The sequence below is a fragment of the Heterodontus francisci genome, chromosome 6 (genome assembly GCF_036365525.1).
Source record: "Heterodontus francisci isolate sHetFra1 chromosome 6, sHetFra1.hap1, whole genome shotgun sequence".
Taxonomy (NCBI): domain Eukaryota; kingdom Metazoa; phylum Chordata; class Chondrichthyes; order Heterodontiformes; family Heterodontidae; genus Heterodontus; species Heterodontus francisci.
Window position 1 is genome coordinate 105,751,635 of NC_090376.1, and position 106,588 is coordinate 105,858,222.

The window sequence follows — 106,588 nt, forward strand, 5'->3', positions numbered from 1 at the left end:
TTCACTTGATGGATACAGTGCAATTGGTCAGGGTAAGTATCAGGGAGAGGCATCAAATTGCCTAAAGATCAGGGTGAGTGGCTGCAGTAGATGGTGATGTGAGGAATAAAAAGAGAACAATAAGTACTCTTGCAAGATATGAGGAATGATGTGATACAGTAGGCTTGACTAGGTAAAGTGAGGGGAGGGGGAGCAGCAGGTGATGTGTACAATAGGATGCGTGTGACAGTGCAACTGTACTCACTGGGTTAGGTCATTAAAACACTTCCTGCATTGAATCCAGAAGTGTGATAGAATACTCTTGCTGCTGACCTCTTCAGTCACCTCGAACAATTTTGTTGCAGCTCCAGATTTCTTCCTCCCATTGCTGAAGAAAGAGAATCTCTCTCTGACTCACTGCACCCAACAGTGCATCAAGCAAAGTATCATTAAGTCGAGGCGCATTCCTCAACCATCATGAATCCATTATGAAACTTCACCAACTCTTTGTTTAGCTACTAACTACTCCAAATTCCATCCTTGGATTCGACCTGTTGAGATTGTGTGATGCTAGTCTGCACCATACCCATTTTCATGCAATCCATGTCAAACCCAGAAGTAATATTACAATGAGCTGACTCCATTAAAACACCACAGGTCTACATGCTGAAAGATTTTCCGGGTTTCCCACCTGATATTGCACCCCATCCAACCCTCCCCTCCCTCTGTACACACGCCCCCCACCACCACCACCACCACCACCACCCCCCGCCCCCCAACACACACTCTGAGTTGAAGTTATTATCAAGGCCTACCTGTCTTCTCCATCCAGATACTGGGGAAGGAAGCTCTATAACAGAAGGGCTATTCCACTGCCAGATTTTCATCCGACAGTGAAGATGAAAATTTACCCCAATAATTCTGCAACAATGCATACCCAGCTGACTTTTGAAAAACAAAACTTATTAAAATAACATCTTCTCTGGTCCATTATAACACGCTGAAGCTGATGCAAGACTATTTGCAAACAAAGGACAAACTCACCTCACTGAATTTTGATGCCAACCAGACCATTTGTTAGTTTTTCCTCAGAAAGTGTCTTAAAATACAAACCTAACATTGTTACAGTATTGGAAAACCAGAAATTACAAATAAAAAAAAATACAAAGATATTTACGATGTGAAATAGTACAGATTTCCAATCTGTCACAGTATTTTATGGAAAAATGATAAGCTATTCAATGGGAAAACTGTCTGGCACATAGAGATAAGGTGAACAAAGAATGTGGCAATTCACATTATTTAGTATGTATGGTCATGTCATATTAAGTCATGCAAACTTCTAACCTCTGGTTCTTTAAAATTCAATTCTTTTAACCTAAGTTCGAATATAATAATAAACAGCTGCAAATAATAATGGAGGAAAAATTCATCAAGGTCTGGAAATAGGCACGGGGGTTGCAATATTCGATCACCCCCTGCCTGGTCCCGTCGAAGCAGGAAGCAAGCAAACTGCGTGCTGCCTTCTTATCTAAATGATTTCAGCATTTAGCCCAGCATGGAATGTACCATTGTATGGTTGCATGCTGAAAAGGGGACCCAGCAGGGTATGGAGCTACCATGTATTTCAGCTAGTCACTCGCTTTAAAGATGGTCCCTCTTAAATGGGAGATTCATTCGTTGTGCAGAGGGTTTTTTGATTCATTTCATGGGTTATGGGTGTCGCTGGTAAGGCCAGCATTTGTTGCTCATCCCTTATTGCCCTTGAGAATGTGGTGGTGAGCTGCCTTCTTGAACTGCTGCAGTTCAACTGGTGCAGGTGCATTTCCAAATAATGCTGCAGCCCAAGAGGAGCTGCAACTATAGTACCCATTCCTGAAGCAGACTTTCTCCTGACTGGCCTTCCAACTCCTCTGACCTCCTTGCAAAGATCCAACACCACTCCCTTGAAAATCCAAGAAGTTTGCACAACTCCTCTAATAACAAAGAGCAGTCCTTCCACCACCTCTGTACCAGCAAAAGTAAGTCAAAAGCACCTCAACTGGAAGTTGGATATAGTTGTGCTGGGTGGGTGTGGGGGTGGGTCCCACATGCAGCTGAACATGCATTTAACAGAGGGCGTTAACTGTGCCTGCATAGTCCAAAATGGCAGATCGTGCATGAGATGTCACAATCTGCCTAATCTACATGCTTCAGGCACATGCATGGCACGCCTGTGCTAGTGGCCCATAAGTCAGGGTGCGCTGAACAAGCTGCACCGAAGATGGGCAGAAGCATTCTGGCCACTACTGTTTCACTTCGAGGCTTCTGTAGCGTCCACATGAACAGCGCTACGGGGCCCAATTTCATGGCCACTGACTTATAAAAAATGAATTTAGCATCAATGATGATAGAAATGATGAAGAAAATTCATAAAGACTGCTGACATTCAGAAATTACTAAAACCAGATCACAGTCTATAATAATAATATGCAGTTTTTGTCTGTCCAGTCTGTTTTGATTGGTCAATTTAAGGGGTGTGTCAAATTCTGTTCTGCATCTGTAGGATAACAGTTGGTTAATTAGATATTTTTAAACTTTATTGTAACATTTGGGTACTGAACATATGGAGTATAACAATTTTCTGATCCATCTGATACAAGGCACCTGGAGTGAGGTGTAAGGTCCTTTGTTTACAACCAGGTGTGGCTCTTCTAATCCCTGCCATGCAAGTAGTTTCAGTGAAGTGGTTGCTAAATCCAATTTTTTAAACTCCTTATTGTAGTTTGTGGAACATTGCTATGCACAAAATGGTTGCCACATTGATTTAGTGGGCAGAGCCTTGTGCACGTGAAGGCGTGCAGGCCGTGTGGAGTACTGGAGTGCATGATGTACGTGTGGCTGCCAATGGTTAATGTGTCACTGTCCCCAACCAAAGATGGAATTTGTGTATGTGTGGAGCATTGCGGATTTTCCCTGACAGTTATGAATACATATGAACATACCAGCATACGAATTAGGAGCAGTAGGCCATCTGGCCCCTTGAGCCTGCTCCACCATTCAATAAGATCATGGCTGATCTCTTTGTGTCTCGAATTCCACACTCCCATCTACTCCCAATAACCTTTGATTCCCTTGCCTAACAAAAATCTGTCTACCTCCGCCTTAAAAATATTCAATGACCCTGCCTCCACCACCTTCTCAGGCAGAGAGTTCCAAAGTCACACAACCGTCTGAGAGAAAAAAAATCTCCTTATCTCTGTCCTAAAATGTTGGGGTTTTTTAAAGCTGGGGCGGACATCAGCGAGAAGCACCAGGATTCATCATTTTCTCTCATCTCCCTCCAGTCATGTTAATGTATGATAGCTGGGAGATGAGTATGTGCGAGCATTACCTAGAATCACCTCAGCAATGACTGTCGGCTTAGTCAACAGACCCGCACTGGCCAAGGTCAGCAGTCAGACTTACAGTGGGACTGACCCGGGAAGGTACTCCCTCAACCACCACCCCCCCCATTCCCGCGTTAAGGAGTGTAGCTGAGATCCTGTTCCACTATGTGAATCAGTGCTGCCTTGTTTAACCAACCCTACTGAATTTTAATTAGATGATTTTCAACATGTCAACTGCTGCTCATGGGGGGGTTGCAGGGGCAGCAGAGTCAATATGGAAATGCCGTGGGCTGGGGATGGGATGAAAAGGGAGGCGATGGAATTGGTGGCATGGGATGAATGAGATGATGGAATTTGTTAAGTATGCTAATTTGACTGCAAATGATTTGCGTGTCTCTGCTAGTACCAATAACTACCATATACGGTTCTGTTCTGCTGTGTGCCACATCCTTCACCGCATCAACTGACTGGGTTGGAATTGTACTTGGAAATACAGTCGTTTTGTAGAGAGTTGCATTGGAGTAAAGTTTGAGGCAGACAAGTGTTGTTTGATTGCAAACAAATTTAAATGAGGCAGTATGCTCATGTTAACATCATAGGTCCAATTTTCCATCATTACAAACTTACAATGCTGGACTAAATCACATCTGTATAAAACGGGTATCCACATTGCTAGGTCATAACTGAAAGGTAGAAGTGCATTTAAAGGATCCAGCTGCTTTTATAAAGGTACATAAAATGCTTACTTATTAATCAATTTACAACAAATTTCATTTATATAGTGCCTTTGATGTAGAAAAATGTCCCAAATGCTTCACTGAGGCAAAAGAATAAAATGAATGCTGATCCAAAGGAGAGATTAAAAATGGTGACCAAAATCTTAGCTGAAGGAATGGGTTTTAAGGAGGTTCTGAGAGGAAGAGAGGAAGGTATGGGCCTTAGGGAAGAATTCCAGAGGGTGGGATCTAAGTGGCTGGAAGTACAGCTCTAAATGGTGGGACAAAGGGAGGAAATGCACAAACGGCTAGACACAAGGTTCTGGAGAGTTCAGGAGGGAGTAATAGGGCTGGAGGTGGCTACAGAGATAAATAAGGTGGGGCTATTGTGGGATTTAAAGATACGGATAAGAATTTTAAATTTCAGGTTTGGAGGGGCCAGAAGGCAATGCAGGTCAGCGAGACTGGTTGAGGATCTCTTGGTGTCAGATAGGATACAGTCAGCAGTTTGGATTTGTTTTTGTTTTTTTCACTATGGATAACTACTTCGCCATCTAGTCTTGTGCCATTTGCTGTGGGGCTCCCATTTTTGCTCCACAATCAATTCTGAAGAGGCTACAATGGGTTTCTCATTGGGAATACCCCTTTATATTTGCTTTTTGGAGGAAGCAGATGAAAAGCAACAAGGGGGAGCAAATTGATTAGACACCACAGGAGGTAGATAGAAATCACCAACTGGTACCCCTACTCCAGATTAGACATTAGACTGAATGGAGCAATGTTTCTGGACACTGCCCTTCAGAGAGGCAAGCATCAGTGTCTTATGCCACATGTTGCAACTTGATCTGCAGCCCACATCCAGCATAGGTACTACACTGTCAGTGACTGTAAATGTCATAACTAAACTGAATTATTATCCTGCTGAGTCATTCCAGGCTGCCACAGGGGACATCAGTAACATTAGATAATTAGCTGTGCACTAATGCTTCAAGCAAGTCACAGAAGCATTGCTTGCTGGAGCAACCCAGTTCATCCACTTCCCCAAGGATAACTGGTGACATGACTAAGCTCATCAATTTTACCAAACAGCAAAATTCCCAAAGTACAGAACGTCATTGATTTCAGTCACATGACCAAATGTGGTTCCTTGATCATTCCAACATCTTATTCAGCAGGAAAGCATTCCTCTCTCTCAATGTCCAGCTCATTTCCAACTAGCAACACTAAAAGTGAACAATCACTTGCATGGCACCAGGCACTGTGGCTACACCCTTTCAACAAGAAAGACAAGTATCTCTGTAGCTGTTGGGAAATCAAGACTACCATCTGCAACCATTTCTGATAAGGCCTGTACTTTATCAAGGCACCAGCTGGGCAGCATCTCGTAAGGTGAATTCTTCCAGCAGTCCTCAGAGAGCTAATAATTGGGATTTGAAGGCTTACTTCAACTGCCAGAAGAAGGTGTAGTCTTGCTCTGTTAGAGATCCGCTCGCAGGGAGGCGTATCTCCTGAAGTGTTGCAATGTCCACATTGAGTCTACTGAGCTCATCGTTAATAATGGCGGTCTTCCGAGAATTGTTGATTTGTGTTAGGTGTTCCGACAGGCCAGGACACATAGTTCAGACGTTCCAGCTTGCAAAACGAAGGGCTGGTACCTTCTTTCCATTTCTCCTGCTGTTTGGTGTGGTGTTGCAGTGAGTTTTCGGGCAATGACCCTGAGCTCCAAGCACCCATTGAAGCAGGTGGACTGTGGCGGGACAAAACCTTATTGACCAGGGGCTGCCCGGTTTGAGGCGGGCGGTAGCTGTCCAGTGAGGTGTGATGACCTCTCCCACCGACAAAGGCAACCCATGGTTCCCAATCTCTACGCCAATTGAGCTGGACTTATAACCCGTAACTGCTGCCTTCCGTGTTGTTTCGGTCGCTGTGAGGCGACTATGGAGTGACCTCTCCATGGCGCATGCCTGGGCTAATGTATGGAGGTTGTGAGTTGCCCAAGCGTCAAAACCCCCCTCTCGGCCTTTCTGGTGGGGTCCAAAGGAGTGTATGGCTGCAGGAACTGCTGGAAACATGCCAAAGGTGACACATGACCGCCTATGGGGTTCCGCTCCGGATTTTCTGTTCGGGTTTACTCCCTTAGCCTTGGACTCGCCCTAGACGCACACAAGGCAGTGGGGTTGATAGGGCCCCTGCTCAGGGATAGGTGGATGCCGGTGTGAGGAGGGGGTGCGAGGGGGAGGGGTGGAGGGATGGGGGTGCAAGGGGGAGCTGGGAAGGGGTTGCAAGGGAGGAGGGGGTGGGGGAAGAGGGTGCGGGGGGGGGTGAGCTGGGACGGGGGAGCTGGGAAGGGGAAGCGGGGGTGAAGGGGGTGCAGGTAATAAAACATTTCATCAGTTCCCACCATCGACGCCGGGAAAGCTCATCCGCGTCCTCCGGGAGATGGGCGACAGCCTCGGGCGCCGGTACCAGCAGGAATTCTCCAACATTGCGCTGCAGATGCGCTACGAACTGCACATCTCCCACGGGCGCTTTGAAGTTGTAGCCAAGGAGCCGTTCCGCGATGGAGTCAATTGGGGCCGGGTCGTGACTTTTTCCGTGTTCGGGGTTTTTCTCAATGCTTCCCCTCTGTACTAGGTCTTATTACCCGAGGGTTCCTCTGCTCCTTCCTCTCTGCCTCTCTGCAGGTAGATTAGTAGAGCATATATCTTGGGAGTGGAGCTCAAAACCCCTGGTAATCAGGACCCTTAGTCTTAAGAAGATGTGTGGTTTGTTTCTTCTTCAGCAATGTGTTCTCCTTCTCTGTCTATCCTGAATTCCACCTGATTCTTAAACATTTTGTCTCTATTTTATGAGTCTACCATGCATCTTAGTCAGAAGGGAGAGGCTGAAACTCTTTTCACGTGTATAGCATGAACCCCAGTTCAAAGAAAACGGGCTAACATTTTCATGTGTACAACCTGACATCCAGCTGAAAGGGAATAAATTGAAACTTTCAGGTCAATTGTCCTATCTAATCTGCTCAATATGAGTTATCTGCCTGATGATTTTTCCACCATGATCTTTATCCGTTCACTCAGATCCCTGTTATGTACACAGCTACTGTCTGATAACTGCCCATGCTATGAAATGATTAGCCTCTTTACTGATTTAATCATTGAAGGAACATGGGACTTTTTTAATCAGTCCCAGGTTCCTTCACAACAGGAAACAGATTCAAATTGTTGAAAGACAATTTAGGTCTGATGCCAAAATGTTTCTCCACAAAAAGAATGACAGACCTCTGAGAAGGATGGCAGAGGCTTAAACGTTGGAATCTTTGAAAGACATTTGGATGCCATGTCAGGAAGATGAGTATTTTGGGATGGGTGAGCACAGGCAAGTTTGCATATCATTCCTCATCTACACCTTTCTTGTGCCCTACACCATTATAAAAGCTAATGCAAACAGACTGAGCCACAGGACTAGTTTTTAAGAAAATACTCAAAATGTTTTAAGACCACCTTGCAAACACAGCTAAAGGTGCAATGTGCTGCTGAGAAACAGTCTAACGCAACAAACTAGAGCATGAAATATCATATGGACACATCACATCTGCATCAAAATCTTGGATCCACTATTTTAATGGTGATGCAAGCATGTTTTTTTGGTTCCATTGAGACATGTTTAGCAAATTTTACATCAGTACGAAATCTATTCATTATGGACTTGAAGGAGTTAACACATTAAACCATGTTACATGCCATGAAGCCTTTGATGTGAAAGAATGAGGTAGATAATTTCACCAGTGACAACATAGGAAATCAGATTAATCAGAGTTTTAAAAAAATACTCCAGAGCCTATGGTGGAAGATTTCTCAAGTTTATAGCTTCCTACATATGGGGGAAACACTTGTCTCACAAATCAGACTCGGGGTGCCTTAGACAATGTACGAAGGAAGCAAATGGAAGTGGTGCAGGGAAATTTCGACATCTCCCAAATTATACAAGCTCTATAATTTATCAGCCAGACAACAATGGAATAACAGAGATAAACTTTAAGAGACAAAAGAACAATGGCTGCACCACTAGTACATGTGGCTGACCTTGCTAAGCAAAATTCTATTTTAGAGCGAGGAGCATATTATAATGATCATCATAGTAGTGAGTGTGAATAAGGATTTCCCATGGAAACCAAGCTGATAGAAAGGTCAGCAAATTGATTCTGGTGTTTGTCAATGTAGCTGTATTAAGGAGAAAAATTGTTTTTTGAAGAACTATTCGCGCAGCAGTTTAATTTGTACATTAAGGGCTTGTAATCTTGGTGCCCTCCTTCTATTTGGGTCTGTTCCATTTTACCCAGGTGACATTTTGTCATACATTCCATCTCATAAAAAGAATGTAGAGGCACTTGAGAAGATGCAACAACAAAACATTTCTGAGAATGATACCAGAACTAAAAGGTTATACTTATCAGGAAAGGCTAAACAGGCTGGGTCTCTACACAGAAGGCTGAGGAGTGGCCTAATAGAGGTTTATAAAATTATGAAAGGTTTTGATAAAATAGACATAAGAAAGATATTTCCATTTGTGAAAAAGACCAAAATTAGGGGCCATAAATATAAGATAGTTACCAATAAATCCAATAGGGAATTCTCAAGAAACTTTTTTAACCAAAGAGTGGTAAGAACATGGAACTCATTAGCACAAGTAGTTGAGGCAAATAGCATAGTTGGATTTAAGGGGAAGCTAGATAAGCACACAAGGGAGAAAGGAATAGAAGAATATGCTGATAGAGGTTGATTAAGAGGGGCGGGAGGTGGCTCATATGGAGCATATATTGACTAATTGGGTTAAATAGCCTCTTTCTGTGCTGCAAATGCTAAGTAAGCAGAGAAACAGCCTTCACATGCAAGAAGGAACATGCACACAGTGGCAGACATGTCTCAGCCCATCATGGATATCATGAAGTGAGTATGGATCAGGCAACTAGATAATGTTCCAGTGCTTTTCTGCATTAAGTTCTCTAGAGATGTGAGTCCACAAGGATTTCAATTGTAATTTATAACTGCAATGTACTGCTTACGGTACCGTGCATGCCAACCTAGAAAACCATCAAAAGCTGACCCAAAACCTTCTAAAACTCTAAGGGCCCTCAAAGGTTGACAACGCAAGAATTAAAAATCTGTGATATATGAGGAAAGGAGGTAGATTTTAACTCCCAACGGTTTTCAGGCGGGCGAGGGCAGATCGAGTGCAAGATGCACACGTAGGCCAAAGTTTAAGGCCTGGAGTATTTTGACTCCTAAGCCTCATCAGCATGTCACAGTCAATTGCCCAATTGAAACGGACAGAAAACAGTACGTAGCCAGTGGGCAGGAGTGGAACTTTGGGCAGCCAGAGAATACCGGCCGACATCAAAGGAAGCTTGCAGGAAAGCAATGGCGAGTGGTTTCGGGATGGTCACATGGGGTAGAGTGAGCAATCCAGGTTAGGGAGGTACTACTTTCCTAATGGGCCCTAATGAGCACTCATGCTATTCCTAATCCCATAAAAGGGGACTTTGAGGGTCTCTTCAGTCTCCTGACAGCTGACAGCCTGGTTTTACCTGACCAGAAAGCTGCAGTAGATTCTCAGTTCAGGCCTGATTCTTACTAATGGCGTAGGACCTCAATTTGCATTAATTCATGGGGCGCCAGCCTGAGTCACTTGCTCCATTTCCCTGAGAATTAGGAAGTGAAATTACCCCAAGGTATTTAATAAGCTTTGTAACTTAAGGTTTAGGTCACTTGAATCAGAGGAAAGCATAACTGTATTAAAGCTTGAAGAGAGTAATACAAATTTGAAGTGCAAAATTAGGGGTGCATGCTGTCTCTCAAAATTTAAAACCTTCACATTAAAAATGATGCATTGTGGCTGATATCACTTCAGAATTTGCAGGTTTTTAATGCAAAAGGTAAAACAAAGTGGCATTTGGATTTTCATCAGACTAACCAGAACATCGCTTTGTGAAACAGAGGTTGGTTAATTTTGACTGCTAGAATGTGATGCGGAAAGATGTCAACAGCACAGGTTCAATCCCTGTACCAGCTGTGATAGTTCACAGAAACCTGCCTCCACGCTTGCGGAGTGGTGACCCTCAAGCTATACATTACCAACTGTCTCTCCCTAATGGAGAGAGATGCCTGTGGTCCTTTGGGACTTTGGCTAGAACAACAACCTTGTGAAACATTGGGCAGAATTTCCACAGCCCCATGGTGGCGGGCTTGGAGGCGGGGCGGGTGCTGAGAAATAAGGGGCAGCTACATCAGGATGGCTCTCTGTCACATTTCCACCACGCAGGAATGCAGATCGGCAGCCAATTTACATAATTAAGGCATTTTGCCACTGGTGGAGCAGCCCACCACCCCCCACCCCACTGCATGTAGAAACCACCAGCTTAATGGAGGCAACCTCCCTGTGGCAATCTGGGGGTTATCGGAGCAGGAGGCTCCATCCCCCAAAGAGGGGGCCACAAGCATCAAAGGCTGTCCCCACGGCTCCAATGATCCAAGCAGAGGGGTTTCCCCTCCAATCCAAGGGGTCTGCCACCTCCCCCCCCACCCCCACTCCAAAATAATTATTTATTTTTACCATTTACAGGCGCCCTCAAAGTCTTCTACCTGCCTCAGCAGTGCCTACCTCTTACGATTAGGTTGCTGAGGCTCTAAAGCTGCTGGCTCTCTGATTGGGCTGGCAGCATCGGGAACCTTCCACAACCCCCCACTCCCCCGCCCCGTCCTTAATAGGTTGGCAAGTGCAGAAGCAGCCAATTAGGAGACCACCTTCAGGAAACTACCTCCGTCGGTCTGGCTCCTGGCAAGTGCAGGCTCAGGCTCATTGGTCCAACATCAGGATCCTGAAGCTGCAGAAAAATCCTGCCCATTCCCTCAAGCAATTGCTTGTCCACATTCAACAAACCTGGTTCACTGTGATAATCTTCTATGACCCTCACACCCACCCCAAGGTGGCACTCTTTTACTCTTCTTTACTCCTCCTGCTTCAAGCTGACACACTTTTCCCAGTTAAACCCCTTCTATTAAAATTGGCACTTTTCCTTCCCCGTACAAGTAGGCACTTCCACCCAAACTCCAACAATTAATGCTGGTAACACCCTCCACCCCCACAGTCCCTCTGCATTATCCTGGCATTCTCCTTCCTCTCCCACTGCAAAGGCACCCTCCTCTCTCTTAAGAAGAAATAACAGAGACATCAGAAGTGGAGATAGTCTTGTGCAAGAGGCAGCAGAAATTTAGGAGAATCACACCTGTCCACTGTCTGAGTCATCAAATGATGTATGGCATTGTAGGACCTTAAGAACATGAATAGAAAATATTTTTACTATAAAAATATAAACCACCAGGTAGACTGGAAATACAAGTGTCTCTTTGTCAAATTGGAAGGAGAATGTGTTACAACAGGGAACCAGTGAAATTCACAACATGGGAAGAGACTGTTGGTGTACTAATCTAATCGCATTTCCTTGCATCTTCAGCTTCAAACCTTTGTCCATTTTCCCTCAATTAATCCCTATAGCAAAGCTTTCCAACATTTCTTTAACCCAACACATCATACAACATCTTCTCCTGCTAGAAATTTTAATAATGTCTTGAAAGATGATTCAATGAGACATCACATTGTACCCACTACACCAAAAATAAATGTTGACCACCCCCCCTCACCACACCCCACTACACTAGAAATCTGAAGATCCCCCCTTCCCCACCTTGGTGGTGCCAGCTTTCCCTGGATGGGAAAGTGAAGGCACGTGAGTGCTGGCCCGCCTCAAGGAAGATCGCAGACAGCCGGCAAGATTGCAGTGAAAGGTACGTTAATATATTCATACCCTTTATTTAAATATTTAAAGTTGGGTCCCATCGCCAAGCAGCGGGGGGGGGTGGTTGGTGGGGGGCGGTGGCTGGGGCTGTCACGGAGCCTCGCCGCCACTGGGAAGATCAGGCTCTATGGCAGGCCATTGCCGGTGCAATCTCTCGGCTCCCCCACCCCATGCCATGCAGCCCGACGTCAGGAACTGAACTAAATTCAGTCCATGGAGATATTAGGGCAGATGACCAAGTTGTAGGTTTTAAGGAGTGTCTTAATGAAGTTCTGAAAGATGGAGGTGGAGAGATTTAGGGAGGGAATTCCATCACTGAGGGCCTTGACAGCTGAAGGCATGACTAGCAATGGTGCAGCGATTAAAATTGGGTATTTACAAGAGGCTAGAATTGGAGGAGCACAGAGATCTCAAAGGCTTGTATGGTTGGTTGAGGTTACAGTGATAGGGAGGGGCAAAGCCATGGAGAAATTTGAAAACAAGGATGACATGGCTTCCTTCTGTGCTGTATCATTCTTTGGGGGAAAAAAGTTTGAAATTTCAGAGATTTACTCAGGCTCTTCCAGCAATAATAAGTCAAAAAAGAGGAAGTAGTGTGGTAGATTTCCCCCGGTTTCTATCCATTTTGAGGCCTGGGCATCATTAGCATTCAAATGTCAGGCTGCAGGTCAAAAAAATTGCCCCAAGGCAACTTAGACTCCAGCCAGCGCAATATTGGATGGCCTGGCCAATTAATGAGCCTAAAATGTGTAAATCCATCGAGAATGGGGGGGGAAGGATCCAATCTAGAGAATGGAGGCCCACAGCGGCAGTGGCCCAGATTGGTGTTGTGAAGCCCAGAGGAGCAGTCCTGCTCTTCCCCGCTGCACAAAAATACAGTAAATTTTTACCAATGGGCTTCAGCTCAACTGGACTGGCAGCTTATACAGGGCATGCTCCGCCCATTACTTTCCTAAAATGGGGTCCTACGTATGTCATTATGTTCCTAAAAATTTACCTGGATCTCAAGACAAAGAGGGACACTATCAGAGGTATAGGGAGTTAAGACTTGTCTATGAGAGTGATTGAAGATACAAGAGCCAAAATAATCTAGACTCGAGTAAGAAACTTAGGGAACACTATGTAACACTCACAAAAAGGCACTGCTCCCAACTTTTACCTAATTTGCTTTCCCCTTCATTTCCCCTTTCCTTCATTGTCCTCTATCCTCTTTCCTTTATTGCCATCCATTTGACTCCACCTTTTTCTTTAATTCAGTGTCAAGTTACCAAAGTTACGCAACAAAAAGAATGGCAGATTGTCGGCAAGAATTCCTGTTCTCCCCAAGAATTCCCATCTACTTTATGCAGCTGCCAAAATTACTTCAAATAACAATTGTACTTAAATAAAAGGACTGAGTAGAGTGGTTGTCAATGTGAAACATTCATGGTTGGCATGTATGTGGTTTGCATGTTCAGCTCTAGAGGTGCATGGTTTTGTGATGATTTAGTAAGAGTTCACAATAAATGCACAATAGGTTGACCAGCAACACATGTGAAATTATTAGGTAAATTTACATTGGCAGCTGTTTTAAGACATGCCATTTTCTTTCATATCTTTTCCCAGGAATTGCAAGTAGTGCACAAAGGTTGAGCATGGCCATCATCTCCTGCCAGACATCTGCCCTGCTGTCCTGAGTAGCAACAAAAAGGGGAACGTTCCTCACACGCACCGTCGCTTTGCCAGTTATGAAACAAGGGGTTCAAGTACTGCACCACTCCATCAGAAGCCCGCGGATTCTGTTTTCCGGTTCCACATTAATTATGTCAGTTACTGAGCACTGACATCAACGTTTTTGCTCAGGCTTCCTTTGGAAATCCTCAGACTGTTTCAAAAATACTTAGAGCCCCAAAGCAGTTTCACACCTTTCAGTAACATTCCCATCATTCTACACATGATTTCCCACCCTTAGCCCAGTGTCAGGCTCCATGTGGGTTAGGAGTTTGCTGAGACTATTTTGAGGGTAATTCATATTCATTTTTTTAATCTAGCCTCTTCTCAAATGATTTCCAGAGGAGAGTAAACTCTAAGGGTATACAATAAGCTTACTCAGAGAAACTATTAAAATTAGATTGACTCCAACATTTTTGATGCGTCAACCTTCTTCCAATCGAGTAAGAGCAAATTCTGCAGTGTTAACTTCCTGCTGGGTTTATTTCTGAAATTCTCTGCTAAACTGAACTAACTTTATGTATATGTAAATATAATTAGTTTTTTTTTTAATATTCATTCATGGGATGTGGGCGACGCTGGCCAGGGCAGCATTTATTGCCCATCCCTAACTGCCCTTGAGAAGGTGGTGGTGAGCTGCCTTTTTGAACCACTGCAGTCCATTTGGGGTAGGTATACCCACAGTGCTGTTAGGAAGGGAGTTCCAGGATTTTGACCCAACGACAGTGAAGAAACGGCGATATAGTTCCAAGTCAGGATGGTGTGTGACTTGGAGGGGAATGTGCAGGTGGTGGGGTTCCCATGTATTTGCTGTCCTTGTCCTTCTAGTTGGTAGAGGTCGCGGGTTTGGAAGGTGCCGTCTAAGGAGCCTTGGTGCATTGCTGTAGTGCATCTTGTAGATGGTACACACTGCTGCCACTGTGCATAGGTGGTGGAGGGAGTGAATGTTTGTAGATGGGGTGCCAATCAAGCGGGCTGCTTGTCCTGGATGGTGTCGAGCTTCTTGAGTGTTGTTGGAGCTGCACCCATCCAGGCAAGTGGAGAGTATTCCATCACACTTCTGACTTGTGCCTTGTAGATGGTAGACAGGCTTTGGGGAGTCAGGAGGTGAGTTACTCGCCTCAGGATTCCTAGCCTTTGACCTGCTCTTGTAGCCACGGTATTTATATGGCTACTCCAGTTCAGTTTCTGGTCAATGGTAACCCCGAGGATGTTGATTAAGGGGGATTCAGCGATGGCAATGCTGTTGAATGTCAAGGGGAGATAGTTAGATTCTCTCTTGTTGGAGATGGTCATTGCCTGGCACTTGTGTGGCACGAATGTTACTTGCCACTTATCAGCCCAAGCCTGGGTATTGTCCAGGTCTTGCTACATTTCTACACAGACTGCTTCATTATCTGAGAAGTCACGAATGGTGCTGAACATTGTGCAATCATCGCAAACATCCCCACTTCTGACAGTATGATTGAAGGAAGGTCATTGATGAAGCAGCTGAAGATGGTTGGGCCTAGGACACTACCCTGAGGAACTCCTGCAGTGATGTCCTGGAGCTCAGATGATTGACCTCCAACAACCACAACCATCTTCCTTTGCGCTAGGTATGACTCCAGCCAGCGGAGGGTTTTCCCCCTGATTCCCATTGACCTCAGTTTTGCTAAGGCTCCTTGATGCCATAATCGGTCAAATGCTGCCTTGATGTCAAGGGCAGTCACTCTCACCTCATCTCTTGAGTTCAGCCCTTTTGTCCATGTTTGAACCAAGGCTGTAATGAGGTCAGGAGCTGAGTGGCCCTGGCGGAACCCAAACTGAGCGTCACTGAGCAGGTTATTGTTAAGCAAGTACTGCTTGATGGCACTGTTGATGACACCTTCCGTCACTTTACTGATGATAGAGAGTAGGCTGATGGGGTGGTAATTGGCCGGGTTGGATTTGTCCTGCTTTTTGTGTACAGGACATACCTGGGCAATTTTCCACATTGCAGGGTAGATGCCAATGTTGTAGCTGTACTGGAACAGCTTGGCTCGGGGCGCGGCAAGTTCTGGAGCACAGGTCTTCAGTACTATTGCCGGAATATTGTCAGGGCCCATAGTTTTTGCAGTATCCAGTGCCTTCAGTCGTTTCTTGATATCACGCGGAGTGAATTGAATTGGCTGAGGTCTGGCATCTGTGATGCTGGGGACTTCAGGAGGAGGCCGAGATGGATCATCAACTCGGCACTTCTGGCTGAAGATTGTTGCAAATGCTTCAGCCTTATCTTTCGCACTGATGTGCTGGGCTCCCTCATCGTTGAGGATGGGGATATTTGTGGAGCCACCTCCTCCAGTTAGTTGTTTAATTGTCCACCACCATTCACGGTTGGATGTGGCAGGACTGCAGAGCTTAAATCTGATCCGTTGGTTATGGGATCGCTTAGCTCTGTCTATTGCATGCTGCTTACACAGTTTGGCACACAGATAGTCCTGTGTTGTAGCTTCACCAGGTTCACACCTCATTTTGAGGTATGCCTGGTGCTGCTCCTGGCATGCCCCCCTGCACTCTTCATTGAACCAGGGTTGGTCTCCTGGCTTGATGGTAATGGTAGAGTGGGGGATATGCCGGGCCATGAGGTTACAGATTGTGATTGAGTACAATTCTGCTGCTGCTGATGGCCCACAGCGCCTCATGGATGCCCAGTTTTGCACTGCTAGATCTGTTCGAAATCTGTCCCATTTAGCACGGTGGTAGTGCCACACAACACGATGGACGTTATCCTCAATGTGAAGGCGGGACTTCGTCTCCACAAGGACTGTGCGGTGGTCACTCCTACCAATACAGTCATGGACAGAAGCATCTGCAGCAGGCAGATTGGTGAGGACGAGGTCAAGTATGTTTTTCCCTCGTGTTGGTTCCCCCACCACCTGCCGCACACCCAGTCTAGCAGCTATGTCCTTTAGGACTCGGCCAGCTCGGTCAGTAGTGGTGCTACGGAGCCACTCTTGGTGATGGACATTGAGGTCCCCCACCCAGAGTACATTCTGCGCCCTTGCCACCCTCAGTGCTTCCTCCAAGTGGTGTTCAAACATGGTGGAGTACTGAGTCATCAGCTGAGGGTGGGCAGTAGGTGGTAATCAGTAAGAGGTTCCCTTGCCCATGTTTGACCTGATGCCATGAGACTTCATGGGGTCCGGAGTCGATGTTGAGGACTCTCAGGGTAACTCCCTCCCTACTGTATACCACTGTCCCGCCACCTCTGCTGGGTCTGTCCTGCCGGTGGGACAGGACATACCCAGGGTTGGTGATTGCAGTGTTTGGGACATTGTCTGTAAGGTATGATTCCGTGAGTATGACTATGTCAGGCTGTTGCTTGACTAGTCTGCGGGACAGCTCTCCCAACTTTGGCACAAGCCCCCAGATGTTAGTAAGGAGGACTTTGCAGGGTCGACAGGGCTGGGTTTGCCGTTGTCGTTTCCGGTGCCTCGGTCGATGCCGGGTGGTCCGTCCGGTTTCATTCTTTTTTATTAACTTCATAGCGGTTAGGTACAACTGAATGGCTTGCGAGGCCATTTCAGAGGGCATGTAAGAGTCAACCACATTGCTGTGGGTCTGGAGTCACATGTAGGCCAGACCAGGTAAGGACAACAGATTTCCTTCCCTAAAGGACATTAGTGAACCAGATGGGCTTTTACAACAATCGACCATGGTTTCATGGCCATCATTAGACTAGCTTTTAAAGTGAATTAAGATATTGTGAAAAGATAGCAAAACCAGACAACCTGTTTTGCATCTGCTAATGGCCCATATTATGCCATCTCACAGCCGTACAGTTCTTTCTTTGCCGACCATTCATGCTCCATAAATGCCACTCATCTGCAATTCAAGCTGACAGGTAGCATTTGGGAGTCCCAATCCACATCTAAACTGAGGCTTTCTGCCTTCAGTGCCACTTCTAACCAAATCCTGCTGCTATTTGAAGTAAGCACAGATGTTGAAACTCGCTCGTGCGCTGTCAAAGTTAGTATAATGACCTTAGTTAGAATTTGTGTAACAGACGTTTCCAATTAATCTTAAAATTGAATTTTTGCTCATATACCAATGAAGCCAGTGCAGCCAACATGTTCTTAAGTAGTCACATATTGGGGGGAGCTTTACGGAGGCAATGGGGGTCTTGGCTGCTGGCTGAAGAGCCGGCAAGAGATCTGCAATGCCTTCTCTGGGGAAGATGTGCTGTATGTCAAGCCTATCAGGCACTTGAGAGGTGACCGGCGGGCCTTCCATGGGATCAGGACCACAGGGGTGGCAAGTTCCGCCTGCCGAGAGCTGCCAGCCAATCAGAGGCTGACTAATTTTTTGCTTGGCAGCGCCACTGCGGAGGCGGTGGCTGCTGCCAGAAGGACAACAACTGGAGGTCCAGGATTGCATGCAACCCAGGCCAGAGGTAAGTGATGGCAGGCGGGGTTTCATGAGGTATGGATCATGAGGGACCGGGGTGGAGGGATGTCAGCAGCAAGGGCAGGGAGTTGGCTCTCAGCGGGCACCACCCCCCCCCCCCACCTTTCTCAATGCCGGTTCCCTCGATCTGGCACTGAGTCCCTTTGAACGAGGGACAACCCCCCCCACCCACCCCAAATCCCACTGGGAGACCAGAAGCAACGTTGTGTTCCCCGTTTGGCAACAGGCCTGTCCATCACTGGATTAATACCATTGGCGGTGGGAAGAGGCCTTTAATTGAACATTAATTGCCCCTTAAGGGCCTCAATTGACGACAGGGCAGGAAGGCTGTCCATGGGCCTGAAGCTGTTAGGTTGTGTATCTTACAAAAACTATTACTTACATTAACTTGATGTATATTATGGGGGGAAAAACTATGAATTTTACAGAATAAAGGGATTGAAATTTTATTTCGGAACCTTTTTTAGTTATAAAAATTATTGAGAATCATAAACATGAATTCTGAAGTTTTATTACATAACACCAATGTGATATCAGATTCATCATTTTATTAAGTGTTCCTCTTCAGCTGACTCTTCCTTTTGCTGCTCTGGATGTCACATTTATAATGCCTCAGAAACATATTTTGGGAATTTGAACATCATGTTTTGTCCATCTTTTGATGTTTGGGTTTGACGCCATATATTGGCCTGGATTTTGTGGTTGTGATGATGGCAAAACTGTCAGCATTCACCATCATTATAACTGTTCAAGTGACAGCAACTTCTGTCATCCACACACGTAGTGTGTCATGAACGTGCTTCCATTATTAATATTTTTTAAGGACTTGTGTTTAAAAGACTGTGGAAAATACCTGAGGAGATGCCTGAACTTGTTTTCTTTTCAAAGGGTCAAGGAAAGGATACTTGGGACTTTGTCTAAAAACAAACACTTACTGGAAGTCACATGTCTTAAGCTAAGTAAGCAGCTGGTGCCTTATTGACTATGCATTTTTTGGAGTTGTTTACAGAGAAGTCATATGTCTAGGAGTTTTGGTTTAATTTTTGAGATTTTTTGGTGTACAGTTGGTGTGTATCCTAAGAGAGAAGCCACCCAACTCATCTTTTGCCACTTGTGTTGAAATATCTTCTGAGAATCCAGTGTGTTAGATGAACCCACTGATGTAGTAATTCTCCTGAAAAACCTGCAAGACTACTCCTCGATATCTCCCAAAAAGAGCTGCTCTAGATAGATCCCAGTGACAGACGTCTACTTGTACCTGGACGCTGGAGCAAAGGGCCAGCTGGAACATTTCATATCTTATCCTTTTTCCCTTCAAGAATTAGCAATTATTTGGCCAAAGTATTATGTTTTGTAAAGATGATCTCTGCAGAGAAAGTTCTTATTTTTCTTTAACCAGGTGTGTGTGTGTGTGTGTGTGTGTGTGTGTGTGTTGGGTTATTTAGAAGGGAATATATTTATACCTTCATATTTCAACCTGTATGTTAATAAGCTTTGCAGCTTTATTGAATTAGTCTTGTTTTATAAAGATGAATAATTTTATTGTTAATTAAAGAAACCTCATTGGTGGATTTGTATTCTGAAACGGATAGATAAAAGTATAGAATTGGCCATATCCGTAACTGGTTGAAATATTTTTAAATGTATGTTGTGACCAGTGGAGTAGTGGGACTAGTGGGAGACAGTGCTCTCCTCCAACATCGGTCGTAACAGGTGTCAAATGCGGAAATCTGAAACTTGCTGTCAGTGATTCCCTGCTCCTCCACAGGCGTGCTGTTGAAGTCCCCACAGAGAGAAATCTTTAGAAATACTTGGGTTAACATAAAAAACACTTTTATGTGTTTTAGATCACTGTGAAAACCCTTGAAAATGTTATGTCTCACTGAATGACGTGTAACTGGGTTTTTAATGGTGTACTAAGCTCATAATTACTGATGAACAACTTCTCTGGCCCTGAAAGACTAATTTTATATTTGTGGAATGTCAGATTTCTCCATTATGATAAGATTCCATAGAGTTTTATTATTTTTTAAAGTTTGTTTATGATATTTCAGTTTCTACTTTAATCCCATGATACATGTTCCAATCTTGATAATGCTGTCTGTAAAATGATTAAAAATTGAAAAATAGTCAATGCTGTTTACTTCCTGATTGGCTGTCTGTGAGAATTCCTCAATATGATTGGTTGCTAAGCCTGTTTTATGACATCACTGTTGCTGGACACTGGAAATTAACATTGTGAAACGTGAAATCCATGCCACAGAGATCACCAGATCTTTCTGGGCAGCTTTCTTCGAGGTCAGCAGTGAGACCATCGCTTTGCCGCTGACCACAAAATACAGGCCATTGTTTAACAGGGAAGCATATTTGACAACACTGCAACTGAACAATGATTCACTTAACCACTGAAGTTTGGGTGTGTTCAGTTCTCTGAATAAGCTTATTATACACGCTTACTTTTTACTTACCTTCAGAAAAATGTTAGATTACAAAAACTGAGTTTATGAATTGCCCTCAAAAATAGTTGAATATAGCTGAGATACTACACTAGTGACAACTGATAGTGCTGGAAATACTCAGCAGGTCTGACAGCATCTGTGGAGAGAGACACAGAGTTAACGTTTCTGGTCCGTGACCTTTCTTCAGAACTGCTTCAAAATATCCCTTGATTTTTTTTCTTGTCTTGTCCGGTTATTTATATAGGGCCTGCGGGTTCCAAGGAATGCAATTTAGCGGACCACTAAAAGGGAATTTTTGGACACCTCTGTTCAAAAGGAAAGTTTTAAAAGCCATACTGAACCTAGACAATATTTCAAAAAATAGGCAATGCTTACAAAATTTCAATCACAGACAGGCTTTGCAATCCGTTTAGTGTTAGAACAAACATATGGCCACAACACATTTGGAGGTTGCTCAGATTGATGGTGCAATATTTTATTTACTTATTAACTTACACTTACATAGTTAATTTAATGCAATTATATACCACAAAGTGTGTACGAGGTGGAAAGAACCGTAGATCAAGCAATGAGTGGAGAAGGGTTAAGGGTGTGGCGTGAAGGCAAGATCAAAGAGGTAGGTTTCAAGGAAGTTATTGAAGGAAGACTGAGAGGTAGCAAGGCAGAGGGGCTTACTAACAGTGTACTAGGGTCCAAGGCCAAAACAGCTGAAGGATCTTGGCCAAAGGTAGAGCAAGGTAAAGAGGAGATGCATTGGAGGTTAGAATCAAAACAATTACGCACAGGACTAAATGAACAAATTCTAAATTGTCTCACAGGAGGAGACTATAAATAAATAATTCTCTGAAATATTATGCAATTAAATTGATAACATGCTGATCACTTGTCATTATCTCAATGGAAAATTAGTCCCACTATGTAATCCCATACTAAAATCTCTATATTTGTATTGGTGTCTCCAAAAGAATAACAGAAACAACAGAAAATATGCATTCGGCAATTTGATACATGATAATCCTTCTTATGCAATGCAGCACCCTCAGTCTTGCCTAGGCAGCATAGATTGTGTACTCATATTCTTCTTCTTTGGCCTCCTTGTCTCGGGAGACAATGAGTAAGCGCCTGGAGGTGGTCAGTGGTCAGTAGTTTGTGGAGCAGCACCTGGAGTGGCTATAAAGGCCAATACTAGAGTGACAGACTCTTCCACAGGTGTTGCAGATAAAATTGGTTGTCAGGGCTGTTTCGCAGTTGGCTCTCCCCTTGCACTTCTGTCTTTTTTCCTGCCAACTGCTAAGTCTATTCGACTCGCCACACTTTAGCCCCGCCTTTATGGCTGCCCGATCCCAATCTCTCGCCAATTAAAAAATATTATGCTTCTCTATTTTTCTGACCAAAGTGGATAACTTCACTTTTTTCCACAATATATTCCATCTGCCACATTCTTGCCCACTCACTTAACCTGTCCAAATCCTTTGCAACCTCTTTGTGTCCTAACAGCTTACTTTCCCACCTAAACTTGTATTATCGGAAAACTTGGATACATTACACTCAGCCCCCTCACCGAAGTCATTGATATAGATTGCAAATAGCTGAGACCTAAGCACTGATCCTGGTGTAACCCACTATTTACAGCTTGCCAACCCGAAAATGACCCATTTATTGCTACTTTCTGTTTTCTGTTAGCCAATCCTCAATCCATGCTAATAGATTACCGTGCTCCCCCACCCCCCACCACCCCCACAAGCCTTAATTATGTAATAACCTCTTGTGTGGCAACTTATCGAGTGATTTTTGAAAAACTAAATGCACTACATCCCCTTTGCACCTTATTAGTTACAATCTAAAATAACTAACAGATTTGCCAAACACAATTTCCATTAAATAAATCTATGTTGATTTTGCCCAATCATATTATGCTTTTTGAAGTGTTCTGTTACCAGGTACCTAATAATAGATTATAGCATGTTCCCTACTACTGATGTCAGGCTAACTGGCCTATAGTTTCCTGTTTTCTCTCTCCCTCCTTTCTTGAATATCAGAATTACTTTTGCTACCATCCAATCCACAGGAACTGTTCTAGAATCTAGGGAATTCTGAATGATCAAAACCAATGTATTCACTTTCTCAGTAGCTACCTCTTTTAAAACCCAAGGGTGTAGGCTATCAGGTCCAGGGAATTTCTCAGCTTCTGTTCCTATTAATTTCTTCAGCACTATTTCTTTATTAATACAAATATCCTTAAGTTCCTTTGGGTCTTTATGTTTGTTATTTTCTCAGGTTCTGTGTTACCAGCCACTCGTATAAGCAGATATTGTGCCTGCTATCTGAAGTGTACCTTTTGAACCAGCATCTTGATCCTGACCCATTTACCGTTTCTCAAGAGTTTCACTGAAGTTACCGTGGACAATTGGGAGACTACATGCCTTAGATATTAAAACAGATGCTCCATTCTTACAATGTGAAGTGTGCTGAACTTTCAAACTGGCCTAGTTTCTCCACTAGCTAGGAGAAACTTAAAATATAGAGCGTACCCATAATGTTATAAAAGCACTAGAATTGTGCCTGCCTATACCCTCCAATGTTGATCCCACTGAAGTATGTGTGATCAGAAGGAGAGAACCTCATTTGCGTGAGGCTCCTCGATGGGCACACACTAGTCACACACAGCCAGAAAATCTGGTGCCTGGCTGTCATCTGAAGAAGGTACCCAGCATCCTCCCACACACTAGGAAAAACCTGTTCTGTTAACCCTTCATCTCCCTTAAAAAGGTAGTCAATATTTCTTTTATTTTCCTCTTATTTGGATATCCTGGCCCTTCTGGAAGCCAGTAAGCCTTATCCCACTGGACGTAGCAGCTTCCAGATGTACTGGCCTCGATATTTACTGGGGTGGGGTTTCAGAGAGAGGACAGGAGTTCTGGTCAGGAAACCAGAGTGCACAGGTTTCCCTGCACAGCATGGAGCTTTAACTCTATGGCATGTGCTTTTTTTAAAAATCAGATGCCCCGACTGAAGGCCAGCCTCATTGACAGGTTTGGTTGTCTGTTGGGTGGGGAATGCTCCAGAAAAGGCCTCAGCCCAGGAGTAGGTAGGTTTTGTAGTTGTTGGGGGTAGAGATTGCAGTTGGTGGGGGGTTGGGCAGTGGTGACGGTGTGGGTTACAGTGTGGATGGGAAGGTCAGTGTGGATGGGAAGGTCAGTGGTGATGGGGATTTGGGGAGAGATAAGGGGGGATGTTGTCAGTGGAAGATACGAAGATTGCAGGGGAGATTGGGAATCAGTGATGGGGAGTTAGTGATCATGGTGTCAGTGATTGCGAAGGCTGGTCGCTGATGGGAAAGGTGTTAGGGAAGATTGTCAAGACGGGCATTGTTTACAGGTTTTCTTGTTGGGACTAGAGTAAGCACTCCACCTCCCTCTGGCCCAGAAGCAATGCTGTAAATTCCCCTAATTATGAATCCAATTGTACTCGCCTCCTTTTATCTGCCGGGTTTCTTGGGTTAAACAAAGAAATTCTGTTAATTTGAAGGCATGTGACTTCCTTAAATGATTCCAATGACCAATTCACTTCCAGAGAGTGGATTGATCAGCCACCCCTCATCCTGCCTTTGTTAAAACTGAAAGTGGGAGGGCTTGAGGTGGTTGGGTTCTTGTTTCAAATTTTTAGCATTTAAACTTCCCACCTAACTGAAACCCACTCACAGATAGAGATTCTGCCCCCCACAAGGTCAAGTGAGCAGTCCCAGATTAGGCATGGACTCTGCAAAACCAGGTTCTGCATATTACAGCAACAACAACTTATATTTCTATTATGCCTTTAATGTAATAATAAAGCACTTCATAGGAACATTATAAAACCAAGTATTATACTGAGCCACAAAAGGAGATATTAGGTCAGATGACCAAAAGTTTAGTCAAAGAGGTAGGTTTTAAGGAGTGTCTTAAAGAAGAAAAGCGTGGTGGAGAGGTGTAGGGAGGGTATTCCAGAGCTTGGGGCCTAGGCAACTGAAGGAGTGATTAAAATCAGGGATGCACAAGAGGCCAGAATTAGAACATTGTGGGGCTTTAGGAGATTACAGAGATGGGGAGGGCGAAGCATGGAGGAATTTGAAAAAAAGGATGAGAATTTTTAAATCAAGACACTGCTTGACCGGGTGCCAATGTAGGTCAGCGAGCATAGAGATGATAGGGGAACAGAACTTGGCACGGGTTAAGACACAGGCAGCAGAATTTTAGATGACCTCAAGTTTATAGAGATTAGAATGTGGGAGACTAGCCAGGATTGAGTTGGAATAGTCAAGTCTAGAGGTAACAAAGGCAAGAATGAGTTTTCTGAGAAATTCCACCGCACTTCTGCCACAGTTACAACGAACATTCACCAGGACAGAATCTCAGATTCAAAACCTTTATGTGGGCCACAACAGCAGAGTTTTGATGACCTCAAGTTTATGAAAGGTAGAAAATAGGAGGCTGGCCAGGAGCGTGTTGGAATAGTCATGTCTAGAGGTAACAAAGGCATGGATGAGGGTTTCAGCAGCAGATAAGCTGAGGCAGAGGCAAAGTCAGGTGATGTTACAGAGGTGGAAATAGGCAGTTTTAGTGGTGGCGTAGATTTGTGGTCGGAAGGTCATCTCGGGATCAAATACGACACAAAGGTTGCAAACAGTGTGGTTAGGGTTATTGCATAATGGTGAGCATTTAAAATACTTAAACGTTTGATGGTGAGGTAACTATCACTAACTGTACACATCAGTAATAACTGCCCAATAAACATAGAATTAATTCCTTGCCCTCTCCCTACCAAAATACTTACCTTGTGTACCTGACCTTCCTCTACCCATCCCCTGCAAAGCTCATAAATTGTGCACTGTACCCCTTCCCACCATCCCCTACACCAATGAGATGAGTTTAACCCCGCTACCCCAACCCCTGCACTGAAAAACTTACCTGCGCCCACCTCCTCACCAGTGTTCCGCCTCGGATCCCCGGACGGGGATCAGAAGGCACGGGAGTGCCAGCCACCGGCACCAACATCGCTCCGGGATGGGCGGTGGGAGCATGATGGTAATTAATTCATTTATTTCAATTAATTTACATATTTAAATTGGACTCCCATCGCCAAGCGGCGGGAGGCCACCACGAGGCCTCGCCGCCAGCAGCAATATGGGGCCGGGCCTTTCGGCGTCAAGATCCGTGGCGGGCCTCTACTGGCGGCATTTTCTGACTCCCATCCCTGCCACGACCTCCAATGTCGGGGTTATCAGTAAAATTCAACTCGATATAAGTCAACATTTCCTTCCATGCTGTTTTATAATGTTCATCACTGAAGAAGGTTCCCTTCCTGTGATTAACTTCCTTACCTCATTCCTTACGTACATTTTTGGCCAAATTGCCTTCATGTTTTTCAAAGTGCGTAATCACCATACTTGCCCCTTTAAGCTGCTGGAAGATTTGAAATCCTGAAACAGCACCAGATTTCCCATCTAGCAATGGGCAGGTTCCAATTCACAGGCGTTTTCTACACTGGGAGCTCACTCACATTACGATAATGTATGGCTGACCCTTGGAACACACACAGGTTCAACACATTTTTTCATGCACGGTCCAACTTCCAGTTGAAAATACGCCTGATCAGAAAATCTAGGCTAAGAAGTACAACATCAAACTGCTGTATCACTAAACTAAACTAACTGGAATACATGGGATTGTACGATTTCTAATATACTCATCAAATTGGTGGGGGTGGGGGGGAGGGCGGGGGGGGGGGGGGAGGCAGTGGAAGATTATGACAAAATACAGAGAAAACAGGCATTCATAAACTTGCAGAATGAGTGTGCAATTGGCAAATTAATTTCAATATAGGTAAGTGTAAGGTGGTGCATTTTGTTCGGAAGAATAAGGTAGCCACATACTGCTTAGATAATAAGAGTCTAAATGGGGCACAGAAGCAAAGGGTTAAAGATACACAAATGACTAAAAGCAGCAACATATGTTAATAAGGCCATAAAAATGCAAACCAAACACTGGAATTCATTTTGAAAGGGATAAAACTGAAAAATCAGAGATGTGTTAATCTTGTACAGAACCATGGTTAGACCGCATTTGAAGTACTGTGCACAGTTCTGGTCTCCATATTATAAAAAGCATTTAGAGGTATTGGAGAAGGTGCAAAAAAATTACAACCATGATACCAGAACTGGGAGGTTATAGTTATTAAGAAAGACTGAACAGGCTGGGACTTCTCTCTGGAAAACAGAAGGCTAAGTGGTGGTCCTTAAAATGTTGAAGGGACTCAACAGGGTAGACATAGAGATATTTCCACTTGCAGAACATTCAAAATCTAGGGACCATAAATATAAGATAGGAACCAACAAATCTAATAATGAATTCATGAAAAATGTATTTACCCAAAGAGTGGTAAAATGTGGAATGTGCTACCACAAGGAGTAACAGAGGTCAATATTATAGATGCATGTAAGGGGAAGCTAGATAAGTATATGAGGAAGAAACAGAAGGTATGCTGATTGGGTTAGATGAAAAAAGATGCAAGGAGACTCATGTGGAGTACAAATGCCACCATAGACCAGTTGGGGCAAATGGCCTGTTTCTGTTCTGCAGACTTAATGTAACTAGTAATCTTCCCAACCTCTACGACACAGTTCGTGATAAGACTTCTTGATTATAAGGTCATCAACATTGTGCTGCGTAAAACAGAATGCATGTGCACTTTCCATTAAGTCCAAAAAGTATACTAGCTGTGGATTCTTCAAATGAATGTTGGAGTCACTTACAGGCCAAACTGCAAATCGTATCCATGGATTTGTTTGATTGATATGTTAATTTTGAATTTAAACATTGTGCAATTGGTCTGTCCATGGAAAGAGGGAGATGAAATACAGCATTTTAAAAACAGCAAAATACTGTGAATGCTAGAAAACAGAAATAAAAATAAAAGATGTTGGAAACATTCAACAGTCAGGCAGCATCTGTAAAGAGAAAATGTTAGTGGCAGAACCTTACCGCCTTAGTCTCTGGTGAAACAGAGGGACCATTTTCTAAGTCATTAATGACATCCCATGTGACTGTGACAAAGATAAATTATCCCTCCTCATCCTTCTTGACCTGTCTGCAGTTCTTGATATGATTGATCCCACCTCCAATGCCACTCCACTGTCGTCCAGCTGGGGGGGACTGCAATCACCAAATTCCATCCTTATCTATTTAATCATAGCCAGAGTATCATCTGTAATAGTTTCTCTTTCTGTTCCCATACCATTACCTCTGGAGTCCCCCAAGGATCTATCCTTGACCCCTCCTATTTTTCATCCACATGCTGCATCATCCAAAAATAGTATCAGTTTCTACATGTACGTCGACAACACCCAGCTCTGCCTCACCACCACCTCTTTGACTCCATCACTGTCACTGAATTATATGTGCATTTGTATAAAGAATTCATAATTGGGCCTAACCTATCCTTCTGCACCAATGTTTTACTCACATATTTCTTATTTCTCTCTCCCGGCTTAATTGGTGCCAATGTCCCATGAAATGGAACCCCTCTTTCCCACGCCACTCCTTCAAGCCACGTGTTTACCTGCCTAATCTGTTCATCACTATGCCAATTTGCACATGGCTCCAATAATGATCCAGAGATTATAACCCTTGAGGTTCTGTACTTTAACTCCTAGTTCCTGGTACTATCCAAACAGGACCTCTTGCTGCTCTTCCCTATGTTGTTGGTCCCAACATGGATCACAATGACGAGATCTTCCCCTTCCCTTGCAAATATCTTTTAAAGCATGTTCAAGATGTCCCCCATCCAGGCACCAGGTAGACAACTTGCCATGCGGGATTCTTGATCCTGTTTATAAAGGATGCTATCCATCCCCCTAATTATTGAATCTCCTATAACTACCACATTATGCTTGCCTTCTCCTCCTTGCACTCCTTTGAACAGCCTCCTGCTCCTAGATGCCATGGTCAGCATTCTGGTTGTCCCGCCGATATCCTTTATCCTTACAGGTGGCAAGTACATTGTACCTATTGGATTGGATCAGTTTCTGTGGATCCTTCTCCTCTATCTCACTTGGGTTTCCCTTACTCTGTACACTATTGGTCAAACCAAACTCATTCTGAACATGCACCTCTTTACGAGGTGTGTCCAGAGACTTCTCCCCTTCCCTTATGTGTCAGTGTTTCCAACTCGTACTCCAGCTCAATGACTCTGAGTTACAGAGATTTGAGACAGAGATATCTAGTGCAGATGTATTCACTTGAGACAGCCCACAAACTCTCATATACTGCAGTCCAACCACAACCTGCTCTGCCGTATCTCAATTATTTATATCTACTTTTTAGTTTGTTGTAAGTTTTTGGCCCATGTACTGTTAATAAAGAAGGAGGAAGGAAAGGCAAGTGAATGGAACGTCGGTAAGGTGCCGGTGTGTGGTGGGAAGCTGAACTCGGTGTCAAATATAATACCAAGATAGTCTGGTTCAGCCTCGGACAGTTGCCAGGAAGAGGAATGGAGTTGGTGGTGAGAGAAAGGATTTTGTGATGGAGACCATAGACAATGGCTTCTGTCTTCCCAATATTTAACTCGAGGAAATTTTTGCTCACCCAATACTGGATGTTGGATATTTAGAGACAGACGAAGGGTCAGGACAGGTCGGGGAGAGTTAGAGCTGGAGACCATCAGTGTACATTTGGAAACTGACACCATGATTTCAGATAATGTCGTCAAGGGGCAGCATGCAGATGGTAAAAAGGAGATGAAGGACAATCTTGGGGGACACCAGAGGTAATAGTGTAGGAGTGAGAAAAGAAGCCATTGCAGGTGGTTCTCTGTCTATGGCAGGATAGATACAAATGAAACCAGGCAAGTGCAGTCCCACACAACCGGACAACAGTGAAGAGCTATTGGAGCAAAATTGCAAGGTGAACCCTGCCAAAGGCTGCAGACAAGTCGAGGAAGATGACCATTATCACAGTCAACTAGGATGTCATTTGTGAGTTTGGTAAGAGCCGTTTCAGTGCTTTAATGGGGGCGGAAACCTGATTGGTGGGATTCAAACAAGGAGCTACGAGAAAAACAGGCATGGATTTGGGATGCGACAACATAGTCAAGGAACTTGGAGCGGAAAGGGGGGTGTTTTTTATTCATTCATGGGGTGTGGGCGTTGCTGGCTAGGCCAGCATTTATTGCCCATCTCTAATTGGAAGGTGGTGGTGAGCTGCCTTCTTGAACCGCTGCAGTCCTTGGGGTGCAGGTACACAAACAGTGTTGTTAGGAAGGGAATTCCAGGATTTTGACCCAGCAACAGTGAAGGAATGGCGATATAGTTCCAAGTCAGGATGGTGTGTGGCTTGGAGGGGAACTTGCAGGTGATGGTGTTCCTATGCATCTACTGCCCTTGTCCTTCTTGGTGGTAGAGGTCACGGGTTTGGAAGGTGCTGTCGAAAGAGCCTTGGTGAGTTGCTGCAGTGCATCTCGTAGATAGTACACACTGCTGCCACTTTGCGTCAGTGGTGGAGGGAGTGAATGTTGAAGGTGGTGGATGGGGTGCCAATCAAGCAGGCTGCTTTGTCCTGGATGGTGTCGAGCTTCTTGAGTGTTGTTGGAGCTGCACCCATCCAGGCAACTGGAGAGTATGCCATCTCCTGACTTGTGCCTTGTAGATGGTGGACAGGCATTGGGGAGACAGAAGAAGAGTTACTCACCACAGAATTCCTAGCCTCTGACCTGCTCTTGTAGCCACAGTATTTATGTGGCTGGTTCAGTTCAGTGTTTGGTCAATGATAACCCCCAGGATATTGATAGTGGGGGATTCAGTGATGGCAATGCCATTGCACATCAAGGGAAGATGGTTAGATTCTCTCTTGTTTGAGATAGTCATTGCCTGGCACTAATGTGGCATAAATGTTACTTGTCACTTGTCAGCCCAAGCCTGGATGTTGTCCAGGCCTTACTATATATGGACACGGAGTCCTTCAGTATCTGAGGAGTTGTGAATGGTGCCGAACATTGTGCAATCATCAGCGAACATCCCCAATTCTGACCTTATGATGGAGGGAAGGTCATTGATGAAGCAGCTGAAGATGACCGATTGATTGAATGAACTTCAAGGTAGAGGAACAGAGGTGGAAAACAGCCCTTAAAAATCACTGAAGAAGAGATTAGATGCTGCAGTTAAACAACTATTTTTGCTATAATAAAATGCTCTGATGAAGGGTCACTGACCCGAAACGTTAACTCTGCTTCTCTTTCCACAGATGTTGCCAGACCTGCTGAGTGGTTCCAGCATTTCTTGTTTTTATTTCAGATTTCCAGCATCCGCAGTATTTTGCTTTTATTTAACTATTTTTGCTAGGTGGATGATCTGTAGAACTGTTTTCCACCCTCAATGTTCTCAGGTTTAGGTCTTTAAAATGCATTTACTTGACTTCAGCTAACCTGTATAATCGTGTTTTTTTTTGTTTGATTGCTTTTTTCATCTGTTCAGACTTGTTAGTGACTGGAGCCTTCGCCCCGAATTGCTGCGGAACCAGAGTCACTGCTGCACTGGAGCGCTGCTCTTACCCGAGGGCATTCGGCAATTTCCGGAGCTGCTCGGGGCGCGGTGCATTGTGGGCGCAGGTGTCGGGAGCCTTTTCCATATTTACCCGAGCCGCCATTTTGTCGCTGTTTCCGCGGCATCTGCGGGGCTTCGGGGAATCTGCGAGTTTAAAGCCATCACGGGAACCTCGAGCTGGTGGACGGGCTCCTTCCTCATTTACCTGTAGTGCGGGTGGTGCTGTATAGGCCCTGACTACTCTCATTTCCATCCCCAGCACCCTGTCCCGGGATCAGGCCGCAGCGGCGGCGGCGATGGGCAGGTCTCGGAGTCGCAGCTCGTCGCGCACCAAACACGCCAAGAGCAGCAAGCACGGCAAGCGGCGGACGCGCTCCCACTCGCGGGACAAGGAGAGGCCGCGCAAACGCTCCAAGTCCCGGGAGAAGAAGAGCCGCCGGCACGCGGCCAACCGGGAGTCACGCTCTCGCTCCCGCTGCCGCACCACCCCGGAGCGCATCGACATCTTTGGCCGCAACCTAAGCAAGAGGAGTAGCTTGGACGAGAAGCAGAAGCGGGAGGAGGAGGAGAAGAAAGCGGAGTTGGAGAGGCAGCGTAAGATGTGAGTGGGGGAGAGGGCAGACCCGGGGCCTCGCCTTACTAACCAGCCGCGGCCTACTTAGAGAGGAGGAGGAGGGGTGGTGTTTGTCTGTAGGCCTCAGCCCCGATTTTTAAATGATCCTGGATAGGAGGGAATCCCCGTGACTTCCTTGTTGGAAAGGGGCTTGTACTTATGGAGAGGGCGGTTGGTGGGGAGAGGGTGTAGAGAGAGGTCAGTGCGGTGAATTTGGAGGTGTACTAGGGCTCAGGGCAGCTGTGGTCGCTTCCGTCTGGTTGCCAATCTAAAATGGCAGCCTGAGCCCTGTCCCTTTTGATTAAAGAATAAATATTCAAGAGTTTCCAACTCCAGTCTCTTGATAAAGGCCTGACTTCACCTGTGTTGGAGAAAACATTTGCACGTAGACCAGGAATAGATGATTTTGTGCAACATTTTTCTGCTTGTAGGTTACTTCGTATGCTATTTCTGGTAATCTATTGCAGATTATCACTCCGTAACCTTGCAGCAATTACATGAAAAACATTAATCCTTAAATAGAGGTTCCATTAATATGCAGTACCAAGTATTAAGAAAGGTTTTGAGAGGGTGATTCGTGAAAGATTATTTCCTGCTGGTTGGAAAGGGGAGTAGTGAAAAGCTCAGGAAAATGGGATTGGAATGGATTCCACCAAATGAAACACTAAACATGGGCAGGTTGGGGTTGAATGAATACTATGATTCAAGATGGTGTTCTGGCAATTGCATAATACAGCACCTCACAAAATGATATACAAAAATGTTTAATAAAAACAAGAAATGCTGGAACCACTCAGGTCTGGTAGCATCTGTGGAAAGAGAAGCAGAGTTAACGTTTCGGGTCAATGACCCTTCTTCCTTGTTAAAAATACAACTCTATACATGCCGACTGCTTGAGTTGCAGCCTGCTCACAGTTCCACTTTATATCTAGGTTCTTGATGTACATGAGCTGTCACTGTCCTTCTGTTGCAGGTTTGTGTGTACGCTTTTCTATTCCATGGAATAGGTCTATATCCCTTAGAGTCTAGAAGAATGAAAAGTGATCAGTATTATTGAAACATTTAAAATTCTTCAGCGCTTGATAAGGGGTTGATCATTTAGGACTGAGGTGAGAAATTTCTTCGCTAAAAGGGTTGTGAATCTTTGGAATGCTGCACCCCTGAGAGCAATGGAGGCTCAGTTATTGAGTATGTTCAAGACAGATTGATAGATTTTTAGATACTAAGGGAATCGAGGGATATGGGGAAAGTGCAGGAAGGTGGAGTTGAGATAGATGATCTCATTGAATGGCAAAGCAGGCTGAGTAGCCCACTGCTGCTCCTATTTTTTGTGTTCTTATGTTCTAACATTCTGGGTTATGTCCTCTCTGAGCTCATCTTGTCCATGAGATCCACCCCCTGCTCCCTCAACCCTATTCCTACCAAACTGCTGACCACCTGACTTTCATTCCTGGCCTCAATGTTAGCTGTTCTTGTTAACTCATCTCTGCTCAGGTACTGCCCCACTTCCCTTCAAATCTGCCATCATCAACTCCCCTCCTCAAAAAATGGTCCCTTGATCCCTCTGCCCTAGCAAATTACCACACGTCTCCACCCTCCCTTTCTTCTGTCCTTGAAAATGGTCCAAATTTGTGCCCATCTTTCCCAGAACTTCATCTTTGTATCACTTCAATCAGGCTTCTGCCTCTGCTGCAGTACTTAAACAGTTCTTATCAAAGTCACAAATGATATCCTGTATGACTGTCACCTTGGTATATTCCTTCTCAATCTGTCTGCAGTCTTTGACACAGTTGACGACACTGTCTTTTTCTTATGCTTCTCTGTTGTCAAGCTGGGTGGGACTGCACTCTCCTGGTTCCATTGTTATCTATCCAGTCATAGCCAGGGAACCACCTGCAATGGTGTCTCTTCACACTCCCACACCATTACCTCTGGAGTCCCCCAAGGAGCTATCCTTGTCCCCCCTCCTATTTCTCCTCTATGTGCTGCCCCTCAGTGACATTCAGAATCATAAAGTCACATTCCGAAAGTACAGTGACGATACCCAGCTCTCCCTCCACATCCCCCCTCTCAACCCCTCCACTGTCTCTAAATTGTCAGACCGCTTTCCCTACATTCAGTACTGGATTAGTAGAATTTTCCTGCAACCATGTATTGGGAAGACTGAAGTCATTGTCTTTGGTCCCCATCACAAACTTTGTTCCCTAGCCACCAACTCCATACCTCTCCCTAGCAACTGTCTGAGGATGACCCAGACTATTTGCGACCTCAGTGTCATATTTGACTGAGATGAGCTTCTGGCCACATATCCCCACTATAAGAACATAAGAAATAAAAGCATAGTCGGCCATTTGGCTCCTGGTGCCTGCTCCCCCATTCAGTAATATCATGGCTGATCTGACTGGCCTTAACTCCACTTTCCTGTCTGCCCCCCAACCCTTTACTGCATTGTAGATCTAAAATGCTATCACCAAGGCTGCCGATTTCCACCTCCGTAACATCACCTGACTCTGCCCCGCCTCAGCTCATTTGTTGAAACTCTCATCCAAGCCTTGGTTACCTCTGGATTTGACTCGTCCCATGTTCTCCTGACCAGCCTTCCATCTTCCACCTGCCATAAATTTGAAGTTTTCAAAAAGTCAGCTGCTTGTATCCTAACCTGCACCAACCCTCTGTTCATCCATCACCTCTGTTCGCTGACCAACACTGTCTCCTGGTTTGGCAATGCCTCAATTTTAAAGTTCTCATCCTTGTTTTCAAATCCCACCATGACTTTGCAGCTCCCTATCTTTGTATCTTCCGTCAATCCTACAACTCTCTGAGATCTGTGCTACTCCAATTCTAGACTCTTGCAGTCCTCTAATTACTGCACTGTTGGCGACTATGCTTTCAGCTGTTTAGGCCCTAAATTCCGGAATTCCCTCCCCAAACCTCTCCGCCTCTGTCTCCTCCTTTAACACTCCCCTTAAAACCTACCCTTTCGACCAAGCTTTTGATCATCTGTCCTAATATCTCCTTATGTGGCTCTGTGTCACATTGTGTTTAATTATGCTCCTAAGAAGCCTTGAAATGTTTTACTGTTAAAGGTGCTTTATAAATACAAATTATATGCTCTTCCACTGTATTAATTTTAAAGTGTAGAATACAAAATTAGTTGTTTAATCTCAGTCAGTGCTATCTGTGTACTGAATTTAGAATTCTGAAAACTGAGTTTGTGTTGTGTGTGCACTATACATGCTGTGATTCTGAAATGTAAGCACAACATTTTAAAGGAAAGGGAATATGTGTAGTGTCTGGCAGTCAGTCATAATTGTTGAATTTGTCCTACATACTCATTTCCAGTGTAGCTGTTTCTACACTGAGCAGCTGGAAGAAGTTTTGTTATATTAGAGGATAAGACCTCCCCCACGTCCCATCCCATGCTCTTGGACCCCAGTCCCTCAGTCCTTTTATCCCTCACCCCATCCTCCCCATCAGTATCTGCCTCCAACCAAACTGTTGCCTCCCATCTCTCTATGTATGTTTTTTAAATTGAATCCATTGGTATACAAACATGTTTGAAAAACATACTGAAATTTGAGAGACACTGAGGAAGTGGTAACTACAAAGAGAAGCTTAGAGAGGAAAATTGGAGGGAAAGGAATAGAGATACAGAGACCACAATAAGAATAATATGTGAGGGTCATCAAGAGAAAGAGATTGGAAGGCAAACAGAGACATTAAGAATTAGTGAGAAAGAAATGGAGACAATTACACACAAGTTTTTAGCATAAAATAAAAACAAGAAATACTGGAACCACTCAGCAGGTCTGGCAGCATCTGTGAAAAGAGAAGCAGAGTTAACGTTTCAGGTCAGTGACCATTCTTTGGAACCGAAGGATTTCAGATTTCCAGCATCCGCAGTATTTTGCTTGTACACAAGTTTTTGTTTTGTTTGAGTAGCATACGGGAGATCAATTACAGAATCACAGAATTATTACAGCACAGAAGGCGGCCATTTAGCCCATCGTGTATGCACCAGCTTTCCAAATGAGCAACTAATGCCATTCCCCCACCACCTTCCCATAACCATGCACGTTCATTCTTTTCAGATAACTGTCCACTTCCCCTTTGAATGCCGTGATTGAACCTGCCTTCACCACACACTTGGGCAGTGCATTTCAGACCTTACCGATTCACTGCATGAAAAGGTTTTTCCTATTGCCGCTTTTGCTTCTTTTGCCAATTATTTTAAATTTGTGCCCTCTCGTTCTCAAACCTTTCACGAATGGGAACAGTTTTTCCTTATCCACTCTGTCCACGCCCCTTGATTGCACAGTTTGCTTGACTACTAAGAGTTCAAACTGGGCGATCCCCACCCCAATAACTCAAACAGGACTGATATAATTCCACAACCTAGACATATCTTAAGATCAGAATTCCAATAGCCTTGTACAGTGCTCTAGCGTCAAATTAGTTTTACAGGAGCTACTTGAATTTGTCTATCGAGACCTCTATCAAATCGCCTCTCTGCCTTCTCCTCTCCAAGGAAAACAATCCCAACTTCTCCAATCTGTCTTCATAAATGAAGTTCCTCATCCCTGGAAACATTCTCGTGAATGTTTTCTGCACTTTCTTTAATGCTTTCACATCTTTCCTAAAGTGCGGCGCCCAAAACTGGTGCAGTGCTCCAACTGAGACTGAACTAGTGTCTTATACAAGTTCAATGTAACCTCCTTCCTCTTGTACTTTATGCCCTTATTAATAAAGCCTAGGATACTGTATGCTTTGTTATCTGCTCTCAACCTGTCCTGCCACCTTCAATGATTTATGATATATCCCCAGGTCCCTCTGCTCCTGCACCCCCTTTAGAGTTGTACCTTTTTGTGTTATTTTATCTCTCCATGTTCTTCCTGTCAAAATGAATCATTTCACATTTTATGTTATTAATAAAAGTAATTTCAAGGCTGTAATTGCATCTTGGGGTACAAATGCTGGTTAACATGAAAGAATTTAAGCACGGAATGAGAAAAAAGATGTGTAGTTCTTCAACATCAGTCCTTTCATGGACCATGTGCTGTCTACACATGCATGATTCACCATAAATAGTTCCTAGTCCTCTAGGGGTATTCAAGCAAAATTCTGTAATGTTCACTTATGCTTTCAGTGTGTTTAAATCTAATGTGATGTGCTGCACAGCCAACAACACTTCCCTATAGAACAGGCCCATTGCACTTGAAGTGTGCCTGTTAAATCAGTGATACAATCTTATTCACTTGCCTTAAAGTCAGTACTGCATATTGATTCATTCTTTATACAATTTTAGAAAGCTGTAGACAAATTCAGGTAGCTCCTGTAAAACTAATTTGATGCCAGAGCACTGGGCAAGGCTATTGGAATTCTTATCTTAAGCTATATCTAGGTTGTGGAATTATATCAGTCCTGTTTGAGTTGTTGGGGTGAGGGTTGCCTGGATTGACCTCTTGGTAGTCAAGCAACCTGTTCAACCTAGGAGTGATATTGATGATTGTGTTCGCTGAGCTGTCTTCAATTCCTTTCTAAAGTGTATGGATCTAATGGGTGAAAATGGAAGCAAATTACAAGGACTAAAGCTTCGGAAACAAAGGAAGTTTCAGTGCATGCAAATGCAAAGAGTACCAATCTCATGAAAGTATTTGTGTTTGTATGACTGCATGTGCGTGTTTCAGTTTTCTGTTTAGCTTAAGGGAAGATTTCTTCAGCTCCCCTTCAGCTAACATTACAGTTCCCCACTTGCCCCATGTGGATAATTAACCAAGAAACGGGAAGGCAAAGCAGTAACGTGTCAACAGCCTACCACCTACCTCTTGCTTCTCTGTCTTCCTATCACTGGCATCACCAGCCATAATCTGGTGCTCCCTTCCCATGCATATCCCTCTGATGATCCTTTGCCTGTTATTCCTAGGTCATGTTGCATATTATGGAAATTAGTTGCAAGGGAAAGCTCATTCCACACTTATCCCCCCCCACCCTAACTCCATGAATTTTGCAATAAACTTGGAACTGCATCCTCTACCATGCTAGTTTGACATTTCCCACATAATCAATGACTTTAGCTTCTCTGCGATTGCTGGTATGGGTTAAGTCCAAATTCCAGGAGTAGACGGAAGTAGTCTTGATCCATTGATTCTCACCTCATCTCCCTCCCAACCATCTTAATTGCACAATAATAAACAAGATATGCATTGTTCAATAAAAACAAAATAATGCAGTTGTTGGAAATCTGAAACAAAACAAAAAGTGCTGGAAATATGCCAGGTCTGGCAGCATCTGTGGAGAGAGAAGCAAAGTTAACGTTTCAGGTCTGTGACCTTTCATCAGAACTGGCAGCGGTTAGGAAATAAATAGGTTTTAAGCAAGTGAAGGAGTGGTGGAGAGAACAAAGGGGAAGGTGTTTGATAAGGCAGAGGGAAATTAAATAATAAAGCTGTCCTGGGACAAAGGCAAAGCGTGTGTTAATGCTTGTGGTGAAAGACAAAGCATTAGTCCTGAGATAATGTTAATAGTGGAATAATGAGCAGCTCTAACTACATGAAAAGCGGCACGTGGTTAAAAAATAAAATATTAAAGGGCCAGTCATGCTCTGAAGTTGTTGAATTTAATGTTCAGTCCGCAAGGCTGGAGAGTGCCTAATCGAAAGATCAGGTGCTGCTCCTCGAGCTTGCGTTGATGTTCACTGGAACACTGGAGCAGGCCAAAGGCAGAATGTTGGCACGAGAGCAGCGGAGGGTGCTGTTGAAATACCAAGCAACTGGAAGCTTGGGTCACGTCTTCGCACTGAGCGGAGGTATTCAGCAAAGCCATCATCCAATCTGCTTTTGGTCTCCCCAATGTAGAGGAAACTGTATTGTGAGCAGCGAATACAGTATACCAAATTGAAAGAAGTACAAGTAAATCGCTGCTTCACCTGAAACGAGTGTTTGAGGCCTTGGATAGTGAGGAGAGAGGAGGTAAAAGGGCAGGTATTACACCACCTGCGACTACATGGGAAGGTGCTGTGGGAAGGGGACGAGGTGTCGGGGGTAATGGAGAAGTGGACCAGGGTGTCGCGGAGGGAACGATCCCTTCGGAATGCTGACAGGAGGTGAGGGGGAGATGCGTTTGGTGGCATCACACTGGAAGTGGCGGAAATGGCGGAGAATGATCCTTTGGATGTGGAGGCTGGTGGAGTGCAAAGTGAAGACTGGCGAGGGTGCAATGCGGAACCTGAATGAATTTCGCTTTCAGCATGACGTTGAGCTCTTTTTCCGTCGCCTTCGCCTCCATGCTCACTTCTTTGACTAGGAGTCCTTCCCCCGACCAGCAGACCCATTTCCCCCCCCCCCCCCCCCCCCCCCCCCACCCTCCAATTGGACCCCTCTTTCCGGCCTCTTATCCACTCTTGATCTTCTCATTGAGAACTGTCGGCGAGACAACGGCCATCTCGGTTTCTCTGCTCCCCTCACTCATTCTAATCTGTCTCCTTCTGAACTTGCTGCACTCTGTTCTCTCAGGTCTAACCCAGACATTGTAATCAAAGCTGCAGACAAGGGTGGTGCGGCTTGCAGAGGCTCGGTGCCAACTCTCAGACACTTCTTCCTAACTCCCCCTGGACCATGACCCCACCACTGAGCATCAAGCTACTGTCCACAGGACTGTCACTGACCTCACCTCCTCCGTAGATCTTCCCGCTACAGCTTCCAACCTCATAGTCCCGCAACCCCGGACAGCCCGCTTCTACCTCCTTCCAAAAATCCACTAACAGGACTGTCCTGGCAGACTCATTGTTTCAGCCTGTTCCTTCCCCACTGAACTTATTTCATCCTATCTTGACTCTTATCTTTCCTCCCCTGGTCCAGTCTCTTCCACCTACGTCATTTTGACAATTTCCAGTTTCCTGGCCCTAAGCGCCGCCTCTTCATTATGGAGTTAACGTTTCAGGTCTATTACCTTTCATCAGAACCTTCATTAGGAGTTCACAGACCTGAAACGTTAACTGTTACTCTCTCCATAGATGCTGCTACACCTGCTGAATATTTCCAGCATTTTCAGTTTTTATTTCAGATTTCCAACACCCGCAGTATTTTGCTTTCCCATCATCACTTGTTCTATTTTAAATCCATCTCGCTTAAATTATGATAACAGTTGGTGAAGCTGCACGCTTCGCCTCACACCAAAACAATTACAGAATTGGAAGCATCTGTGGAGAGAGAAGCAAAATTAACGTATCAGGTCTGTGACCTTTCAGCAGAACTGGCAAAAGAATTAGGTTTTAAGGAAGTGAATGGAAGGGGAATGGGGGAGAGAACAAAGGGGAAGGTGTTTGATAAGGCAGAGGGAAATAAAATAAAGCTGTCCTGGGACAAAGGCAAAGCTTGTGTTAATGCTTGTGGTGAAAGACAAAGCATTAGTCCTGAGATAATGTTAATAGTGGAATAATGAGCTCTGACTACATGAAAAGCAGGCACATGGTTAAAAACTAAAATATTAAAAAAAAGACCAGTCATGCTCTGAAGTTACTGAACTCAATGTTCAGTCCGCAGAATCACAGAATTTTACAGCGCAGAAGGGGGCCATTCAGCCCATCGTGTCTGCATCGGCTCTACTAATGAGCATTTCACCTAGTGCCACTCTACCTTCTCCCCGTAACCCTGCACAGTCTTCCTTTTCATAAACTGTAATTCCCTTTTGAATGCCTTGATTGAACTTGCCTCCACCACACTCTCAGGTCTGTGTAAACATGCTTAAAATGAGACATCTGATCCAGTGAACTCCAAATTCTGATTCAGTGCTGTTATAAATGAGCCTACCTTAGGGGAAAATCTCATGCCTGGATTGATTTGGCTATGCAACCTACCCCACGGCAATAGCCACAAGAGGTTTACCGCATTGGGCTGTGTAGCAGATCCACTAAATCGCCAACTGGGAGGGAGGGAGGAAAGGAAGTGTTACATTCCAGAAAGCTAGTTTATGAAGGATAGAAATGGAGCCAATCTTTACACACCTTTAGAAGCATTTATTTACAGAGTTACACATTGCAAGCGTACGCCTCTTAATGTCAACATTATACCTCTTTTTAAGTACCAAATAAATAAAAGCAAGGGACTAGATAGCCCTAATGAAGGGGCACCAGTAAACTTCCAATTAATGCCCACCACCTGCATGTAATTAAACACAATTAATGTACAAGGGAGGAGGAAAGGGAAGGAAGAAAATTGTATTTATATACAGCCTTTCACAATCTCGGGATATACCATAGTTCACCTCCAATTATGTCTTTTTGGTGTAATCGCTTCTGTAATGTCGAAAATGTGGCAGAGAAGTGACCCACAGCAAAATCCTAGAATCGTCAAAGAAATAAATCACCAGTTTATCTGTTTTTAGGTGTTGGGTGGAGGATAAGTATTAGCCAGGCCACCAGGAGAACTTCCCCATTTTTCTTTGAACGATGTTGTGGGATCTTTGCACCCATTTGAGAAGGCAGACAATGGGCTTGGGTTTAAAGTCGCATTTGAAAAACAGCACCTCTGAAAATGCAGCACCTCCTCAGTACTGCACTGAAATACCAGCCTGAATTATGTGCTCAAGTCTTTGGAGTGGGCTTGAATCCATAACCTTTTGACTCAAGTGAGATGCCCAAGATCACTGAATAAAAGGTATACTTTGGGATCAGTGGTTGTTACAAAACAATCCATAGATAACCAGATTATTTTGTCTACAGCAAATACAGCAGAAAATAACTATGCTGCGCTATGAGCTGTTTAGATGTCTTTCATATTGATTTATCATTATATTACAAATCTTGTATATAGCACACGTCTGTGCTACATGTGCTGGGGAGTCAGCCATCAATAGAGTTCTCCCATTAATTTAGATCAAAATTCAGAGTTTTGATGAAGTAATTGTCCCCTTCCTTTTTCTACACTTTTCACATCTGTGTGTATGCTGGATAAGTCCCTCCTCAATATGACAACTAATGAGGCAGGGGTTTCTTATCATTCAAACTAGTGCAAGCCTTATTGATGCTTGGCTCCAGACAGTGTTAAACGCAGGCCTTGAGTTGACGGCAGTAATTGCCCTCATGGTTTTAAAAGCAATCAGTAAAGGGTGTATTAATACGATAGCTAGCACTTTTAGTTGATCTGAAGACAAATGGATGTGGCAGCAAGTGCTGTGTGGCTGGTGTTTGTTTTATGATAGAAGCTTCCCAGTAGGATAGGGTGTCCATTTCCAGGGACCTGAGGTGGTGGACCAAATCTCTTTTATTAATGGGTAATGGGCTGTATTGTTTCAAGCAGTACAGCTCATGGCAGCAAATCAGTGGACAGATGCTACCAATTGAATGTAAATGCACAATTTGTTTGGGGGGAGGGGGTCATTCCTGAACTTTCCTGAATGCCTTGCTGGTCTGACATTAGTGTCGCTGAAGCCATATCCATTGACAGCAGCAGTATGCAAGAAAACTTTACAGCTTAAGTTTGAGAGAATAGCATTTGTCTGTTTCATGTATCTATTACAAGTCTGGTGTTTTCTTTATCTCGTTCTTGAACTTGCTATGTATAAGTGGCACCACACACACAATATGAGGGTTCAGCAGCTATTTCAGCTACGCAGTGCAAATGATAATTCTCCCTCCTTCCAGGAGCGCAGTAAGTCGAAAAAAACAATCACTTACAAATAGTCAACTAGCAAAAATCTCATCCATTGATAATGAATAAGACAGACAGTAATCAGAAACTGTGGTGTCTTTAATTCTTGAGGCAGGATCCAGTGGAAGAGTAGCTTCTCTGGGCTGAGAAGCCCAGTGTTCTCCCATTGACGTAGCCAGCAAACCTGCCTGTTTTATTAAATAAAAACAGTGCTGGAAATACATAGGTCTGGCAGCATCTGTGGACAGAGAAACAGAATTAATGCTTCAACTCTGACCTCTCAATAGTAATGTTAATAGTACAAGCACTAGTAATAATTGCATGAGTTTGCCCTGTTCCCATATCCCTTCATTCCCTAAAATAAAAGCAAAATACTGCGGATGCTGGAAATCTGAAATAAAAACAAGAAATGCTGGAACCACTCAGCAGGTCTGGCAGCATCTGTGAAAAGAGAAGCAGAGTTAACGTTTCGGGTCAGTGACCCTTCTTCGGAACTGACCCGAAACGTTAACTCTGCTTCTCTTTTCACAGATGCTGCCAGACCTGCTGAGTGGTTCCAGCATTTCTTGTTTTTATCCCTTCATTCCCTTTTCCTTTTAAACACATTTCTCATTTAACCTATTTTTAGATGTTGGCATGGTTTTTCCTTCAGTCACCAACTCTAGTGCGTTCCACAGCTTTACCACCGTTTGGATTTTTAAATAAAAAGTAAGTTTCTCCTGTTCTCAGTCCTGAATTTTAATTTTGTTGCCTCTAGACTTGCTTGTTCCGGTGCTGTCCTGGCCGGCCTCCATTTACTACGTACATTGGCCTGCGCTTATTCAAAATTCTGCTGTCCATGTCCTAACCTGCACCAAATGCCATTCACCCATCACCTCTGTGCTCGCTGACCTACTTTGGATCCTGGTTAAGCAATGCCTCAATTTTAACATACTCATCCTTGTTTTCAAATCTTTACTTGGCCTTGCCCTATCTTATCTCGATAATTTCTTGCACCCCATCAACCTCCAAGGTCTCTGCACTTGTACAATTCTGGCATCTTGCACATCCCTGATTTTAGTTGCTTCACCATTAGTGGCTGTGCCTTCAACTGCCTACATCTCTAAGCTTTGGGTTTCCTCCGGAAATCTCTTGGTCTCTACTGCTCTCCCCTCTTTTAAGATGCTCTTTAAAACCTCCCTTCTTTGACTAAGAAGCATCCACAACCCTCAGCTAGATAATTCCAAAGAATCACAACCCTTTTATTTTAGTTATTTCTCCTCATCTCGGTCCTGAATGGTTGGCCCATTATCCTGAGATTGTGCCCCCGCGTTCTAGATTCCCTGACCAGTGGAAACAATCTCTCAGCTTCTACCCTATCAAGCCCTTTCATAACCTTTTATGTCTCAATTAGATTTTATTTATTTATTCAAGAGATATAGCACTGAAACAGGCCCTTCGGCCCACCAAGTCTGTGCCGACCAACAACCACCCATTTATACTAACCCTACAGTAATCCCATATTCCCTACCACCTACCTACACTAGGCAATTTACAATGGCCAATTTACCTATCACCTGCAAGTCTTTGGCTGTGGGAGGAAACCGGAGCACCCGGCGAAAACCCACGTGGTCACAGGGAGAACTTGCAAACTCTGCACAGGCAGTACCCAGAATTGAACCTGGGTCCCTGGAGCTGTGAGGCTGCGGTGCTAACCACTGTGCCGCCCCTCATTTTTCTAAACTCCAGAGAATATAGGCCCAATTTACTCAGCCTCTCATAATAGGACAAACCCCTCATCCCGGGACCAATTTCATAAATCTTCGCTGCACTGCCTCCAGTGCCAGTATATCCTTTCTTAAATGTGGAGACCAAAACTGCACACACTATTCCAGGTTCAGTCTCACCAAAGCACTGTACAATTTTAGTAAGACTTCCTTATTCCTGTGCTCCAATCCCCTGCAATAAAGACCATCGTGCCATTTGCCAGCATAATAGCCTGCTGCACCTGCATGTTGACTTTTTGTGTGTCCCTTGTACACATACCCCCCAAGTCTCTCTGTACATCAATACTTACAGTTTCTCGCCTTTTAAAAAATATTCTGCTTTTCTATTTTTACAACCAAAGTGAACAACTTCACACTTCCCTTCATTATATTCCATTTGCCATCTTGTTGCCTGCTCACGTAGCCTGTTTATATCTCTTTGAAGCCTCTCTATGTTCCCCCGCTGTTTATCTTTCCACCGAGCTTTGTATCATCAGCAAACTTCAATACGTTACTCTCTATCTCTTCATCCAAGTCATTAATATAGTGTAAATAGCTGAGGCCCCAGCACTGATTCTTGCGGAACCCCACTATTCACTGCCTGCCAATTTGAAAATGTCTCATTTATGCCCACTCTGTGCTTCCGGTCTGTTAACCAATCCTCTATTCACGCTAATATATTACCCCCAACACCAAGAACTCTTATCTTGCCTATTTATGTTTTATGTGGCACCTTAGGGTTTTGGAAATCTTTTGCCTTTTGAAAATCCAGGTATACTACATCTGCTGGTTCCCCTTTATCCTATCCTACTAGTTATATCCTCAAAAAACGCAAATAAATTTATCAAACAGGATCTTCCTTTAGTAAAACCTGCTGACTTGTTCTAATCATGCTATGCTTTTCCAAGTGCAATGTTGAGACTTCTTTAATAATATTTACCAGCATCTTCCCAATGATTTATAGGCTAACTAGCCTATAGTTCCCTGTTTTCTCTCTACCTCCTTTCTTGAAACATTTGCCAACTTCCAATCTGACGGGACCATTCCTGAATCTAAGGAATTCTGGAAAATCATAGCCAGCATATCCACTATCTCTGCAGCTATGTCTTTTCGAATCCTAGGATGTAGGCCATCTGGTCCTGGGGACTTGTCAGATTTTAGTCCCCCAGGTTTCTTCAATACTTTTTCTCAGCTGATATCAATATCCTTAATTTCCTCATTTTTTAGCCCCGAGGTTATTGTTCATTTCTGGTATGGAACTTGTGTCTTCTGCTGTGAAGGCAGCCACAAAATATTTGTTCAATGCCTCTGCCATTTCCTCATTCTCCATGATGATTTCTCCTGTCTCCGCCTCAAAGGGACCAACGTCGTCTTTAGCTACTCTCTTCCTTTTTATGTACTTAAAAAAGCTCTTACAATCTGTTTTTATATTGCTGGCTAGTTAACTCTCTATTTTCCCTTTTTATCAATTTTTTGGTGGTCCTTTGCTGGTTTCCAAAACACTCCCAATCCTCAGATTTGCTGCTATTTTTTGCAACAGTGTAAGCCTCTTTTAGTCAATACTCTCCTTAACTTCCTGAGTGAGCCACGGATGGGTCTTTCTTGATGAGTTTTTGTTTTTGAACGGAATGTACTTTTGTTGAAGCCTTTGAATTGTTCCTTTAAATGTTTCCCACTGTTCATTTACTGCCATACCTTCCAGTCTATTTACCCAATTAACCTTAGCCAGTTCTCCCCATATAATTGGCTCTCCTCCACCTTATGAATCTGTGTGTTTGTGCTGAGTGAGAGTGATCAGTTAAGAGATGGAGTTTGTACATTGAGGTGCTGCTCTATATGCTGGATTAGGGCCAGTGGTTTAATTCCCCTGCATTATGGAATATGCATAAAAGCTACTGCCTTTTAGATTTTCTTACGCATGTGCTTGTGATATTGTATTGGAAAAAGACACATTTTTGGTTCAGGTTGGCAAAAGAAGCAACGGCGACATGAGGAAAACCTTTCTTTTGCAGCGAGTTGTTAGGATCTGGAATGCACTGCCTGAGGGCTTGATGGAGGCAGATTCAATTGTGGCTATCCAAAGGGAATTGGATAATTATCTGAAGAGAAAATGGGGAAAGGCAGGGGAGTGGGACTAGGTGAGCTGCTTTTGCAGGGAGTCAGCATGGACACAGTGGGTCGAATGGCCTCCTGTGCTGTGTAACCATCCTATGATTTTAGGTACAGTTTTCTTCACTCTGACGCCCCATCTCGAGTGGACATAAAAGATCCCATGGCACTATTTAAAGAAAAATGTTTTCCCAGTGTCTTTGGCAATAGTTATCCCTTTACCAATATCACTGAAACAGATTCTCTGATTGTTTGTTGCATTGCTATCGTGGGACCTTGCTTATGCAAATTGGCTACCACATTTGCCTGCAGTCATAGCAGGAGAAATAGGAGCAGCAGTCTGCAACAGCTCCTCTGGCCTGCTATGCTGTTCATATGATCATGGCTGATCATCTGCCTGAGCCCACGTTACCACCCATTCCCCATATCCCTTGATTCCCTGAAAGACCAAAAATCTATCTCAACGGTAGATTTAAATACAATTCCAAAGATTCACAACCCTCTGAGTGAAGAAATTTTTCGTCATCTCAGTCCTAAATGATCAACCCCTTATCTGGAGGCTGTGCTCCCATGCTCTAGAAACCTCCTCTGTGTCTGTCCTGTCAAGCGCCTTCACAAGCTTGTATGTTTCACTGAGATCGCCTCTCATTGTTGTAAACTCTGAAGAATGTAGGCCCAATTTACTCAGCCTCTCATCATAAGACAACCTTCTCATCCCAGAAACAATCTCGTGAACCTTTGTTGTACCATCTCCAAGGCAAGTATATCCTTCCTTGGATATGGAGACCAAAACTGCACACAGTACTCCAGGTGTGCTCTCATCAAAGCCCTATACAATAATAGCAAGGCTACCTTATTCTTGTCCTCCAATCCCCTTGCAATTAAGGCCAATATGCCATTTACCTTCCTAATTGCTTGCTGTAACTGCATGATAACTTTCTGTGTTTCTTATACGAGTACACCCAAAGTCCTCTGAACATCAACGTTTGGAATTTTCACGCATTTTAATAAATGTTCTGCTTTTGTATTCTTAGTATCAAAGTGAATAACCTCGCACGTCCCCATATTATACAGTCCGAAAGCATGACCCTGAGCTTCCGGTTGCTGGCCATTTCAACACTCCCCCCTGCTCTCATGCCCACATCTCTGTCCTGGGATTGCTGCAGTGTTCCAGTGAACATCAACGCAAGCTTGAGGAACAGCACCTCATTTACCGAATAGGCACACTATGGCCTGCTGGACTGAACATTGAGTTCAATAATTTCAGAGCGTGACAGGCCCCCCAACTTATTTTTATTTTTAGTTATTTTTTATGTGTTTATTTTATTTTAGTTTGTTTCTACTGTGCCTACGCACTTTTTTTCATGTTTGTGTTTGGGGCCAGGTTGTTCAGTTTTCTGTCAATTAGCACCCTCTCTAAACTAACACTTTGTCTTTCACCACACCATTAACATACCATTTGCCTTTGCTCCATGACCACCTGCTCATAATTCTCGGCGACCTTGTCCTATCAACACCTCTTTTGTTATCTCTTGCCCCATCCCTGCTTTACTTGTGTAAAACTTATTATATTTCTATTCTCTGCCAGTTCTGATGAAGGGTCACTGACCTGAAACGTTAACTCTGCTTCTCTCTCCACAGATGCTGCCAGACCTGCTGAGTATTTCAAGCATTTTTTGTTTTTATCCCACATTATTCTACATCTGCTACTTTGTTGCTCACGCACTTAACCAGTCTTTACAGCCTCCCTGTTCACCTCACGACTTACATTCCCACCTAGCTTTGTATCATCAGCAAACTTGGCTACATACATAGAAACATAGAAAATAGGAGCAGGAGTAATTTGGCCCTTTGAGCCTGCTCCGCCATTCATTATGATCATAGCTGATCATCCAACTCAATAACCTGTTCCCGCTTTCACCCCATATCCTTTGATCCCTTTAAACCCAAGAGCTATATCTAATTCCTCCTTGAAAACATACAATGTTTTGGCCTCAACTGTTTTCTGTGGTAGCTAATTCCACAGGTTCACCACTCTGGGTGAAGAAATTTCTCCTTGTCTCAGTCCTGAATGGTTTACCCTGTATCCTTAGACTATGACGCCTGGTTCTGGACTCCCCCACCATCGTTCTTGGTCTCTTCATCTAAGTCATTAATATATCTATAGATAATATAATACTTATCTTTGTGGCACTCCACTAGTTACAGCCTGCCAACTTGAAAATGCCCCATTTATCCCTACAGTCTGCTTCCCGTCCATTAACCAATCCTCCACCCATGCTAATATATTGCCCACAACTCCATGAGCTCTTTTCTGTGTGGTAACCTTTCGTGTGGTACCTTATTGAATGTATTTTGGAAATCCAAGTATATTACATCTACTGGCACCCCTTTATCTACCCTACTAGTTACATCCTCAAAAAACCAATAAGTTAGTCAAACACTATTTCCTTTTCGCAAAACCATGTTGACTCTGTCTGATCATACTATGATTTTTTTATGAGCATTGTTAAGACTTCATAATAGATTGCAGCATTTTCTCACAACTGATGTCAGGTTAGCTGGCCTGCCATTTCCTGTTTTATCCTCCTTCCTTCTTGAGTAGCAGTGTTACATTTGCTAGTGTACAATCCGCTGGGACCATTCTAGAATCTAGGAATTTTTGAGGAAATCGTCCATTTTCTTCAGCTACCTGTTTTAGGACCTTAGGACATAGGCCATCAGGTCCTGGGGATTTGTTAGTCTCTTAAGTTTCTCTAATGCTTTTTTCTGCTGATATTAATTTCTTTAAGTTTCTCACTCTTATTGGCCCCTTGGTTACCCTCTATTTCCTGTATGTAATTTGTGTCTTCTGCTGTGAGGACAGCCACAAAATATTTGTTCAACACTTCTGCCATTTCCTCGTTTCCCCATGATAATTTCTCATGTTTCTGCATCCAAGGGGTCAACATTTACTTTATTCTTTTTATGTACTTGTGTACGCTCTTACAATCTGTTTTTATACTCCTGGCTAGTTTACTCTTGTTCTATTTTTCTCCCTTTTTTATCAACTGGTGAAATCCTCCAGCTTGCTATTATTCTTCGCAATGTTATTAGCCTCTTTTAATCTAATACTATCCTTAACTTCCCTTGTAAGCCACAGCTGAGTGTTTTGTTTTTTTAATAGAATGCATGTTTGTTGAACCTTTTCAAATCGTTTCTTTAAATGTTTTCCAGTATTTATTTATTGCCACACCTTTTAGTCTATATTTACCCAATCAACCTCAGCCCCCTTGGCTTTGTTTAAATTTAAGATTCTTGTTTGGGACTGGAGTATGTTGCTCTCAAATTGAATCTGAAATTCAATTGTAGTATCACTTGTTCCCAGAGGATCTTTTACGATGCAATTACTAATTAAACCTGGCTCACTACACAACATTAGTTCTAAAATAACTTTATCCCTTGATTGCACAGCATATTGTTCGGGAAACTGTCGCAAAAGCATTCTACAAACTCATCTTCCAGATTTCCTTTGTCAGTTTGATTTGTCCATTCTATATGAAGATTGAAGTCCCCATGGTTGTTACATTGCCTTTATTACACGATCTGGTGCTCTGCCCAATGCATACTGACTGTTACGGGACCCATAAACTACTCCCACCAGTGTTTATCTGACCCTAGTTATTGCTAATCTCCACCCAGACTAATTCTACTTCCTGATTTAATGATCCAAGATCCTTTCTTGCTACAGTCCTTGTGTCATCCTTTACTATCAGGGCTATTCCTCCTCCTCTTCCATTCTGTCTGCCTTTTCAAAATGTTGTGTACCCTGGAATATTTATTTCCCAACCTTAGTCACCTTCCAACAATGACTCTAATGACGATTAGATCTAAATCATTTGTCTCTGTGCCACGAATTCTTCTATCTTATTATGAATGCGTCACACATTCAGATAAAGAGCCTTTCATTCTTTTCACGGACCTTATTCGTTGATACACTATTACTGTTAAACTCTCCGTCCCTTCCTGTCCCACTCTGCTTGTCTTTACTCAGATCGCTACACTGTTCTATTGGCACAACTTTTCTCTTTAAAATCTTCCTCTCCCCACCCCTTCACTCCTTTTAGTTTAAAGCCCCAGGACACTGATCCCAGCCCTGTTTAAGTGGAGCTCATTCCAGCAGAACAGCTCCCTCTTTCTCGAGTACTGAAGCCACTGTCCCATGAATCGAAACTCATTCTTCCTGCACCACTCTTTGAGCCACGCATTTAATTCTCCAATCTGCTTGACCCTATGCCAATTCAGATTATTACCCTTGATGCTCTGCGTTTTAATTTGGACCCTAACTCCTCAAACTCTCAGCAGAACATTATTCCTAGTTCTGCCTCTGTTGTTAGTTCTTACATTGACCATGACAACTGGAACTTCCCCCTCCCACTCTCAAATTCTTCAGCCACGAGGAGATGTCTTTAACTTTGGCAGCAGGTAGGTAACACGACCTTCAGAACTCCTGGTCGTGGTTGCAGAGAACAGTATCTATCCCCTGACTATACTGTCCCCTATCACTACCATGTTCCTTTTCACTCCCCAACTTGAATGGTTTCCTGCACCATGGTGCTATGGTTAGTTTGTCCATCCACCCTGCAGTTCTTGTTCTCATCCACACAGGTAGCAAGTACCTCATACCTGTTGACCAAAGTCAAGGGCTGAGTCTCCTGGATCCCCTGCCTGACTGTTGACCAACTCTAAAGTTCTACTTAATCTAAGGGGTGTGACTGCTTCCTGGATCAAAGTGGTCCGGGTAACTCCCCCCTTCCTGATGCCCCATAATGTCTGCAGCTCAGACTCCAGCTCAACTACTCTGAGCTGCAGTTGCTTGAGCTGCAGACACTGCAGATATGGCTGTCTGGAATCGCAATGCTCTCCACGAGCTCCTACATTCTAAAGTTACGGCAGACCACCTGTCATGTCTGTCTAACCTTATTTATTTACTTATTTGATTGTTAATTAATTACTGATTTACTAAAGTCATAGCAAGTTACAGTCCCCTAGCTTAGAGACAATAGATAAACACTCAGCAGCTGCTGGAGGTAAAACAGAAAGAATGAAAAGCAGCACCCACAAATTCCCACTTGCATCAGATTCCTGAACCAGTGGATGTGGTGTATTTGGATTTTCAGAAGGCTTTTGAAAAGGTCTCACGCAGGAGGTTAGTGAACAAAATTAGAGCACATGGGATTGGGGGTAATATATTGCTATGGATTGAGAATTGGTTCACAATCAAAGAGTCGAAATAAATGGCTCATTCTCAGGATGGCGGTGCTGCAAGGATCAGCGCTTGGGCCACAGCTGTTCACAATCTATATAAATGATTTGGCTGTGGGGACCAAATGTAATATTTCCAAATTTGCTGATAACACAAAACTAGGTGAGAATGTACATTGTAAGGAGGACGCAAGGAGGCTTCAAGGGGATTTGGACTGGCTAAGTGAATGGGTAAGAGCGTGGCAGATGGAGTATAATGTGAATAAGTGTGAAGTGATCCACTTTGGTGGAAAAAACAGAAAGGCAGAGTATTTCTTAAATGGTGAGAGGTTGGGAAGTGTTGATGTCCAAAGGGACCTGGGCGTCCTTGTTCATGAGATGCTAAAAGCTAGTATGCAGGTGGAACTAGCAGTTAGGAAGGCAAATAGTATGCTGGCCTTCATTGCAAGGGAATTTGAGTACAGGAGTTAAAGATGCATTGCTGAAATTGTATATGGCCTTGGTGAGATCACAGCTGGTGTATTGTTTACAGTTTTGATCTCCTTATCTAAGGAAGCGTATACTTGCCAACAGAGTGCAACAGAGGTTCACCAAACTAATCCCTGGGATGGCGGGTTTGTCTTATGAGGAGAGATTGCAGAAACTGGGCCTGTATTCTCTAGAGCTTCGAAGAATGAGAGGTGATCTCATTCCTACAGGGCGTGACAGGGTAGATGTGAATAGGATCTTTCCTCTGGCTGGTGAGTCTAGAACCAGAGGATAATGTCTCCAAATAAGGGAAGGCCATTTAAGACTGAGATGAAGAGGAATTTCTTGACTCAGAGGGTGGTGAATCTGTGGAATTCTCTCCCCAGAGGGCTGTAGAAGCAAAATCGTTGAGCATGTTCAGGACAGAAATCAATATATTTCTGGATACTAATGGCATCAAGGGATATGTGGATAGTGGGTAAAAGTGATGTAGAGGAAGATGATCAACCATGACCTGTTTGAATGGCAGAGCAGGCTCAACGGTCTGACTGGCCTACTCCTCCTATTTCCTATGATTCTAGCACTCTGTTTACGAAGCAATATGTAGTAGGAAGTACTCAGCAGTCCAGCTGTATCTGCAAACCAGTTGGCTGTAATGTGCTTTAGGGCATTCTGAGGTTGTGAGTACTATATAAATGCAAGTTAAATTTTCTGACCGATATGGTTTTCTTCAGTTAGATTCCCTCTTTTCTGTAAGGTATTTCTCACTTCGGGTCTTCCCTTGCTTAATGTATATTGGACAGCTGTCTCAGATGGTGATATGACATGCCAAAGACTTGCTGATTGATAGGTTAATTGGCCATTATAAATTGCCCCTAGTGTAGGTAGTTGGTAGGGAAATATAGGGACAGGTGGGGATGTGGTAGGAATATGGAATTAGTGTAGGATTAGTATTATATGGGTGGTTGATGGTCGGCACAGACTCGGTGGGCCGAAGGGCCTGTTTCAGTGCTGTATCTCTTAAAAACTAAGGTCAGAAACTCAATGTGTAAATGTTGTGGACAGAGACCTTTTTTGGATACCATGCATTGAGATTTCAACACACTGATACTAAAACCCATTTAGTAACTTATTGCCACAGCTAATGTTTGACAGTTTTCAATATGTTTCCCATGCTGTTTTGGGAAATCAAAATACTTTTTCACTGAAAGTGCATTTAAAATATTATTTGAACTCAAACCATACCTGTCATAGAGCTCAGAGACAACATTTTATCACTAATGATTACAGTGCAGTGTAATCTCCATTAAATGCCATGCTTATAGTGGTCATCCTCCAGAATAATGAAATATTTGAATAATCAGGTCCCCAAACTTTGGGGGTTATACATAGGATGCAGTAATACATGGGAACAAAGAAATGTAGAATACAGAAAAGAAACATTATGAAGTTTTATACTGTGGTGATATCTCATACATGCTCGAAGAGCTCTAGCAGATAATCCCAGTGTGTGCTTATATTTGATCATCTTTGATAAAAAAATATCTCCTGGATATGCAAAGTGTGCCTTGGTGTGGAAGACCAGTTGAAATATGTCTGTACAGTTTATTTTTCCTATTGTTTGTGGTTTAAAATAACATAAATAAATATTGTATGCCACCATACCCCAATTTCCTGACATGCAATCCCAGAACTGGAAAGGTTTGTTTACAGTTGGTGAGGTTTCTGACTTATACTGTCTTTAATTAACATAACTGTTTGTAAACTAGCAAAAAAAGCACATCATGAAGTAGTCAAAAGTTTATTTACTCAATTTTCAAGTTTATAAACCGCTTGTGTGTGTAACATATTCAGAAAGGATAGTAAAGGAAGAAAGGAGAGTTGAGAGAGCTGTACTAATTAGAGATAACAATGGTAGTAGGAAAAAAGGATATAACTAAAATGATAGACACCGAATCATATGGATTGAGATAAAGGATAAGAAAGGATCAGTCACATTTAATAGGGACATTCTACAAAGAGGTGGAAGAAGCAATAAGTAAGAACATTTTTGAGATGAATACAAGACATAGACTAATCATGGGCGATTTCAACTACCCACAAATAAACTTGCAACAAGCGATGGAGGAAGGGGAATGGAGTTTTTACAGTATGTACAAGACTCCATTGTTAGCCAATAAGAGAGGAATCACTGGAGATCCAATGGGAAATGACCAGAGCAGATAAGAGAAGTAAAAGTAGGGGAACGTCTCGACGATAGCGATTATAACATAAGAAGGTTTAAAATAATGATTGGGAAATGATTGGACCAGACTAATAGATTGGAGAAAAGCTAATTTTGAGGGAATGAGAATGGAACAAGGGAAGATAAGCTGGGAAAAATATTGACAGACAAAGATACAACAGGAGTGGGAAATAATTTTAAAAAGATGATTAATAGAGTTCAGGAGAAATATATTCTGACAAAAAAAATAAGGAAAAACTAGCCAATAATGAAGCACCATGGATGAGTAAAGGAGTAAGGGCAAAATTGAAACTAAAGGAAAAGGCTTACACGAAGTATGTAGACAATAAAGGAGAGGATGACAAAAATGAATAAGGTTAGAAAAGAAGTAAAAAAAAAGACAAAGAAAAATGAAATTAAACTGTGATGGAATACAAGAAGTAACGACAAAGTATTCTGCAGACACGTAAATAACAAAGGGAAGCTAGTGATAGGCAATGAAGGAATGCAGAAGATAAACTCACAAAGACAGTAAAATGGCAGTAATATTGAATAATTTGCCTCAGTATTTACCAGGAAGACAAATGGGACATGAGATTAGAAAAAATTATCAAAAAAGATATCGAGGCATTTAAGGTATAAAGTGGGGGCAACATCCTATATGTGTAGAACAAGTCCAACAAACAGTTGTGAAATTGTTGACCATTTAATCTGTTTTGATGGTATTGGTTGTGAGATATATGTTGGCTCGGAGGAACCCTTCTGCTGCTCCTTGGATAGTGCCATTGGATCTGAACGCTTCCTGCAATTTTCAGTACTACACTAAAGGGGCAGCCTAGATTATGCAGTAGAGTTTGAATCCACAATCCCATGGCTGAGTTAATCTGACACTTAGATAATGCTATTCTAACACTTAACCCAGACCTGGGTAATGTTGGCTGTCGGGAATCAGGGTTTCCACTTTATAGTCTCCAGGGACATAATTTAAATTGTGTCCCATCATGGATCGGAAATGAGGTTGGGAGAAGCAATTGCATTGTAAAATATTTTCCATCTAAATTTTTTTTTTTTAATTAAAGGGCCACAGAACAGAATAGCACCAGGACAAGATTGGGTGGAAAAAAAAGAGGGAAAATTTCTGAGAGCATTCATGATCAACAAATAAAATTGTAGGTATTTAATGATGTCTGTCAGAAGCTGACTCATTCTCCCATCCCATCTAGGTCAGATTGCACTTTTCTTCATCAAGGGTCGTAATATTACTACAAATCTTTTTGTTTTCAGTAAACTTAAGGACAGTGCCCACAACACATTCATCTAGCTTATTATAGATGATGATCAATAGACCCAACTTGGTTAGACCACACCTGGAGTACTGTGTGCAGTTTTGGTCCCCTTACCTTAGGAAGAATATTATTGCCATAGAGGGAATGCAACGAAAGTTCACCAGACTTGTTCCCGGGATGGCGGGACTGTCCTATGAAGAAAGATTGGGGAAACTGGGTCTGTATTCTTTAGAGTTTCGAAGAATGAGAGGTGATCTTATTGAAACCTACAAAATACTAATGGAATGGACAGGCTAGTTGCAGGTAAGATGCTCTCCTTTAAAATAAGGGGGAAGCCACTTAGGACCAAGAAGAGGAGAAATTTATTTACTCAGAGGGTTGGAATTCTGTTTCCCAGAGGGCTATGGAAGCTCAGTCATTGAATATGTTTAAAGTAGAGATTGACAGATTTCTCAATACCAATGACACGAAGGGATATGGGGATAGTGTGGGAAAAAGGCGTTGAAGTGGATGATCGGCCATGATTGTATTGAATAGTGGAGCAGGCTCGATGGGCAAATGGCCTGCTCCTGCTCCTATGTTCCTAACGTGGATCTCTGGGGTACCCCACTGGTAGCCGATCTCCATGCAGAACCTCTTCCATCATTAACGACCTTCTGCTTGTGAGAACTCAACCAATTCCATAACCAATTCACTATCCGCCCTCCAATTGCACAGGGCTGTGTCTTACAAAGTAACCTGTTATGCATCCTCTTGTCGAGATTTCTGGAAGTCTGTATGTAGAATATTGACTGGGCTACCTTCATCTTCCGAGTTAACTCCTCAAAATATTCAACCAACTGGGTGAAACTAACTTGCTTTCCAGAAGCCATGTTGTGAGTCTAGTTATGGCTGCTGTATCCAGGTGGTCATGCAGGATAGCTCATGATCCCCTCTAATGACTTTCCGATAACTGAAGTTATGATAATAGGCCTATAAGTTTTCAGTTCTGACTTGTTGCTCTTTCTAAATATGGATACTACATTAGTCTCCCTGCAAGCCATGGGAACAATCCTTGTCTGCAGTGAGCTAATAAAACCAAGTTCATATATAAACAAGTTGCTGATATTTCATGAGGCCCATGGATCTTATTGAAATAAGCTGCACATTCTGTTCTGAGACGGCTTGTTACGGATATAAAAATATGATTGTTCCTTTCAGAGCTCATGAGAAGATTTATTTTAACTTTGTATACTATGGAATTCAGTTTTGCGCATTTATGATTACTAACTTGCTCCAACTTTTGTGCTATGTTTGCATTGTTCAGAAATGACCAAATAACAAAGTAGTAAAAATTTATTTTTAGGTAGTGTGTCAAAGCCTGATTGTCGCTGAAGCTTTTTGAAAAATTAGATCCTTTACTAGTTTACAATCACAATTATAATGTATGTGGCTAAGGTTATAGATACCAATGCACTGTAAGAATATAAATTATACTGAAATTTTTATGTTGTAATTTGCCAATAGTACATTTCTAATTCATCCCAGGTTATTCCTCCCTGGTGTTACATAGTGCAAACTATTTTTTTCCATGCAGGCTAAGATTTGAAGACAAATCTTTACTGCTGAGTGTTTTTCAGTTTGAAATATTTAAATGTATCCATTAGTCTACCCTGAGAGGCTGCGTTAGCTGACAACACAACCACTAGGTGGCGCAGTACTTGCACATGTGCAAATATAGGCTCTTCAACTGGAACGTCAGTGTCTGCGACATTCAGGCAGACGCCAGGATTAAAGATGGAGCTGCTCAATTTATCACAGGAAATGCTTATGGCTAGATCGTTCTAGCAAACTAACCTTATATTAAGTTGGATGGAAGCCCAGTAATATGCTACTATGTAGTTCTTGGATACTAACTGTAATCTTCAGATCCATTTAATATTCCAGTAATCCTATTAAATACAGAAGGAATTTTATGATTTAATTTCCATTGGAAGATAGTGAATTGGCACCCCGATTGATGGGAAAGAAAATCGGGCAGAATATAAAATGTGCTGCCAATTCGTTATTGTGATTTGTTCATATGACTGACCAGGACTGATTTCACCCGAAAGCAGCTACGAGCTCCTGCCCCAGTGGCCGCTGCTCCCCCCAACTTCCCTCGCCGATTGTTTATCGCTTTGCACCACCCTGCTCTCCGGCCGCGCCCCACCACCTCCAGCCGCGAGCTCCAGGCCACGCCGCTTCCCTCCTCTCAGCGACTTGCTCCCACATTTGATCAGTCTTCACGCGCCGCCTGAAGAAGCAAGGGGGATGGGGCAACGTAAGCGAGAGTGGCTGAGGGGAGGGGAGAGCGAGCAGCTGGAGAGCAGGGTCGCGCAAAGCAAGGAGCAATCGGCCAGGGGAGTGGGGGAGGGGAGCAGCGAGGTCTGGAGCGAGCGACTGAGGGGAGGAAGCGTCGAGGCCTGGAGCAAGTAGCCAAGGGGGGAGAGCTCCAGCCTCAAAGTTTCCCATTCAGCCGCTTCCTCCAGCCGAGTGGGGGCCTGGATACCCGATGATGCTTTATCGCGTGTGCACAAAGATGGACCAGGCGCGGATATGCAATGAAGTTGGTGCTGCTTGATGACGTCCTCCCACGCATGTGCCTCTTAGTCCTGGCAAGATGTAGTTCTGCATGTGCGCAGCTTGACGCACTGTGATGATGTTGGCAGGCCACTGTGTTGTCAGAAGTCACTTTGATACTGAAATCCTGTTGAGAGCACTGCATTTGGATGCCTCGACATGTATTTGAGTTATTTTGAATTTCCATGCTACCCTTCTGCAGAGGTATAATTGACCATTATTGCCTTTTCCAGTTTGTTTAATTTTGTGATTTTAATCTAATAACTGTTTGTTACTGCTTTGAGATTGTTTATACCAGCAGTTGGAATGCGTTCTCTCAAGGTTGAGTATAGTCCCTTAGCTCACTTACATTCTATAAAGAAGTAAATGTTATCAGAGTAGTTCTGTAGAATATGAAGGCCCTTCAGGATTGCACAATACCCTGAAGTCAATCCAAGTAATATGTTTTTAATAGATTAATTTTAATTGTAAAATCTCTCCCTTGTTATCTAAATCAGCTAAAAGCCTACCAGCTAGCTTGTGGGGCAAAGTAAAATACTGCACAAATTCAGGATATCAAGGCAGCAGATGCACAGTTGTTAAGTTGCCATTTCTTTCATTCAGATTGCTGATTCAGATACAAGTTTCTGCTATTTCAAACTCATTTTTGTATACTGGTGCAAGTCCGTTCTAATTTGGCCAGCCTGGTAATGAGTTCATAGTGCTCAAAATTCATTGGTCAAATAATTTACACAATTATCCACAGGTCCGGGTGCAAATTTGGGTGGGTGTACAAAGTACATTAGTCATGAAAACAGTAAATTAAGAGTCAGTAAAATTGAGAGGTAAGAACAAATAACGGGAAATGTCACAAAAGGATGACACAAATCCTGAAAGCCTTTAGAAAGATGTTTTAGAAGCTGGTCTTTCATCTTGGGCTAAGCGAGTTCAAATGTAGTCAGACTGATGGGATGGAAGTTTCCCCTAACTGCAGGTTGTAAATACCCTCTCAAAAAGGAGTTTGTGTAGCCTCACCCAGTGTTATTGGACAAGGGCCAATAACACAAAACTGTCCCTAATTTGTCATTAACTGACGATCTCACTCGTATGCCACAGGATGGCTGTTGTGAAAAGTTGAAAAAATGTCACTTGTGCAGTGGTGAGTAATCTTTTTTTGGGACAGAGCATAGAGATTTACTTTCCATCTGGCTTGGTGCTAAAAGATACGGCCAGGTGAGAAAGAGGTCTAGGGTTCCTTTTCAGCCTTCACCTGATCTTAGTGTAACAGGGTTTAATTTTAAACACACCGTGTTTTTAGCTCCCCCTTGGTGAATCCTTGTTCACCGCTTTCCAAATATAAGGCAAAGAAACCAGCTTTCTAAGGTTTAAAGAAGAAAAGTTGAAATTAATTAAACTCTAATTCAGTTAACGCCTAAGAATACATGCCACGCCCCAGGCTAGCATGCATACGCGATACGCACATGCAAACAGAGACAGAAAAGAGCAGTAGAAAAATAAAGTGGAAAAATTTGAGGCAGCATCTGAAGAGTTGTTACGGTTCTTCAAGCTCACTGTCGAGTCCTTGATTGTAGGTAGATCTTGCCTTTTGTTGGGGCCCAGTATTCTTAAACCTTGTTCGCTGTAAGAGACTTTTCTCTCTTGGGGTTCATGTGTTTTTAGTGGATTCAGAGGCTTGTGAGAAAGAGATAGAAGCAGGCAGGAGAGATCTTCTCAGTCCAGGAGCAAACAGCTTTCTGCCCAAACTGTACAATTTCAAAAAAACTCAAGTCGTCCAGCAGGTTAGTCATGTGACGAGTTGGTTTGACCATGTACGTTTGTGTATTCGCCCATTTTAGCAGTCAGCCTGGAATGCGAACTCCCCCACCTTCAACATCTGGTGATCAAAAGTCCACTGTCGGTTGAATGTCAGGAAATGTCTGCTTTGTCCTTCCAAACACTGTCTTTTACCATGTAAATGTCTTTTCCTGCCATCTGTAGAAAGAGGGATGAGGTCCTGCAAGAAGAATTTAGGGAGCTGGGGGGGGGTGGGGCGGTGTAAAAGAGGAGGTGGCATGGCACCATTGATCAAGGAGTCAATTACTGCAGTAAAGAGGGATGATATCTTCGAAGGTTCCTCAAATGAGGCCATATGGGTAGAACTTAAAAACAAAAAAGGGGCAATCACTTTGGGAGTGTACTACAGGCCTCCAGACAGTCAGGGAGAGATGGAGGAGCAGATATGTAGGCATAAATCTCAGGTGTAAAAGTAAAAGGGTAATAGGGGATTTCAATTTCCCCAATATTAACTGGGATAGTGCAAAAGGCTTAAAGGGGCGGAATTCTTAAAGTGCATCCAGGAGAGCTTTTTGAGCCAGCACGTAGAAAGTCCTACAAGAGATAGGGCAGCACTGCACCTAATCTTAGGGAATGAAGCCGGCCAAGTAGTAGAAGTGTCAGTAGGGGAGCATTTGACTTGCAGGTTGATAGGTAAATTGGCCATTATACATTGCCCCTAGTGTAGGTAGGTGGTAGGAGAATTGTGAGGATGTGGTAGGGAATATGGGATTAATGTAGGATTAGTATAAATGGGTGGTTGTTGGTCGGCAGAGACTCGTTGGGCCGAAGGGCCTGTTTCAGTGCTGTTTCTCTCTATGACTATTTCAGGGATAGTGACCATAACTCTAAGGTTTAAGGTCTTGATGGAAAAGGACAAAGATGGACCAGAAATAAAGGTACTGAATTGGGGGCAGGCAGATTTCAATATGATAAAACAGGATCTGGCCAAAGTGGACTGGGTGCAGTACTTGTAGGAAAGTTGACATCAGACCAGTGGGAGTCATTCAAAAAGGAAATAGTGAGAGTGCAGGGCCAACATGTTCCCGTAAAGGTGAAGGGTAGGACCAACAAGTCCAGGGAACCCTGGATGTCAAGGGATATAGAGGCTTGGATAAGGGAAAAAAAAAAAGGAGGCTTATGGCATATTCAGAGGGCTGAAAACAGCGGAGACCCGAGAGGAGTATAGAAAGTGTAGGGGAGTACTTAAAAAGGTAATTAGGAGAGCGAAGAGGGGGCATGATAAAACACTGGCGGGCAAGATAAAGGAAAATGCCATGGCGTTATATAAGTATATTAAGGGCAAAAGGATAACCAGGGAAAGAGTAGGGCCCATTAGGGACCAAAGTGGCAATCTGTGTGTAGCCGGAGGTGAGGTTTTAAATGATTACTTTTCATCTGTGTTCACTATGGAGAAGGACGATGTAGGTGTAGAGATCAGGGAGGGGGATTGTGATATACTTGAACAAATTAGCATTGAAAGGGAAGAGGGATTAGCAGTTTTAGCAGGCTTAAAAGTGGATAACTCACCAGGCACAGCTGAGATGTATCCCAGGCTGCTATGTAAGGTAAGGGAGGAGATTGCAGGGCCTCTGACACAAATTTTCAAATCCTCTGTGGCCACAGGAGAGGACTGGAGGACAGCGAATGTGGTACCATTATTCAAGAAGGGTAATGTGGATAACCCAGGTAATTACAGGCTAGTGATTAGTTGTAGGGAAACTACTGGAAAAAATTCTGAGGGACAGGATTAATCTGCACTTGGAGAGGCAGGGATTAATCAGGGAGAGATCATATCCAACAAAATTGATTGAACTTTTCGAGGAGGTGACCAGGTGTGCAGATGAGGTAAAGCATTTGATGTAGTCCATATGGACTTCAGTGAGGCTTTTGATGAGGTCCCGCATGGAAGATTGGGGTCAAGAAGATAAGAGCCCATGGGATCCAGGGCAATTTGGCAGAATGGATCCAAAATTGGTTTAGTGGCAGAAGGCAGAGGGTGATGGTTGAGGATAGATTTTGCGAGTGGAAGCCTGTGACCAGTGTACCGTAGGAATGGGTGCTGGGACCCTTGCTATTTGTAGTGTATAAAGAACAGGACAGCACAGGAACAGGCCATTCGGCCCTCAAAGCCTGCGCCGATCTTGATGCCTGTCGAAACTAAAACCTTCTGCACTTCCGGGGACCATATCCCTCTATTCCCATCCTATTCATGTATTTGTCAAGATGCCTCTTAAACGTCACTATCGTACCTGCTTCCACCACCTCCCCCGGCAGCAAGTTCCAGGCACTCACCACCCTCTGTGTAAAGAACGTGCCTCGCACATCCCCTCTAAACTTTGCCCCTCGCACCTTAAACCTATGTCCCCGAGTAACTGACTCTTCCACCCTGGGAAAAAGCTTCTGACTATCCACTCATAACTTTGTAAACCTCTATCATGTTGCCCCTCCACCTCCGTCATTCCAGTGAAAACAATCCGAGTTTATCCAACCTCTCCTCAGCTAATACCCTCCAGACCAGGCAACATCCTGGTAAACCTCCTCTGTACCCTCTCCAAAGCCTCCACATCCTTCTGGTAGTGTGGCGACCAGAATTGCACGCATTATTCTAAGTGTGGCCTAACTAAAGTTCTGTACAGCTGCAGCATGACTTGCAAATTTTTATACTCTATGCCCCGACCGATTAAGACAAGCATGCCGGATGCCTTCTTGACTACCTTATCCACCTGCGTTGCCACTTTCAGTGACCTGTGGACCTGTACGCCCAGATCTCTCTGCCTGTCAATACTCCTAAGGGTTCTGCCATTTACTGTCTACTTCCCACCTGTATTAGATCTTCCAAAATGCATTACTTCACATTTGTCCGGATTAAACTCCCATCTGCCATTTCTCTGCCCAAGTCTCCAACCGATCTATATCCTGCTGTATTCTCTGACAATCCTCATCACTATCCGCAACTCCACCAACCTTTGTGTTGTCCGCAAACTTACTAATCAGACCAGCTACGTTTTCCTCCAAATCATTTATATATACTACAAACAGCAAAATTCCCAGCACTGATCCCTGCGGAACACCACTAGTCACAGCCCTCATTCAGAAAAGCACACTTCCACTGTTACCCTCTGTCTTCTATGACCGAGCCAGTTCTGTATCCATCTTGCCAGCTCACCTCTGATCCCGTGTGACTTCACCTTTTGTACCAGTCTGCCATGACCGACCTTGTCAAAGGCTTTACTAAAGTCCATGTAGACACCATCCACTGCCCTTCCGACATCAATCATCATCGTCACTTCCTCAAAAAACTCAAGCAAGTTCGTGAGACACGACCTCCCCTTCACAAAACCATGCTGCCTCTCGCTAATAAGTTCATTTGTTTCCAAATGGGAGTAAATCCTGTCCCGAGGAATCTTCTCTAATAATTTCCCTACCACTGACGTAAGGCTCACCGGCCTATAATTTCCTGGATTATCCTTGCTACCCTTCTTAAACAAAGGAACAACATTGGCTCTTCTCCAGTCCTCTGGGACCTCAAAGATATCTGTCAGGGCCCCAGCAATTTCTTCCCTTGCCTCCCTCAGTATTCTGGGGTAGATCCCATCAGGCCCTGGGGACATATCTACCTTAATGCTTTACAAGACGCCCAACACCACCTCCTTTTTGATAACGACATGACCCAGACTATCTACACTCCCTTCCCTAGACTCATCATCCACCAAGTCCTTCTCTTTGGTGAATACTGATGCAAAGTACTCATTTAGTACCTCGCCCATTTCCTCTGGCTCCACACATAGATTCCCTCCTCTGTCCTTGAGTGGGCCAACCCTTTACCTGGCTACCCTCTTGCTCTTTATATACAGATAAAAAGCCTTGGGATTCTCCTTAATCCTGTTTGCCCATGACTTTTCATGACCCCTTTTAGCCCTCCTGACTCCTTGCTTAAGTTCCTTCCTACTGTCTTTATATTCCTCAAGGGCTTTGTCTGTTCCCAGCCTTCCAGCCCTTACGAATGCTTCCTTTTTCTTTTTGACTCGGCTCACAATATCCCTTGTTATCCAAGGTTCCCGAAACTTGCCAAACTTATCCTCCTTCCTCACAGGAACATGCCGGTCCTGGATTCTAATCAACTAACGTTTGAAAGACTCCCACATGTCAGATATTGATCTACCCTCAAACAGCCGCCCCCAATCTAAATTCTTCAGTTCCTGCCTAATATTGTTATAATTATGCCTTCCCCCAATTTAGCACCTTCACCTGAGGACTACTCTTACCCTTATCCACAAGTACCTTAAAACTTATGGAATTATGGTCATTGTTCCCGAAATGCTCCCCTACTGAAACTTCGACCACCTGGCAGGGCTCATTCCCCAATACCAGGTCCAGTACGGCCCCATCCCTCGTTGGACTATCTACATATTGTTTCAAGAAGCCCTCCTGGATGCTCCTTACAAATTCTGCCCCATCCAAGCCACTAGCACTAAGTGAGTCCCAGTCAATATAGGGGAAGTTAAAATCACCCACCACTTCAACCCTATTACCTTTACATATTTCCAAAGTCTGTCTACATATCTGCTCCTCTACCTCGCGCTGGCTGTTGGGAGGCCTGTAGTAAACCCCCAACATCGTAACTGCACCCTTCCTATTCCTGAGCTCCACCCATATTGCCTCGCTGCATGACCCCTCCGAGGTGTCCTCCCACAGTACAGCTGTGATATTCTCCTTAACCAGTAATGCAACTCCCCCACCCCTTTTACATCCTCCTCTATCCCGCCTGAAGCTTCTAAATCCCGGAACATTTAGCTGCCAATCCTGTCCTTCCCTCAACCAAGTCTCTGTAATAGCAACAACATCATAGTTCCAAGTACTAATCCAAGCTCTAAGTTCATCTGCCTTACCTGTTATACTTCTCGCATTGAAACAAATGCACTTCAGACTGCCAGTCCTGCTGTGCTCAGCAACATCTCCCTGCCTGCTCTTCCTCTTAGTCTTACTGGCCTTATTTACTAGCACCCCCTCATTTATTTCACCTGCTGTCCTCCTGCTCTGGTTCCCACCCCCCTGCCACACTAGTTTAAACCCTCCCGAGTGACGCTAGCAAACCTTGCAGCCAGGGTATTTGTGCCCCTCCAGTTTAGATGCAACCCGTCCTTCTTGTACAGGTGCCATCTGTCCCGGAAGAGATCCCAATGATCCAGATATCTGAAACCCTCCCTCCTACACCAGCTGTTCAACCACGTGTTTAGCTGCATTATCTTCCTATTTTTAGCCTCACTGGCACGTGGCACAGGGAGTAATCCCGAGATTACAACCCTAGAGGTCCTGTCTTTTAACTTTCTACCTAACTCCCTAAACTCCCCCTGCAGGACCTCGTCACTCTTCCTGCCTATGTTGTTGGTACCGATTTGTACCACAACCTCTGGCTGTTCACCCTCTCCCTTCAGAATGCCTCCTGTCCGTTCAGAGACATCCTTGATCCTGGCACCAGGGAGGCAACATACCATCCTGGAGTCTCTTTCACATCCACAGAAGCGCCTATCTGTGCCCCTGACTATGGAGTCCCCTATAACTATTGCTCTTCTGCGCTTTGTCCCTCCCTGCTGAACAACAGAGCCAGCCGTGGTGCCACTGCTCTGGCTGCTGCTGTTGTTTTCCCCTGATAGGCCATCCCCCCCAACAGTATCCAAAACGGTATACTTGTTAGAGAGGGGGACAGCCACGGGATTTCTGCACTGACTGCCTGCCCCTTCTAGCGGTCACACATCTATCTGCCTGCACCTTGGGTGTAACTACTTCTCTAAAACTCCTGTCTATGATGCTTTCTGCCACATGCATGCTCCTAAGTGCATCCAGTTGCTGCTCCAACCAATCCATGTGGTCTGTGAGGAGCTGCAACTGGGTACATTTCCTGCAGATGTCGTCGTCCGGAACGCTGGAAGCGTCACGGACCTCCCACATCTCTCAGGTGAAGCACTTTACCCCTCTAACTGACATTTCTAGCACTAATTAATTAATTAATTAATAAATACTTATTAAATCCTTACTAAATTATGCTACTATTATACGGTCCCTAGTGCTAGATTTCTACTATAAATATTAAATGCTAACTAAATACAGTAATCTCCTCCCCTCTGGTTTCGTACATTAATGATTTAGACATGAATATTGGAGGTATGATAAGTAAGTTTGCAGATGACATGAAAATTGGTGGTGCCATAAATAGTGAGGAGGAAAGCCTTAGATTACAGGACAGTATAGGTGGGCTGGAAAGGTGGGCAGAGCAGTGGCAAATGGAATTTAATCCTGAGAAGTGTGAGGTGATGCATTTTCGGAGGACTAACAAGGCATGGGAATATACAGTGGATGGTAGGACCCTAGGAAGAAGAGGGTCAGAGGGATCTTGGTGCACTTGTCCATAGATCACTGAAGGCAGCAGCAAAGGTAAATAAGGTGGTTAGGAAGGCATATGGGATACTTGCCTTTATTATCTGAGGCATAGAATATAATCGCAGGGAGGTTATGATGGCCCCCACCTGCCAAGAATGAGGCACATTAATTTTGTTATGTGCATTGATTTTGAACTGTTACTGGAGTGAGGGGAGGACTTGTCGAACATAGTCAGAGTTACACAGCACAGAAACAGACCCTTCAGCCATGCTTTTTTTGGGAAGTTTGTCTTCCATTTGCCCATTTCCATGGCTGCCTAGGGTCTTTGTTCCTGCTGAGGTAATTTTTTTTTTTACAATTGTCGGTCGTGGGCGGATCTATCCTGAACACACTTTCAGTGCTTTGCTGAGTCTGGCAAAGGCTTTTGACTTCAGGGGATGGGTGATTAGCTTTTTTCCAGACTGTGGGGGAGGATTCTTTGCTAATCTCCCCTTTGTCCCAGAGGACACTCCTGCCTACAAGTATTTGTGCAGAGTCTACTGCACTACTCTGTGGCACTTCGTCTAGGTGAGGCATCACACACACTGTTTCTCTGCCCCCTAGAGGTCTTTTTTCGTCTCTGCATGTTACAGTAAATGCTGTTCGCAACTCTGGTGGGTGTTTCTAGTGTCAGCATTTACAGAGGAGGATGTGGGTCTAATTTTTCACATTTTGCTCATTTTTCGGGGTTGGCTGACAGGGCAGTAAGGGTTTTTATCCGGGATTCCTCCCGGACTTCCTTTAATCTGCCCTCGGTCACTTTTTCCCCTTCTCTGTCTAACCTTTTGCCAGGCTTGTGCCTGCATGTCTGTTTTTGTTCTTGGCAGGGGTCTCTTACAGTTCACCAGCCCTCTGCTGGAGGGTCCTCCTAACACCAGTACAGGACAAAGGGGTGCAGGTTTCACGATAAGGTTGGGGTTTCCCCTCGATCTGGCACATGTGGCAACTCCTGCAGTACTCCATCACGTCTTTGTGGAGTTTTGGCCAGTCAAACTGCTGTCTTAAGCAGGCTTTGGACTTCTGTATACCGGCATGTACAGCCACTGTAGTCTCGTGGGCCCTTCTTAATATTTCTCTCCAGTACCTCTGTGGCACCACTAACTGGTGAACTACTGTCCACTCTTGTTCTCAGGTCTGTGAGGAGAACTCCATTTCCTCATCAGTACCTCATTCTTTAAACAGTAGCAATCAGGGACTCCCTCTGCTTCACTTTCAGACTGGGCAGCCTGTGTTAACTCTTGCAATACTGGGTCGGCTTTCTAAGCCTTAGCTGGGGAAAATCCATTTAATTCATTCCCTGGGTCCCCTAACTTTCCAAAGAAAGCCTCGGACAGGCAGACCTCATGGTCATCTGCCTGCAGTGCCAATGCAGTCTCCTCTGGGGAGCTGGTTTGATCATGGCCTGTTCCACTACATGTTTAGGGAAACTACAGGGGTCTGTCTCCCGCCACTGCCCCTGTCTCTCTGACCACCTGTGGTCTTTCTTTCACTACTGGGGGGGCCATTACCTTCACCTCAGCCAGATTGTTACCAAGGAGCAGGTCAACCCCATCCACAGGCAAACTAGGGACAATCCCTGTGGTCACTGGCCCCGAAACTAGGTTGCGCTCCAGGTGCACTCAGTGTATAGGTACAGGCATAAATTGCCCTCCAATATCATTCACTACCATTTTGGTGTTCACTGTACACTCTGGGGGAAAGGGTCAGGCCTTTTCCCAGTAGAAGGCATCCAGTGCCCCCTGTGTCCCTGAGAATCACTATGGGCTTGCTTGCCCCACTCGAGGGGTGTGGGGTTACTTTCCCTTCAGACGCAAAACCCTGATGACCTTCAGGAATCCTATTAAATTTTCCTGCACTTGCAGCTATAAGCTTCCTGGGTCTCACTGTTACTGCAGTTAAAGCCACAGCTTGTTCTGCGCTTTCCATCAGGTTCACTTCACTCAGCGGTTGTGTCCTGTTTAGCCCTACCGGTTTTCCCTTTAGTTCCCAGCAGTCAGCTTTTAAATGCCCTGCTTTATTACAATGGAAGCACACAGGTCTTTGGGTGTCACTCTTGCTCACAGCACCTTCCTTCTGGAGGAGGACCCCCGTATCTCCTGCTTTTCTTTCTCTCCCAGGACTGCCTGGGCTTCGATAACCTTCCCACCCTTTGTCCTTTTCGGATTTGTGGTGGTGACTCGGAAAGGTTCTCCCCTGGGAAACTGACTTCTAAATTAAAGCAAACTCATCGCTAGAACAGCCGCTTGCCAGCTCTCTGAACCGGCTGCTCCTCTACATGGGTCTTTATGGAGAGTGGGAGAGAGTTTTTAAATTCCTCTAACAGCACTATTTCCCTGGGATTCTCATAGCTGAGCTGTACTTTACAAGTCCTCAGCCACTGATCAAAAGCCAGCTGCTTACTACTTTCAAATTCCAGATAAGTTTGATTAGCTTCCTTCTTGAGGGTTCTAAACTTCTGGCAATAGGCTTTGGGTACTGATTCATATGCCCTAAGGATAGCATTTTTTGTCACTTCATAATTTGATGAACTCTCATCTGGCAACAGGGAATAAATCTTAGGCTTTTCCAGTAAGCTTGCTTTGTCGTAAAAGAGACCAGGTCTCAGCTGGCCCTTTTAGCTGCCTTGCCAGTTTCTCAAAGGACACAAAAAATGCCTTCACATCTTCCTCGTTGAATTTTGGGATTAGTTGAGCTAGTTTTAACAATTCTGTACCCAGCCCTGAATTACACTCTGCCATATTGGCCATGCTTTCACTGGGGTTACTATGTCGCCCCCTAGTTAACTCAAGCCACTTCAGCTCTCTTCGCATTCCTTCCGGAATATTCTTTCTCTCTCTCCTCTCTCTCATTCCTTCTCCTGTCTCTGTGTCTCTCTCTCTCATTTTTCTTTTTTTCATTGTCTTCACATTCCTTCTGGAGGGCTCTCAACCCTCTCTCCTGAAATTCAAGTTTCCTTTGATCCAATTGTATTTTTGCTAACAATACCCTGTCTGTTTCTGCTTCTTCAGATTCAAGGGAAAAATGTTTGGCCACTAATATTAGGAGTTCAGACTTCCTTGCCTTACCACGTACAGTGATCCCACACTGCTCAGCCATTTTCCTCAACTCCACCATAGACAGTGCTTTTAACTTATCCCAGGTTACTTCACCCTGGCTTGGAAAGCTACTAGCTTCAGTAACAGACATGTTGGTATTCAAGCACACACAACAACAAGAAAATCTGTGTTAAAATCTGGCTCTATTTTGATTGGGAACAATTTGGCTTCCCACTTCCAATTTCTCTCGTTTGTCTGTGGGTCAATTTGGATGTTAGCACCCACTGTCAAATAAGTATAATTCTGGGCTGACTTCTGTGGGATGGAGATGGAACGGTAGAGGGTGGGGGAATGAGAGATCAAATGAAAGCAAGAGATTAGAGAGAGAGAAAGGGGAAAAGTCCCTACCTCCTCAGCTACGAGGTAGTGCGATTTTCTACTTTCCTCAAAGCTGGGGCATGGCTGAAGCTGGCTTTAGAAGACTACAACTCCGATACTTTGCTGTAGTGATCTAGAGAGAGAAGTGAGAGAGGACAGTGGTATCAATACTGAGGGTAAAAAGAGATATGTTAAGACTGAAGTGTTTAGAAATTCAGATAACTCGAGCAGATTAAAGCATTTTCTCTTATTGGCGATATAAGCAGAATGTCAACAAGTTTGACAAAAGTATGTAAATCTGTATCTTGTTGGACTAGATATCGACATGAGATTTACCCTTAACATCAGAATTTTAGGTATTTCCATGCTTTGTTTAAAGAAAAGGAATGTTTGAAAAATATACAGTATTAACAACACTTCTGATGGGTTTTCTTTTAGCAGCTCACTGAGTACCCTCATTCAGCAAAACATTGCATACATTAGTGCAGGTGTTTCTATAACTAAATACATAAATATTCTATCCTTACAACTTCATTCTTATACACTCATGCCACTATTTGGAAATAGTTTCATCTGAACCACTGAATCATCTTATTCTGGGAGAGCACTAAAGCTTGGAGAAGGAAAACGAGTGTCCTGCAAAATGTCCTGCATTGACTGATCAATTCAGCCCTCAATTTTTGGAGGATTCCACAACACAGAATTATTGTCAGGCTGAACTACATAATCAGGCAGTATGTGCTTCCTGTACACAAATTATGAGGGTGGCTTGAGGAGGTGCAGAGGAAGTAATTGGTGTAAAAATAAAGTGAAAAAATAGTTGTTAGGAAGAAAAAACCTGCATCTTTCTATAGCGCCTTCCACAGCTCAACATCCCAAAGCACTTTACAGCCATACTTTGAAGTGTTGTCATTGTTGTAACATTAGGAAACATGGCAGCCAATTTGCACACAGCAAGGTCCCACAAACAGTAAGGAGGTAATGATCAGATAATCTGTTTTATCATTTGTTTGATGGATAAATATTGACCAGGACTCTGGGAAGAATTCCCCTGCTCTCATTTGAAATAATGCCATGGGGTCTTGTACTTCCACCTGAGAGGGCAGACTAAGTCTCATTTTTCACTTCCAACCGTGCGGCAGTTCCTCAGTACACTGTCAGCCTACATTATGTGCTCTAATCTTGAATGGAAGCTGAACTCACGACATTCTGATTTATAAGTGAGAGTGTTACCTCTGTGTTAAAGCTGGAACCTTTGGTGGTTGTTGGTTTTTCCCACTGTTATATTAATTTTTTCATAGAAATTTGCTTACTAATTGTTTTCCTTCGTTTACTTAAGCCGACAGCAGGAAATAGAAGAGAAGCTGATTGAAGAAGAAACTGCGAGAAGAGTGGAGGAACTTGTGGCTAAGCGTGTGGAAGAAGAGTTGGAGAAACGTAAAGATGAGATTGAGCGTGAGGTACTCAGGCGTGTTGAGGAGGCCAAGCGCATTATGGAAAAGCAACTGTTGGAGGAGCTTGAGCGACAGCGACATGCTGAGCTCGCTGCACAGAAAGCTAGAGAGGTAACGCTCGGTCGTTGGAAAAGCAAACGACAGTCCATGGCAAAACTTTCAGTCACAGTCAATGGTCACCACTTAATCTTCATCAGTAAATGGAATCAGAATACATTTCCTTTTCCAGCAGTCTGCAGTACCACAGCTTTGTTTTTTTTTTAAGTTGTATTTCTTTTGATGTACTAATCAACATTTCATAATCGTTTAAGATGCTGAATGTAGTATTTAATTAGGCTACACAAAGCATTGTTCCATGGCATTTGCTGTTTTTAAATTCAAGAACTTGGGTGAAATAATACTAATGTACCAGCATATCAACAATACCTGTTGAAAATCTTTTTCCACACTTAAAGTTTAAATGAAACTTTTGCCATGGCTGCAGACTTTGAGTTAACCTAACCATGCAAAAAGCTTTTTCTTTAAAGGCTGTTTCAGGCTAACAATTTGCCCTTCATTTGTATAATCACTTTGTATTCCATCCTTACTCCAAGTGACTTAGTCTTTCCAATGCTGAAGTAGGTCATGGTGGCTGAGCCTGCAGTACTTGCTTAAGGCAAGTGGTTTATGTTTGCTGTATATCCATCTTAAATAAGATTAAAAAGGGGAAATTTTATCATGAGGTTTCTGATATCAGCCTCCATTTTATTCAAAGGATTCTTGTGGGACTGGAGCCAGTCCTTTATAACCCACCTCCAGCGTGTAGTTATAAGTACCTATTCCTCCCAAGAGGGCTATTGACGACTGGTGAGTCCCTCCTTAATGTGAAGCTAGACATCCTGTATGTTATATGGTCACGGTACTAGAAGCTGAAAAATGTCTTCCTGTGAAATAGTGAATTGCTGCTATATTGAATTTTGCTGGCACTCATCACCTCTGGATTCTGAAATGAAATGCTCAGTCTTACAGAGCAGTGCAGTACCTAACTGTCCATAGCAACTTCAAAAATCTAACATTAACCCTTTGAATATGAATTAACTTAGCTTCCACCAATGTGCACATTTTCTTTCAAATAGTTGTTTAACTTTTAACTTCGGACATCATTGCATGGAATTAGAAAAAGTAGCACAAAATAGTGCTACATCCACCATATGCTGTGAACAAGCCAAAACTGCTTTCTAAAGTTTTATACCATATATAGTCCTACCCGTTTATGGCGCTTACACTGACAAAAAAGTGAAGTCCCAGTTTCTTCTCTGCACATTCATGCCGCATATTTACTGTATATGTCAATGACTTTCTCATGTTGGTGTGCTTCATTTTTAAAAAATTATCAAAAGCTTTCTTTTATTACCACTATGTCGATTGGTCCTTATCTTAAGGTAGGTTTGTATTTTTTGCATCACAGATCAAATTTACTTGTGAATTGCAGAGGCAGAAAGAGAAAATGCTTTAATTTATTTCTCAATCTATTCAAACCCTCAAACTTAATTTTTGTTGTCCGTTGGGCACCCCCCTGCCCCCCCATTTTGTGTGTGTCTCTCTATCTGTCTCATTCATTTCATGCCCTCCTTCCTCTCTGCTGTTATGTCTCAATTCCACACAAGCTAGGTCAAAACCTGGAGTTATAACTAATGCACAGCAGTCATTGCCATTTCTAGTGAGAATGGCATTCATACAGTCATAGTCATTTATGGCACAGAAAGAGGCCATTTGGCCCATCGAGTCCATGCCAGCTCTACAGAGCTATCCAGTCAGTCCCACACCCCCGCTCGATCCCCATGGCCCTGCAAATTCATTTCCTTCAAGTGGCCATCCAACTTCCTCTTGAAGTCATTGTGTCTGCTTCCGCCATGCTTGTGGGCAGCGAGTTCCAGGTCATTACTGCCTGCTGCGTAAAAATGTCTTCCTCATATTCCCCCCGCATCTCTTGCCCAAAACCTTGAAATCAGTATTTGTTTTCTCTTCCTGTATTCTAAAAAAATTGAGATATCCAAGCTCTTCCTTATCTCCATTTTGCCACTGTTACTCTAAATACAGGGCTGATTGTTATATTGTCAAGTGTTATCTGTGTTCCAGTTCCCCATGGGCAGAGGCTTACTGATTGACTACAGTACAGAGACAACAGCATGCAAACATAATGCAACTCTCTCCTGCCATTTTATTTTATTTCAAAAAATAAAGCCCTGTGCAAACTTTATTCAAAAAAATCTGTTAATAAAAATATAATTTTACTTTGTCCTCATTCCAGTACCTTTTTGAAAGGTAATTATAGACTGAGACTGTTGGCTGATTTTAGGTGATATCCACTAGTTTTGATTTTATGCCGTGTCTTGTCAACAAGCCACATGTTGGCAAAATTAGAATGATCACCAATGTATCAGCATAGATGAGTAGGACTATATTTTAAAATTCTGCGAAGTGTTCAAAGGGTTAGTGATTAGTTTGTTTTGCTGATAATGTACTGGTTATTATTTTTACAAATAAAACCACCGTTATTTTTGGCTACATTGCCTTGCAATTTGATTTTACAAGAATTTAAGGTTTGTTAAATGTAACTATAATTTCTTGCATTCATCTGTTGACATTAAGTGAAGGAGCATTAATTTTTTGTTTACTATGTTTAGTTGATCTGTTGGACTCAGACAAATTTTCATTTCAGAATGTTCTTAACTGCTGCCTTGGAGGGAGAATCAGTCTATATTTTCTTTACATTTAATGCAACCATGAGAAACATAAAGTGTATTAGGAAATTAGTACAGTTTACATGGCATTTTCATAACATTATAAAACACCTTCAAATTGAGTTTATATTATGAACAATACTGTATTATAAACTGCATGACAGTCAGTGCTACCTTATTTTAATGTGCTTTCATTTAGTTTTATTTAAACACACTTATTGAAGTTGTAAAGTATTCACAGTGTATTGATATACTGTAAGATAATGCCTATTGTATTATGATTTGCATTCTAACTTGTTTGTATCCAGGTTATTTGAAGTTCCAGGGTTGATGAGTGTCAGCTTGTAGCACTTTACTAATCATTGTAAGATCATTTTTCTTTTTCATGTCTGATAGTTCTGCTTGGCTTCATGTTAACATTGTCATCCTACAGACAAAGGGCAAATTTCCTGGGCCTTTCACAGTACTGAAAATGTAATTTTTCTGTTCTGTGCACATTGTGAAATTGTTACTTTTAAATGTTGGGGGATGTTCTGTTTATCTGAATTTTGTAGCAGGCTAACCTGTAAACTTGCCAGTACATTTAATAACTAAAGTCGATTATGAAATTGTTTGATCTCAAAGTCAATATAATTTTTGCAGCATTTACTCACTCATTAGACGTGTAATAGCAAATAGTGCCTTGACTTTGAAAAGTTACTAAATCACCAGTAGCTTAAATGGCACTCACGTGATGTGTTCTCAGAATGGAACAAACCATCATTTCTTCTACTGTGAAAGATGCTCTCAGTTCCACAAAAGGATGGATTAAACCTTGTATTTTTCACTAACAGTAAATGTATCTTTCTTATTAATTGTTTGCCTTAGGAATGGTGATTTATATTGTTTCTTCTTATCGTAAACATCTGCATTCCTCAGCTCAGCCTACGTTGTGTTGTGTTTCTTGTTATTGGCTGAGCTGCTGATGCAGGTGTTGCCAAGCTAACAGTACAAATCAGTTTAAAGAGGAAGCTGGCGCATATGGCAGCCGAGGAACACACTCTGCAGGACACTGGATGAGACAGTAAATATTCAACTTTTAATGCTGATTAATGGAGTTATAGGTAAAGAATACGTAGGTATTTGTAATTGATGAGAATCTATTTTTTATTTTATTTTTGTTAATGTAATTAGTAAAGTTTCTTTAGCAGTTGTATTATGTGTGGTTTAAAAAATAGTAATATCAGCAAGCCTGACAAATGAGGGTTTGGGTCATTGCTGTTTGAGGGCTGGGGTGGGATGGTTTAAACCCAGAAAGAGTTTAACTAAGGGCAAAATAGTTCACATGAATGGCAATAAAAAGAGGTGGCTGTCTTGGGCATAGTCAGAGGAAGGAAAGTTTACTAAGGGAAGATGCAGCTAGTGTAGATGCAATCTTAAAGTGATTTCTCTCTATTAACATCATATTGTCTCCTATTTAGGAGGAAGAACGAGCTAAACGAGAAGAACTTGAACGAATATTGGAGGAAAATAATCGAAAAATAGCAGAAGCTCAAGCTAAATTGGTAGGTATTATTAAAATGATTGCATGATTGCTTTGATGCCTTAAATGCATTTTCCTCTGTTTATAATGGACCATAGAGACATGATAAGTCCAACAGAATCTTAGTGTAATTTCCAATAAGATGCAAATGTTGAAACTAAATGGTGGGATTATTTTGGTTTCTACATTTCTTTTTCAAAGATTGGGATTTCCAATTAAGTTAAGTAACTGCCACGTACACAAGATATTGTCATTATCCTGTAAGGATTGAAGGGGGAATATAACTGCGTACTTTCATTACTTTGAGAAACTGAGACATATCTTGATCACGTAGAAGGAATAGTACTTTGAATTTCTTGGTTTTCCTTACTTTATAGTTGCAGTGCCCTTGTGTTCTTTTTACCACCACTTTAAGTATAAGCTACTTGGCCTGATTAAACTAACTCCACTGGCCATCGTTAATTTCATGTTTTAAAATCGATGTCCATATCAGTGATTCATACCAGTATTGACTTTCGTGGCATGTCTTCAACCTTGTATCGTTGGATGAATTTCTATGTTGGAAGTCTGGGTCTGGTGCAACTGACTCATTTGCTGGAGGACTATCTTGACTATTAAAGCATCAAAATTCCAGATCTCTCCATAGACTACAGAGTTTAATTTGACACATGGGCAGTTCCGTGTTCTTTGGAAAAAAAGGAAATAATGGGCTAGTGGAAAATTCTCGGCAATTCCTGTATGCTGATCAGTTTTAAGTTTTGGCTTGCAAAACCAAGGCGATGGCATTGTGGCGCTTCCAAGTCCCACACAGCTTCTCCTGGTGTCAGTAATAAACTGAAATCAGACATAGTTCAGTACCAGCTCCCATCAAGTGGCCAGAGTTCCCCGTTTGCAGACTGGAATTGTCGGATTATTTTGTTTCTGCTATACAGACTGGCTGCTGTTAACAGTTTGAGCCAGTGTCAAACCAGGTCAACTCTCATCAGGTTCCTGAGCTAGTTCACCAACAGCACATGCTTAGCTCAAGAGAAAAGGCAGTTGCAGAGTGCCCTCCCGCCACCGCCCCGCAACTTCAGAACTTACCAAAGGGCATTATTTAATAATATGTTCTCACCCAAGATATATGCATGGAACTTATTCCTGACCACAGTACCAATCCAAGTAGGGCCATCCTGGTTGGTTTCAACTCCAGTATTTATGCAGGCATTGATTGAACCTGGTGCAAGTTTGGCTTTGCCCTTCGGTTTCAAGTCATTTGCATGAGCCAGCAGCTAATTTCTTTATTACTGTGGTTTGTTTGGCTAATGCCAATGATCATCTCTGGGTTATTATGGATAACATTGCCCAAGCAGCAGAACAGTTACAGCAGTAACAAATGGACTTATTAGGGCAAAGAACCAGGACATGTGCTAGAGTATTATCTGGCTCTGCTTAGCTTAACTGAAAATTTCAAGCCATTGGCCCACTTTACAAAGAATGGCTAAAGGGTTGAGCTTTTTAGGGATTAATCTTTGTGAACATCATGTTGCAACATTTCAGAGGGTTTTCAAAAGACTAACAGTCTAGGAGCCAGTCTGGGAAAGCCTCTCACGGTACTTACGGATGGGCAGCCCTTTTTACAACTGGGAAGCAACCCCCTTTAAGGGGAGTAGAAGCTTTTCCCTTGGGACAAACCACCGAACAGAATGATCACTAGGATTCCAGAGGCTGTTGCTGTCATTTCTACAGGAAACTCTGAGGTGGATGTAAAAGATCCTATGGAACCTTTTGAAAAAGAGAAATGGAGTTTTCCAGGTGTACACTGAAACCAGATTATCTGGTCATTTATCTCATTCCTGTTTAAGGGACTTTGCTGGAGGGGGGAATAGGGCTTCTCTGTTTAAAGGTTTTTTTCAAAAAAAATCTCTGCAGTTGCAGCAAGTAAAAATAGCTGCTATAATCTTTTGGCATAATTACATAAATCATGCAAATTAAATGTTCATGGAAATGTGGACCAGCGTTGAGTTAATTAACAATAACTTAGATTTATATAGTGCTTTTAACATAGTAACAGGAGTGTAATCAGACAAAAAATTGACACTGAGCCAAAGGAGGAGACGTCAGGCCAGGTGACCAAAAGCGTGACCAAAGAGGTAGGTTATAAGAATGGAATTTCAGAGCTTATTACCTAGACATCTGAAGGCACAGCTGGTGGAGTGAAGGAAATTGGGGATGCAAAAGATGCCAGAATATTTTTGAATCTGATAGCTAAAGGATTAACATCTAGTGCTGATTGCTCAGAATATCTTTACTTAAATGTATATTATGGAATTGAACTAGTTTCAGAGCACATGGGCCTGAGCTGCTATTTTGAGCCAAAAGCATAATTTCAACATGTTTTCTGTAAAGGACACTGCCATTGATTATTAAGCTACTGTTAAATTACCTTTTTAATTTGTAATTTACAGGCTGAAGAGCAATTGAAAATTGTTGAAGAGCAAAGAAAAATCCATGAAGAAAGGATGAAGCTAGAGCAAGAAAGACAGCGCCAACAAAAGGAAGAACAAAAACTGATCCTGGGCAAGGGGAAGTCCAGGCCAAAGCTGTCCTTCTCACTGAAAAGCTCTGTTGGATAACTTTGTGCTTGTGTTTTTTTTAAACCTTGTAGCTTCATGTTGAAGTGTTTTTGGAAAAGACAAAGTTCGAATGATCAGATGTGGGCTGTGCTCTACAACATTTCTTAGCAGAATGAGAAATGTGATTTTAAAACTGAAATTCAAACATCCTGTTTATTAGTACAATGGAACCCTGTATAGAGCATCTCTGATTTGCAGATGTAAAATGTTCTCAAACAGAAATCATCCTCATCAGTTTTCTTAACTAATTGGCTGTAGTAGATTGGGACTTTGAAAGATTAAGGGGATCTTCACAGAGATGATCTAAAAATGGGTTCCGCTGTAGTTAACTTAGCAAACCCAATGTGATGTAAATGTTGAGTAGTATTGGGATGATGTCGTAATATCAACTGTAAATGAAGCAAATTAGCAATGGTACCCATTTTAAATACATTTGTTTTGATCTGTAATCAAAATTGATTGCCCAACAAACCCTGAATTAACTGTGGAGTCTATCTGTGGTGTGTTAATACAATGCTGTTGTCAGTAGAACGCTTCTGACATTCACAGGTAAGGAAAATCACCACATTTCTGGGGGTGGGGAGAATTATTGTTCTGGATCTGCAGTACATATACCTCTTAATGTTCTGATTTGTTTTCATCATTTAGCAAAAGTTAGCCTGCTTTTTTCCCCATATTGTAAATGTACAAACTTCACAAATAAAAGAAGATCTTAAATGCACTACAGAGCTGCTCAATTATCATTTCTAATTTTTTTTAGAGCATGAGCCAGCAACCTGAACCACAAGTCCACTATGCTGTTGGAACAGAACCTAACACCTAACCTATTTCTATCCTTACATAACTTGAGAGAAACTGCTGCAGTCCTTATGGCTGAAATATGCTCCTATTGTGTGAAACTCCTGCTGCATATGGTGGTGCTGCCACAATGGTGTTGGGTATATATGAATTGAATTTTGAAAGACTGGGGTGGAGACAGTGAAATAGCCATAATTGAGAAGGATAAAGAAGTTAGTGCAACAACAAAAAAATTAGGGCTAGATTTGCACCAATATTTATTTGTAGCACTAACTGAGGTAGTCGGAGTGATCGCACAACAAGCCTGAAAGCACTAAAAAAAAGAAACTTGCATTTATATAGCACCTTTCACAACCTCAGGACATTCCAGAAGGCTTTACAACAAATTAAGTCACTATAGGGAACTAGTGAGAAGCCTGCACCATTTTCAAGAACCATTGATTTGGTCACCCTACATCCAGTACGAATGTGCAGCACATTTCAATACATGAAAATTGTATTGTCACCTAAAGTGGGTATAGGACCCCAATTTAACTATTGGGCCACAATTTGCTGTGGCAGGACATCTCACACTGTCTGCTGTTAGTTACACTTGCCCTTGCATGTTTTTAAAATTTTTGTGTGGCAAGTTGATATTGCAGTGAGCAAAACAGAGCATCTGGAACCTGAGTGAGCAAGGCAAGCAACTGTATCTTAACCAATCAGTTTGAAGGATTGTGAAACTAGCAGTGCAAGGATTGAGCAATTCAGTTACAGAAAAAGAATAAAGAGGGAAAGAAAGACTGGCCTGAGAAAAAAAGACACAAAAAGTTAAAAGTAAATTTTAAATTTGGTATTTTTAAAATCTCTAACAACTGAATGAGACTCTGCACATGATTAATTTTCAGTGCTAGAGTAGTGGACTCGCAGTAATTAGCAATTAACTACTTAGACTGAATTGGACAAGGCTTAACTTTCTATGTCAAGTTTAGTTCGTATCTAAAATGTAAATACAGGAATTTCACATCATTCTGTGCATCTCAATAGTGAAGCAGACAGTGAGATGCGATTTTTGCAAAGCTAACGGCAGAACAATGGATCTCAAACAAGAACTTTTGGATTTCCGTGTTTAACTACACATCTGCCCTCACCTGAGGTTGCTGTACCATTTGCACATAAATAATAGCAGTTAGCTTCAGTTATGGGCTAAGATATAAGATGACACCCACATCTATTGAGCAGGAGCACTAGCTAACTGTTACAAAGGTGGGTATGTTGGGTGGGCACCAGGCAGCTAGTAAGTGATTTTTTTAAATTTCCGTTAGCTTACCACTGAATTTTGCAATGTGAATGGGATGGTAGAGAAACAAAAAAAAAAATCAAGTTCAGTAGAAGAGTAATAAATAGTTGTTCCCACTACAATCTGAATTTAACAGATGATAGCTAACAGGCAATATATTTGTGAAATTCCTTCAATAACTTTGTATTGAAAACTACTGTGCAAAAACATGTGCAGCAACAAAAACACCTTGTCTTTATATTCAGCCTTTAATGTAATAATTTGACACCAAGCCACATGAGACATTAGGGCAGATGACTAAAAGCTTAGTTAAATAGGAAGGTTTTAAGGAGTGTTTGAAAGGAGAAAAGTGAGGTGGAGAGGTGTGGGAAGGAAATTTCAGAGCTTAGGGCCCGGGCATGTAAAGGATTAATTGCTAATTACATAGTAATGAACCTATGTCAATGTATAAGATATACGTATTTGCAGAAAACTTAAAACATGATGTGGGGGGAAATTTGTTCTTGTAGTGCCACTTCAAGCGGCGCTGTTCAGACTATGTTTATTTTCCAGGGACAGACAGTGTCATGGGCCGCTACTTGCACGGCTCTCATCGGTTTCTTCAGTGATATCAATGGAGAATTTTGCATGGGAGGTGCAGGTAGTGGTCCTCAGTGCTGTCTGCACCTCGGGAATCGACGCAAGTCTGTGTGTAGCGCCATTTGAAGTGGTGCTACGTGAACAAATTCCCCCAGTTACTTCTCTGCTTTTTAGATGTGAGAGAATCTGGCTGTCGAGCTTTGGAAAAATTGTATAACTCATTAATGCCTGGCTACCCGACCTGGACCCAACTACATGTGTCGTGTTTGGGTCAGGTTGAAATTCTGAGTCCTGCATTTGGGCTTGGGTCGTGCTGGACACTGCTTCCGGGATGTCACAGGATCAGTCTTACCCATGATTCCCCACAGCTCCAGCTGCAGGATCAGCCTGCTGCTGGAACAGATGAAAGAGATTCGTGTCAGGTCGGGCGCAACAAAAAATTAAAGGACTCTGGTCGGGTTCCGGTTAGCTGTGGTTGGGTCGGGCCCGGGTCAGGTTTTAATTTTATACCTGAACCAGGCTTTATAACTCATTGGTTAGGCCACAACTTGGGTACTGTGTGCAGTTCTGGTCTTATCATTACAGAAAAGATGTAATTGCACTAGAGAGGATATTTACAAGGATGTTGCCAGGACTGGAAAAATGCAGCTATGAGGAAAGATTGGATAGGCTGGGGTTGTTTTCCTTGGAACAGAGAAGACTGAGGGGAGATTTGATTGAGATGTACAAAATTTTGAGGGGCCTGGATAGAATGGAGGTGAAGGGTCTATTCACTTTAGTAGAGGGGGCAGAGATTTAAAGTGATTGGTAGAAAAATTAGAGGGGAGATGAGGAAAAACTTTTTCACCGAGGGTGGTGGGGGTCTGGAACTCATTGCCTCAAAGGGTAGTTGAGGCAGAAACACTCAGCTGATTCAAAAGGAGTCTGGATACGCACCTCAAGTGCTGTAATCTTTAGGGCTACAGACAAAATGCTAGAAGGTGGGATTAGAATAGGTGGATCTTTTTTTGGCCAGCACAGATACGATGGGCCAAGTGGCCTCTTTCTGTGCCTGAAACTTCCTATGATAATTCAACCAAAACAATCTTTCAGTCTGCCCTTTGAGGTGGATGTAAAAGATCCTATGGAACCTTTTGAAAAAGAGCAATGGAGTTTTCCCAATGTACACTTAAAAATACACATCTGATCCTTATCTCATTCCTATTTAAAGGACCTTGCTGTGTGTAAATTGACACCCGTGTTTCCCTACATTACAATCATGTCAATATTTCAAAAAGTGCTTAATTTGCTGTAAAGTTCTTCAGGATGTTCTGAGTTTGTGAAAGGCAATATATAAATGCAAGATGTACCTGTCCATCAACAGACAACACACAAGATTTGCAAAATTGTTCTACAAATTTAAATAATTGTAGGTTGGAGAAAAATGGCCATTTCTGTCTTGTGAAGTCGATATTTCTCCTCTTCAGCAGCGTCTAATGTCCCATTCACTTTTATTCATTAGAATTGATCAGCATATGTTGGCGTAAATAAAGTGACCAGTTGAGATACTAGACTTAAATAATGGCAGCTAACTTTTTGTGTGTCTTACTGCCAGTAGCTGGTACGACTGCTATTTATGAGAAACCGCACTGCTTCCAAATGTGTAGAAAATAAAGGAATTTAATGCCATAAACTCCCTAAAGGGCCATCATTCCCATTGGGTAGAAAATTACCTCCACTATAATATTAGGATAACATAAATTTTGTTAATTATTCTAATTTCATAAGGCAGATTGGGTTAATTACAAAATGTATTCTTCCTGTTACAAAGGGTAAGGTTTTCTCTCTGAAGGTTCAAGGATATGATTATTATGGTATGATGAAGGATAATAAAGTCAAAAATTAAGTTAATTAGCCTAATTAACATATATAAATTGTGCCCCTTTGTTATGCTTTCTCCTATAATTCAAAAATCATAAGACCCAATTTTATGCTAAATTTTGAGGTTATGTCAGGTTTTTTTAGTAGTTAATACATCATTGAATTGCACCAATTAGATTAAATTTATACATGCTGAGTTCTATGGCTAAGCCATAAATGCTCATTCTGCAAAAGAATGAATGTTATGTTGTAGTGGATTATAATCCTAGTCCCTTTTTTGGGGCTATCCCGGATCAGGCGTACTTGTCAGATGATCACTCCCAATTTAAGGTTGAGAAAGACATCCCAAAGGCACTTAAATGGCTCTGAAGAACTGATCTAACTCTCCCTAAAGGACAGGAATATTACATCTTCCAGATAGCCTTTTTAACAAGTTTCAGCCAGACTATAGTAAACCAGATATTATGAGGGTCCAGGAATCTCTCCTCAGTAATATACCTCCCCACCAAAGAGTGTACGGAGACAGATTCATGAGTTAGCAATACAGATTACTGTGTGAGATGATATAAGTTCTAATTTATATAAAAGTTTATTAAAGAACCAGACATGAAATTCACAGTTGGTGAGACAATCGCAACGTTAATAGTTATTAGAAACGTAGTCTTGTTTTTAGTAATCCAATTTTAAAACCCAAATAACATTTACCTTAAATCCCCGAGCAGAAGACTCTAGGGTTAGTGGAATATTTCTTTCTCAGTTAAGGAGAGAACTATCATTGCCTCTCTCCAATAGTCATACCTTTACCATGAGAGACGTTGGAGTAAGTCCACGAATCTAAAAATACAATGTGTTCTTCCAATATTCATACTGTTTCTCAAGTTGCATAACTAATTTTTTATGTATGAGGGTGTTACCTCAAATGTAAGTAAGTTTGTCCCCCCCCTTCATTTCCCAAATAGGGCTGCATATTTGTTAATTTTAAGATAAGGTTCATCCTCTTTGATTCCTCAGAAAGGTTGATGCATTGGTGATCATCTTCCAAACTTCTATAGATTCTGGAGTGGTTCCTGCAGATTGGAAGGTCGCAAATGTCACCTGTCATGCTAGGCCAAAAATGAGGTGTATTAATTTTGACATGATCATTGATTTTTAACTGTTGCTGGAGTGAGGAAATGACTTGTTAAACAGACCAGCCATGGCTGGAAAAGACATTTGCATATTAACAGACCGTATTTGGAAGGACAAAGGACCATTCCCTGACACATTCAACCCAGAACGGATGTTGATCACCGGACAGTGACGGGGTGGAGAAGTGCATTGCACAGCCTACTGGGGTGATGCAATCCACAGGGGCCAGGACTGGTTCGACCAGCTGGTCACAGGACTGACTGGCTGTTCCAGGGCTTTCTTTTGAACTGGCCACAGAGAGTTTGAACTCAGAAAGATGGTTTCCTCCTGAACTGAGAAGATCTCTCCTGTCTGCTCCCATCTCTTTCTCACAAGCCTCTGAAACCACTGAAGACATATGAACCCAAAGAGAGAAAAGTCTGCTCCAGCGAACAAGGTTTAAGAAGAATACTGGGCTCCAAAGAAAAGCAAGATCTACCTACAATCAAGGACTCTACAGTGAGCTTGAAGAACTGTAAAAAAAACTCTTCAGATATTGCCTCAAACTTTTCCACTTTATTTTTCTTCTCTTTTCTGTCTCTATTTGTATGCATGTATCGTATATGCATACTAGCGTGGGCGCGTCATGTATCCATAGGCGTCAACCGAATTAGAGTTTAAGTTCAAGTTTAATAAATTTCAACTGTTCTTTAAACCTAAGAAAATCTGTTTGTGCTGGTTTCTTTGCCTTATAATTGGAAAGTGGTGAACAAGGATTCACCATGTGGGAGCTAAAAACAGTGTGTTTAAAATTAAACCCCATTACGGTAAGACCAGGTGAAGGCTGAGAGGGACCACTGGACACCTCTCGCACCTGATCATAACAGACCCCACTATTTAAGAAGGGAGGGAGAGAGAAAACAGGGAATTACAGACCTGTTAGCCTTACATCTGTCGTTGGGAAAATGCTAGAATCTATTCTAAAGGATGTGGCAAATGGACACTTGGATAATAATGACCTGATTGGGCATAGCCAACTTGGATTTATGAATGGGAAATTATGTTTGACGAACCTGTTGGAGTTTTTTGAGGATGTTACTAACAGAATTGATAAAGGGGGCAACATGGTATACTTGGATTTTCAGAAGGCTTTTGATAAAGTCTCCCACAGGAGATTGGTTAGCAAAATTAAAGCACATGGGATAGGGGATAGGAGGTAATATACTGGCATGAATTAAGGATTGGTTAACAGGCAGAAAGCAGAGAGTAGGAATAAACGAGTCATTCTCGTGCTGGCAGGCTGTGACTAGTGGGGTACCGCAGGGATCCATGCTTGGGCCCCAGCTGTTCATAATATATATCAATGATTTAGATATGGGGACCAAATGTAGCATTTCTAAGTTCGCGGATTACACAAAACTAGGTGGAAATGTATGTTGTGAGGAAGATATAAAGGGGCTTCAAGGGGATTTGGACAGACTTAGTGAGTGGGCAAGAACGTGGCAGAGGGAATATAATGTGGAAAAATGTGAGGTTATCCACTTTAGTAGGAGGTATAGATGTGCAGAGTATTTCTTAAATGCTAAGAGGTTAGAAAGTATAGATGTACATGAAGGGTCACTGACCTGAAACGTTAACTCTGCTTCTCTCCACAGATGCTGCCAGACTTGCTGAGTATTTCCAGCATTTCTTGTTTTTATTACGAAGGAACCTGGGTGTCCTTGTCCATAAGTCACTGAAAGCTAACATGCAGGTGCAGTAAGCAATTAGGAAGGCTAATGATATGTTAGCCTTTATCGCAAGAGAATTTGAGTATAGGAGTCGTGAAGTCTTGCTTCAGTTGTATAGAACCTTGGTTAGACCACACTTAGAGTACTGTGTGCAGCTTTGGTCCCCTTACCTTAGGAAGAATATTATTGCCATAGAGGGAATGCAACGAAGATTCACAGGATGGCGGGACTGTCCCATGAAGAGAGACTGGGGAAACTGGGTCTGTATTCTTTTGAGTTTCAAAGAATGAGAGGTGATCTCATTGAAACCTACAAAATACTTAAAGGGATAGACAGGGTAGATGCATCTAAGATGTTTCCCCTGGTTGGGGAGTCTAGAACCAGGGGACACAATTTCAAAATAAGGGGGAAGCCACTTAGGACCGAGATGAGGAGAAATTTCTTTTCTCAGAGGGTTGTGAATCTTTGGAATTCTTTATCCCAGAGGGCTGTGGAAGCTCAGTCATTGAGTATGTTTAAAGCAGAGATTGACAAATTTCTAAATACTAATAACATAAGGGGATATGGGGATAGTGTGGGAAAAAGGCATTGAAGTGGATGATTAGCTATGATCATATTGAATGGCAGCGCAGTCTCGATGGGCTGAATGGCCTACTGCTCCTATGTTCCTATGTTCCTATCAGTTGTTACCTCAGATTTTGCTATCAGATTGTGGTAGCAGTTTTGCTGAGCTGTTGCTTCTATAACTGTTATTTGAGTAAGTAGATTAATATAATCCTAGTGAATATATATATACACTCATATACAAGTTGAAAGTATAGCCACATATTGTTACAAAATGGAGTATTTACCCAAGGCATTGTGGGACAAGTTACTTAGTTTGCAGCCTTGAGCATGGTACAGCTTAGCACAAACACCAAGAAGGGCCCCTCTTATCAGTGTATACGACAGCTGCTTTGTGTAACTGCAGACTGCACGAAGCACTCAGGAATGCAAGCTTGATAAAGGTGAAAGGAAGACTGAAGGATAATTGGTGGGGTCTAAGAAACATCACAAGATGATCAGGGGGCTTGCACGAGCTGATCACGTAGCCACATGATGCTCTAATGAGTAATCTAATTGGTAATATGTGTAATGTATGTAATCAATAACCGTTATGATTGGATTATGTCCAGCCAGGATGGGCTGAGTAACTGTATATCCATTGTGGATTTTCCTTTGTTCGCAGGAGTGGCACTGGACCGCACTTAGGAAAGGTGTGCACCCCATGATATCATGCAATAAAGTGTTTGTTCTCAAGGTCTGAGTCCGGAGAATTTGTTCAACAATTTGGCATAATCTGAATTTCTCCGACACAGATTCTTTGTCTTCCTCTACCTCCTTGCTTCCGCAAGACATGCCTGATCAAATCCTTTGGCTCTGGGCTTCAAGTACATTGTTACTGTGGGACAGAGGCTGTCTAATTAGTGGAAATTGGGATGGCTGATCTATAAATATCTATATAATTAAAAGTCATGCATCTAGCATGGATCCTTGACATGGCATCTTTCAATGGTACTATGCATCAACTTTAAAGACCATTGTACCATTAAGCATCACACATTAGGTCAAAAATAAGTGATTGGTGAAAATAAGCTGATATGTTAAATTAACATCAAACATCTGATTGACTAAATGCACAAATTAAAATGTATTAAAAAGAAAGTCCAGAGGAACAACTAATTAGCAACAGTAGTTTAATTGGATTCCTCTTTTTCAAAGCTACTATCCATAAGCTAACAAAACCAACAAATAATATAATCCAAATAATCTTCTCACAATTTTGAGCTGCTGTCTTTACTTGGGTGATTTTATAAAACTAGAAACATCAAAAAACATGATGGGAAAATTTACCCTATTCTGGATAAAAGATCTTTACATTTAGTCAGAAAATTTCTTTTAATGTGAAAAATTGCCAGCTATAAATTTCACACAGACAGAAAGACTTGCATTTATATAGTGGTTTTTTTTCAACCACCGGGGGTGTCTCAAATGCTTTATAGCTAATTAAATACTTTTGAAGTGAGTCACTGTTGTAACGTAGGAAACGCGGCTGTTGTGTTTCTTACTTGCTGTGCACAAATTTACCAATCACACCGAGACGACTGGTACAAATAATGTAGATTCTTTTGTTTGAAGACCAGGAATATTCCATATGGATTACAGGAGTGTCCACTATGCACATCTAGCCTAGGGATTCAACACACTACAACCGCCAGGTCACATGCTGTGTAACATCAGTTCCTTTGGTGATGATCACACCCACTGTTTATACATTCCCTAAAAGCCCTAATGCAACATCCCCCTTTTTTCCCAAAGATAAACATTACACACCATAATAACAGATACACATAATACAATAGGGTTGTTTCAAAAACTATTTACGTAAAAGATAGATCTCAACTTATCATTTAAGAGGTTAAGTGACTCTATAACGTAGAGATGGTTTGCTGATCCTTTCGGATCTTGTGATGGTGAAACCCTTTTGAGATTCAGACTCATTATTTCATTGTTCTTGACTTGTAGACACATTAACCTCCTGTGTACTATCATTGTTCTGGTTATCTTCACATTGATCTTCCATAATCTCACTCTGTGGCCTCACCCTGGAGCATGTTCTTGACGCAAACAGAGTGTTGGATGACACACAGTGGATAACTCCCTGAACTGGCTTCAGTTCCTCCTTAACGTTGCTCCATTCAGTATGATGACCTCACAGGATCTTGGCTCACTGTAAACCTTAGAAACTTCTGCAGGAAACCAGGTTTCTTAAGTTGGATGTATCACCCGATCCTTTTGTCCCACGCATAGTGTATGCAACACCTCACCCGCATTTCGGTCATATGTATCTTCTTCCCCTGTTTTTCAAGAAGCTTCTCTTGCACTGTTGAAAACTTGAACAAATGGGGCTAAGCAGTGTGGTTCTCACTTGTCTTCCAAACATCAGTTCTGCCGGTGACATAAACCTTTGTCCAAAGGTGTCACCCTCAGATGTAATATGGCGATCTGGAAGTCTTGATTTGTCTCCCTGCACTTTACGATCAACACCTTAACAGTACGGACCATTCTCTCAGCAAGACTGTTTGACCTAGAGTAATGTGGCTAGGCCTGTTTGGCACACATATATCTAAAAGGCTTGCCAATGTACTGCAGCCCGTTGCCTGATACGATCTGTTCTGGTGGACCAAACAGACTGAATACAGCACTCATGGTGTTTGCAACGGATGAGCTCGAGGTATCCTTCAACTGGCGGATGATTGGTAACTTGGAGAAGTGACCCAGAGAAAATCATCACCACGAACAGTGAGCAGATCCTTTGCAACCTTGGACCAAGGATGCGATGGAACTTTGTGAGGGTTTAAAGGCTCCCTATGCTGATTCAGCTGGTGCTTCTGGCACACCTTGCACATCCTCGTGACCTTTTCTATATCGCTGTTGATCCCTGGCCAGTACACAGTTTCCTACACCAGGCACCTCATCTGCTCTATGAGCATATGCCCTTGGTGTAACTATGACAAAATGTCCTGACAAAGAACTTCAGGTAAAGTACCTGCTTTCCCTTGAATATTAGGCCTCTGCTGTACGGCCAAAAATATCTCACGTTTTGCAGTTTCTGAATCGTGTCAAGCCAACCTTTGATGATTTTCCACAGTGCCATCAGTCGTGGATCTCTCGCTGTCTCCTCTTGAAGTTGGTTGCACTTGTGCTGACCAAAACTCATCAAGTCGACGTTGAGTGTATCCTCGACTTTGATATCCAAGCTATCCACTTGCAAGTCCAATGAAACATCCGCAGTTTTCTTTGGATTTGGTAGACTGCTTAGACTGTCTGAGGTGATCATTCTGTTACCTGGTTTATAGCGGACTTGGCAATCATGTCCTTGAATTTTTATGAGAAATCTCTGCAGTATAGGTGGCCCACTTGTCAAAGGTTTGCGCCAAATCATCTACAGTGGTTTGTGGTCCATTTCCACAATGAGTCTTCTACTAAACAGATACGTGTGGAATTTTGTTACCCCAAACACTAGAGCCAGAGTCTTTTATTTATTTTATTTAGAGATACAGCACTGAAACAGGCCCTTCGGCCCACCGAGTCTGTGCCGTCCAACAACCACCCATTTATACTAACCCTACAGTAATCCCATATTCCCTACCACCGACCTACACTAGGGGCAATTTACAATGGCCAATTTACCTATCAACCTGCAAGTCTTTGGTTGTGGGAGGAAACCGGAGCACCCGGCGAAAACCCACGCGGTCACAGGGAGAACTTGCAAACTCCGCACAGGCAGTACCCAGAATCAAACCCAGGTCCCTGGAGCTGTGAGGTTGCGGTGCTAACCACTGCGCTCTGTGCTTGGATAATTTTATTGCGCTTTCAATAAACTCTTCAAGCCAAACGCAATAGGTTTTCCATCCTGCATGATACACACTCTTAGCCCTTTCTGAGACGCGTCAACCTCTAGGACCATCTCCATCATTGGGTCATAATATTACAGAATACTCATCTTCTCCGACAATGCCTGTTTCAGTAATTCGAACTCATGCTGATGGTCCTCCTGCCATACGTACAGGACATCCTTCCTCAGCAACACTCTTAGCGCGCTGCTTGTTCCGCAAAATTAGATATGTATGGTGCCAAAAAGTTAAAGAGTCCAGGGTACCACTGCAAGTCCTCCCAGTCCTGGGAGTTGGCATTGCTTTCAGATCCTCTATTTTTCCTGGATCAGGACGTATCCCAAAACTGGATTATACAGAGCCAATAAAGTTGATGTGACTCACGTTCACCTCGCACTTCTTACTGTTGAAGATGAGTCCATCATGATGAGCCGCTGCCATCAATAGATTCCGGTCATGTTCCTCTTTTGTTTTTCCCATTACCACAATATCATCCACAATGCATTTACATCCTGGCACATTCTCTGTAATTCTGTCCATATACTGTTGGAACAGATCCTGACTAACACATAAACCAAAAGGCAATCTCTGGAAGCAGTACCTTCCAAATGGCACCCTGGAAGCAGTTATCTCTTGAGACCCCTCTGCTAGGGGAACAGACCAATAGCCATGGTTGGCATCCAACATGGAGAAAAACTTTGCTCCTGGAAACTTGGGATTCAATTCCAATAATGTTGGAATCTTGTGTGGACATCTCTTTAATGCAAGATTCAACCACCTTGGGTCTAAGCACACCTGGATTGTGCCATCTTTCTTTAATACACATGTGATTGAGCTGCACCAGTTGATGTGCTGAAGCATATGGAAAATAATGCCATTATGTTTCACGTCATCCAGCTTATCCTTTAGCATCTCCTGTATGTGAACACTGCACTTCCTGGGAGGGTCAATCAATGGAGTTGCATCCTCCTTTAGGTGTAACATAGCATTACCTCTGAAATTTCCTATGTCATCGATCTGTCTAGGTACATCAGTTGCAAATTGCAGACTGACTCAATGCGTTTATTCTTGGCATCTTCTGTTACCTTTGATGCATTGGAGATCCGATTGTCACACTCACGGAGGGAACAGTGATGAAATACGAAACAAATTGGAGGAACTATTAAATAAAAGTGACTGTTGAATGAAGCTATAAGGAAATGGACACTTTGCTACCTAGCAACATGGAGGGAGATGTCAGGTGATCCCCTCCTGCACTGCCAATCAACATGTTTGTTTGTTGAAGTCAGGACCATTATTAACATCTGGAATTTCATTGAGGAGGCACATTGCAGCTCATTCCATGCTAACAACTCCTATCATCAAAAATTGGGCTAGCAAATGCTTTTGCAGACAGACTGACTCCAAAGCCAAGGTGCGAAATAATACCTATTTAGCAAAATGGGCCACATTCAGATGCCATTATGTAACAATGGTCCCCACATCCTGGGGCATTATATGAACATCCCAGGGAAAGCGTCTTGAATAACCTGACTGAACCCAAAACCTGATAAGTTTTTACCTTAAAAGAAGTAATTTCTCAGAATGGAAGTGAGACAGAAAGCCATTCCAGGCAGAGAAGCTGTGAGATCGATCCAGCTAAGCAAGCAGCCCTGCCAGCACCATCTTTAAACTATTGAGGCAGATTGATTGCAAGGTAACCTTGGAAACTCCTCATCTAAGAAATTGAACCAGAACTTCCAGCACCAACTTCAGACTGAGCTTTAACCAAAGGAGTCTGTGACACTTCATCAATTCCAAGACAAGGAATATTCAGGCCTACAACACTGTTAAAAATTCCTCCCAGAAATCCAAATCAAAATGAACTCTCTTTACAATAATTGGACTTTAACTGCATGCTACCCTCTACTCTTTATCTTTTCTTGTATTCTTGATGAATGTGTGTGAATGCGTGAGTGGGTCAGGTTGTGAACATTTTTGGGTATCGCCTAAAAAATAATTAACTTTCTTTTTTTAAACTGTCAAATGTACAAGAAGTGCGATGATGAAAAAATACAGACTCAAACGAAGAGTTCTAAAAATTGACTTTGTCTTTTAAAAAATGGACCTTTCTTTAAAAAGTGAACAATGTGCTCCAAAATGGCCACTGAAGGTAAACGACCTGGCCTTTTTCTATTCAAACTGTCTGACAAGGATATAGGAATACCTTTTGAGCCGGGAGGTGTCAATTACATCCATCCTGAAACATTCCTGAATTGAATGGGTTCTTCTGAAACAAATAAGGTATAAAGTGGAAACATCAAACTGGATTGTTCTTATCTTGAACCCATCAAGAGACACTTTGAATTGAATAGGCTCTTCTGAAACAGAGGTGTGAAGTAGCCACATTCTAGGCCATTGTTGCTCACCACAGGGAGGGAGATCCACATCTCCCAACAGAGACAAAGGTATGAAACCATTTTTGACCTTAAAGGTAGCTCCCTGAAGACAGAGAGTGAGACACTCAGAAAGAAGCATTCTAGAAGCTTGTTTCCAGCTAAGGGGCTGGGAGTGATCCAGCAAGCCATAAGGGAAGTACCCTGCTGTAGAATTCTACATCTTTACTTATGCAGCATGGAATTAGAAGTGTGCACTGTCTTCAATGGAACTTTCAACCAAGAGAGAAACCTATAAACACCTCGGGCCGGCAACCAACGAGAACTTGACTTCTGAGAGAATTCAATAGGTTTACCGTGATCCCTGAAACCTACCCCACGTAAAACCACTTACCCCTTTTCGTCTCTATCTGGTGTGTGTGTGTGTGTGTGTGTGTGTGTGTGTGTGTGTGTGTGTGTGTGTGTGTGTGTGCACGCGCGGATGCAGTTCAACAACTTCGGGTTAAGCAGTATTGATCAATAAATAATTGATTTTCTGTTTTAAATCTACAAGAAACCCTGTTGCTGTCTGTTTATTTTACAAATAAAACACAAAGGGGTTAAACCCTAATAACAAAAAGGAACTTGCTGCTGTCAGGTGGGAATTGAACAGTGGGAACCACCCAAACCCCTCACCACCGGGCCATAATTTATACCTATGAGAAAACCTGTTTGTCTGTTTATTTGACCCTTAAACACTCAGGGACTGAAACTCTATTTTTAAAACACTATCCACAGTCAGTTGAGAGATGAAAGGTGGAAGCCACCCAAACCATTTCACCTATCCATAACACCATGAATGGTAACAATGTTCAGTAATCTGCACACCAGTAGCCATGCTACCATCAGCCCACCCATGTCCACTAGGTAAAATACTTGCGCTGACCACACAGGTCTGCCATAACTGCACTTCAGTGTTATTGTGCCAATGTAATGGATGAGTGATCCGTTAATCTGGCCATTCTAGGTTGCATCATTGACTCCCAATGGTCAAGGTACACGTCTTTTAGAATTCAGACTGGCAGGATGTTTGCACTCAACCTAGTGTTAATCTTGGCAGTGAGTTGCAATCTCTGCCCTTCCTGCACCCCCGACGAACTGATCGATCAACTCTTCTGGCTGCTGTCTGTAAGTCATCAGCTCCAAATGGTGGATTCTGAAGTTCATCTTTACATTAAGCTGATCTTCCAGTGCGCTCCAAAGTTTAGCACGATCCTTCTGATCTTCCTCGAATACCCCTGATGTATTAATTCTGTGGCACCTCTCATTTCCAATGACAATCTTGATCTTGACCACCTGCTTGAGCATCCATGGTGGCTAAATCTAAGAAACATAGCTCTGTCATCTGTCAGAAAAGCTTAAATTCCGACATGATGTCTGCTGCCTTCCAGTCCATGCTGGGGAACTTGGTCGTCATGCTTCTGATGTTCTTTGTCTTTCACAGACTCTTCCATCTGAAAAGGAAATTTTGATTTTTTCACCTTAACAAAACTTCAGGATTTTTTAGTCTGCAGTTCCAGTCCTCGCCACACTTTGGTGCTGTCTCTCTGGAAGTGTTTAGCAGCACTGCTGCTCTCCCTAAACCTGCAGCTCTGGTCTTCAACATACTGTGGTGTTGTTTCCCGGTTCCCGAGCTTGTGTTAGACCTTGCCCATAAAACCATCAACATGGGAAAACGATACTGCAATGGTGGCCGCAGATTTTTTTAAAACTTTTAGCTGAGTCAGAACGGACTTTAGATGGTGTGATCCTGGACCAAACTGCAGCAAACTTGGACAGTGTGATCCTGGATTGTCCTACTTATTCTGACCACTGGTTCAGCAATTTTAAAGTCAGGTGCTCACTATGCTCCTCGAGTGCTCCTTTTAAAGAGACATTTTCTTTCTCTATGTGCGACTTCAGCTCTTGCTATAGTTGACCTGTATGGTCCCAAACTTCTTCTGTGACTCTTCCTGACCTCGGGCTGGTTCCTCTCCATGACTTTGTACTGAAGTGAAGCACCACAATCCCAATTTTCTGTTCAATTTTTCAACTTTAATTTTCTTAAATCCCTCAATGTAGTCTGGTCTTCAAAAGCACATATCTGTCACCAAATTGTGTTTCTTGCTTCCTGTGCACAAACTTACCAATCACACAAAGACAACTAGTACGAATAATGTAGGTTCTTTTGTTTGAGACTAGGACTGTTCCATATAGATTACAGGAGAGTCCACTACACACTTCTAGCCTTGGGATCCAACACACTACAGCTGCCGAGTCACATGCTGCGTGACATCATTTCCTTTGGCAATGATCATGCCCAGTATTTATACATTCTCTTAAAGTCCCAATGCAACAGTGGCAGCCAATTTTGTGCACAGCAAACTCCCAAAAACAGCAATGTGATAATCTGTTTCTTTCATGATGTTAGCTGAGGGATTAATATCTGCCAGGCCACTGGAATAACACCCCTGCTCTTCTTCAAAATAGTGCTGTGGGATCTTTTGCACCCACCCAAACAGGCAGATGAAGCCTCGATTTCACATCTCATCCAAAAGACAGCATCTCCAACAGTGCAGGGCTCCCTTGGTGTCACCCTTGATTTTTGTGCTCAAGCCATAAAGTGGGACAAAAACCCAGAACCATGTGACTCAAACAAGAAAGCTACCAACTGAGCCACAGCTGACACAACCTGATATGACACAAATTTGTTCTTTTTGATTGGTTTTCGTCTGGTCGGTGTGTCTTTAAATCGAGTTAACAGAATATAAGCAGTTAGAAAAAAACTGCAGTTCAGGATCCTGAACCATAAGTATTTTAATGAAACATTGCAAGGTTTGTTGGTTGCAGGCTGTCAAAATAATTCAAGCTTAATTTTATCTGATTGATTCAGTTTGTGCATTCTTTTGTATGGTTCCTTTCTGAATCTGAATGGTGGGATTTTCAAAATCTAAGAAGTTCCAGGATATGTAAAGGAACAGGCAGATTCAAATGAATGAGTCCACTTGAGGAGTCATTTTGAAAAAAAAACAATCAGTTTGAAACATCTGAGACAGATATAAAACATCTTTCTGAGTTTCCAAAAAACAGTGTAAATTAAACAGAGTCCCACAGTGTAAGAAATTCAAGGAAAAGAATGACTGTGTATTATTTAAGCTATTTACGAAGATCTTAGTTCTTAGAGTTGTGGAGCTGGATTTTGTGGAGGAGGTGGGGCTCATGGCACCAGGCCGAAAAGGTGGGAGTTTCCCGCCTCGGCCTTTTCATGCCCCCCACCTCACCCCCGGAGCGATCCTCCAGTGTTTTCAAGGTTACGTGTCCCGCATTGTGATCCCCATCCCTTTAAATACAGGGATCCCTCCTTGAAGAATTGCCGGCCAGTCAGAGTTCCGGCAGCTCAGCAGTACCGGCATTGCCTCCGAGAGTGGTGGTCACTGCCGGTACTGCAGAGGCCTTGGACACAGGCCCAGCGTTAGAACCCCGGACCACAGGCAAGTGAGGCAAGGTCGCTGGTGCCAGTCCAGAAGGTCCCTGCGAGGGGGTGAGTGGGATGGTCTGCGTGAAGGCCAGGGGGAGGGCGTCCATGGGGTTGTAGGTTTTGCTGATGGGGGTCCTCCGTGGGCCACAGATTGCCCACGGAGGAGGGACCACCCTCCAAGCCCAAAGGGAGTGTGCTTCATTTTACAAGGCACCCTCCCCGCATTGCGAAGGCACACCCCACCACTGGTTAGATCCCAGCATTGGCTGGAAGAGGCCCTGAAGTGGCTGTTAATCGGCCACTTAATGGTCTCAATTGGTCTTTGGGCAGAAAGGTAGTCGTTGGCCTAATCCGCCCCTGCAAAATTGCTTGGCAACAGGGCAGCAATGGGGTGGCAACGGGCCCTCTGCCCTGACACCCATTGTGATTCCATGGGCCCCCTGCCTCTGACCCTGCCTTAGAGGGACCATAAAATCCAGCCCATGATCTTTTTTCAATATTTTGCCTACTTGAGGATTAGATCAAAAACGTTATTGTAAAAATATATCTATGTTATATCACTGTTACTTATCTGTTTGTTTATCATTTGTAAAATACATTTGATATTTTAAAGTTAAAAAAAAGTCTGATGTGATGTTGTACCACTTTACAAGATACTTATGAGATTTAATGAAGGCACTATGTAGCTAAAAATTACCAGATTGAGTCTTAACTGCCCTCTGCAATGGCCCAGCAAACCATTAAGTTACATCAAACCACTACAAAAATGAATAAAACTGGGCATACCACTCAGCTTCAGCCTAGGCAACGAATTAGGACACTACAAAGGCACAAAGCCCAGTCAACCCTCCTCACTAACATCTGGGACTGATGCCAAAGTTGGGAGAGCTGTCCCACAGATGGGTTAAGTAACTGCCTGATATAAAGCAGTTGATGTAGTCTACATGGACTTCAGTAAGGCTTTTGATAAGGTCCCGCATGGGAGATTGGTTAAGAAGGTAAGAGCCCCTGGGATCTAGGGCAATTTGGCAAATTGGATCCAAAATTAGCTTAGTGGCAGGAGGCAGAGGGTGATGGCCGAGGGTTGTTTTGGGGATTGGAAGCCTGTGACCAGTGGTGTATTGCAGGGATCGGTGCTTGGACCCTTGCTGTTTGTAATGTACATTAATGATTTAAACGTGAATATAGGAAGCATGATCAGTAAGTTCACAGATGGCATGAAAATTGGTGGTGTCATAGTGAGGAGGAAAGCCTTAGATTACAGGACGATACAGATGGCTGGTAAGATGGGCGGAGCAGTGGCAAATGGAATTTAATCCTGAGAAGTGTGAAGTGATGCAATTCGGGAGGACTAACAAGGCAAGGGAATATACAATGGGTGGTAGGACCCTAGGAAGTACAGAGGGTCAAAGGGACCTTGGTGTACTTGTCCATAGATCATGGAAGGCAGCAGCACAGGTGGTTAGGAAAGCATATGAGATATTTGCCTTTATTAGCATAGAATATAATAGCAGGGAGGTTATGATGGAGCTGTATAAAATGTTAGTTCGGCCACAGCTGGAGTACTGTGTACAGTTCTGGTCGTCACACTATAGGAAAGATGTGATTGCACTGGAGAGGGTGCAGAGGAGATTCACAAGGATGTTACCTGGGTTGGAGCATTTCAGCTATGAAGAGAGACTGGATAGGCTAGGGTTGTTTTTTTTAGAGCAAAGAAGGCTGAGGAGAGACCTGATTGAGGTATACAAAATTATGAGGGGCATAGATAGGGTAGATGTGAAGAAACTTTTTCCTTTAGTGGAGGTGTCAATAACCAAGGGGCATAGATTTAAGGTAAGGGGCAGGAGGTTTAGAGATGATTTGAGGAAAAATGTTTTCACCCAGAAGGTGGTTAGAATCTGGAACACACTGCCTGAAGGGGTGGTAGAGGCAGGAACCCTCACAACATTTAAGAAGTATTTAGATGAGCTCTTGAAACACCATAGCATATAAGGCTATGGGCCAAGTGGAGGACAATGGGATTAAAATAGATAGGTGCTTGATGGCCGTCACAGACATGATGGGCAGAAGGGCCTCTTTCTGTGCTGTATAATTCTATGACTCTATAATCATATTCAAAGAATCTGATCGATCAATAAACATCCCAAACTCATCTGTCGCCATCCCTGACTATATCCTGTCCCATTGGCAGGACAGACCCCCAAGAAGTGGGACCACAGTGGTATACAGTTCAGTGGGAGTCCTTAACAGCGATTCCAGACCTGAAATATCATAGCGTCAGGTTAAACACGAACAAGGAAACCTCCTGATGATTACCATCTACCTCCTTCCCCCAGCCAATGAATCAGTATTGAACACCATTTGGATGAACAACTGAGGGTAGCAAAAGCACAGAATATACTCTGGGTGAGGGACTTCAATGTCCATCACAAGAGTGGCTAGGTAATACCAGCACGAGGGAGTAGCCTACTTGTACTTCTCCTCCCTGATCTACCTGTTGCAGTATGGTAGTATGTGTAAGAGTGACCACCATACAGTCTTTGTGGAGGCTAAGTCCCATTTTCATATTGCGGACACTATCAACATGATATCAGGAAATGTCTGACTGCACTGGACACAGCAAAGGCTATGGGACTCTGCAGCGTCCTGGTTGGAGTGCTCATCACTTGGGCTCCAGAACTAACCAAGCTATTCCAGCACAGCTGCAGCGATGGCATCTAATTGCCCAGGTATGTCCTGTTCATAAAAAGCAGAACAATTCCAACCCGTCCTATTAGCCTACTCTCAGTAATCAAAGCGTGCTATCAAGCGGTACTTACACACCAAAAATCTTCTCACCAATATTCACTTTGGGTTCTACCAGGACTACATAGCATCAAAGCTCATTACAGCCTTGGCCTAAGCATGGACAAAAGATCTGAATTCTGCGGGTGAGGTGAGAGTGACTCCCTTGACATCAAAGCAGCATTTGACCTAGTGAGCCACAAAGGAGCCTTAAAACGGAAGTCAGGGAGGTCAGGGGGAAAACTCTCCAGCAGCTGGAGTCATACCTAGCATAAAGGAAAATGGTTATGGGTGTTGGAGACCAATCCTCTCAGCCCCAGGTCATCACTTCGGGCAGAGCCCTAAGCCCAACTTTCTACAGCTGCTTCATCACTGACTTTCCCACCATCATATCGTCAGAAGTGGGGGTGTTCACTGATGATTGCACAGAGTTCAGTTCTATTTTCAAATTCCTAAGATAATGAAGTAATCCTTGCTCGCATGCAAATGTTCTGATGAAAGGTCATCGACCTGAAAAGTTAACTCTATTTCTCACTCCACACATGCTGCCAGACCTGCTGAGTATTTCCAGCACTTGCTGTTTTTATTTGAACCAGTCACATACTGTGGCTACAAGAACAGGTCAGAGGCTCAGTATCCTGTGGTGAGTGGCTCCCTGCACAACATCCCTAAGCCTCTCCAGCACCTGCAAGGCACAAGTCAGGAGTGTAATGGAATACTCTCCACTTGCCTGGATGGAAGCAGATGCAACTACAGTCAAGAACCTCGACACCATCTAGGACAAAGCAGTCAGTCTGATCGGCTGTCCATCCACCATCTAAAATATCTTCTCCCTTCAGCAGCGCATTATAACTGCAGTGTATACTATCCAGAGCAACTTGCCAAGACTTCTTCAGCAGCATCTCCCAAACTCATCACCTCCACTGCCTAGATAGACAAGGGCAGCAGGTGTGTGGGAGCACAATCACCTCTAAGCTTCCCTCCAAGTGGACTTGGGCATATCATTGTAGTTCTTTCATGATTGCTGGATCAAAATCCGAGAAATCCCTACCTAACAGCACCTTTCACCACATGGATTGCAATGGTTTAAGAAGGTGGCCGGAATTTGACCTTCCCCTCCAACCCCCCCCTCCCCATAGGAGTGGGTTGGTGGAGTAAGGGAGCCTTAAAATTGAGTGGGAAGTGTGGGGTGCCATTCCCAACACCTTCCCACCCCCTGCTGCAATTTACGGGGGGGAAGGTGGGCGGCAACAAGAAACTGCCTGCCCACCCCAGGCCAATCAAGGCCCTTAAGTGGCCAATTAACTGCCACTTAAAGGCCTTCTCCTGCCACCGCTGATATTTTACCAGTGGCGGGCAGGCAGCTCAGGCTCCTAGAAGGCCGCCAAGTAAAACCTGAATGTGGTGGCCTCCTTGCGGGCTGGGGGGACCTCAGATTGGGAACCCTGTGCCTCACAGAGGCCCCTCCCTGAAGCCCCAACCATCTCCACTGAAATAAAAACCCCCACAACCGACGCCCCCCCCCCCACCTCGCCTTGCCTCGCCGGGGCCCAGCCAATTGTCCCCGGTGAGGCCCAAAAAACTTACCTTCTTTCCAGAGCCATCGTCCCTCTTGCTGCTAGGGCTGGGTACAGTCCCAGCAGTGGCCACCGCACTTGGTGGCACTGCTGGGACTGAGAATGCCAGCCCGCTGATTGGCCAGCAGCTCCATTCGGCAGGAATTCCTGCCTCAAGGAGGTGGAAGACCTACTCAAGGCTAATTAAAGGCCTGGGGAGCATAAAATCCAGGCAAGGCTCTCCAGGCCCGATGGAGGCGGGATCACCCCTGACATTTTGGCCAGTGGGCAGGGTCTCCCGCCCAATGTAAAATTCTGGCCGGTGGCTCACCACCACCTTGCCTGTAACAACTAGGGATGGGCAATAAATGTTGGCCTTGCTGGTGATGCCCACATCCCAAGAATTAATTTAGAAGAATATATGTGAGAGCGGTGCTTCATGGGAGTTGTAATTTCCATCCTACTTATGTGGAAATACAAGACTTTGATGCACTGTGACAATCTGGTATGAGCAGAGGAAAAAATAAATAAATGATCCCCAAGTAATGCCACATTGAAAGCAAACAACATAGATCCATTACTTGAGGTATAGCATGTAAATACCATATAAATAACTTGGAATAAAGTTTAGTAGAGTCCTGGAATAAAGTTATTTGCATCATACGCAAGTTTTGTAAAATCGTGGGTGAACAGTATACAGTTATGACTGTGAGGCCTTTATTTCTCAGTATCACTAAGATATAATATGTTTTCAGTTTATGTTCTGTCATATGATATATATTGCTTCAACAAATTCACTGCACTACCATGATTTGCAAAGCATTGTCATGTTTGGACTGAACTGGATCATAATAAATTACAGATACGTCACTTCACGTCCTGGACTACTCATATGCAACAGCACAACAGGTCTACTAGTTTGGAGAATCACACAAGAGATAGTTTTACTGCCTGAATACTGGACTGCCAGCTAGAATACCTGAGTTTGCAGATCAGTTTTAACAGATTCAGGCTCAAAGGATGAGTTGTTGGTATTAACTTACTAGCTGAGGGAAGAAGGGAAAACTGGTTTGGCAGGGATTGGGCCTTTCCTGCCCCATTTATTTACCTCCTAGAATGTCACAGAGATATTTAAGGTTTGGATTTGCCCAACCTCCTGACTGAACTTTGTATGACAAATTTAAAGGATGGGAAAGATACATACATTGAAGTATTTAATAAAATAATTTGCAATTCTTATGTTGCACAGTTTGTAGGCCATAAGGTGTACTTTCTGACCTTCCCATGGGAAGCATGACAGCTTGTACTCTTTTGCTGCGATATTTCACACTTGGGTTGCAGCATACAACAAGCTTCAGCAGTTGTTTATTGATTGTGACAGCCAAGCATCTGACCACGTATTCAGTAATTCCACAATTTAGAAAAGAAAGTTGCTTCATACTAGAGAGATGAGCTCTTTCTTTTGTTTTAATCTCAACAGGTGGGGAAAGGGGTGTAAAAGAAGATCCACCAAATGGTATTTGTTTGATATTATTTGACTGCCATAGAAGATTACTGATTTATTTTTGCACTCCATTGAAAGTACTGGCCAAATGTGAGATACAGATTTTAACCCTTAGACTGCCAGCAGGTCCGGGGATCATGTGTTCCTTCTTAGATTACACCGCAGTACTGAAAAATTCCTTAGTGTAGCACTATACATATTACTATCATGTTGTTTAGTAGCTTTTTTACTATAACACTGATGTTATAACAATGGAATATGTCCTTTAAAGCAATTCTAAGTAATAACTAAGACGTTTTAATAGCTTTACTTCTATTCTGTTTGCTTCCCTTTTTCGCTGTTGGTTTCAGCATCCCTGGGCTGTAGAGCAGGAAAATAAGTCAGGGTTGTTAATCTATTATGTAGCGACTTCAGCGAGAAAGTGGTTTTGCATGTGAGATGAGGACTGGACTGGGCTCAGTCACAGTGACCCCACAGTCAAATAGTCTGTCCAGGTTCCCAGATGAAAAATGACCATTTGGATTAAATACTTTTCACCAAGCCAGCACCTTCGGAAGAGGAAAAAAACATTGGAGGGCGGAAAACTGTTAGAATCATAGAATAATACAGCACAGGAGGCCATTTAGCCCATCATGCCGATGCTGGCTCTTTGAAAGAGCTAACCAATTAGTCCCAATCCCCATCCTTTCCCCATAGCCCCTGCAAATTTTTCTCCTTCAAGTATTTATCCTATTCCCATTTGAAAGTTATGATTGAATCTGCGTCCACCATCCTTTCAGGCAGTGCATTCCAGATCATAACACTGTGTTGTGTAAAAATATACCTTCTCATCTTGCCTCTGGTTCTTTGCCAATTACCTTAAATCTGATTTCTCTGGTTAACATAAGAATATAAGAACTAGGAGCAGGAGTAGGCAATTCAACCCCTCAAGCCTGCTCCGCTATTCAATACGATCATGGCTGAACTCATCTCGGCCTCGACTCCACTTTCCCGTCGGTTCTCCATAACCCTTCAACCCATTACTAATTAAAAATCTGTCTATAAGTCATGGTTGCTGACCCTTCCGCCATTTGAAATAGTTTCTCTTTATTGACTCTATCTAAACCCTTCATTATTTAAACATCTCCATTAAATCTCCTCTTAATCATCTTTGTTCTAAAGAGAGCAACCCCTGCTCCTCTAGTCTCTACAAGTAACTGAAGTCCCTCATCCCTGGCTTCATTCTACTAATCTGCTTTGCACCTGCTCTAAGGCTTTGACATCCTTCCCAAAGTAAAGTGCTCAGAATTGGACACAATAGTACAATTGGGACCTAACCTGTGATTTATAAAGGTTTAGCATAATTGCCAGGTTTATCCCTTTCCACTTTTTTGAACAGGGGTGTAATATTTGCAATCCTCCAGTCCTCATATCTAAGAATGATTGGAAGACTGTGGCCAGAATCTCTGCTTTCGCTACCCTAGTTTCCTTCAGCAACCGAGGATGCATCCCATCTGGACCAGTGATTTTTCTATTTCGAGTGATGCCAACCTTTTAAGTGCTTCTTTATCTATTTTTATCCTATCCAATTTCTCTACTACCTCCTCCTTTAATGTGAAATTAGCAGCATCCTCTTCTTTAGAGAAAACTAGCAAAGCACTAATTTAAGACCTCAACCATGCCCTTTGCCTCTACAAGACATCAATTTTGGTTTCTAATTGGCCCCACCCTTGCTTTGAATACCCTTTTACTATTTTAATGTTTATAAAGATTTTTGGTTTTTTTTAATGTTACCCACTAATCTACTCTCACGTCTTTTCACATCTTATTTCCCTTTTCAGTTCCTATTTGTACTTTCTGTATTCAGTTTGGTTCTCTACTGAATTAGGAACCTGTCATTTATCATAAGCCGCCTTTTCTGTTTCATTTTGATCCCTATATTTTGAGTTATCCAGCAAGCTTTAGCTCTTGATACCCTTCCTTTCACCCTCAAGGGAACATTTCTAGTCTGTATCCAAACTATCTCCTCTTTGAAGACCTACCATTGCTCAATTACTGTGTTTGCAAGTTACTCTCATTCTGCCTTTCACTTTGAAAATCTAGCAATGACCAGCCTAGAATTGTCACCAATTGACAGTCAGGGGAATGAATATGAAATGTATTGGACAGGTTGTCTGTGCCACATGAGTCCTCACCATTAGGGGAGGACAGGGAAACTTGTTAAACACTTGGCCTGATCGCATGGTTGAAGTCACCACATGAAACATCTTTTTTTAGGCTGGAGTTCAAAAGTCTGAAGCAGCCATAAAGATAATTTGGCTCAATGTAGCAAGCTTGCTAAAACAAATGATTTCATTGGCATTGTTACATTCTGGAACAATACATGCAATGATTATATCACAAGCATTGATTTTTCAGTGTGGGTTTTCTTTGTACATTAACAACATGGTAGACACTAGTTATTGTATTTTGTCATACACACCACGACCAAAAAAACAATGGATGCAAAACTGACAAACACGCCATAACTTTCCACCTGTTATGAAAGATAGGTATAAAAAGGTGTGCAGCCTGAGATGACTAGTAGTTGTATAAACTCCCTGAGCCTTTAGCTTGCATTTGATGAGATACTTAATATTTGCTATAAAATATATATTGACTCTAGTCTAGCCTGGTAGATAATGTCAATCATCATTTGATAAACATGCAATCATTAAAGCTTCAACTGGGACATCATCTGAATTAACTGCAGTTAGTAATGATGCTGATGATGTTTGCCAGGATAGTTATAGCCAATACAAAATAACACCATCCTACAAATTCCAGAGGATGATGATAGATGCATGGGAGCAATTTCAGCCAAGAGTTATAACAGCTTTTATTTCGTTCTTACAGTTTATGATGCTATCAGAACGTCAACTGTTCCTGGCAGTCGCCCTCAGATATGCATTCTTCCTGGAACAGAAGCTCGCAGCTTCTCATTGTAGGATACCTGTTAATGGTTGTGGCCTATATATCTCGGTTTTCGAAGCTGCAAAGCAGCAGTTATTAACATTTCAGGTGAGCTGATTCAAGCTGAGCCAACAAGTGACCTCCGTGCTTTAGGAAAAGGGATCGTGTTTTAGTCATAAAAGCAACAGCCGAAGGTATCTGAAATAACAAGGCGTGTGTAAGATGAGATAATGACAACGTTTAAAACGAGGTTAATGGGCTGTAATAGATTTCAAGTCTAGAAAGTAACCAAGACATTGATGCTTTGAAATATGGTCTCTTAAAGTGGAGCCTTTCTTTCTGTTTGGGTTAAGTGACCGTCTGCCGTCTGCTCTTCCGTCGGATTACCATCCGCTCTCTTTGGTGCTTTCCACGGAAATAGATCAGCCGTCCTCTAAAATTATTACAATAACAATAAAACCTTCATTGTTATGAAGTTGTATGTGATTGCACATGTCTATGAAATACATGAACCTTTCATAAGATCGCACCAAAGCGAGATTTTTGAGGGGGGAAAAGCCCTGCAAACTTGGACTGAAAACTGAATCGCCAGCATTTCCGGGTTAGCTTTTAAGTCGATTGTTGCTGATCATCATTTAACTGGATTCACTGAACCGGAAATCTACTCATGTCGTTTTCCAAAAGCTGCTTTATAGAGACTTGCCTCACCTGTCCCAGCTAGACTTAATTAGCCACTGTCCGAAATTAGATCATATTATCTTTTCATTCTCTCTCTCTCTTATCATGAGATCAAATCCTTGTCCTCAAAGATTGCAGTGATTTTGTTTTGCGCTGGAACTAGATCACAGTTAAATAACCACTCAGGAAGCATTGGAATAACATTTTAGGAGACAGACGCCAATCTTGTTAAACAGGTTTTTTTTTCAAAATCTGCATGTTCTTAGGAACCGTAAAGGGAAAAAAATGCTGGACGATGGAGAAAGAGTAGGGGAAGTGGGACTAACTCTCTCAAAGTGCCAGCACAGTCACGTTGGGCCAAATGGCCTCTTTCTGTATTATATGATGCTATGAATTCACCTCGCCATCTATCCAGTCATAACATTTTTTAAAAATCCAGTCACAATACATCTTAATCCAGTTATACATTTTATGAAACCCCGGCAATCTAGGGCGTTTTATTTTCTTTCACATTGCATCACTAAAACAGACTTGTTAAGAAAGTTTCCATCTGACCAGCCTAGCAATCTCGGTATCATTAATAAAGATTGTAGGCTGTCAAAAATCATCTTTCATTATAGGTTCGTTTCAGTTGTACCTCCTTTTGATTCCTGAGCCATCTACAGCAACTTTATTTTAAGAAATTCAAGATTGCATTGCATTTCAGCACCGCACCTTCACCATCACTCTACTAGGTGTAATGAATTTATCAACACATATTTAGGATTAGTAACATGCACAGCTAAAATATGAAATATGTCATAATCACTCGGACATAACATTAAAGCTCTTTGGTTTAAATTGTACTCTAATGGTGCGTGAAAAAAAATTGAATTGGGAACAACATATGACCAAAAGTAAATAAAAATATAACACAATGAATCCTTTCTAAAGTCAACTGTATGACTATTTGGATAACCTGAATTGTAAAAAAGTTCTGTTTTTAGATGAATGGCTTAAATGTTTAGAGAGTGAACTCGATTCGGTATATTTTAGATTTTAGCTTTTAACATTTTAACTTTATTGCCGTGTTTAATTCAGAACAATATATACAAAGAAATGCATTTCTTACCAATAATATGTTATCAAACGGTTTAGGAGGGGCCAGTGTTATTCCGACGTGTGATAAATATTAATTTATAAAACGCCACTTTGCATAACAAATGCATTGAGGGACGTAGTAGGAAAACGGCGTATTGCCATTTAAGGGGTTTGTGAATTTTCTTTGAAATAGGTTATTGCGACCTGTAACTGATACTATTCCGGTATCTCACTGAGCAGTTACATTATAGATCGGACGCAGTGGTTGTATTTCTTATTTCTTTGGTTTCGCATTGCTGCCAATTATTCTTGTTGTGTGGGTCACAATGAAAGGGAAAGATCAGACACTTGGCAAATCCACTATTTCCTGCAAGTTTGAGGCTTAAACTTAAACGACGGCCGGAAAACATTAGCT

At 42.8% G+C, this 106,588-nt stretch overlaps 1 protein-coding gene across 2 annotated transcripts; it reads left to right on the top strand.

The window, feature by feature from the left end:
• The first annotated feature begins 31,148 nt into the window (after positions 1 to 31,148).
• Positions 31,149 to 78,701, top strand: LOC137371473 (arginine and glutamate-rich protein 1-like). Of its 2 annotated transcripts, XM_068034127.1 has the most exons (5): positions 31,149 to 31,686; positions 55,214 to 55,303; positions 71,006 to 71,231; positions 75,304 to 75,387; positions 77,813 to 78,701. In XM_068034127.1, exons 1-5 carry the CDS (start codon positions 31,382 to 31,384, stop codon positions 77,978 to 77,980), a joined length of 873 nt encoding a protein of 290 aa, XP_067890228.1. In that variant the 5' UTR covers positions 31,149 to 31,381; the 3' UTR covers positions 77,981 to 78,701. The 2 variants fall into 2 exon arrangements, with proteins under 2 accessions (XP_067890228.1, XP_067890229.1); XM_068034128.1 differs by lacking the exon at positions 55,214 to 55,303 and having other exon boundaries at positions 31,151 to 31,686.
• The last annotated feature ends 27,887 nt before the right edge of the window (positions 78,702 to 106,588 follow it).

Excerpts from the sequence above, each read along its gene's own strand:
- LOC137371473 (XM_068034127.1), top strand. The coding sequence starts at position 31,382 with ATGGGCAGGTCTCGGAGTCGCAGCTCGTCGCGCACCAAACACGCCAAG. Across the intron at positions 71,232-75,303 it reads CTGCACAGAAAGCTAGAGAG|GAGGAAGAACGAGCTAAACG; the intron begins GTAACGCTCGGT and ends TCTCCTATTTAG. Across the intron at positions 75,388-77,812 it reads CAGAAGCTCAAGCTAAATTG|GCTGAAGAGCAATTGAAAAT; the intron begins GTAGGTATTATT and ends TGTAATTTACAG.